Raw genomic sequence first — 144179 nt, 5'->3', positions numbered from 1 at the left:
TAAACTTTAACCGTTTAGCTAAGCTTACTATTAGGTACCCTAACTGCAAGCAAGGTCATCAGACTTATCGCACTTACCATAGGAGAGAGGTAAAGCTACAGAGTAAATGGCGAGCCGAACAACAGCTAGTTGAGTTGGCCCCCTTCCCCATCCAGGAGCTTGAGTTCAACGGATAGTCTAAGTACTAGCCAGGACCCGAGCCTCCAGGGGAGAGTGAACAACTTAAGGCGGTAGCTGGTGGAACGCTTACTATTAGAGTGTACTCATGTACGGTCCCCCCCTTCTCGAAGTCATCCCTAACGGGCGTACTGCGAAGGTAAGGAAGAGAGAGAATGAGTTTTTAGTGGGTCGATCCCCACATCATCCGAGGAACCACCTCTTGGGTATCTGTTGCAGATTTTCTCATTCTATAAAAAAAAAGAAGTAAAGCACGATTTTCATACTTAGTTTTAGGGCATGAAATGAGCAAATCGTTTTAACAGTGTTGCTGAACAATATACAAAGAAACAAAACTGATTTTTTCATTAAAACGATCCTTGATACACATAATTTTGTTAACCGAAATGATGGAGCATACTAGCTTTCATTATTATGAAAAAATAGTTCACATTCAATGTATGTCATCATGTTGCAAATTACACCGCTGTTGCAAGTAACCCCGTTTGATGGTACCGTGATGTCTGGTGAAATTGATCACTTTTCACAGTTTTTGGCGTCTAATTTTTTAATTGTTATCGATATGCTCAAACTCCATGGTTTAAAACAAGTACAGCCAGTGATTGCATCAGTCAATGAAATTGAAACCTTTAGTGCAAACCATTTAATTGTAAAATAAAAAATCAAAAATTTTACTTTCGGGGTGAAATTATCAGTCAGCGAAACGCCTTTGTAAGTCCTGAACATATTTTTTCTACCTGAATTAACCACCCCAGAATGGGAAAAGCAGTGCAAAACTTTTACAACTTTTCTATTTAAAAAAAAAATAAGTTTAAAGTTTAATAAATCAAAGATAACGCCTGAAAGTATGCAATTTTCATACTAAATAAGTGATTACTTCCGGAAAAGTAAAATTTTATGCAAAAATTTCAATATTTATAGAACTTTTGATGACGAATACTTGCCAACTATAAACATTCATTCGAATATTCATTACATGTGCGATACAGCTACGGTAACAAAAGTTTGAAAGTGTCTTTGAAATTCGCCTAACACACAGTTTAGGAAAGTATGGAATTTAATACAGAAATGTGAGACTAATTGGCTGTAAAACACGTAATCTCCTAATTTAAGAACCCTTGAGCCAGATGATGACCTTTTCTCACAAATTTAAGTTTAAGTTTAAAGCGTTATTTTTAACAAATAAAAATGGCCGTCACGTCGATCAATTTCACCCCACTGATCAATTTCATCCGAAATCACGGTATGTACCTACAAAAATATCAGTAAATGAAAAAAAAATCAACCAGGATCCTTAATTGAATAGCACATGACAATAATACATAATGTTCAATTGCATTTTGGTAAAAGCAAACTATTGAAAATCAAAAATAAATAAACTCAATGTACATTTCCTGCAGTGTAGGTACGCCAGGAACACCAAATCTGATGTGAACCACCAACAACTGTCACCTTCAGCTACCGGCAGCAACACCCATAAAATGCCTGTCACGGAAAGGCAAACCGAGCTAGTTACCCACAGTAGCAACAATCGGACCAAGCCCACCCCAGTCGAGGTGAACATACGCAACGCATATCGATCTCCAAGATCCAAAAGGTGCGATAGAATGGCGTTTCTCGCGCCAAGTCGGGCAGTCGAGCGGCGACTGGGCAGGGCGTATCTCTAGATTTTTATCCATGGCAGCCCGATTAAACGCCTCTCGACGTCCACCAGTGCAGCAGTGTAGGTACACTCACGGGGGCTAGCTGATTGTTTTGGGAGTAGAAATATTTGCTCTTGGTGGCTACCTTGTGGCTACATAGGTGGCGATAAATTACTGTTGATTCGTATACATATGGATCGACGCGACACCAAACGGCATTTGACCAACCAACCGACCGCGGCCGTGTTGTCGCAGGGGAAATTAATGTGAGGAACGTTATGAAATCTCTTGTAGTAGTGCGCATTGTCTACTGGGGTCTTGTTGGCACAAGAGAAAAACTGTAGCTCGTGGTCAGTTTGAAAGTGACATGACTTCATTAAAACACGCAGCACTTGTAAGTCGCGTCTCAATAAACGCGTGGTGAAAAAAATGTCTTGTAGCTCCACACAAAATCCAAAGCAAAACAACCTTGTTAGCCACGGTGACGACTTTATCGTCCTACACAACTCATGAAGTCCGGAGCAACATCAACCTTCAGCAAGTTTTCCTTTTTTACTTCGCTGCAAGTTGAACGAGTTATGTCAAGAGGTCTTATCTAATCGAGTCGATCATATTTGTCATGGCGTTCGTTGGTTTGGAATTATTTAAAATAGCTTGAGGTTTTGCTCCTGGCGTGCCCACAAGTAACATGTAAATGTCGTCAAACTGGCCAATTACGAAAGCAAGAACCGAAGCGTGATGTCTGTCAAAGGCCATGCAACCGAGGTTGGGTTTAGCTGAGAGGCTCTTTCAGTTAGTTGACTTCTGGTTTGAATGTTTTTTAGCAAGTTTACTGATGAATAAGGACATCAGTAAACTTGCTAAAAAACAATATGAAGAACTCCAGTAGTCTTTTATACAGCTGAACAACTTTATTGAAGACACAAACGCGCTTCGGACTATGCCACCTGTCACCACGTATGGTCCTTCGAGATCTGATTTGCCAACATCCTTCGGGAAGTGCGGTTTGCTGGATTCGTAACTTGCAGTCCTTTGTGAGGCGTTGGATCTTTGCAATCAGGTTTGAGACGAAAACTTTCCAGACATTTTACTGCGACTTGATCAAGTGAAGCACGATGCTTGAATCAACCTAAAACGTTTGGAGGTTCCGTTTTTTGCCGGAGCTGTTCAGCAGCGAGTCAGCGATGGATGGATTGTAGTGTTGTAGAGTAACTAGACTGTCAGAAGATAGTTATGGGATTGTTCAAGCACGTAAATGAAAACGACGTAGATGCAGCATTCGTATGCTGTTTTTGAGACGTGTCGCAAAAGTAATGCCAACTGTATTGGTCGGTTTGCACGTCTTTGTGCGTTACGGAGAGTGCCTGAAGCTGGTTGAGCTCTGAGATGTAGATTGTCCTCAGCTGGTGTGTTCTTCGATAGTTCGTCATCCTACGACCAATATTCTGCCCAAAGCTCTTGAAGGAAGACCTTATCTTTCATCATTACGGATCCCAGAAATCCGAGCGGGTTGAATCGTTGTGACATCTCGGATACGCCAAGGCATTTGAGCTGATTGTGGAAACGTCCGACGGATTGACAGAGTTATCCCTCTATGGTTGGCTTTTTGGTCCAGATAAATTAAAAGCGGGGTGATACTATTTCATCTGACGTTTCAACCCTTGGTTTGAGTCTTCTTCAGGGAGGTCATAGGGATACCGCTACGTTTGTATCGTCGGTTGCTGGGCGTAGGACTATCGGGTTTGGTGAATTTAAGCTTATGTTGGCTATTTGTGGGAAGATGATTAGGGAGGATCGCAGCAATCTGCGCGCGCGGGTGGCTTCGTTTCTGTTCCAACTGTCACGTTTTTCTGCGTCCCGTAAGATTTTTTTTTCTTAGTTTGGCCGGGGAAAGTATGAAACGGCTGATGGTGCTACGCCATCCGGCAGCCAGAATATGTAAAAGTTTTGTTCAAGTGATTCTAGTGAATGTTGATTTCCAAAGTGCGAATTGTGATGCGGGGTGCAAAAGTAATCAAATCTAGCTTTACGAAGTGTTTCACCAGTACGCGATTAAGATTCACAAAGGACTTTTGGGGACGAAACTTTTAAATTGCTCGCTGAAAGGAAGGAAAGTGCACTCGTTTTTGTACGTGAATCGAGTCTTAACAAGCGTACAGACTCGAATGTTGTGATGGTGTAGAACAGTTGGAAAGATCACCATTATATTTGCAACCAATGAATAGCGTGTGATCAGACTGACGTGAAACAGCAGTAGCTGAAATTGATAAAAATTCATCATGGTTCGGCAGTACACTCGGTGAGAATGTTCCTTTTACCATAATACAATGAAGCGAATACTTGAGACGATGTTTGGTGGTGTAACAAAACTGTTTATACAATGATCTTCAGCCTCAATAAAATAACCCATTTTATTACTATTTTATCATTATTAATCAACTTAATTTCAAGAGTATTTAGTTAAATTAAATTATCAAATGATTTAATTATCATATCTTCTACTTATTTTTACTCTTCCAGCGGTAACCAGGTAAATGATTGAACTAAATGTAATTATATTATAATATAATTGTTTTACGCTTTTTCGCCAAGGAAAGCATCCCATAAAACCCCATCCACATCCAACTCCAGATATCTATGAAGTGGGCCAAGTTCTTGGACATATTCTGAGTAGATATCTAATCAACATTTCCTCCCCATCCCCGCTGATCGTAAGGACCTGGCCAGGTGTCGAGAGTTCGTTAAATGAAAGGTTTGTCAAGTCCCAGACAACTTTTCCGGCGCATTAAACGTCTCTATCGACAGCCACCCCAGGATGTGTACGGTCGGCTATGCTATGCTATGCTATGCTATGCTATGTTGGCTATTTGTGGGAAGATGGTGAGGGTGTAGTTTACAATAATTTGTTTTACCACTGCGCCGAACACTATCATGGCGTCTAGACACTGAATACGGCGTCTAGACAAAGCATTTGATCGCGACAGCCAGTGGCGACACAGTTCAATCTTGATAGAGTAAGGTGGGGCAAAAGTTCGACCCTAGTTGAAAATTCAGTAATTCTCAAAAAATTGAAGCAGATAAAAATACATGAATACCGTGTGGTGATTCTACCATACATGAGCTAAAATTTTGCTGAACAAAGTTACGCCAAATGATTGTGCGATATTTGCCAGAAAACCGTTCGCCAGAAAACCATTCGCCAGAATGACAAACGCCAGAAAACCGTTTGCCAGAATGTACCATTTGCCAGAATACTATTTGCCCGAAAGTACCATTTGCCAGAATGTACCAATCCCCAGAATTTAATATTAAATAATAAATTCTGGGGATTGGTACAGTCTGGCAAATGGTACTTTCGGGCAAATAGAAATTTTCTTCATTACCTAAGAATTAATTTCAGTCAATTAACATTAAAAATGTCGTCAGTTTCAATCTTTTACAATAATTCGATATGTTCATTGCTAGGATGATCTCTTGGTTTGTTTCGATAAAGGACGACTAGGGCTAGAATAACTAAAACAACTGGATATGATTCACCGGTAGTTATTAAGCAAAGAGAAAATCGATGAAGAGAAATCGATCATTACAGTCTGTACTAAGTGCGAGACTTCGATGTTACTAGGCTACAAGTACATAGGTCCACGAACATCTGGTATGGTGGAAATACTGCTGATCGAAGTACATTAGGCCGATTGGTCAATGGATAGAATGGTGATCACAAATCGCAATTCTGTGATTATGGAACAGAAATCGGAACGGTTTCTTGAATTTGTTCGGTTTTCCAATAATTAGCTGATACTTCTACAATATTAATATTTCCGTATTGTTTTACCGCAATCAACAATTAATGTCAAAATCTAGTCTTACTAAGAAGAACAGCCTATGTTTAAAAGAAGGCAAAATTCACTAGTTGAACATCAACGGTTTCGATGCAAAAAAAAACTATTTTTCTACAACTAAACTATTCTCTCCCCAAGTAACCATGATGCTGAAGCCTTTTTGTATGCAGATATACGATGTATTTAGAGCAATCATTGCTTCACATGCAACTTTAAGGTTGATTTAAAGTGGCAATGGTCAATTATAAAATCAAATTAAGATTATACTGGTATAATCTTAATTCAGTCGCATAATTGCCATTTCCACTTTAAATCAACCTTAATTGATCATGTAAAGTAATGATTGTTCTAAATACACCGTATATCTGCATGCAATTAGGCTTCAGCACCATGGTTACTTGGCTAGTTCAAATAGTGAATTTTTCCTTCTTCTAAACACAGGCTGTTCTTTCTAGCATCATTGTAAGACTAGTTTTTGGCATAAATTGTTGATATGGACACGAATGCCAACTTTTTTGGTAAAGTGTCTTTAATAAAATATAATAATAATAATAAATTGTTGATTAAGGCGAAACTGGAAGCATTTCCTCATTATTTTGATTTTTGATTTTTTATTAAATAACGAAGCAATATTTTCAAAATCGGTTTTCGTACACATGCAGAGTATGGATCAAGCTATCTTCTGAATTTTTTTGTGGTGGAAAATGTTTTCCACTTTTGCAGAAACCATTTTTTTATGAAATTTTGTTCAAAAATAGTTTCTGCAACAACGAAAAACATTTTCTACCACAAAAAAATCAGAAGATACCTTGATCCATACTCTGCATGTGTACGAAAACCGATTTTGAAAATATTGCTTCGTTATTTAATAAAAAATCAAAAACCAAAAAGTGAGGAAATGCTTCCAGTTTCGCCTTAAGTTAGAACCATAAAGCAATATTGGTATTGCGGAACTAATAGTTTAATTATTGAAAAAAAAAAATACAGATCTTAAACCCGTTTATTGTTCCTATATTTAAAAGAAGGAAAGATTCATGGTTAAAATACAGTAGCTCCAACTTTTTGACCAAATGACATTCGACCCAACGGCCTTCAGTCGAATGCCCTAACACAATTGATATTAAAATTCTACAACAGTAGCCGGAGCGCCATTAGCCATAATACCAAAACCCAAATATGTTAAGCTTAGTTATGGCTGGCGCAAATAAACTAAGAAGTTTATCTAGAAAGAACAGCAGATGATTAAAAGAAGGAAAAAACTCTGCTGGAATTATAAGAATTAATTTCCTCAAGAACAAGCTTTTTATAGCATTTGATCAAGTGATATTCGGCCTAATGGTAATGGCTTTCGGGCAGTGGCAGTCAGGCTTATGGTATAGGTGAAATCGTCACTTGAGTTATTATTTCTGTGTATTTTACTCGTTGCTTCCAAAAGGTTTTTGTTTATGGTTTGCGATTGACTTAAGTGTGTGATCAACAATTCCGAGTAAGTTTGCTGTTTGGCACAAAAAATATTATAAAGAGATCATGTTATTGTTATTGTCATAAAAATAAGCTTAAAAAATTACTTTCAATTGGAAGCAGGGAATCTTTGAAAAATATAAGTGAAGTCAAAAATTTCATATCAGTAAAAGCTGCGAAGAACATCCTATGTGTTGAAGAAAGGAAAATCTTTGATGAGTATTGAGCAAATTCCGTCAAAATAATATTTGATCGATTGGATCCACACCATGATCAACTTGTCCACAAGACAAATTTGTGGAAATGTTCTAATTGAAAAAGTAAGCTGATGTGCGTAATAAAATATCTGAATAACATAAAAGATTCAATGTATTGTGAAGTTTGAAAGGTTTGAGTTCACATCATTTTTTTGTTTCAGAGTGATTTGCCCTTCTTCAAACTATAGGCTTTTCTTTAAAAGTTACTCTTAAATCATTTCTAGTTTGCTTTTACATCAGTTCCGATAATTTATTTAACTTTCGCATATAAATCTGAACAAAAATTAAATTTTACATTTTTACAATCGTTATTGTGGACTAATCGATCCCAAACAAATTATAAACACGATTTATTTTTCAATAAGAATTTTTTTAATTTTCATTAGATTGGTAACACCTCTGGTTTGAGAACTATCGAAAATTTCTGGGGAATGGTACATTCTGGCAAATGGTTTTCTGGGAAATGGTTCTTTCTGGCAAACGGTTTTCTGGGAAATGGTATTTTCTGGCAAATGTCTTTCTGGCTAATGGCATTCTGGCGAATGGTTTTCTGGCAAATATCGCACAATCACGCCAAATGTCTTTTCAATTTTAAGTTACTATACTTTTTGTATGTGTGTGTCTGTCTTATTCGAATTTTTGCCCCACCACTGGGGCAAAAGTTCGAATTTTGTGTTTGTGGAATTTCGCTAACCGTAGCACACTATTTTGACACTTTGGTAATAGGAATATCCAAAACCAATTCATATTTGATGTTGGAACTGGAATACACTTTAAAGTTCGATCTGGATTTTACCCAAATCAGGGTTAAATTTACTACACCAAAAATTAGTAGTTTTCCGCCAAATTCAGATAAAACAACTTTTTTTTCAACTTTGATCGAATTTTCTTACTGATTCCATCATTTTTAGAGATCATATGGACATTTTGCAGAATTTTAGGTTTTTACCTAAATGACTCGAACTTTTGCCCCACAATTCGAACTTTTGCCCCACTATGTGTTAAAAATGATTTCCAAATCTTTTTTGCAAAAAGTTAAACATGCTACAGCATCTTCAAAATATACCTAGTAACGTCCCAAAATAAAATATCGGATTCGATTTCTTTACAATTCCATTCCATGCGTTGGAAGGACCATCGCATATTACAATGTTTTGATCAAAAACCAACATTTTGTCATAACTTTTGGAAATTTTGATCAATTTTCATAATTTTTGGAGTGAAAGACTCTTTTTCAAAAAGGCTTCGAACAACCTTGACACCCGAAAGAAATAATTAGAATTGAGCTCAAAAATTTCAAAAGAAACTCTTGCCCCACTTGAACTTTTGCCCAACTTTACTCTATGCACTGTGTTCAACTGGGAAAACCAGAGAAGTCCCAATAAGGTCGTCTGGTTTGGTTTCCCACACTGATGAGGAATGCAGGTGAAAACGGCGGTATTGTTAGTTGCCCATTTACGTAGAATATAGCCTGTGAAGCAGAGATGCCAGATGTTCTGTATTATACAGATTTTTGACCTTCTAGTGTAATGTTCAAGCTCACAACCGATCAAAATTTAAAATCTCTACCGTCAGCGTTGAAGCATCCTAATAGAAGGACTGCCTCTTTTCTCTTAGCCATCAAAATCAGGTCAAAATTTCTCACACAATACACTACCCCTCAGAGAAAAAACACAAAGTTTTGAACTATAAAACTAGAGGCAAAACAGCATTTAGGCTCATTAGTTTCCAGTCTTTGGATCGAGCGAAAGCACCAGGGAGCAAACAACAAAAATCGTGGATCGTTACCCATATATCCCAGGCAAGCCATCGATTAGCAAGCAAGCAAGCGAGCAGCAGAGTGGATGATCGATTCCCCGGGTGGACTTCAACCGAACGGCCCGCAAGCGTGGCTCGAGTGACTCGCCTCTTGCAAATCCGTACGACCCGTAGTGCCAGGCCAGCCGACCTGAAGAAGTCGCATTTGCTTTCTCGATCGCATGTTGCTTGACCGCCAATTGCAATTTTCATTGCAACTACCCTGCCACGTCTACTAAAGAGTTTTTTTCCTATCGGCTCAAATCTGTGCGCTCTGGTTCCATCCAACAGACCGTAAGTGCAGTGTGTCGAATTTCGACAAACAAGTCTAAAGTTTTTTTCCACATGCAGAAACCGATAGTACCACAGTAGTGCCTAAAAGCAGTAGCCGTATAGAACGTATCACCGCGTGTGCCGAGGAAGAAGAAAAACCGATGTAAGATGTGAAGTCTATTGTGCTCGCTGCTAATATTCTAGTAATAAATATCGTTCGTTTCGATAAATATAGCTCCCACGTGAGATCGGTTTTTTGGTGATACGGTTTCATCGAGAGATCAGCAGTGGTTGGCGCGCAAAATTGGCGGGAATCAGACTGCACCGACGTCGCAGCGGATTGGATGGAGCAGTGACCAATAGCTAGCTAGAGTCGCGTGTGATATAAGCCAGTTTCCGACGTCCAGTGAAACGGTTTTGGGACAATAGAATGTGCACATGAAGAACAGTGATCGATCGAACTTTTGAACAGTACTGGCCAGTGCGTATGATAGGTATATTGTAGGAAGTTAGGCATAAGCTGTAATCTAGGGGTAAGTGATTAAAAACCATACTCTCGGCCGAGATTCTGACAAGCGAATAAAATGTTGGTAGATAATAAAAGTTTTGAATTCGTTTTCGCCAAATTTAGTGTGTGAGATTTGTTGATTTGAGAATGGTTCTTTTAGTTTTTATTTTTATTTTTTTATACTGAATTTTTTTTCTTTGGTGGTGGTAAAATTTTGGAATTTGATCGGTTTTCTATTTATTCATTTTCGAACCTGCGACTTACCGGCGGGTGTTACCGGGCAAAAGTGTTTGTGCGTAACAGGAAGGTCAGCATTCGGGAAAACCCGATTGGCGCTTAAGCTGAGTTTCAAATAACGAGAACGATTAAAATTTCGATTTAGAATCCACACGTTGGTGGAAATTTCAGTGGCCCACCTGGAGAACGTTACACTAGATAGATACAGAGTACAGAAAAATACAGATTTTGATAATTTGATACATATTTCTCCAGAAAGCATGAAATTTGAAGATATTTTCAATAAATTTAATGAAAACTTTATTAACTGCTGTTTAAACTTTGAAGAATTTATTAAAATTTGTACATTTTCTCACATGTTTTAGAAATCATGTGGGCTTCATGGCCATGTGGTTAGCGGTGGCAGTCGTCTAGGCGTATCGTAAGCCTCGAAGTGTGGGTTCGATTCCCGCTCCAGTTGTCGGAAACTTTTCGTCAAACGAAAAATTAATCACCGGATGTTCTGTGTGTTGTTCGTTGTCTAGTGTAAGTAATGTATTCAGTCTGTGCAGCCTCTGGCTGAAGACGGTGTGAATTGTCTTTTGCTTTTTTAAATAAATACCAGTAAAAATTAAAAACCGTCTAAAAGTAGTACATTTTCTTAGTTCCTATTGTGTTTGAATATCAGAGTAGGTTCTTTTAGTGATCTAGTTCTGCTGTTTATAAATAGATGCACATAACTGAATTTTTGTCCAGGACTCGTAGCGATTTATTCACTTGATCAATCACTATATTGGTTACCGTAATTTGCACTTATACTAGTTTTATTTCTTAACATTAAACATTTACCACACAATAATTGGATACGATACATGCACTAAAATGACGAATTGACGATGAACAAAACAAAGCGACGACGCCAGGTCATCCTCTTACGACGGTTGATGGATCTGCACTGATCTGCTGCTCTGACTGTTATTGCCTACTGCCGTTGTTATATATCTCCCCACACATATTCCGCATGCTGTTCTAATCCCTATCCCATCATTATAGACGACGTTGATATGGATGCGGCGGAGATCGGATTATCACACACAGTTAAGGTGTTCAGCACGATCGATGTATGAACAGGGTCTAGATCAGGGTCTAATTGTGGTCCCATTGAAGAGAGACGATATTGGTGATCGCTGTATTAGCCACGTATATAGAGATAGACGTTTCGCAGTCATCGAACATATTGAAATCTAGGACTTTCGCTGTCTGCTATACCATCAAATACGGCGATACAGAAAAATCTGTATTGATATCAGATATTTGATAAAATAAGCTGGCATCTCTGCTGTGCAGCATCTTCATCAATAATTGACAATAAGTTTTTAGCGAGTTTGACGCCGGTGAGGAAATCATTTACATACGTTCTCCTCGTCAGTGACCAATTGATTATGCATACGCATAAACATAATCTGATGATACTACCGACCATCCGGGTGCACCCAGATCTATCGAAATATCTTCTCAGCGTCAGCAGTAACGGTGTAACGAGGAACGCGTACGTTGATAACGGTAGAGTACAGAGCTGGCTGCGATAAGTTGGTAGACCTTCAACAGGATCCAGTAATAATGATATTTTCGTGGTGGAACTCTCGGGACAGTGGTCTACATCTTTTTTTCTTTTTCTTGGCGTAACTTCCTCACTGGAACAATGCCTGCTTCTCAGCTTAGTGTTCTATGAGCACTTCCACAGTTATTAACAGAGAGCTTCCTCTGCCAATGACCATTTTTGCATGTGTATATCGTGTGGCAGGCACGAAGATACTCTATGCCCAAGGAAGTCAAGGAAATTTCCTTTACAAAAAGATCCTGGACCGACCGGGAATCGAACCCGTCACCCTCAGCATGGTCATGCTGAATACCCGTGCGTTTACCGCCTCGGCTACATGGGCCCGTACAGTGGTCTACATGGTGGGGTTGGAAAAACTACGAGCTACGCGATGTTCACATTTTCCAGGGACCCAGACATTCGAACTCTTCCAGGAATTTGTAGTCGGCGGTACGGACCCAAGCAACACGCATGTTACATAAGAGTTATGGCAGTGCAGGTTTTAATTGTATAAAAGTTAATTTGACATTATTCTAAGATGGTGTGGGACTGTGGTCACAGTAACTTCTATACAACCAAAACTTGCGCTGACGTATATGCCGTGTATATGGCTTGACGTTCGCATTGGAACTTGGCCGGCCTCGCATCAACTTAATGTTTATAGAGCACTTCCACAGTTATTAATTGAAGGGCTTTCTTTGCCTGCCATTGCATGAATTTGTTCATTGTGTGGTAAGTACAAACTATGCCCAGGGAGTCGAGAAAATATTCCTGACCGGAACGGGAATCGAACCCGCCGTCTCCAGATTGGCGATCCATAGCCTTAACCACTAGGCTAACTAGAGACCCCAAGGCCTTCATCGACAGCGAACTTCTCCATAGACAGGAGACGATGGAGTGCGAGATGGTACACTGAGGATACTGCAACTCCGAAAATCATACGAATCAACTATGATTTTTTGCCACAAGAATTTCTTGCGAAAATCATAGTTACGAACTATGATTTTCAATGCAAAGCGCCAACTATTATTGTCATACTGTTACTGTATAAATTTCATAACACTCACGTATGAAAATCATACCGATAACGTAAAAAAACTGAAACTATGTCTTATGACAATCATAAATATTTTTATGAAATATTTTGCACAAATTAAAAAAAATCGCAACCTGGAATCGAACCAGGAACGTCAAGGTTAGCGAGTGCGTGATTTACTCATACACCCATCGACGCTTCGGAAGTTGAAGTGGTTAGAAGCCAATAAAAGGTTTTGTTGTTTTTTTAGCAATGGTGTTTCATAATATATCGTATGATTTTCATACGATGCTTCCTATGAGATTTTTCATACGACAAGTCTTATGGATTTCGCTTTTCAATGTATGAAAAGCATACGAGAACTATGAAATGATGGAAAAAATAAAAATAACCGATTCATAAGATGTAAACTATGAAAAACATACGAACAGTATCCTCAGTGTAGGAATCGCACCAGCCTTATTGCTAGAGTATTCCACTGTCATCTGCACACTCGTTGCAACCAGGTGATCGGCAATCAGCCATCCTCTCATATCTTTATAAGAATCTGGTAGATTGATTGATGCAACACTTGAGAAGTTCGACCGGGATCCCGTCCTTTCCATCAGAGTTGATGTTTTGCGACATCAAATATAATCTCAATCAATGTTTTTGGCTGCACTGTTTTAACCATCATTAAATATGTGAATTGTGTCACACACCGCGGGCCGTTGTGCAAAACCTCCGCATGTCGTTCAGATTCATGCTTTCCTACGCTTTATCAATTGTTATTGATTCATATAGACAATTTTTATAAATCCAATAAAATTATCGTTTCACAGCAGTGCTCTTAACGCATTTCTCTCCTGCCGAGTGTCGGTGAAACCAAGCCCGTGTACAAGGGAGGGGGTTTGGGGGATAATCCCCTCCCTTTGCCCTGATTTTGTATACTTGGTGCCCCTCCACCATGAATGCGCAAAGCCCTCCTTTGCCGCCTTTTCTGTACACGGGCCTGGGTGATACCAGATTGTTCAAATAAGCATCAACGTGAAATGCGTCATCCTCAGTAACGCGACGAGTACGAATGTACCCCCGAACACCTTTCAATCCCCCGAAAACGACGAGTGAACACTCCAATGATAAAACATGACATTAAGGGTGGCATTAAAAAGGTAAAAATTGCGCCATAAATTAAGTGGCCAAAAGTAACTGAGCTCTGCTGCATGCCCCGCAGTAGAAAACGAGAACACTCGGCATGCCCGCGTCTATTAATCATCCGGTCTGAGATTTGCAAGGCGAACCCCGAGCCAGAGCCAGAGCCGGTGCGGAATTTTGAGTGCGGTTCGGTGTCAATGTTATTTCTCGGCAGTAAAAGTGAAATACGTTTTGGCTTCGATGTAGCGGGAACTACGGGTAACGGGAAGTGATCCGTCGTCGTGCTGTGCGCGCAGGATATGAAATTGAATTGTTCGCTCAGGTTCAAATCCGAACAGTAACAATCCACTTCGGAAATAAACGGAATCCAATTGCCACAAACTAGCATCATTGACTGTCTGCAGTATCGGAACCATGCAGCAGCTGCAAAGAGTGTAAAAGTAAATTGAACCATAAACTATAACCAAACAACCTCAAACACAGATCCCATAAACTGTCTGCGCCTAGCATAAAAATAAACTACTTTTAATGTGTTCTCTCTTTTCTGTATAGTAAACGCCATCAACACTCCATTGGCGCTTTAAGTTCGCAGGTTTGCACCTTTTCCACCCAAGCACTCACTCACACATAGACCCACACTTTCAACCTACACACTCGTCCGATATCGGTTTTTGTTTTTCAATTTGCAATAAATCCAGGTTATTGACAAAAATATGACCAATAAAAGGGGATCCGTTCAGAGCCCCCAAAGAGAGCGACCAGCTGCTTCCCCGACCGACAATCTCTCACCGCACGGTGTCAAAATTTTGATTATTATCGAACTTTCATGTACCTCGGATTTTTCTTCATAGAATGTTAGAATTTCGGCTATAATGTATAAATGCAAAATTTGAAAATATTCTATCGGGGAAAATTTGAGTTAGATGAGTTTTTGGCTATTTTCCATACTAAAAATCAATAATTACTATTTTAGCCCAAAAAACGTCCCATACAAAATGTATAGAAAAATTTTCGCCGATGAAATATTTTCTAGTTTTCCGATTATGAATACATAGCCCAAATACTAATCATTTTCGAAGAAAAATCCGAGGTAGGGTAAGTGTACCAATTATGGCTATAGTACCAATTATTCACCATAGTTGATTTTCACCCTTTAACGATGTAAATCAACAAGATAAATTTTGGGAACAATAGATCAAGTTCACAAAAGATGGTCGCACTCATTTAAACATCACATTTTGCTCAAATCACGGTAGAAATAAATCGTTTTCCTTAAAATTTCGGCCTCCTTGCACCCTTTTTCGCCATAGTGTACCAGTTATGGCTAACCCCATAAGGAATGCATGCAAATAGTGCGAAAAGGAACCGAAGTTAAAAAATGTAACCATAACTGGTACATGGTTCCTATCATTGGCACACGCTGTAATAAATACTAAAAGTAGTTTTGGCTCCGTTTCGATATTTTTCCTGTAAAGTATGGAAACTAAGCTGTCTTTTAACTTATTGATGACATTCGTTGTTCTTCTTGTTATATTTGTATAAATAACTTTCCTTAGGTAGTGCCATAATTGGTACACGCACCCTACAAGAATGTTCAATAATAATCGAAATTTTGACACCGTGCACCGCAGATCTTAATGAACGGACCCCGAACAGTCAGTGACTGGGTTGGGATAGGCCAGTCAGTTCCGGAGTTTTCTCAATTGAGTTTGAACTTGGATTCGAACGAAAGGCCGACGCACACAAAAGATGTCAATATTCGTCTGCTTTATGGAATTGGAACGGCCTTTGGCACGGTGTTACAATTCAATTGCGAAAGACTGACTTGAGCTTACGAGTCTGTTCAGCACCTGTCCGTTGTGGATTTGAACCTAACTTCCAGAGGCACTGGCAAATGAAAAGAGGTCCCCTAAAAAGTAGAGCAACTTTTATTTTTACGGTTAGTGTTCACCATCTGTTGCCACAGTCAAGTAAGGCGTCTATGGTCATTGAACAGGACTGACGATGAACACCTCCAGCCACAGCATAACTGTATATCATGATAGTTCTCGCGTAACGGTAGTTAGAGTTGTGTATACATATTAAGTGATGATAGCAGATGATCAATGTGGAAGTAGAAATTAAAAAAAAAAAAAAATTCGATATCGTTCACCCAATATCATCAAATCAATATCCAGATTTTCTAAAAGGGCCCATATAGCCGAGGCGGTAAACGCACGGGTATTCAGCATGACCATGCTGAGGGCGACGGGTTCGATTCCCGGTCGGTCCAGGATCTTTTCGTAAAGGAAATTTCCTTGACTTCCTTGGGCATAGAGTATGTTCGTGCCTGCCACACGATATACGCATGCAAAATGGTCATTGGCAGAGGAAGCTCTCAGTTAATAACTGTGGAAATGCTCATAGAACACTAAGCTGAGAAGCAGGCTTTGTCCCAATGAGGACGTTACGCCAAGAAGAGAGAGGAGATCCAGATTTTCTCAAGCATTCTCAAAATTCCTAAATGAAGTATTCCGTGGCATTTTATTCAGTAATTCCTCTAGATTTCTGAAAAGATTCTTCTGTCAAGCCAACTTTGATTAGTGATCAGTCAAAATTTCAGCTACTTACACCATTCCATTTGCGAGATATGATTTTGGGAAGCGCCAAAACCCGACTCCAGATAATCGAGTCCGACCTGTAGATGTTTGTGAGAAAAAATCTATGGAGTACATGGAGAGAGTTCTCTGTTCTTGAAGGTATTCTTTTAGAAATTCCTTTGGAAAATAAGGAAAGGGAATTTTCCAATGATTTCTTGAAGACTGAAGACTTTTGATTTTCAAACATTTCATAAAGACTTCTTTGCCTGAGGTATCTCCAGGAGCTCATTCAGATGATCTTTAACGGTGCTCGTCAGAAGTCTCTTCTGGGATTTCCTCGGAAAATACTCCAGAAATTTCATAAGAAATTTCTCCAAAAACTTCATCAGGAATTCCTCCTGGAGTTTTTCCTAGGATTTATTTCCAGAATTTCTAACGAGGTTCTCATGAAATTGTTTAAGAAATTCCTTCATCTCAGGGAATTTCTCCAAGTATTCCCCCAAAAGTTATTCAAGGGATTCCTCAACAGATTACGTCAGAAATTGTTTCAAAGATTTTAGCCAAGATTCCTCACATAAATTTTTCAAGAATTTCTTCTACTAGATTAGCTATCACAGGTATCTTCTCGACTCCTCTGAAAAATCGTCAAAGGATTTCTTTAGAAATTCAAAAATTCCATTCTTAAATTACTTCTTCTTCTTCTTCTTCTTGGCGTAACGTCCTCACTGGGATAAAGCCTGCTTCTCAGCTTAGTGTTCTATGAGCACTTCCACAGTTTTTAACTGAGAGCTTCCTCTGCCAATGACCATTTTGCATGTGTATATCGTGTGGCAGGCACGAAGATACTCTATGCCCAAGGAAGTCAAGGAAATTTCCTTTACGAAAAGATCCTGGACCGACCGGGAATCGAACCCGTCACCCTCAGCATTGTCATGCTGAATACCCGTGCGTTTACTGCCTCGGCTATATGGGCCCTTAAATTACTAAAGAAATCTATAAAATACTGAAAGAGACCATAGAGATATTTCTAAAGAAATACCCAGTGCTGTCATGGTAAAATCTGAGCTGGTTTTCAAATTGCTGCGCCTTCTTTACTGGTACGTCGTCACCAAAGTTACTTCAATATTCTGTCTTACTTAGAATTATTCCAGAGATTATTCTTTCACGTAAATTTTCTGTAATTATCTCATAGCACTCTTGCAGACGTTCCGCGTAAAATTATTTAGATTTGTCATTTTTTTTCCGGAATAGTATAGAAAGAAATTTACGAATGATTTTCTATTATGATTTCAGTATCCTCCAGGAATGCATTTTCTTTTCATGTAAATCTTTGAAGTTCCTTCAGAGATTTTTTCAGGATTTTTTCCTTTAATGGCCTAATAATTTAGGTATTGTTAAAAATTCCTTCAAGTATTCCATGTATTAGAATACTTCAATTCCATGTTGGAATGTCTGCAGAGGTTCCATCATGTATTATTCCATATATACAGGAATTCTCTCAGCTATTAATCTAGATAGAAAGTCTACTGAAAATTGTCAAACGATTCATCTGGAAGTTCCTCCTGGGGTTTTGCAAGAAATTCATTCAGGGATTACTAAGAATACATTCAGACCTTCTTTGGGAATCATTTAGATTTTTTTCCTTTTATTTTGTGAAGACTTGCAGAAATTTCTCCAGTTCTTCCAGGTATTCTTTCAAAAATTCATTTGAAATATATATTTTTTGCCTTTCTCGTACACCAAGTGTACTGGAAAGGCTATATGTTCACTCCAAAAATGACTTTTTGATAGGAGGCTCGGAGGGTCGAGTCATATATACCAATCAACTCAGCTCGACGAATTGAAGTGATGTCTGTATGTGTGTATGTATGTGTGTATGTATGTGTGTGTGTATGTGTGTGTGTGTACAAAAAAAAACTCACATCACTTTTTGGCAGTAAACTTCAACCGATTTTAATGACCGACGGTTTATTCGACGCGGAATCTGGTCCCATTGTTTCCTATTGAAAATGGTTCGGATCGGTCCAGCCATTCCGGAGTTATGGCCATTAAGGTGTTCCGGAACGGTACCCCAGGAAGGGACCAGATATGAAAATGCATCAAACCTATGCATGCGACACATCAAACCATGGCATTTTCGATAACCTGATGAGCGGTAAGCAGAAAAATAGTCTAAGACCATATCTGAACCGGTAGTGTTCCGGAACCGGTTCCGGGTGTCCCGCCGAAAGTGGCAAATATCAAAGTGAACCAAACCCATGCATGCGACACATCAAACCACGGCATTTTCGATAACCTGATGAGTGGTAAGCAGGAAAATAGTTTCAGACCATATCTGAACCGGTAGTGTTCCCGAACCGGTTCTGGGCGTCCCGCTGGAAGTGGCCAAATATACAATTGTACCAAACCCATGCAAGCGACACATCAAACCACGGCATTTTAGATAACCTGATGGACAATGAGCAGGAAAATCATCTCAGACCATATCTGAACCGGTAGTGTTCCGAAACCGGTTCTAGGCGTTCCACTGGAAGTGGTCAAAAATACAATTGAACCAAACCCACGCATGCGACACATCAAACCACGGCATTTTCGATGACCTGATGGACAATGAGCAGGAAAGCCATCTCAGACCATATCTGAACCGGTAGTGTTCCGGAACCGGTTCTAGTCGTCCCGCTGGAAGTGGCCGAATATACAATTGAACCAAACCCATGCATGCGGCACATCAAAAAACGGCATTTTCGATGACCTGATGGACAATGAGCAGGAAAACCATCTCAGACCATATCTGAACCAGTTGTGTTCCGGAACCCGTTCCGGGGTTCCCGCCGAAGTGGTTAAATCTGAAAGAGAAACAAACCCGTACATGCGTCACATCAAATAGCGGCTTTTTAGATTACCTAATGAACGGCCAGCAAGTGTTTCGGAATCGGTTTTGAGTGGCTGGAAGAGGCCAAATGCAAAAGTAAACCAAAGCCAGGCATGTGACACATCAAATCGTGGCTTTTGCGATAACCTGATGAACAGTTAGCTAGAAAATAGCCTTACGTCACACTAAAGACAACTGGTAGTGTTTCGGAATTGGTTCTGGGAGTCCCATCGAAATTGTCAAACCCTGCATGTGACACCTTCAACTTGCAGCGTTTTTGATTAACCGATGAGCAGTTGACAAGACAATAATGTTAGGCCATATTTGGTTCAGCCGGTAGTTACCCGGAATCAGATCCGGATAGTAAAATGTAAAATTTAACCAAACCCATGGATGCGGTACATCAAATCACGACCAGTCTTGTAAACATTCGACACTTTTCACTACCTTCATTTCGTTGCCGCAGTCGGGTGTCATGTCAGTCGGCTTTGTTACATTCGTGCGCTATCGTTACCTCTTACCTACACACAACACGAGCAGTAGAACGAAGATCAATAAACATAAGAAAGGGTCAAATCAATATCATCTGACACGATGACATGTGTCTAATTCTAGCTTTACGTATAGATTTTCAGCCAATTCCGATTATGAATGTAATATTAGTTTATTATTGCATGTTGCATTGAATACGACACACAGATGGGCAACATAGCTCGTATTATGGAAGAAGACAGGAATAACAAAAGCCGAACCGTCTCCCGAAGCCGCTATCGTGGTGAAGTGCATTCGTTTGACATTTTTGTTTCGAACAGTAGTTTGATTGCTTGTGTTGCGAATGTCGGAGACAAAGGAGGCCGAATATCGACGAAAATGTTCAAATGACTGTGATCTCTAACAAGACTGATCACGACTGATCGACAACCTGATGGAAAAATAGGGTCAGACCACATTAGATTCCCGGTAGTGTTGCGGGTTCAGCTGTGGCTTCGAAAGTGGTAAGATGTAAAAGTGAAGCAAACCCATTCATGCGATATATCAAATCGCGGTGATTAGGTAAAGGTGAATAAATAGCAATAAAATATTCTCAGACCATAATTGGGACAACCGGTAGTGTCATGGTCCATGACTCATGGAATCAGATCCGGCTATCCCACCGGAAATTACCAAATATAAAAATGAATCAAACCCATACATACGACACATCAGATCGCAGATTTTTTAAAAATCTAATGAACGGTTAGCAAGAAAATAGCCTTAGATCACATTAGAGACTAGCTGTTGTGTAGCAGAACCAACGTTCATGTGAATAATTAAATCGTGGCTTTGTTTAATGGCCTGATAAACATTAGGTATGAACAACAGTGACGAATAGGTCTAAGTTCTCATATATGAGAACAAAATATAGACAAAACTAAAGCGATCTCATCAAATCGTACCATTTCAGATTCCTAAGGTGTAAATTTATAGCAGGATGGGTCAACGTTGAATGCAAAAATAAGAATTTGATCGCGTCAACAGAAGATGGTGGCTGTTTTTAGGAATTTTGAGCTCTAAAACTACGTAAAATAAGTGTATTTGCTATGGGAAATATGTTCGGAGTCCACCAGAGTATCCAAGATAGCGGTCCAAAGTCCAAGATAATGGCCCAGTGTTAAAGTTAGTGCCTATTTTATAGGACTTTTAATTCTTGCATTATGGGCATATTTTGTATGAAAATATGTCCAGAATTCAAAATTTGTAACCAGAAAACCCAAGCTGTGCGCTGTTTTACAAGGTCTGCAATATGACTGTAGTTTGAATAGGGAAGAATGCCGGTCTTCGTCCAAAACTGGTAACCAGAAAATCATAAACGACATGCCAAAATTCAATACGGCGACTGTTTTATGTAATTTTAGGTACAGAGTCCAAAAATGAATACCAGAACATCCAAGATGGTGTCTCAATGTTCAAGATGGCGGTTAGTTTAGTTGGGGTAGATATCCGGAATCATAAAATGATGACCGGAAAATCTAAAATGACGTTTCAAAATTTTGCGGATACATGACACTTGTTTGGTTTGAGTTTTGGATCGTTGTCTTATATTTTCTGAATATTGGATGTTATGCTAATATAAAATGTATCCATATTGAGTAGATTTAGCAAGCAGTTTTCATTTTGTATTTATGTCAATGTCATCAACATGTCGCTCGAGTTTTGTTGAAAGGATATTTTAAAGCACGAGAAAGGCTCCATCACCGCTAGGTGGATTAATTAGGGTTTTTTTTATTTTTTTAGAGTTTTTTTCTGTGATTCATCTATGAAATCTTCTCTATTTTTTTTTTTTTGTTTCTGCAGACCTTTAAAAATGTTTCCAGTACTTCAGGGGTTATTGTGTTCAAATCCCTTCAGAAGTTATTGAATAAATTCTTCTCAGAATTCTTTCCGAGATATCTCTAGGAAGCCTTCCAAGGATATGCCCAGAAAATCCTTTAGGAACTCTTAGAAATTCGTTGAAGGATTATTTCAAGAACTTCACTAGTTTCTTTGTCCGTGATTCATGCTGGGATTTCCGCAGACATTTTCTAAGACATTCTTTTAGAAAATTTTCTCCAGTCTTTCATTCTGGAATTGATTCAGTTATAACATCAGCAATTTATTCAGGAAGTTTTGTTCGGGAAATTTTCTAAAATTTAGTCTAGGTAACGCCAGGGGTTTTTGAGAGATCCCTTCTACAACCATCCAGGGATTTCCTTTGAAAATCTTTGAGGATTTTTTTAAAGAATATTTTCAGTTTTTTTTGAATAATTTCTTGGAAAACTCCTGAAAAAAATAAATTCTCAATATTCTGAAGGTATTGCTGGAGGAGATAGTTCTGAAGAAACCACAGGAGCTATTTAAAAATGATTCTTGTAAGCCTACAAGGAACAACTGCAGGACTTCTTGATGGATTTTCTCCATAAATTATTGGAAAAATCCTTGGAAGAATTTCAGAAGGAATGTTTGTAGGGTTTCTCAAGTAATTAAAAATTATATAAAAAGTTCAAAAGGAATCCAAACAGAAATTTCTGAAAGAATTTCTGAAAATTTCTGAAAAAATGTCCAGTAGAATCCATGTGAAATTTCAGAAATATCCTAAGAAGGAATCTCTAGAGGAGCAACTGAGAAAGTCCCAGGGACCTTTTTGAATCCCAGGAGGATTTTCTGATAAACCTCCTGAAGATAAATTTGTAGAAACCCTTGGTGGAATTCCCAGCAAAGTTAATTGAGGCAGTTTTGGGAAAATTACTGTAGAAATCTTGGAACATTTTCTAGAAGTTTTCCTGGAGCGTTGCAGCAGGAAACTCCGGAGACACGTCAGAGACTTATACTTCTGCTAAGATCCCTAGAAAAAAGAAGAAATTTTTTTCTAAAGGAATTCCCGTAAAATTACAAAAAAAAATTAATTAATTTCATAAAGAATCCGTGGAGATGATCATAGAACAATCCTTAGAGAAAATTCCGGAGATATTTCCGGGAAAACATAGAGGGATATCTGGAAGAAACCCTTGAGGAATTTTCCTGAAAGAGCTCCTTCCTGAATCACTGAAAGTAATAATGTAAGAATCTTTGGAGGAATTCATGCAGGATTTTCTAATTGAATCCTTTAAGAAATTCCTGGACATACTCCTGCGGGAATTTACAATAGGGTCCAGGGAGCGATCTCTGTAAAAATCAATGGTGAATTTCTTTGAAAACTATCTGTACAAATTTCTAAGTTTCCTCTAGAAAGAATATTAGGAAGAATTACTGAATCAATTCCTAGAGAAATTCCCGAAGGGTTTCCTAAAATATTTCAAGATAATTTTCTAAAGTTCTTCCTGGCGGAGTTTCAGAAAAAACCTATGGAACCTAAAAGATTTCATGGAGATATTTTTTTTGAGGGGATATCTGAAGAAAGCTTTAGAGAATTTCTGAAAAAAAACAGTAGAGGAATTTTTGAAAAAAAAAAACAGATTTCAAGACTGAACCCCTGGGGTAATTTTTAAAGGAATCCATGGATCAATTTTGGAAGGAATCCATATAAGATTTGTTCAAGGAATCTTTGGACAAATTCATTAAATGTAATGAACAATTTCTGGAAGAATCTCCAGACAAATTTCTTATGAAATCCCTGGAAGAATTTATGAAGGAAACTTGGAAGAATTGCTGAAGATTTTCTCGAAAAAATTTAAGAGAAATGTTTGGATGAATTCTTAACGCTAGATTTTCTGAAACAATTTCTTAACATTTCTGAATAAATCCATGCATGATTTCCCGAAAGATTTCTCGTGCGGACTTCTGAAAGAAACTTTGGATGTACTTTTGAGGTTTTATAGAGTAGTTCTTTGATTAATTTCTGGTGCATATTCTAAAAATTCAAAAGAAATTTTGGAAGCAGTTTATGGAAGATATTCTAGGCAAATTATCAAAAAGAAACCGTAGAAGACTTGCTTCACAAGAGTCATTGCTAGAGGATTTTCTGAAAATCTAGAGTAATTTATAAATCAATTTCAGATTTATCTTCCGAGATAATCTCCTAAAGGTATTTCTCCTAAGGAACTTCTTGTAGAATTTCTCAAAAACTCCCTGGGATACTTTCGGTAGAAAAAGAAATATCTGAAGACACATCTGAAGGATTTTTTAAGAGGAATCCAAGAAGAAGAATTTCTGAGGTGCAGTAAACTCGTTCAAAATCAACTATCCGACTAATCTTCACAATAATCACTGTTAACAGCAAGTTCACGCAATGAGGTATCTGATTAAGTTGAAAGAAGTGGACGAAAACGGTCGTTTTGTTGTGAATTTAGGTAACGCACAATTTTGTTTACCTGTAGTGCCGGAAGGTTAAGTTCTATATCGGCACCAACATTTCTAAAGGGCGTAACTGCATTTACATCCAATGCCTTCTCACAAAGCTGTGGAGAGCATCCCATCCCTCTCGAGCAATCCACTAGCACAAATAGAAAGATATAATCCTCCTCTTTCGGTTAATGGATGTGAATTGCGTGAGATGAATGAAATACGATCCACAGCTCTGTGAGAAGGCATTGGTTGCAAAAGCAGTTACGCTCTTTTGAAATGTTGGTGTCGATATGAAGGAGATTCCAAAAAAACATCTCTGCAAGAATTTTTGAAAAAAAAACTCCAATCTTATCCTGTACAATTCCTGAAAGTAGTTTTAATGGAATATTCCTGAAGTTATCTCAGGAGGAATTTCTGAACAAATTTCTAGATGCATACCTGAGGAAACTTCTTTGGAAACGCTTGGTGGAGCTCCAAAAAACTTTTTTGAGAAACTTTAGACGAGTTCTGGGAAAATCCTTCATATAGTACCTTGAAGATTTTTTTCAATCCTTGAGAAATCTGAAAAACCTCTTAAGAAATTCGTCATGGAATGGATGGTCTAGATATTTCTAGGAAATAAATTTCAAGAAATTTTTTAATCCGTGGGGAAAAACTAAAGATAATTTTGGGGATTGCCAATCCGAAAATGACGGGTTCGATTGCCTCACAATATTCAAAATTCTTGCAATGGCAGACAAAAAAAGCCCTTCAATTAATATCTGTGGAAATTTTCAGAGAACACTAAGATGAAGAGGGGCCACAAAGAAGAAGAACAACTTTGGGTAAATGATGAAGGAATTTCTGGGGTGAGCTCCAGAAAGACTCTCAGTATGATTTTCTGCAGGAATATCTGAAGAATCATCAAAAGTAGTAATGCAAGAATCCCGCGGAGAATTTTTGCAGAGTGAATTTTCTTGATGAATCCTTGTCGTGATTTCTGGAGACGTTGCTACGGATATTTGTTATGGAATCACTGAAAAACTTCCAGATGAAATCTCAGGAGGAGTTCGCGAAGATATACCTCTTCAAATTCTTAAAAAAAACAGCGTTTACTCAAAAAAATTCTTGGCTAGAAGAATTTCTGAAACAATCTCTAAAACTGAACTGCTGAATAAGAAGATGATCCAGCCTTGGGCTACACATTCCGAAACTTCTAGAAAACAAAATATGAAGAAATCAGAACGATTTTCTATATGATTAACTAGAAGAATTTCGAAAGTAATTCCAGGAGAAGTTTCAGAAGGTATCCATAGAAAAATTCCCAAACGAATCTTTGGTGTAATTTCTCAAGAAATTCTTAAGGGCTTATCTGAAGGATGTATAGGAGAAATTTCCTACAGATTCCCTGGAAAAACTTTGGAAGGAATCCTTGGAAGATTTTATAAATGATTTCCTGGAATACTATCTGCAATTCTGCTATTCCGAAAGGAATTTATAGAAGATTTTCTAAACTGAACGAAATTTCTGAGGAAATCCCTTTATGAATTTCTGAATAAAACTTTAACTAAACTTTTCAATGTATCCCTGGAAAATTCTCTTATGGAATCCTTAAAGGAATTTTTGAAGGAAACTTTGGAAGATATTCTAAAGAAATCATTTACGAAAATTCTGAAGGAATTATAAAAAACCGCTGGAAGAACTATTTGAAAGAATCTTAATAGAGCTTCATTGGCGAATCTAGCTTTTTTTCTCACTCTTTCTCCTTGATAAACGTGAGAAAGAGCGGAATGCAAAGGGGTGCCACGGAACCCCTTTCCATACTTCTCTTTTTCGTGTTGTTTCAGGAGAGTGAGTAAGAAAGAGGAAAAATCTCAAAGAAAAAGGAACGTCTGCAAGTAAATCGATGAGCACCAAGAGAAGGAGTGCTACCCAGGTAGAGATGAATGGCAAACCAAAAACAAAAGAATCCCAACCAGAAGCACATAACAAGATCATAACAAAATTGTCATAACTGGTATTAGAAATAACAGAAGTTGATATAATTATGATGTAAAGATTTTTCCATGTGAATATTCATATCAAAATTATATTAACATTTGTTGTAACTTCAGTACCAACATGATAACAAAACTTGTTTTATTTATTCGAATTTCGACTGTTGATAACTATGTTGGGAGATATGGCGTTCAGTCTTTGGAGGAATAATTAAAAAACGGATTCTTAAGCTGTCATTCGACGTTTCGGTCGCTATATTGCGCCTTCTTTTGGGAATTAATTATGCTCCGTTTTTTTTACAGACGGATAATGGTTTATTTTGCAATTTCAAACCATATTGTTTTTGTTCTTAGTTTGCCATTGCAATGTCAAAATATTATATTCTTTAGTTGTTTCATCGAACAATGTCAATTATTATTTTTGCCCTCATGACACATATTTCAAACAAACCAATGACAAATCTTACCATTTAGTAATTTATTGTTAATGATAAAACTTTGCCTTTGCCATTGCTTCGTAATTCTCTTCTGCCCAGGTACCGCCGAGTATCTGACCGGAACTCTCTCCACCAGCTGCAGGTTCACTCCAGGGACAAGGAGGTATAACGTTTCCTCTTCTGAACGGACCCGGGAAAACCACCATGAATATGGTAGGTGTAGCTCTGAGTACAGGAAGGCCTGACTTAACACAAACCATACTGCTTACTTCAGACTCTAGTTTAATTTAAAAACACTTCACTAATACTTCACTTTTGCAAAAGAAAATAAAAAATGAATAACTCTTTTAAAGAAAAACTAGAAAGGACGAGCAAATTCCTTTTAATTCTACTACTGTGCTTATCTTCGGACAGATAGGCCTATTTCGTCTGTGACTTACAGACTTCTTCAGTGTCAAGTGCTCGACTGTAAGTCACAGACGAAATAGGCCTATCTGTCCGAAGATAAGCACAGTAGTAGAATTAAAAGGAATTTGCTCGTCCTTTCTAGTTTTTCTTTAAAAGAGTTGTTCATTTTTTATTTTCTTTTGCAAAAGTGAAGTATTAGTGAAGTGTTTTTAAATTAAACTAGAGTCTGAAGTAACAAGTTCTACTAAAAGCTCTAAAGGAATAGTAAAGCATACTGCTTAGCATAAGTAGGACGCAAGGATAGACTACTCAGTCCTTATCGGATTTCTGTCAGATAATTGTGACGAGTAAACGGTAGATTAGAGTTTGTTAGGTTGTTGAAAGGTAATCTTCTCTGAAAATTTTCTACTTTATAAACTGATCTTATACCCAACATGCGCTCACGCTCAGGATAACTTATCTTTTCTTGCCAGCGATTATTACTGCTATTAAATGCAGTTATTTTCTTCAAGTCTCAATTATGTGTAGTAAGTTTTGAAGCTATTTTGTTCAGCAAATTTTGCCATGGACACCCTCAAACTTAACTCAAATTTCCGTATCAGAAACATCAACCCAGATTAAGCGCCAATTATATTCCGACGCGATATGAGCTGTGCATGTAAGCCAATTAGCCCTGCCTGGCAAATAGCACATCCTTCCGCGGGTACCCGCGCATATTTTCCTCTTATCATTCATTATGAAAGGGATCCAGTTGAAATGCAGGTCAGCGAGAAAAAAAAAGCATGCCATAATCTGTTTAGATGATTTTCCCCGGCATGTTGGTTCTGTGGTGGAATCAGTTTTTTTTTCATCCGCATTTGGTGGCCACCGCCATCACACTTCGGTCGGAGGAGGACATTCTCGTTCCGCTTTGTGACAGTTTGTATGAAGAGATAGCATCACACCAGCCAGAGAACAAACTGCAGGCCAGGCCGTCGTCATCAGTGAGTTGAGCAGCCAGCACCAGCAGCAGCAACAGCGGGACTCTCACACACCACAGAGCTGTCCATTCCGATGTCGGTTGATGCGGTCCAATGTTGGTCTACCGTGTCGATGCATCGAAGCGTAAATAAATTTTGATCCAGCGACAGTTCCGGGCCCCGTATGACTACCGTCATGTACGGGATACTGGAAAATGGTATTTACAGTGGTGAGGCAAAGTTTAGTTTGATATTGGATCTGTCCGAAAATTGACGAATATTCATAAAAATACGCACGATGGGAGACAGGACGACCAACAAAATTCAATGGTAGACAACGAATCAGGACCCGACCGACAATCAAACTCTAACATCAACACGTTAAAAAATTGATAAATGAGAACCATGTAAACCAAATCCGGCCAACACTTCTCTAAGCCAACCGATCAAATTCTCCTGACGGTGCAACGCAAGAAATCGTCAAAGGATATTCGATGCCTGTAAATATTTTTTAGTTTGATACCTACCTTAGACAGAGAGTCCGCTTTCTCATTGCCCAAGAACGGGCAATTTGAATGAACCAAACTCATGGTGATGATGTTCGAGCGTGTTGCCAAAACTGTGATGAGTAACCTGTGAAGGGTGCAGAGTGTGGGGTAGTCAGAAGTGGCAAGTGAGCAGTCAGTGGCAAGTCAGCAGAGAATGAGATGTGAAGTGAGGAGTGAACAATGAAGAGTGAGGAGTGAGAAGTGAGTAGTGAGAAATGAACAGTGAAAAGTGAAAAGTAAGCAGTGAAGAATGAACAGTAATGAGAGTGAAGTAGAGAGAAGTGAGCAGTGAAGAGTAAGAAGGAGTGAGCAGTGAAGAGTGATCAGTGAACTGTAAAAAATAGGCAGTGAAGGAATGAAGACTGAAAAGCAGGATTGGTCAACTCAGAGGAGAATTTAAAATGGCAAACTGCTAACTAAGATTCATTGACTTTCTTCACCGAACAATAGACTTTGAATGCACTGATCATTTTGTAACAATTCGACAATTGTTGACTTTGGCCCTATCAAAAGTTTGTCCCACACTGTACCTCAAGGGTGGACAGGGAGAGCTCGTCCTATATGCAGAACAGATACACAATTGCAAAACGAAGGTCCGGCTGCTGGGACTTCTCTCGTCCTGATCCTGATATGTTCGTTCAGTACTACAGCCCAGTCCCAATGTGTTTCGGAATATGACTTTTCATACATGTATGCAACGAACGAACGTCGGACAGTGTAGTGCAGTGCAATGCAGTGGGCGCGACCAGCCAGCAGCATCCAGGCCAGCGAAGGACGACGACGGACGAGTGCATTTTTGTGAGATTATTTGATCTTTTAGTGGATCTGTGCGGTATCCTGTCTGTTGGGTGTTATGTCTCCCATCGTTTTTTTTTTTCTGTCAGTAGATATACCACCAGCAAGCAGCGGGCGACGGCAGTGGTTCAATTGGGAATCGTTTCACATTCCGGTGCACGTCATGCATGCGCTCGCTGCTGCAGTTGACGGGAGAAAATATGCAACAAGATAAGGCTCTTCGGTCTCATATGTGTACCTGCCAAAATGTAGTAGCGGTCGGTGGTGGAAGTTGTTTTCCACGAATCCGAACCAAAAAATATGCCCTGCCGCAAAGAATGTGACGGTCTGGTCTATAGAAGGGATGTAGGTATTTTAATTAACATTTATAATCCTTTTCTGAGGTGCAGATCCAATTGATGGCTGATGTCCTGGATGGAGCAGGGATTTGGTCCATTTGTTATTTTTTATCAGATTTGATGGGCATTTTTATTGAAGTCTACGTGGGTGGAATGCGATAGATTTCAAGGAAAATAATTTGGAATATTATCAAAGCTCCCTAAGTTCTACTACTTAAGTACTTCTCTTGGGATTTTGTTTCCACTAATACATGGAAATATTTCTCCCATAATTGCATTAATACTTCGCAATTTCTCTTGCAAACTTTGTTCCATTATATCCATTAAAATGCCAGCAAAACTATCTTCAGGGGTTTGTTCAGGATTGTTCCTCGAACAATGACTTTAAAAGTTCCTCTAGGTACTTATTCTTGAATTCGATAGGAATTCCTACAAGAGTTTCACTAGAAACGCCTTTAGGAGCTCCAAGAGTTGTATCAGGGTTTTGTTATGGAAATTATAAAATAATCTACTGAAACATCCTCCCAGAAGTTCCTTCGGATTTTCCTTAGAGATTTCCTTTCCTTTTTTATCTTTAATCTTTAGTAAAATAAAAGATAAAAGATAAAAAAGAGTAGAGTAGAGTAGAGTAGAGTAGAGTAGAGTAGAGTAGAGTAGAGTAGAGTAGAGTAGAGTAGAGTAGAGTAGAGTAGAGTAGAGTAGAGTAGAGTAGAGTAGAGTAGAGTAGAGTAGAGTAGAGTAGAGTAGAGTAGAGTAGAGTAGAGTAGAGTAGAGTAGAGTAGAGTAGAGTAGAGTAGAGTAGAGTAGAGTAGAGTAGAGTAGAGTAGAGTAGAGTAGAGTAGAGTAGAGTAGAGTAGAGTAGAGTAGAGTAGAGTAGAGTAGAGTAGAGTAGAGTAGAGTAGAGTAGAGTAGAGTAGAGTAGAGTAGAGTAGAGTAGAGTAGAGTAGAGTAGAGTAGAGTAGAGTAGAGTAGAGTAGAGTAGAGTAGAGTAGAGTAGAGTAGAGTAGAGTAGAGTAGAGTAGAGTAGAGTAGAGTAGAGTAGAGTAGAGTAGAGTAGAGTAGAGTAGAGTAGAGTAGAGTAGAGTAGAGTAGAGTAGAGTAGAGTAGAGTAGAGTAGAGTAGAGTAGAGTAGAGTAGAGTAGAGTAGAGTAGAGTAGAGTAGAGTAGAGTAGAGTAGAGTAGAGTAGAGTAGAGTAGAGTAGAGTAGAGTAGAGTAGAGTAGAGTAGAGTAGAGTAGAGTAGAGTAGAGTAGAGTAGAGTAGAGTAGAGTAGAGTAGAGTAGAGTAGAGTAGAGTAGAGTAGAGTAGAGTAGAGTAGAGTAGAGTAGAGTAGAGTAGAGTAGAGTAGAGTAGAGTAGAGTAGAGTAGAGTAGAGTAGAGTAGAGTAGAGTAGAGTAGAGTAGAGTAGAGTAGAGTAGAGTAGAGTAGAGTAGAGTAGAGTAGAGTAGAGTAGAGTAGAGTAGAGTAGAGTAGAGTAGAGTAGAGTAGAGTAGAGTAGAGTAGAGTAGAGTAGAGTAGAGTAGAGTAGAGTAGAGTAGAGTAGAGTAGAGTAGAGTAGAGTAGAGTAGAGTAGAGTAGAGTAGAGTAGAGTAGAGTAGAGTAGAGTAGAGTAGAGTAGAGTAGAGTAGAGTAGAGTAGAGTAGAGTAGAGTAGAGTAGAGTAGAGTAGAGTAGAGTAGAGTAGAGTAGAGTAGAGTAGAGTAGAGTAGAGTAGAGTAGAGTAGAGTAGAGTAGAGTAGAGTAGAGTAGAGTAGAGTAGAGTAGAGTAGAGTAGAGTAGAGTAGAGTAGAGTAGAGTAGAGTAGAGTAGAGTAGAGTAGAGTAGAATAGAATAGAATAGAAGCGACTAAGTGGTGTTTACCGAGGTGACGAAATTAAGAGAATCCCCTGAATCACCTATAAGTTGTTGATTTGTATATCGAGTGAGTTGTGTTCGATGTTTTAAATTATGTAGTTTGAGTCAATAAGTTTAAATAACTTTTAGGCCCTAAGGAAGGTCCAATAGCCAACCGAAACGTCAGCGACTATAATTAAATATTTGGTTTTGGAAAGCTTCAGTAGCTTTTTCAGAGGAAGTATTTGAAAATGTTGAGTTTATTTGAGATTTTTTTCCAAATCCTTGGAAAAACTTCCAATTGAAATGGTGGACAAGTTATTGGAGCCTTTCAAGAACTTCATTGAGGAACACCTGGGGAAATGACTAAAAAATTTAATCATCTTTTCGAGCAGCTCCTTGGAAAACTCCTGGAAGAACTGCTCGGGAAAACTCTTCCGGGAATTTTTAAAGGAACATTTTATTAAAACCCAGTAGCCCTTTATATATCCCCTAAAGATTTCCTTTCAAAAGCCAGAGAAAATTCTAATGATTTACCAGTTAAACTCTTGGAAAGTTTTTGCCTTGTTTTTAAAAGACATGGACACGTTTAGTACTTCCAGTGAGATATTCGCTCTTTGAAGGAAGCACGACACTAGATAACGGACTAGCATGCAACGCCCAGTGGCACAGCCGAAAACTTTTCCTGACAGCTGCGGCGGGAATCGAACCCGCGCTCCTAGCATGATGTGACTAAATGCCTGGTGACACTAGCCGCACGACCACGAAGTCACACATATTTAAAACAACTTTCCCACTATTGCCCACGAGGTTTTCCATCCTCAAGAGATAGTAAAAAGTCTAATCTTTCAACTACTGAGCCATCTGCGCCATTTCGCGCCGGAAATACTTACTTAAGGTTAAGGTACATCTTAAAATATGATAAATTCGCCTATAACTTTTTTGTTTTAAGATATAATGACTTAATATCTTCGAAAGAAATGTGTATTTTGAAGTCCTGAACAAGTTTGTGGAAGGTCACAAAACTGTAGGATTTTATTTGCTAAAGCTACATTGAAAAAAACTAGTTTTAGGGGTACTTCGCACAAAACGCTCCATATCTCGAAAACCGTAAAAGGTGGAGCTTTGACATGTTCAACGAAGTTTTTTCTCTTATTATGAGCTACAACTTTGTCAAAGATGTCAAACCTCTAATTTTTTTTTTAAATAAAAATTTTATCTCAGTTCTAGGGGGATTAATCATTAATTACATTTTATCAGAAGACGCCTTTTACCATGCAGAAAAACTTCGTGGAAAACGCCAAACCTCTAGAACCAACCTAAAAAAGTTATTTAATTTTGATCGCAAAATCATCGATTTCGAACACTGTGCATTGCCGTAGCTCTTGAAACTAGACGCCCCTCCACATTTTACCGAAATTTCAAAAAAAAAACCCTTACAGCCTTTGCTACCCACGGACCTGCACTGCAACCTCTTTGCATGCACATTGGGTGGGTGGTGGGGGTTGAGGTGCATAAAAATGGAATAAATTAATAAAAAGAGGGGGTTTTCCGCATAAATTAAAAAGGGCTTTAATGAGGAAACAAAGCTCGCGAGAACTAACTTGCTCCTGGAGATTGGAGATGGAGACAGAGAAGTTTCCAGGAAGTTCCCAGAGAACCCCAAAAAGGAGGTTCCAAGGGGTTTCAGAAGCGTTTCGGGTTGTTATTTCAGGGGATTTCAGGAGCCTTTTAAGGGTGTTTCGATATGTTTCGATGACGCTTCAAAAGAATTATGAGGTAATGGCGGTTACTATGGAATCTGCGACCAGGGCGTTTCAAAGGGGCCCCAGGGGTTTCAAGGAGTACCAGGAGCCCTCAGGGTCTCAGGGTCAGGGTCGCTTCGAAGGTCTCAGGGAGTGCTAGAGAAAATCCAGATGGCCTCATGGGCGTTTCAGGCGTTCCGAACGGGTTTCAAAGGTGTTTCAGGGCGTCTCAGGGGGGTTCTATGTGGCCTCAGAGGTGCTTCAAGGGATCTCAGCGGGAGTTCCAGAGAGTTTCGAGCAGTGTTGGGAATACTCACATGCAGAAAGTTATACTCACTTGCTATTATCTCAGTTAAATTAAAAAACGGTATTCGAAGAACTTTTGCATTGTAGTTTATCTAAAAGTTAGTCGAACAATGTAAGAGTCGCACACGCAAACAGAAATCGTTAGAGAGCTGCGACCACGAGGTGAGTATAAATTACACTCATTCCACTCACCACGTGCTCACAGGTCTCTCACGACTTTGGTATGATCTCGAGGGTGCTTCAGGGGGTCTCAGGAGTGTTTCATGTGGCCTCCAAGTTACCTTCAGGGACGTTTCTCATGCTCCAGGGAAGTTCCAGAAGATCACAGGGGTGTTTTAGGGGGTTTTAGGGGAGTACCAGGATATCTTATGGGCGTTTCAGAGGGTAGCAAGAGGTCTCAGAGGCATTTAAGGAGATCTCAGGGTCATCTCAGAGGATTTCAGGGGGTTGATAGAGGACTGCAAGAAGGTCTTTTGGGGTTTCAGGGGCGTTTCTGTAGGTCTCAAGGGGGTTCCATGGGGCCTCATGGGCACTTCAAGTGGTCTCAGGGAGTTCTTGGGGGTTTCAGGAACGCTGCAATGGGTCTCCGGGCGTTTCAGGAAGTCTTACGTGCGTTTATGGTGGTTTTAGCAAGTACCAGGAAATCTCAGATTGACGTTTCAAATGGCCCCACAGGGTTTCAGGGGGTCACTTGAGAACTCAAAAGTTTTTCAAAAAGGTTCCAGGAGATCTCAGGAGAGTATCGAGGGAGTTTCATGGGTATGCCATGAGGTCTCAGGGGCATTTGAGAGGATATCAGGGTTGCCTCAGAGAGGGTCAGGGAGTTCAGCAGGTCTTAGAAACGCTTTGGAATATCTCAGAGGAATTCAGGGAAGTTCCCGGGGGGGGCTAGGGGTGTTTTGGAGGACCTCAGGGTGTTCCTGAGGGCCTTTGAGACACTTCAAAAGGTCCCGGGTGTTCCAGATAAATTCCAGATGTTGCAGTGGGACTCGGGGGCATTTCAGGACGCCTCAAGGGTGTTGTACAGAGTTCAGGGGCGTTTTCAGGGTGTCCCAGTGGGTTTAAAGAGATACCATGATGTCTCAGGAGATTTCAGTGGGTCTTAGTGGGTTTCAGGAGCGTTTCAGGGTGGGTTAGGGAGGCTTTGAAAAGTGTCACGGTATTCCAGATATGTTCCAAAAGGTTTCAGAGGGGTTTCGGGAGACCTCAGGGCATATCAAGGACCTCAGGGACGTTTCAGAAGGTTTCAGAAGCTTGAAGGCTCAAGGAACCATCATTCAGTCATCAGCAATCATCAACTATTCAAAAGCAGTTGTTTTATCCAAATTCACAAATTAGTAACTGAAAAAGATTTCACTGTTATCCAGATGGTGACTCTATTCAGTGATAAGTTTTTATTGCAATCGGTTGGATTTTAAGAGAGAAAACTGCTTTCAAGTTTTCGAAAAACGATGATGGTTTGTTTCCTCTGAAAGGCCCTTGAAACGCCGCTTAGACTCCCTGAAATGCCCCTGAGACGAATCTGAGACCCCCTTGAACGCCTCTGTGACCTCATGGTATCCCCTGAAACTCCTTGGGACCTCCTTGAATTACCTCTGAGATTACATGTCCCGCTGGAGCCCTGAAACTCTGAAACGCCTCTGAAACTCTTTGAAGTACCCTTGAGATCTTATGTTACCCCCTGAAATGCCTCGGAGACCCTCTGGAACTCCCATGGAAAGCTGATAGACGTTTTGAGCGAGATTTGTGAATAAAATTCATAGAGGAATGCCTAGTTCAGGGGGCGAAATTCCATATAAATTTTAAGAAAAAACTCTAGGGGCAATAAATAGAAAAAGTATTCTTTTAACGTGTCCTGAAAAAAACTACAAAATCAATTTCTTGAGAAAATCTCGAGATAGTTGCAGGAAAAAACTATAAACAATTGCCTAATGAATCACGGAACTTTGAAAGGAATTTGAGAATAAGTCTCTTTGAAAACTAGGTGACTGTGGAGACCAGTGAGACACATTTTTGGAAAATCAACTCCTTTAGTTTTTGAAATAGGTCATTGTTGCAGCTCTTGAGTGAAGTCTTGAAAACTGTCTAAAGTAGTTCTAGAAGGAACCCCTACAAGCATGTAGGAAAATTTCTCAAACAGTTCCAGGAGAACTCCTACATTAGTTTTTTTTGTAGAAAAAAAAAAGACACGGACAACGTCTTCAGCTTTCGGCTGTACAGACTGTTTTAAACTTAACATTAGACAACGGACAACGGAGCATGCACCAGTGGAAACGGGGAAGAAACTATTCTCACGAAAAGTTTCAACGCCCGAAGCGGGAATCGAACCCTCACCCCATAGCATGGTGCGATTATAAGCTTGGTGACCCTAACGCACGGCTACGAGGCTCCACGAGAAGCAATAATTGGAATAATTCAGTGAAGAGAATTGTCAGACAAAAGAGGCACAAAACAAGCAACAAAGAAGGTGCGACGATTACTCTTTATCTCTACTGGTAACAGATAATGACATGATCTCGAAATTTTTTGTTGCAGACAAAACGGAAGCTGAACTTGTTGCGTACTTTTCAACTCGTGAAAACACTAAGGTCTTTTTTTACACGGGGGATACGTCCCGTGTAAAAACAAACCGTCTAAAAAAAACCCAGATTAATCCACCTAGCGGTGATAGTGCCTTTCTCGTAGAATACGTTCTCTAGCTCCTGCAACATAGAAGCTTGAACTTGTAATAGTTATAGCAATTAGATTCTTTAAGGGTAAACCAAAAATGTACAGTAAAATGGGGTATCTTTCATAGTTTTTCAGCAAATTTTCCTAATATTTTCCCATGTAACAGTATTTCCAATAATAACATACAAATTTTCAAAAACTTTTGTTCGGTGCAAAACCATCTGTCAAAGTAACGCTTCGATTGTGAATAAAGTGCGTGCGCTGCTTTCGTAAGCTCTGTAAAAGTGATCTTTAGTGATTTTCAAGTACGAAATGGTATCGCCACCAGAACAAAGGTAAAATTTGTGTTCCTAATGTGGAAACTAATGTGATTGCAGCTAATTAAAGCTAATTTCAGACAAAAAGTGACTCATTATTGCTGCGTGAAAATCACGCAATTATGGGTGACTTTTTGTGCAGCATATATGTAATTGAGAGCTCTGCGTACATATACATTGCATACTTTTAGGCGTTTATCGGTGGTGTGGGTGGATGGAGATTTGGTCCCAATTTTGAAAAATTGATTTCAAATCATGAAAACACGCTTCGTTAAGAGATTTGAGACCAGCATTAGATTCTACTATAGTTGATCTAACGAGAATAAATGATAATTCATTAACAAAATAGATAAAACTTGAGTAACTAAATAAATAATAGGTAGACAACAAGTTGACCCATAATTGTTACACAGCCAATTTTGGCCCATTAATGTAGTTTTCATTATTATTCATCAACTTTTTAGTAATTTTCAGCAGATTTTTATATAAAACAATAAAAAGGAGTTTCAATGATAAGAATGCAAAATAAAAATAATGTAAATGTTATTTCTGTGTGAAAATCGATTATGAAATGACTGCTTCTTGAGTAGGTACCTAACCCATAATTGTGCTATGAGTGTAACTTTATGAATCAATTTTGAAAAAATGAACTATCCCATCCATATCCGAAAGCTCGAAAATTGTTACCATCATCTTATATAAGAATAGTAGTTTGAGCATGACGCTGAGGAAGGTGATTCAGTCCCAAAACAAAATTTTTGGTCCTTTTTATACAGGAATCAAAAACATTCAATACTGAGGAAAATGGAAAATTTGATAAAAATGAAACTAAAAATAAACGACGGGAGCGAAAATGTTCACTCTCATCAACAAGCGCGGCACACTACGAAAGTGATCCTTTTTAACCCTCGAACAGTCGCGTCTTCAGCCACCCTCAGCGACACCACGCTCACTGTGTACCACAAATGTGCTTTTTTCATGGTGCGTGTACTCAGTACACGACTCGACCGTAACCGGGTTGATGAAATATACGATTTATTAAAAGAAGGTTTTCAATTCCCTAAAAGTTTGCCTACCTTAAGGCGTTATTAGTTTAGACGGTTTGACAGTGACAAAAAAAGCACATAATTTGTATGACTTTGGACAGCATATTCGAAATCAGGGATATCGATTTAGTTCACCCAGCGAATATAATAACGAAATTCATCAAAACACCTTATGAACTTTTGCTATAACTAAATATTATTTTGTGGGCTTCGTGGCCGAGTGGTTAGCGACGGCAGTCGTCTAGGCATATCGTAAGCCTCGAAGTGTGAGTTCGATTCCCGCTCCAGTCGGTGGAAACTGTTCGTCAAACGAAAAATTCATCACTGGGCCACTGGGTGTTCTGTGTCTCGTCCGTTGTCTAGTGTAAGTAATGTGTTCAGTCTGTGCGGGCTGAAGACGGTGTGAATTGTCTTTTTCTTTAAATATTATGGAAGCCATAAGAATACCTCATGAAAATTCATTGTGTTGATTATGACAAACTTCATAAAATAAGACTTATGAAAAGTGTAAAAAACTTAAAATGAAGCATACTGGAAATGATCCATGAACATTTCATGAGGTCGGTCAAGCCAATCAATGTTACCCCGCTAATCAAAAAATCTGTTGGCAACTGGGTCCAAACCAACAAGCTTGAGATCAACTGGCTCGCATGCTACCACTCGGCTATAGAGGTAATCACGTTCAAATGTATGCGTGCCTTTTTTGTAGATGTAGTTGTGAAACTGCGAGGAAAATATTTGCACTCTTACCCCGGACGTTAGTTTTATCATTATTTACCCGTTTTACCCAAATCGATTGGATAATATTTGCATATGCAATCTGAATAGCCTTTGAATCGGCGTGCACTTTTGTGTGAGGAAAAATTTGCGCTAGTGTTCGTGTGATGAAATGTCACTTATCTCTATAGAACGAGTTGATATGAGAGGGAACAAAACGCAGACAACAAGCGTTTGTTGGACGATGATCACCTTTTTTGCCATGGTAAATTTGAAATCATTTTTATGCTGGTCATTACCGCAAGCCGTCTTTCAGTTAGTTTTCACAACAAAATTAATTTCAGTGTAAAGGGTTAGTTGTAAATCGGGTCAATTATAAAATTGACAGTTTTTATCTGTTGAATTGAAGCGAAACTCAGTCTACACAAATTTAGTGGCGATGTATATATTTAAATTGATCCTGCAGAATAGTCCATTTTACGAGCCGTTATTATGAATAAAATTTTAGCAGGAGATAGCGTCCAAACCCGTGAAAATCGATATCAACATTCGCGACTACGAAGGTAAAAGAGATTCCAACTCTTTGTCGCTCTAATGAAAAACCTCGTAAGGAACTGTCAGAATGTGCGTGAAAAAAAGCAAAAAATATTTCCCTCTCGTTTTTTCTCACGTAAACCTTCACGCACATTCGACAACTTCGTATTCGCGAATCAACATTGTTGTCACTTCGTAAAATGGCTCATAGTAATTTCAACCGCAAGCCGAATGCCGTTTTTCTTTTTGAACCTGGGTCAGTTCCAACCCGAACTCTGAATAAAGAAACGTTTTCAGGTTTGCGATTAATCACTGCAATGGTGTGCGTGAGTTTGAGGTCTGGTTTGACGGGTTTGACAGTTTGACTAGCTTGTTGCGTTCTGTTGCGTTTGTTGTTCGCGTCTGATCCGCTGCGGTTCTTTTTTCAAAGGAGAAAATATTAAAATAAAACATAAAATGGAAACGAAATCGGTAAATCTGGCGGAATATGTGCCGGCCGTGGATGATACCGGCATGATCCTGCGAGAAGGCGAATACCTGTTCCTGAAAAATATTTCAAGTAAGTACGAAGTTCTCTACAAATTCTCTGGGGTGAAGAGTCGAATGGAGGAGGATTCCGGGGGAAATTTGGTGGTGGGAAATCGGCGAAGGCGGAGGAAATTCGGCAACTTCAATGATTATTTGGTAAATCTGGTGGGGGAGGGGTCTAGCATTCTGTGATTCGACAGTGATTCCGGTGGAATAAGATGACTACGGGGTAATCAGGTAATTCTGGTGAGAAACCCGGAGGGCATTCAGTGGTTCTGGCGGAATTTGGTTCATTTCGGGAGGAATTCAGCGGTGCCGGTAAGAATTCGGTGATTCCCGGGGGAAATTAGGCAATTACGATGAAAATTTCGGAGGGAGTTTAGTGATTCTGGGGTAAATTAGGTGATTCCGGAGGAAATTGCGGAAGGAATTCAGTGATTCCGGGGAAACCAGGTAAAATGCCGGAGGGAACTTGATGATTCTGGGAGAAATTCGGCGATTCCTGTAGGAATTCTGCTATTCTGGGGAAATTCAGTGATTTCAAGGAGAATTCGGTGATTTCGGGGAATTAGGGGTAATTCCCTAGGTAATTCCGGTAAGAATTCCGGAAAGAGTTCAGTGATTTTGCGGTTAATTTGGCGATTTCGGTAGGAAGTAGGTGATTCTGGGGTAATTTGGTGATTCCGGGGGAATTGGGTAATTCCGGTGAAAATTCTGTGGAGAATGGGAGGGAATCAGGTGATTCAGGATGGAATTCCGGTGGAAATTTGGGGATTGCGGAGGGGGAATTCAGTGATTCCGGGGAAATTTGGTTATGCCGGTGAGAATCCCGGAGGGAATTCGGTGATTCTGTGGGAAATTCGGTGATACCAGTAGGAACTCGATGATTCCGGGGAAAATTCAGCGATTCCGGGGGATTTAAATAATTCCGGTAAGAATTCAGTGATTCAGCGGGTAATTAGATGATTTCGGTATGAGTTAGTTGATTCCGGGGGAATTGGGTAACTCCGGTGAAGATTCTAGAGGGAATGCAGTGATTCCGGTGGGAATTAGATAACTACAGGGGGAATCAGGTAATTCCGATGAGAAATCCGGAGGGAATTCAGTGGTTCAGGCGGAAATTTGATGATTCCGGGAAGAATGCAGCAATCCCGGTAGGAATTTGGTTATTCCGGGAAGAAGTAGGTAATTCCGGTGAGAATTCCGGAGGGAGTACAGTGATTCCGGAGGGAGTCGGGTGATTCAGGTTGTAATTCCGGTGGAAATAGGAAGTTTCCGGTGGGAAAAACGGAGGGAATTCAGTGATTCCGAAGGAATTGGGCAATGCCGGAGGGAATTCGACGATTCTTTGAGAAATTCGGCGATTCCATTAAGAATTCGATGATTCCGGGGGTTTTAGATAATTCCGGAAGCAATTCAATGATTTAGCGAGTAATTTGGTGATTTCGGTATGAGTTAGGTGATTCCGGGGGAATTGGATAATTCCAGTGAGAATTTCGAAGGAAATTCGGTGATTCTGGGAGGAATTCGGCAATTCCAGTAGGAATTCGGTAATTCCGGAGGGAATTTGTTGAATTGAAGTAAGCCATGAATTTATTAATGTCAATAAATCATTCCTTGTTCAAATCTGGCCACAACCAAACGTGTCTTTACTAACAGGTTATGGGCAACACGCACCATAGCTACGCAGGGATGGCATTCCGCACAACCTTCCTTTTGCATTGGGGTCATTTTTGGCCAATTGGCACATTAATTTGACTGTCGTGTCGTAGCCAAACAAGTTAGAGACCTGAAATTTTCTGACTTTTCCTAACTTTTGAAAACGAGTATTTTCGAGCTATAATCCGCTTTTAGCGACATCTAGGAAAAGAGCAACAAAAAAAGTAACACATTTGGCATAAAGAAGTCAAAAATGGCCAATAACTTTGACACGCTCCCAAAAAGCCATGTCCGATCCGATTTCCATTCTCTTAGGCTTAAATGAAAGATATAAGTTCCAAGAATCAGACCGTGACTAATTCGTGGCCATTTCGGGACACGGGCCCCTGTAACCGGTTCCGGAAGGTGCCCACAGGGTACATATAAAGATTTTAGTGCAGAGGATCGTTTCGACGATTCAAATGCCGTATATTTTTTCATCTAGAACCAGAAAAGCAGCGCGATAATTAGGGCATGAGCACATTAACCATATCGAGATATTCTGGTGAGAACCGGAGAGGCTGGAGAGGCCGCTTTGAGCCAACTTTTCAAACTAGTCATATGACGGCTCTATCTTTATGGTTTTTCATACCAATTACGGTGATAATCCCCCTGCGGCCACTGGAACGTGACATAAAGAAACATGTCAGGAGATGGGGGATGTATGATGGGACAGAGATGGGATTCCTCCAAGGATTCCCTCAGAAATTCCTCCAAGGTTTCCTTCAAGAAATCCTCCAGGATTGCTTCAAATAACTCTCAAAGATTCCTGCTAAAATTCCTCCAGGGATTCCTTCAGGAATTCCTCCAGGGAATCCTTCAGAGATTTCTCCAGGGATTCCTCCAGGAATTCCCCCAAAGATACCCCCAGGAATTCTCACAGACATTCTTTCAGGGATTCCTCTAGGAATTCCTCCAGGGATTCGTTTAGGAATTCCTCCAGGGATTCCTCGAGAGATTTATCCAGGGGTTCCTCCAGGAATACCTCCAGGGATTCCTCCACAAATTCTTCCAGACGTTCCTCCAGAGATTCCTCCAAGGATTCCTTCACGAATACCTCCAAGCATTCCTCCAGGGATTTCTTCAGAGATTCCTGCAGAGATTTCTCCAAAAATTCCTCCAGGGATTCCTCCTAAATTTTTCAGGAATTCCTCCAAATATTCTTCCAGGAATTTCGCAAGAGTACGTCCCAGAAATCCTCCAGGGATTCCTCCAGAGATTCCTCCAAGAAATCCTCCAAGGTTCCTTTAGAGTTTCTTCCAGGAATTCCTGCAGGATATCCTCTAATGATGTCTCCAGGAATTTGTTCAAAATTGTCTTGAGAGATTTCTCCAGAAATAACTCCAGGGATCATTTCAGGACTTTATAAAATGATTCCTCCTGTGATTCTTCCAGGAATTCTCCAGGACTTCCTTCTGTAATTTATCCAGAAATTCCTCCAGATTACTCCAGGAATTCCTCCAAGGATCTACTCAGGAATTCATCTAAGGATTCTTTCAAGGATTCCTCCAGGGATTTCCTCTAGGGATACCTCAAGGAGTTCTTCTAGGGTTTACTCAAGGAATTCCTCCAAAGGTACCTCCAGGAGTTCTCACAGACATTCATCCAGAAATTCCTCCAGAAATTCCTCCAGGAATTTCTCCACGGATATCTCAAGGAATTTTTCCAGGGATTCCTCCAGAGATTCCTCCAAGAATTACTCCAGGGATTACTTCCAGAATTTCTCTAAAGATACCCCAGGAAATCTCACAGACATTCTTCCAGGAATTCCTCCAGGACTTCCTCCACGCGTTGCTCCAGAGATTCCTTTAGGAATTCCTCCGGGGATTTACTCAGAAATTCATCTAAGGATTCCTTCCAGGACATCCAGGAATACGTCCAAGAATTCCTTCATGGATTCCTCCAGAGATACCTATAGATTCCAAAAATACTTCCAGGAATTTTAACAGACATTCTTCCAGGGATTTACTCAGGAATTCATCTAAGCATTCCCCCAGGAATTCGTCCAAGAATTCCTCCAGGGATACCTACAGGAATTCTTGCAGGTGTTCCTATCGGAATTGCTCTAAAGATACCTCCAGGAATTCTCACAGACAATCCTTCAGGGATTCCTCCAGCAATTTCTCCAGGGATTCCTCCTCGAATTCCTCGAGGAATTCCTACAGGCAGTCCTCCAGGGATTCTTTCAAACGTTCCTCCAAGGATTTATCCAAGAATTCTGTCGGGGTTCCTCCAGGGATTCTTCCAGAGATTTCTCAAAGGAATTCTTGAGGAATTCCTTCTCAAATCCCTCCAAGAATTCCTCCAAGAAGTCCTCCAAGAATTCTTCCGGGAAATCCTCCAGAGATTCAACCAGAAATACCACCTAGGATTCCTCCAGGGATTCTTTCTGCAATTCCTCTAAGGATTCCTTCAAGAATCCCTTCAGGAATTCTTCCAAGAAATCTTCCAGGAGTTCCTCCAGATATTCCTTCAAGAAATCCTCCAGGGTTTCCTTTAGGAATTCCTCCAGGGATTCCTTCAAAAACTCCTCAACGGATTCCTCCAGGAATTCTTACAGACATTTTTCCAAGGATTCTTCCAGGAATTCGTTCAGGGATTTGTCCACGAATTTCTTCAGGGATTTCCCCAGGAATTCTTTCAGACGTTCCTCCAAGGATTCCTCAAGGAATTCCTTCGAAATTCCTCCAGGATTTTTTCCAGGAATTTCTCTGAAAACATTCTTTAGGTATTCCTTCATGAATTCCTGCAAGAATTCCTGCAGGAAGTCCTCCAAGAGTTCCTTCAAGAATTCCTCCAGGGATTCCTCCAGAGATTGCTCCAAGAAATCCTTCAGGGATTCATTCAGTATTCCGCTAAGGATTCCTTCAGGAAATTCTTTAAGAAATCCTCCAGGGATTTCTCCAGAGTTTCCTCCAGAAATTCCTCCAGAGATTCAACCAGGAATACCTCCAGGGATTTCTAAAGGAATTCCTTCAAGGATTCCTCCAGCAATTTCATCAGGAAATCTCGAAGAATTTCTAGAGGAATCTTTGAAGGAATTCCTCAAGGGATCCCTGAAGGAATTCCTGAACGAATCCGATGAGGAATCCCTGGAGGAATCCTTGGGGGAATTCGAGGAGTAATCCTTGAAGAAATTTCTGGAGGAATCCTTGGAGGAATTTTCTGGAGGAATCCTTGAATAAATTCGTGGAGGAATGTTTGAAGGAATTCCTGGTGGAATCCTTGAAGAAATTCCCTGGGGAATCCTTGAAGAAATTTCTGGGGAAATCCTTGAAGAAATTCCTGGAGGAATCCTTGAAGTAATTCTTGGAGGAATTCTTGAAGGAATTTCTGAAGGAATTCTTGAAGGCATTCCATGAGGAATCTTTGAAAGAACTCCCGGAGGAATCTTTGAATCAATTCCTGGAGAAATAATTGAAAAAATTCCTGGAGGAATGCTTGAAGCAATACCTGGAGAAATAAATGAAAAAAACCTGGAGGAATCCTTGAAGAAATTCCTGGAGAAATCCTTGAAGGAATTCCTCGCGAAACCTTTGAAGAAATTCCTGGAGAAATCCCTGGAGGAATGCTTGAAGGAATTTCTGAAGGAATCGTTGAATGTATTCCCAGAGAAATCTTTGGAGGAACTCCTAGAGGAATCCGTGAATGAATTCCCTGAGGAATCTTCGGAGGAACTCCTAGAGGAATCCTTGAAGTAATTCCTGGAGGAATGCTTGTATGAATTCCTGGAGGAATCCTTGAAGAAATTCTTGGTGAAATCTTAAAAGAAATTCCTGGAGGAATCCTTGAAGGAATTTCTGGAGGAATCTACCTGAAGGAATTCGTGGAGGAATGCTTGAAGGAATTCCTGGAAGAAACCAGGAAGAAATTCTTTTAGGAATCCCAGAAGGAATTCCTGGAGGAATCTCCTTGAAGGAATTCCTGGAGAAATACTTGAAGGAATTTTTGGAGGAATCCCTGAAGGAATTCCTGGAGGAATTCCTGAAGGAATCCTTGGAGGTATTTCTGGACGAGCCTCTAGAGGAATTTATGGAAAAATTTCTGAAGGATTTTTTAGAGGAATTCCTTGGGGAATCTCTTTGGAAGCTTTTGGAGAAGTTCTTGGGGATTTCTTGAAAATCTCATGAGCAATCTTTGAAGGAATTCCTTAACGAATACCTGGAGGAATCCCTAGAGGCACTCCTGAAAAAATTCTGGAGGAATTTCGTGAGGAATTCCGGGACGAATACTTGAAAGAATCTTTCGAGCGATTTCTGCAGGAATCTCCGAGGGAATTAATGAAAGAATCTGTGGATGAATTTCTGGAAGAATCTCTGAAAGAGTTCCTGGGTGAGTCCCCAAAGAAGTACCTGGAAGAATCCCTCGAAACATTCCTGGATGAGTCCCTGGTGAAATTCTTGAAGGTTTTTCTGGAGGAATTCGTGGAGTATTACCTGTAGAAAATTTTGGATGAATTTCTTCGGGAATTCTTAGAGGATATCCTGTAGGGATCCTAGTCGGAGTTTGTGGAGGAATCTCTGGGAGAATTTCTTGAGGATTTCCTGAATGAACTCTTAGAAAAATTGTTGAAAGAATTCGTGGTGTATTTCATGGAAGAATCTCTGGGAATTCTTCCCAGGAGAACGGGAGGGATTTCTGCAGGAATTCCTTCAGGAATCGCCTAAGAATTTTTGGAGTGATTTCCGGGAAATTCCTAAAAGAACCACTGGAGGATTTCCTAGAGCAATCTCGATGGGAATTTCTGGAGAAATTCCTGGAGGAATTCTTTTAGGAATAAATGATGAATTCCTTGAGAAATTACTGGAGGATTTTCTCCACCAATACTGGAGGAATCTCTGGAGGAATTCCTTGAGCAATTCTTGGAAGAATCCCTAGAGACATTTCAGGATGAATATTCGAAGGCATTCTGGGACTTCTGGAGGAATCGCTGGAACAACTCTGGAAAAATTCCTAAAGGAGTTTTTTGAGGAAGAACTGGAGGAAAACTTTAGAGAAATAACTGGAGGAATCGATATAGTAATTATCGGCGGAATCCTTAGAGAAATTTCGAGAATTTCCAGAGGAATTCTAGTATGTATCTATGGAACATTTGCTGGTAGTAAACCGAAGGAAATTTCCTGGGGGAGTTTCTGGAGGTATCCTTGAAGGAATTCGTAATGAAATGGTATGCTCAGAATGTTCTCCAAACATGTTTCTTCATGTCACATTCCAGTGGCCGCGTTTGTACCAGTTCTATCAATGGTGCATTTGCGGATTATCGCTGTTATGTGTATGAAAAACCATAAAGTTAGAGCCGTCACATGACTAGTTTTGTAATGTGATCAAAATTTCCTTGATACTGAAGAAAAGTGAGATCAAAACAGTCTCTCCAGCCTCTCCGGGTCTCACCGGAACCGATTCCGGATTATCCGGATGTGGTCAATGCGCTCATGCCCTAATTTTCGCGCTGCCTTTCAGGTTCTAGATGAGAAAAGGAGGAATTCCTGAAGAAATTTTTGGGAAAATCTCTAAAGAGACTCCTGGAGGAATTCTTGAATTAGACCCAGAAGGAATTTCTTGAGGATTTCCTGAAAGAACGCTTGGAGGAATTTCTAGAGGATTCCCTGGTGGAGTTTCTGAGAATATCCCTTGAAAAAATCGTGGAGAAATTCATGAAGCAATTCCTGGACTATTCTCTGAAGAAATTTCTGGAGGAGTGTGTGGAGGAATCCCTGAAAAAATCCTAAAAGTATTCTTGGAGAATTTCCTGGAAGAATCCATGAAGAAATCCCTGGAGGATTTCCAGGAGAAGTTCCTGGACGAATTTCTGAAGGATACCAGGAGCAATTCCTGAGAAATTCCTGGAGCGATTCCGGTAGAAATTTCTGGGGTATATCCTGGAGGTATTTCTGGAGCAGTTCCTGAGGGAATTCCTGGATAAAATCTCGGAGGAATGAATGGAGGAGTTCTGAGAGGTATTCCTGTGGAAATTGCTGGAGGACACGCTAGAGGAATTCTTGAAAGAATTACTGGATGAATATCTAGAAGAATCTCCAAAGGAAATCTGAGAGATTTCTATTTCTGTTGTTTTTCTATTTCTGAAAAAATTCCTGGAGGAATTTCTAGTGGAATTGCTAGTAGAATTGCTGGAGAAATTCTCGAAGGAATACCTAAAGGAATCTCTGGGGGTATCCTTGAAGAAATTTGTTATGAAATCTCTGGAGAAATTTCTGGAGGAATTCCTGGTAGAATACCTGGAGGAATCTCTGAAAAATTCCGGAAGGTATTCCTGGAAGAATTTCTGAAGCAATCCTTAGAGGATTTCCTGGGAGAAACCTTGGGGAAACTTCTGGAGGTTTTCCTGGAAGAATCTTCGAAGTATTTCCTGAAGAGATTTTATGGAAAATTCTCTGGAAGAATCCCTTAAGCAATTCCTGATGGAATCTCAGAAGAAATTCCTGGAGAAATCCCTAAAGGAATTGCTGACATGATTTCTGAAGGATGTCCAGGAACAATTCCTGAAGAAATAATTAGAGAAATTCGTGGAGGAATTCTTGGAGAAATTCTTAGAGGATTTGTTGATTTCGAGTGGATTTCGGTGATTCTGGGGAATATAATAATTTCGGGAAAATCTGGGGGTTCTGGCGGAATTTTGGGAATTGGGTTTCAATGTGCCATTATTAACAACTTTCTCAACACCTCCATTGTGACTTCATCTCCTACAAACTTTCACTTAATATGTTCTATTCAATGTTTATGATTGTAATTGTTATCTTCACAGATGGTGAAATTGTTCAGGCCAGGTTTGATGATGTTGCAAAATCGTACGGATTGGAGGAGGGAAATCCAAGTCCTGCTACATCGCAGCTGTGCAAAACAGTAGTAACTTGGTCAGAAGACCAAACTCGTCTACTGTTATCTCTCTATCGGGACAAGATGGAGGAAATTGGGCCCTTGAAGCGGTATAGAAACAAAAAAGAAATGTGGGAGAGTATTTCGAAGGAAATTGCTGAGCAGCTTGGCGTCTCCTTCACTGCGTCTCAAGTTGAGAATCGATTCAAAAATGTTGCGAAGAAAAACAAGGATTGCATAAAAAACAACCGAACATCGGGAAGCTCAATTATTCAGACACCGTTTGATAAAGAGATGTCCCAAATTGCGGCGCTGGACGACTCCATTGAGCCGGAAATCATATTGACACCAACCTTTATAAGAAGAAAAACATGCACTAACGTAGCTCCGGAAGCCAAAAAGCGGAAGAAAGAATCAGGTTCAGATACGCCAACCGAAAACGAAGATCCGGCAACACCATCAACGTCCTACGCAAAAAGAGAAAAGGACCTAAATGCTCAACTCCTTGAAGAATATAAAGCAGAATGTACTCGGAAAGCCGAGAGGGAAAGGCAGAAAATGGAACGGCATAAGGAAAAAATGGAAAAGCTCGACCAATTGACCCACATCTTGACGGAATTATCAAAGAAAATTTAGTTAAGTTTCTTTTAACACTTCCTAAAACAGAATTTCGAAAACTTGTAGAGCACGTTTTAATCTGTTGTTTTGTTTTTTAATTTTTAAATCAATAAACACAATTCATTGAATATTTACTACATGGTTTGATTTAATATCTATACACGAAAGAAAAAATAGACCTTTCCCTGAAGGAATTCCGGAGAGAATCCCTGGAGAAATTACCGAAGGGATCCCTTGAAGAATTCCCGAAAGATTCCTTAGAGAAATCCTTAAAAGTATTCCTGGAGGAATGCCCGAAAGAATCGCTGGAGGAATGACAGAAGGAATCACTGTGGGAATCCCTGGAAAAAATTCCTGAAGGAATTGAGAATTCCTTTTGGGGTTTCTTCGAGAATTTCTCCAGCGGTTTCTTCGGGAATTCCTCCAGTGATTCTTTCGGGCATTTCTCCAGGAATACTTTTAGGGATTTCTCTAGGGAATCGTGGGGAATCCTTGGAGGAATTCCGGAGACAATCCCTGGAAGAATTCCCGAAGGAATCCTAGGCATTCCCGAAGAGATCCCTGGAGGAATTCCCGAATCACTGGAGGAGTTCCCGAAGGGATCCCTGCAGGAATTCCGGAGTGAATCCCTGGAGAAATTCCCGAAGAGATCCCTTGAAAAATTCCCGAAAGAATTCCCAATGCAATTTCCGAAAGATTCTGTGGAGAAATTCCCAAAAGTATCCCTGCAAAAATGCCCGAAAGAATCCCTGAAGGAATTTCCGAAAAAATCACTGGAGGAATTCCCGAATCGCTGGTGAAATTCCTGAAGGAATTGAGAATTCCTTCTGGGGTTTGTTCGAGAATTTCTCCAGCGCTTTCTTCGGAAATCCCTCCAGGAATTCCATGGGGAATATTTCCAGGGATTCATTCGGTAATGCCCCGATTCCTGGAGAAATTCCAGAAGAATCTCTAGAGGAAATCCCGAAGGGATCCCTGCAGGAATACCCTATATAATCCCTTGAAGAGTTCCCGAAAGAATCCCTTGAAGAATTCCCAATTAAATTTCCAAAAATTGGAGAAATGCCCAAAAGAATCCCTGAAGGAATTCCCAAAAAAAATCATTGCAGGAATTCTCGAAGGGATCTCTGGAGAAATTCCTGAAGGAAATGAGAATTCCTTCTGGGGTTTCTTCGAGAATTTCTTCAGCGAATACTTCAAGAATCCCTCCAGGAATTCTTTGGGGAATATTTCCAGGGATTCATTCGGAAATTACCCGATTCCTGGAGAAATTGCCGAAAGATTCCCTGGAGGCGTTTCTGGAAGAATTTCCGATGGAATCCCTGGAGAAATTCCCGAACATAGCACTGGAGGAATTCCCGAATAATTCCCTGGGGAGATCTCTGGAGGAATTCTCGAAAAAATCCCTGGAGGAATGCCCGAGGGAATCCTTGTAAGAATTCCGGAGAGAATCCCTGAAAGAATTTCTGAAGGAATCCCTAAAGGCATTCCCGAAGGAATCCCTAAAGGCATTCCCGAAGACATCCCTGGAGGAATTCCCAAAAGAACCCTAGAGGAATGCCAGAAAGAATTACTGGGGGAATTTCCGAGAGAATCCCTGGACAAATCCCGGAAGGAATATAGAATGCCTCCTGGGGTTTCTTCGGGATTTTTTCCAGGGGTTTCTTCGAGAATCCCTCCAGGTATTCCTTGAGGTATTCTTCCAGGGATTGCTTAGGAAATTTGCCAATTCCTGAAGGAATTCTTGATGGAATCACTGAAGGAATTCCCGAAAGAATCCCTGATGGAATGCCTAGAGGGATTTTCAATGGAATCCCTAGATAAGTACCAATGAATGATGAGTCGGGAAAATGACATAAGTAGGAAGGGTGATGTCATTCAAAAATGTAAAAAAAACACTACACAGTTAACGTTACACATTGTATTCAGATTTGCAACTAAACTTTCGTTATTGTTTAAATGTGCATTTATAGCAAAGGATTTTTACAAACAGCACTTATTCAAAAGCTGGAAAATAATCATATTTCATCGGGAGCTTAGATTGTTGGCGATTGATTCTCGTTTCAGTTCACCTAATCTACGGAGAGCAGCATTACGGGCAGCTTGAGATCCACTAACAGATGTTGTTGGTGTGTTTCGTTCTCCTTGATATGCTCGTAACACATCTTCCTCTTCATCGTCTTCTTCTTCCCATTCATCGCCCAAGTCAATGCAAAGATTGTGCAAAGTGCAACATGCCAGCACGAATTTGCTCATTCTTTCAACGCGAAAAAAATCAAGTCGCATCAACTGTCGAAAACGGTTCTTCATTATCCCAAAAGTATTCTCAATCCTTACTCTGGTTTGGCTGTGGGCTAGATTGAATTTCACCTGTTTTGCTGTCAAATTTCCATAATCCTTGAATGGAGTGATCAAATAGTCGCGCAACGGGTATGCAGCGTCTCCTAGCAGATGATATCTGCCATAACATTTCTCCTGCAGTTGATCACTGATCGGTGATAAAGAGAATATTCGTGAGTCATGGATACGACTGGGAGATCCGACACATACGTCAATGAACCGCCTCTTAGAGTCACAGATTCCCTGAAGCGTAATTGAAACCATGTCATGCCGATTGATATAAGTAGACCGGATTTTGTTGGCAGGCTTTCTGATGCTAATATAGCATCCATCAATGGCTCCAATAACGTTATCAATGCCAGCAATCTGCAATGGAAAATAATTTACCAATTAAATCAAAGCGCAAAAAATAAAAAAATATAAAAATGCGGTAAAAACTATTACTATAAAACAGACAAACAGACGTAAACACTCTAGTCATTTCCATCGAACACCGATTTATTGGTCAATTTGAAAAGTTGTTAGTTAGCGCCTCACTCGTGGCGCTCACATCGGTTTTGTTCGAGTTTGACTTTTGCTCACTACCTCCACCTAAATCAAGGTTGGCCAAACTCGGTCTTTTTAGTTTTTTTTTTGCGAATACAAGCGGTGGCCAAAATGTATGGAACAGGTAACTTTTACTCTCACAATAAAGTTCAACAAGCTGTAACTTTTCATAGAGTTTATCAAAAATTCTCAAATTTTGACTTTGCATCATTGTTAAATTTTGTACATTTGAGCTAGATTGGTTAATCTTTCGCGAAGCTAGAAGCGTTCTCGTAAAACTGTTTTTAGACAACAAATTTTTGAATTGTCATATCTCCGAAACTAGTGAATCGAATTGAATGAAATTTTGAACGTTTATCAACAACATATTAATGTTTCAAATACGTTGGAAAAAGTCATGTTGGATTGACATTTTCGGTCGAACCGGTATAGTTTTATTTGTTGTGAGAAAATAATACATTTTATAACGTCGTTTCAAGTATTAATAAATTGTTAATGAATATGTACTCAAAATTTCATCAAGTTCGATCCACTGCTTTCGGAGATATGACAGTTCAAAAATTAATTATCTAAAAACGGTTAAGTGAACGGTTCTAGCTCAACGAAAGATTAACCAATCGAGCACAAATTTGTACCAATGATGCACATATATTAGGTCAAAATTTGAAAAATGGTGATAAACTGAGAGACTTTATTTCATTATTGGAGAAATGAGATGATTTGAGTTAAATACCACTGGATTCTCTGTTTTAAAGCTAAAAATGTACACATTCGGCATACTTACTCCTTTGAAACCAGCCGCAACTTGTTGTTTTTCTTCCTCCGACTCTGGGAATCGAATCACAATTGAAGAGATATCGCAAAAAAAGTTCAAAATGTTTTCCAAACATCTGAAATATGTAGCTTCACACATGTTGAACATATTGGCAATCTCTCTGTATGAGTTTTTGTTTGCACAAAACCTAAAAAAGTGAAGGATTAGAATAAGTTGAAATCTAAAAACCGAATGAATGATTTTAGTCAAGTTTAGTTGGTCAGTACACAAAATTATAAAACAAAAATGTAATGGCAAATTTCGAAGGAATAATGGAATCCCAGAAAATCTATGAGGAATCCCAGAAGGCACTCCTTGAGAAATCGTAAATGAAATTGCTTGAGGAATTCTAAAAGAAATTTTTGGCAATATTCCCAAAGAAAAAATTGGTGAATACCCGGAAGAAATGGTAAAATTTCTTTCCAGGAGTTCCTTTTAAAGTTCTTATGGCAGTTCCTTTTAAGATTTTTCATAGAAATTCCCTTCGGTAATAAATACATGAATTTACTCTTGAGAATTCTTTAGAGCTCTTTTCGAAGGCTGCTTAAAAAGTTCCTTCCGGGATTATTCAGCAAAGGAATAAAAAAGTTCTGGAATTCAACCAGTTATGCCTCCAGGTTTTCATTTGATAAATTCTCAGATAGCTCCACATGTAACTTCCTGAAATCTTTACTTCTCCACACTAGCGTGCGCAGTGCTCTTGCTTAGGGGGGGGGGGATCACTACAATGATGGTGCAATATAATATTATTATGATCATGGTACAAAATAGAATTATGGTGTTACACGCAATAAGAATTTCTAAGAAAGGGTTTCAACATGCTGTGGTGCTAACATCGCCAAGTACTTGATATTGGGATTCTGGAGAAGGCTTCGGATGGTGATGATTTCAAGACAATGCGAAACTTTAACATGAAGTCATTATCTCGACTCTCATACAATTTTTTAAACGTATTAAATGCAATAGAAAACATCGAGAAAATTATCAGTTATTTAAAAAAAATAATGTCGTTCTCGAGGAGTTCCTTCAGACATTCCTTCCGGAAATTTCTCCAGGAAGCCTCATATTCCTCCAAAAACTCCTCAAAGAATGCCTCCAGGAATTCCTTCAGAGATTTCTCCTGAAATTTCTTCTGGGAAAAATCCTCCAGGAATGTCTGCCAGAATTTCCCCAATATTTCCTCTAGGAATTGCTCCATGGATTCCTCCTGAAAATCCTAAAATAATTTTCGCGGATGTCTTTTCGAAATTCCTCCAGATATTTCTCTAGAAATTGCTCCAGAAAATTATCCAGGAATTTCTACAGGAATTCCTCCAGGGATCCTTCTAACATTCATCCAGAAATTACCCCAGAAATTCATTCAGAAATTTCTCAAGGTAGATCGCCATAAATTCCTCCAGGGATTTCTCCAGAAAATCCTCTGGCAATTTCTGCTAGAATTCCTCCAGAATTCCTCAAGGAATGTTTCCTGGAACCAGGGATGCCATATATACAGATTTAACTGTATTATACAGATTTTTGAACATTCGTACAGATTTCGATTTATATGCAATACAGATTTTTGAGCTAGAGGGGCTATTTTATTTTTGTATGGGATACAGCTTTTTCACCCAAATTTTGTATAAGATACAGATTTTTGAACTTCTCACGGATGTCTACCAGGAATTCCTCGAGAAATTCCCTCCAAGAAGCTTTAAATATTTATACAGAAAATGCTTAAGAATATCTCAAGGAATTTCCCTAGTTATTCCTCCAAGAATTCTTCAATAAATTCCTCCAAAAAATTCTCTAGGAATATCTGAAGAAATATCTCCCGGAATGCAAACAGGGATTCCTCCAGGAATTTCTTCATGAATTCCTCTAGGAATTCTTCAGGTATTCCTCTAGAAAATCCTCCAGGAATTTGCCCAGGAATACCTCCAGGAAGCCTAAAATATTTCTCCAAATTTACCCCAAAGAATTCCTTCGGGATTTCCTCCAGGAAATTCTTCATTAATCGTTCCAAAAATTCTTTCAAAAATTTCTTCTGAAGTACCGCCAGGAATTTCTACAGGGATTCCTCCAAAAATTTCTGCAGGGATTTTTCAAGGAATTCCTCCCCGGATTTCTCCAGAAATCATATAGAAATTCCTCCGTAACTCTTCCAGTAATTCCTCCAGAAAATTCTCTGAAAATTTCTCCAGGTGTTCTCCTAGGTATTCCTCCAAGAATTCCTCCACGGATTTCTCAAAAAAAAAAAAAAATCCCGGATCTCTTCCAGGAATTCCTGTAGAAATTGCTCGAGAAATCCCTGCAGGGATTACTTTATGGATTTCTCCTGAAATTTCTCCAGGGATTCAATCTGAAATTCCTTCACGCATTCCTTCAGGGATTTCTCGTATTTTCCCAAGTTCTCTGCAAGATTTCCAAGGATTCCTTTAGGAATGCCTCCAGGGATTCCTCCAAATATTCCTCCTGAAAATCTTCCATGAATTTCTTCTGGAGTGCCTCCACGGGTTTTTCCAGAAAATCTTCCAAGAAGTCCTCCATAAATTTCTCCAGAAATTTGTCCAAGAATTTCTCCAGAAACTTCTCCAGGAATTTCTCCAAAAATTTCTACAGGAATTTCTCCATGGACTTCTCCACAAATTCTTCCAATGATTCTATCAAGAATTCCTCCAGATATTTCTCCAGGAATTCCTGCAAGGATTCATCAATGAATTCCTCGAATAGTTCTTCCAGAGATTCATGCAGGAATTCTACCAAAAACTCTCTGAGGAATTCCTACAGCAATTCATCCAGGAATTCCTCCAGGAATTATTTCATGGATTCCTCCACGCATTTCAATCTGGGATCCCTTCACAAGTATACTACAAGTATACTTAGAAAATTCTCCACGGTTTTTTTTTTCAGTGATTCATCTTAGAATTCCTCCAGGGATTTCTCTAGGAATTCCATAAGTAATTCCTTCAGGATTTCCTCTTCATATCTCTTCATTAATTTATTAAGAGGTTTCTTCATAATTTTTTGAAATAATTCCATCATCTATTCCAGGGATGCATCCAAGAGTTTCTCCAGGATTACCCGAATATTTTTTTGAGTTACTTCAAGAATGTCTTGAGGAATTCCTCCAGTGATTTGTGTCGGAATACTCTATGATAATTTTCAAGGGATGCATACAGGAGACTGGAAATTCATCAAAAAGTCATTCTGGAAATCTTTCGCAATCATCTTCAAGAAATTTTTGAAGTTCATCCACGGATTTGTTTGTACCCTCTGTAATTCCTGTAATTCCTTCTGTAAAGGAATTCCTTCAGAAATATTTCCAAATTTTCCAGAAATGTTTTCAGGGTTCGGGAGTGCCTCAATTGTTTCTTCTAAATTGAAATATTCATATTCGAATTCATTGAACTGAAGTTCAGCTGAACTGAATTTCAACTACAGTGGATGACACCACAAGACGCCGCTTTCATTATCTCGTCTCTTCTTTGTCATGTTCATTCTCGGCCTCGTGTCTATGGGTAACTGTGTTTGTTTATTTGTGTTCGTTTTCGCACAAATTGAACAACATTGTGCTGATTGTTTTCGACACTGCCTGGAGGAATCCCGGAAGGAATTCCTGAAGGAATCCCGGAAGGAAATCCTGGAGGAATCCCGGAAAGAAATCCTGGAGGAATCCAGGAATGAATTCTTAAAGGAATCCCGGAAGGAATTCCTGGTGGAACTTCAGAAAGAATTCCTGTAGGAATATCTGTAGGATTTCTTGAAGGAATCTTTGGAAAGAAATCCTAGAGGAATCCCGGAAGAAATGCCTAGAGGAATTCCGGAAGGAATTCCTAAAGCAATCCCGGAAGGAATACCTGGAGGAATCGCAGAAAGAAAACTTTAACGAATCATACAAGAATGTTCTGGAAATTTCCAGAAGCAATTCTTGGTGGAACTCTAAAATTATTTCTTGAGGAACTACGAAAAGTATTCGTGACGGAATCTAGAAAATATTTTTGCGAAACACTTTAAGAAACTCATGGGGAAATGCCGCAATGGACCCCAGAAGAAATTCTCGAAGGATTCATGGACTAAATGCATAGAGCAATACTGGATGAAAATATTGAGGTAATCCCAGCTGCATTTTGAGTAATAGATCACGGTCTTTCTTCCTGGAGGAATCCCGGAAGGAATTCCTGGAAGAATACCGTAAGGAATTTCTGGAGAAATCCCAGAAATAATTCCTGGAGGAATCTCGGAACGAATTTCTGGAGGAATCCCGGAAGAAATTCCTGGAGGAATCCCGGAAGGAATTCCTGGAGGAATCCCGGAAGGAATTCCTGGAGGAATCCCGGAAGGAATTCCTGGAGGAATCCCGGAAGGAATTCCTGGAGGAATCCCGGAAGGAATTCCTGGAGGAATCCCGGAAGGAATTACTGGAGGAATCCCGGAAGGAATTACTGGAGGAATCCCGGAAGGAATTCCTGGAGGAATCCCGGACGGAATTCCTGGAGGAATATCGGAAGGAATTCCTGGAGGAATCCCGGAAGGAATTCCTGGAGGAATCCCGGAAGGAATTTCTGGAGAAATCCCGGAAGGTATTCCTGGAGGAATCTCGGAAGAAATTCCGGAAGGAAATCGTGGATGAATTCCGGAAGGAAATCCTGGAGGAATCCCGGAAGGAAATCCTGGAGGAATCCCGGAAGGAATTCCTGGATTAATCCCGGAAGGAATTCCTGGAGGAATCCCGGAAGGAATTCCTGGAGGAAACCCGGAAGCAATTCCTGGAGGAATCCTGGAAGGAATTCCGAAAAGAAATCCTGGATGAATCCCGGAAGGAATTTCTGGAGAAATCCCGGAATGTATTCCTGGAGGAATCTCGAGAGGAATCTCGGAACGAATTTCTGGAGGAATTTCGGAAGGAATTTCTGGAGGAATCCTTGCAAAAATTCCTAGAGGAATTCCGGAAGAAATGCCTGAAGGAATCCCAGAAGGAATTTCTGGAGGAATCCCGGAAAAAATTCCTGGAGGAATCACGGAAGGAATTCCTGGAGGAATCCCGGAAGGAATTACTGGAGGAATCCCGGAAGGAATTCCTGGAGGAATCCCGGACGGAATTCCTGGAGGAATATCGGAAGGAATTCCTGGAGGAATCCCGGAAGGAATTCCTGGAGGAATCCCGGAAGGAATTTCTGGAGAAATCCCGGAAGGTATTCCTGGAGGAATCTCGGAAGGAATTCCGGAAGGAAATCGTGGATGAATTCCGGAAGGAAATCCTGGAGGAATCCCGGAAGGAATTCCGGAAGGAAATCCTGGAGGAATCCCGGAAGGAATTCCTGGATTAATCCCGGAAGGAATTCCTGGAGGAATCCCGGAAGGAATTCCTGGAGGAAACCCGGAAGCAATTCCTGGAGGAATCCCGGAAGGAATTCCGGAAAGAAATCCTGGATGAATCCCGGAAGGAATTTCTGGAGAAATCCCGGAATGTATTCCTGGAGGAATCTCGGGAGGAATCTCGGAACGAATTTCTGGAGGAATTTCGGAAGGAATTTCTGGAGGAATCCTTGCAAAAATTCCTAGAGGAATTCCGGAAGAAATGCCTGAAGGAATCCCAGAAGGAATTTCTGGAGGAATCCCGGAAGGAATTCCTGGAGGAATCACGGAAGGAATTCCTGGAGGAATCCCGGAAGGAATTCCTGGAGGAATCCCGGAAGAAATTCCTGGAGGAATCCCGGAAGGAATTCCTGGAGGAATCCCGGAAGGAATTCCTGGAGGAATCCCGGAAGGAATTCCTGGAGGAATCCCGGAAGGAATTCCTGGAGGAATCCCGGAAGGAATTCCTGGAGGAATCCCGGAAGGAATTCCTGGAGGAATCCCGGAAGGAATTCCTGGAGGAATCCCGGAAGGAATTCCTGGAGGAATCCCGGAAGGAATTCCTGGAGGAATCCCGGAAGGAATTCCTGGAGGAATCCCGGAAGGAATTCCTGGAGGAATCCCGGAAGGAATTCCTGGAGGAATCCCGGAAGGAATTCCTGGAGGAATCCCGGAAGGAATTCCTGGAGGAATCCCGGAAGGAATTCCTGGAGGAATCCCGGAAGGAATTCCTGGAGGAATCCCGGAAGGAATTCCTGGAGGAATCCCGGAAGGAATTCCTGGAGGAATCCCGGAAGGAATTCCTGGAGGAATCCCGGAAGGAATTCCTGGAGGAATCCCGGAAGAAATTCCTGGAGGAATCCCGGAAGGAATTCCTGGAGGAATCCCGGAAGGAATTCCTGGAGGAATCCCGGAAGGAATTCCTGGAGGAATCCCGGAAGGAATTCCTGGAGGAATCCCGGAAGGAATTCCTGGAGGAATCCCGGAAGGAATTCCTGGAGGAATCCCGGAAGGAATTCCTGGAGGAATCCCGGAAGGAATTCCTGGAGGAATCCCGGAAGGAATTCCTGGAGGAATCCCGGAAGGAATTCCTGGAGGAATCCCGGAAGGAATTCCTGGAGGAATCCCGGAAGGAATTCCTGGAGGAATCCCGGAAGGAATTCCTGGAGGAATCCCGGAAGGAATTCCTGGAGGAATCCCGGAAGGAATCCCGGGAGGAATCCCGGAAGGAATCCCGGGAGGAATCTCGGAAGGAATCCCGGGAGGAATTCCTGGATGAATCCCGGAAGGAATTTCTGGAGAAATTCCGGAAGGTATTCCTGGAGGAATCGCGGAAGGAATTCCTGGAGGAATCTCGGAACGATTTTTTGGAGGAATTCCGGAAGGAATTTCTGGAGGAATCCTTGCAAAAATTCCTAGAGGAATTCCGAAAGAAATGCCTGATGGAATCCCAGAAGGAATTTCTGGAGGAATCCCGGAAGAAATTCCTGGAGGAATCACGGAAGGAATTCCTGGAAGAATCTCGGAAGGAATTCCTGGAGGAATCCCGAAAGGAATTCCTGGAGGAATCCCGGAAGGAATTCATGGAGGATATCCGGAAAGAATTCCTGGAGAGGAAATCCTGGAGGAATCCCAAAAGGAATTTTTGGAGGAATCCTTGAAAAATATTGTATAGGAATCCCGGAAGAAATGCCTGGAGGAATCCCGGAAAGAAAGCCTTAGCGAATCATCATGCAAAAATCTCCTGGGAATTTCCAGGAATTCTAAAATTATTTCTTGAGGAACTACGAAAAGTATTCCTGGAGGTGTCTAGAAAAAAAAATTCTGAAAAATTTTGGTGGAAACTCATATGGAATTGATGGATCCCAGAACAAATTATCATGGACTAAATGCCTGGAGCAAATTCTTGAGGTTATCCAAGCTGCATTTTCTGTAATAGATCACGGAATGTCTTCTTAGAGGAATGCTGAAAACAAAATCTTGGAGAAATCCCAGAAGGATATGTTCCCGCAAGGATCCCAGATGACATTCCTATAAAAAATACCTTAAAGAATTTCAGACGAAACTCCTGAAGCAAATTCTTAGTCCGGGAGCGGTAACGTCGTGTACTGAGTACATGCACTGAGGCATGTACCATGAAAAATGCACGCTTGTTGTACACAGTGTAAGCGTGGTGCCGCTGAAGGTGGTCGAATACGCGATTGCTAGTGGGGTAAGGAAGATCCTGGAGGAATCTTGGAAGCCGTTCTTGAAGAAATCCAGGAAGGAATTTCCGAAGTAGTGTCGAGAGATGTTTCTATAGAAATACCACAAAACTTTTGCAAGAACCCCAGAAGGGATTTCTAGAGGATCCCGAATTGCGGAATCAATCCTGGAATAAATTCCTAATTAAATACCGGTAGTAATCCGGAAAGGAACATCTCGAGGAATCCCGGAAAGAAATTCTTGGGAAAACCTAAAAGGAGGAACCCCTGTATAAAGTTCTAAAGAAATTCTGGGAGCAGTTCTGAGAGGGCTCTCGAACGGAATTTATATAGCAGTCCCCAGAAGAGACACGGATATAATTCCTGAACAAGTCCGGAAGGAATTGTAGGAGAAATGCCAAAAAGCACTGCTCGGAATTCTAGAAACAATTCTGGAAAATCCTCAAAGAATGTTATATAGGATTTCCCGGAGGAATCCTTGAATGAACTTCAGAAGGAATTGTTTAGGGAACCCCGGTAGGAACTATCCTAGACAGAACTCCTGCGAGAACCTTAGAAGGAATTGTTGGAGAAATACCAGAAGGTGCATTTGCTTTGTAGTATTTTTTCGACGAAGAACGCCCGTATTTATCAAAATAAAACAAGCATTTATTTATACCTATTTACACACGTATTTTCCGTTTACATTATGAGCTTAAAACGACAAATCGTAACGGAACGACGCAACGGCAATTTTAGGAGATTCCGTATTTGCCGTTCATGCCGTTCTTATTGTGTGGCAGGATCTCTTGGAGAAATCAAAAAAGGAACTCCTCTCTCTCTCTCTCTCTCTCTTCTTGGCGTAACGTCCTCACTGGGACAAAGCCTGCTTCTCAGCTTAGCGTTCTATGAGCACTTCCACAGTTATTAACTGAGAGCTTCCTCTGCCAATGACCATTTTGCATGTGTATATCGTGTGGCAGGCACGAAGATACTCTATGCCCAAGGAAGTCAAGGAAATTTCCTTTACGAAAAGATCCTGGACCGACCGGGAATCGAACCCGTCACCCTCAGCATGATCATGCTGAATACCCGTGCGTTTACCGCCTCGGCTATATGGGAACTCCTGGAGATACTCAATTAAAAATCATCTCCATAGTTTCGGAACGATTGAAAACAATAATATTGAAATGGTAGTTTTTCCTACTTTTGGTGACCTAATCATTTATGGTTTAAATGACACCGCTACCGAAAAGAATCCGAAGATACAATCAATCTAGAAGAACCGGAAGACCAACGAAAGTAAAGCAACAATATCTTACCAGAGAAACGAAAGCATCTGTTGTTTTGCCGGAACATTCTTACGTCCAACGCCAGCATTTGCAACATAGAACTCAGAACCTTCGTATCTGGACACGAGATGTTCCGCTGTTGATCTTTTAAGGCGGAAATTACGGCGGAACTGTAAAAAAGCAAAGAAATTAATCAAAGAAACATGTAATTAAAAACCAATTACCTACCTCTTCGTCGGAATATTTGGCGACAACGTCTTCCACAAAATTCTCCACCCGATGCCTCTTCTGCCGATCTTTCCGACCACACGCCTTGAACAGCAGATCTTCAAAAACAGGATCGTCAGAGTCTGATTCTGATGATGATGATGATGATGATGCACACATCAGATAGCTGGAAACCGCCTGTACAGCGGCCTGCACAACGCCATGCAGCAGATTTCCCCCCGGGTTACTCATTTTTGCACACTTTTTTCAATCGAGAAATCAACTACGAACTGTTACTAAAAACGTAAACACGAAACCGATTTGACAGATGTATGTTATCAGTGTATTGGTGCAACAGGTTCAAACTGTAAAAGAAGTCAGTGCGAACCCGTCGTCTAAAAAGTTCAACCTGGTGCGAACCTAGGTTGAACCTAAGCGAATAAAGAAACATTTTGACAGCGGTTAGGTTGGAACTGGGGCGAACCTAGGTTGAACCTGAACAAAAAGAAAAACGGCATTAGTGTAGGAAAACAAAAACTATTTCTGATTCTGAGTAAGATCAACCCAGTGACTGAGTAGAAATTTTCCTCGGTAGGTAATAATTAGAACCTGACAAATGTACATTTATTCGTTAAGTGGTAGGTAAGTTAATCGCCAAGATGTATGCAACACACGAACCATTAAATATATTAATATGTTCGGGACGTTCATAGACTACGTCACATTAAAATTTTCCATTCTAAATCACTTTTCTCCCTCTACGTCAACATTTTAACATTTTCATCTTCAAAATGTGTGCATGGATTATTACACTTTGTGAGTACCTCTTAAAGCGTGTCGTGATTCACGATTGCTCCCTTGCCTGAGCGAAGCACACGCTTAAAAATGTTACATTAATATATGTACTATACGTAACGTATACACCTGCAAAAAAAATTACTCGGTTTCTGAGTTGGTCTCACTCAGAAATCGACAAATCCTTTGTTTTCTTGCTCAGTTTATATTAATGGTGGGACAACTCAGTAACAAATTTTGAAACGACGTTTTCAAAATTTGTTACTGAACTCATTGGCAACGGGTTGTCCCACTTTTAGCTAAAACGAGTAAGAAAAATAATCGATTTTTCGATTTCTGAGTGAGATTATCTCAGCCACTGAGTAGATTTTTTTCTTGGTGTACTAATTAGAACCAGGTAAGCGGTAAGTTAATCGCCGAGATGTATGCAGCACACGACCCTTTAAATGTACTAATGTGTTTGGGACGTTCTCAAATTACGTTACATAAAAAATGTCCTTTTTCAACCCCTTTTACATGTATCTCCAAAACATGTATCGGGATTATCACATTTTGCAGATATACCTCAAAATTTGACGTGATTTATTATCGCTACCTTACCTGTTATAACGCACACGCTTAAAAAATGCTACATCAAAAGGTGTATAATAATTCACTACTTTTCTAGCTTAAATAAGATCTTCAAAACCACTTCGTTGAATATGCAACTTAAATTTACTACATCTACTGTTGGGCTACAGTAGAATATAGTTTTCGCTACAATTTTGTCAATCTAAAACAATGCGAGTTAAATTCACAGCTCAGGTGAATTTTTTTAGGGTTCCCGATAAGCGTTTGTGTCTAGACTTGGAAAATGGGAACGTGGGAATGAGAAGTATTTATTTTGTGGTAGCTCGCAAACTTTTTCAAATATCTCCGAAATGGCTTGAAATATCCAAATCAAATTCAATAGCGTTCAACTAAAACCTATTCCCTATCAAATAAAACATGTTGCGGCTCAATCGATTGACATTTACTAGGAAAAACATAAGCTCATTTCTTTACTTAGCATTATTAGCACACCAATACACACATACGGACGGACATTAAATGCAGCAAATTTTGCTCAGTTCGTCGAGCTGTGTCGATTGATAGGGTCTTGTACCATTTGGGCAGGTGTACCTATTTTGGGCACTTGCGGCTATAACTAAGTCAATTTCAAACCGATTGATTTGAATTTTTGTATAGAGTTAGGGACGTACAGTATCTAACTCTGTACAAAAATTCAAATCAATCGGTTTGAAATTGACTTAGTTATAGCCGCAAGTGCCCAAAATAGGTACACCTGCCCAAATGGTACAAGACCCTATATGAGACGTGATAATCTGAGCTTTCTATCAAAAAATGATTTTTGGAATGAAATGATAGCCTTTCGGTACAACTTTGTTGTACGAGAAAGGCAGAAATGCCAAAAAACGCTAAAACAAGTACACTGAACGAAAACCCCATCCCGAAATCGACTGATTTGTCCGACCATCCAGTCCAAAGTACCAAAATCGTGTTTTCGAATGACGAATCAGTCATACGGCAATCACCCTAAAAATCGGATGACGATCATCTTATTCGCGTATGAGTCGACGCACGCTATGTGAATGAATATTAGTTGCAGAGCGAAGGCCACACAGATGCACCGAATTTATTCATCGATAGCGTAACAAGTTCCTTGATCGTGACACCCGGGACGTTGACGATTTTGATTCGCATGTCCTATACTGGACATGTCATATTTTTGGAAAAGGGTGCCCGCAAGGGTACCCTGGCCAAGCACATATATTTTGAAAAAGATAGCGGTGATATTGTTATCAATCGCTAAAAAACAAAGTTGTCCGACCATATGGTCGACATTCTATTTTCATATCGCTGTCATCCGGTTTTAAGATGACATCATTCGGTCGGTGGACCATACGGTTTCCGACCGAATGTCGTTAAGGGGCGTGATCGTATCGCCTCTCAGTCGATCTTGGGCGGGGGGTTTCGTTCAGTGTAGAGTTTTCATACCTTACAAGGTTGTTTGATTTTGAGTTTTTGGCATATTTTTTTTGGTAATTTGTTTATTCGTGTGCAGTGTTGCCACATTTTTTTCGGTTTTCATCTGTGATTTTGGTCAAAAAAATCTTTTTCATCTGTAGGAAATTTCAGAAAATCTTAGTAAAAATCTGTGATAGGTTAATGTCTCCAAAATCGAATATTTTTGAACACTTTGTTTAAAAATAACGAAAAAAAAAATGTTCTTAGAATAACGTCGACCAAAACACTCCCAGGTTGCATCTGAAGATCATCAGAAACCACAAGAACGTCGAAAACAATGCGCCTGAGGCTTGGCCTAGGCCATGCAACTAGAAGATTTAATTTCTATTATTTAAATTTTAGTACCTGAAAATTAGGGTATGTGTGCCATCGGTAATCTCATGCTCCCATTTTCATCCTATTCGAAAACAAGCGATTACGGCACCGATTGACTCCGTTCTTTTTGTTTTCATTGGTGCTCACTTCCAACAAAAAATACAAAAATAAGAAACAAAACAAACAGCGCTTCAATCCTTTGTTTTTCGTGGGATGAAAATGGGAGCCACATGCTTAATAAGGGAACCAATACCCTATATTAAAGCTTTTTTCACGAAAGTCATTGTCATTGTTTTAAAAATCTTAAAAATCTTTTTAATTGCAAAAATCTTTGATCTGTGATCACAGATATCTGTAGGCGAAAATCGGAAAAAATCTGTGTAATTCTAGGTAAATCTGTGTATGTGGCATCACTGTTCGTGTGTAACGTGTACTAATTAGAACCCGGTAAGCGGTAAGTTAATCGCCGAGATGTATGCAGCACACGACCCACGAAATATACTAATATGTTTGGGACGTCCTTAAATTACGTTACTAAAAATTGTCTATTTTCAACCTCCTCTTTTCTTGCAGCCAAACTTTTTGCATTGTTTCTCTGAAGCATGTGTCGGAATTATCACATTTTGCAGATATCCCTCAAAATGTGACGTAAATTATGGTCGCTCCCTTACCTGCTACAACGCACACGTTTAAAAAATGCTACATCAAAAGGTGTACAATTCACTACTTTTCGAACTTGAAATATAACTTCAAACCCACTCCGTTGAATATGCAACTTAAATTTACTACATCTACTGTTGGGCTATAGCAGGAAATGGTTTTTGTTACAACTTTGTCAATCTAAAAATATATGAGTTAAATTCACAACTCAGGTAAATTATTTTAGGGTGTCCAAGAAGCGTTCGTGTCTAGGCTTGGAAAATCATGGGAACGTGGGAATTAAAAATATTTATTTGTGGAAGTTCGCAAAGTTTTTCAAATATCTCTGAAATGGCTTGAAATATCCAAACCAAATTCAATAGCGTTCAACTACAACCTATTCCCTATCAAATGAAACTTGTTGCGGCACAATCAATTGACATTTACTAGGAAAAACTTAAGCTCATTTCTTTGATCTATTATTAGCACACACATACACACACATACACACACACATACACACACACATACACACACACATACGGACGGACATTTGCTCAGTTCGTCGAGCTGTGTCGATTGATACATAAGACTTGATAATCTGAGCTTTCTATCAAAAATTGATTTTTGGAGTGAAATGATAGCCTTTCGGTACAACTTTGTTGTACGAGAAAGGCAAAACGTGTTAATTCGCGAAACCGTGTTAATTAGCAAAACCGTGTAAAAAAACCGTGCTAATTCGGGAATCCATGTAAAAAAAAACTGAGGGAAATCTGAAAATATTTGAAATTCGGATATTTGAGGTTTGTTTTAGAGAGTTAATAAGGAAAAAGGGGGGGGGGGGGTTGGGTTGTGGGTTGAATCTAGGGGTTAGTGGGGAAGGGGACAAGGGATAAGTTATGGGGAGCAGAGTGCATACTGTTTCAAAGGAAGATCGCAAAGAATAATTTGGGGTGTTAAGGACTGTCTAGACGGACGAAATGAAGAATCCAGGAGACTGTCAACACCCTACAGGTCCACGAAGCATGGTGGTGTAGAGAAAGATGTTCCAGGACACCCAGGAACATTCGCGAGAAAAAATTTCCAAAGAGGATCTAGGACCTCCAAGAACATCCATGAGTAAAGTCCTGAATATCTACAAGCGTTATCAATGGTTTGTTGTCACATTACTAATACAGTGTAGCGTCCTACAGGTCCAGGGAGCATAGGTCTTTAGAGAAATAATTTCCAAAAATGATCTAGGACCTCCAAGAACTTCCGCGAGTAAAGGCCTTATGATCTACAAACGTTATCAATGGTGTGTTGCCACATTACTGATATAGTGTAGCGTCCTACAGGTCCAGGGAGCATAGTCCTGTAGAGAAATAATTTCCAAAGATGATCTAGTACCTCCAAGAACTTCCATGAGTAAAGACCTGAACATCTACCAGCGTTATCAATGGTTTGTTGTCACATTATTAATACAGTGTAGCGTCGTACAGGTCCAGGAAGCATAGTTCTGTAGAGAAATTTCCGAAGATGATTTAAAACCTCCAAGAACTTCCGCGTTTAAAGGCCTTAAGATCTACAAGCGTAATCAATGGATTGTTGTTACATTTCTAATACGTTGTAACATGCTACAGGTCCATGAACATTTTTTCTGTATGGATCTAATTTCCATAGATGTTGTAGGTCATCTAAGAACTTCCACCTGAAGACCTGAAGATCTACAACCGTTATCAATGGTTTGTTGCAACACTACTGATACAGTGTAGCATCCTACAGGTCCAGGGAGCATAGTTCTGTAGAGAAATAATTTTCAAAGATAATTTAGGACCTCCAAGAACTTCCACAAGTAAAGGCCTTAAAATTTATTAGCGCAATCAATGGAAGCTCCCAAGAACTTCCGTGAGTATAGACCTGAAGATCTACAAGTGTTATCACTGGTTTGTTGTCACATTACTGATACAGTATAGCGTCCTAAAGGTCTAGGGAACATAGTTCTGTTGAGAAATAATTGCCGAACAAGAACTTCCATGAGTGAAAGCCTGAAGATCTACAAGCATAATCAATGAATTGTTGTAACACTACTTTTTTTAATCTGGTTCATTTATTTGGGGCTCAATCGCGTATAACGCTTTACGGAGCCGAGGATCTTTCTTTGTACTTATTAGTATACATTATACAGAGTAATAACTTTTAAATGATATCTGTTAGTGATGGGTGGAAGCCAGGGTACTCGTGGCAGCTCGAGGTTAGAAGGTCACATTTTGAGGGATGGACATGGTAAGGATTGGGCCAAAGGTTTCACTGCAGATCATCCAGGGGTGGATCGCATCTTGCTAGCGTATTCGGTGCCTTGTTGTTACACTACTTACACGGTGCAAGATGATAAACGTCCGAATTCTAAATACCTGAAAAATAAAACGCTCGAATTTCTATCGGCCAATAAATCACTCGCCCGAAAATAACGTTTCCCGCACAATAAATCGCCAAATGCATTGTTGCAATACTACATCTGGAATTGCGGTCCAATTGTTTACCATAATGCAAATGTTTGAAATTTTAATCCCAATGCCTGCATATCGTGCAGTGATATTCCGTGATTGAAAAATAACGTTTATTACATACATAACAAGCGTGATGTTACTGTCGATAGTTGTTTGTTAAGGCCTATATACGCAAGAGTACTTGGAAGACCTAAAACATTCTTGGAAATCAAGACTCTACAGAACTGTCTTCCATGGACCTGTAGGACGTTACACAGGATCAGTAATGCAACAAAACTCCATTGACTATACTTATTGATCTTAAGGCCTTTACTGGCGAAAGATCTTGGATTATCTAGAAAATATTTGAAAATAACTTCGCTATAGAACCGTGCTCCATAAATCTGTATGATGTTACACCGTATAAGTAATGTAAAAGCAATTGATTAATTACACTAGTAGATTCAGCCCTTTACTTGCGGAAGTTCTGGATGACCTAGAACACGTTAACGGAATCTTGCACCAAGGACCTTTAGGATGTTTCACCGCATCAGTTATGTAACAACATTTTATTTTAATACTTGTAGACCTTACGGCTTTTACTTGCAGAAGTTCTAGGATTATCTAGATTGTTTTTGGATAGTAGATCTCTACAGAATCATGCTTCATAGACCTATAGGATGTTACATGGCATCAGTAATGCAACAATTACCGATCGATTTTGTATATAGATCTTGAGGCCTTTACTCGTAGAAGTTCTTGGATGCACTAGATCATCTTTGAAAATAACTTCTCTGCAGAACCATGCTCCATGGACCTGTAAGATGTTACACCATATTAAAAATGTAGAAAAAAATCCATCAATTACGCTTGTAGATATTAAATTCTGCACTCGTGGAAATTCTGGATGACCTAGAATATCTTTGGAAAAAAGTTCTCTACAGAACCATGCTCCATGGACTTGTGGAATGTTGTACCGCATCAGTAATATTACAATAATCTATTGATTATGCTTGATTCTGATCTTAAGACCTTATCTCGCGGAAGTTCTTGGATGACCTAGAACATCTTTGCAAATGACATCTAAGTGTTCAATAAATTTGTATGACTTTACACCGTATCAGTAATGTAACAACAATTGATTGAATACGCTAGAAGATCTTCAGCCATATACTCGCGGAAGTTCTTGGAGGTCCTGAATATCTTGGAAAAGTACGTCTCCACAGAACTATGCTCTGAAGACCTGTAGGATGTTACATTATATCAGTAATGTAACTACAATCCATCGATTACGCTTGTAGATCTTAAGGCCACTACTCGCGGAAGTTCTTGGTTTTCCTAGAATATCCTTGAAAATAACATCTCTTCAGAACTATGCTCCATGAACCTGTAGGATGTTACACCGTATCAGTAATGTGACAAAAATCCATTTATTACGCTTGTAGATCTTGAATTCTTGAAATTCTTGAAATTCTTGGATGACCTAGAGCATATTTGGGAAGTTTCTTTTCTACAGAACTATGCTGCATGGATCTGTAGGATGTTACACCCCATCAATAATATAGCAAAAATTAATAGATTACGCTCGTAGATTTTCAGGCCTGAACTCTCGGAAGTTCTTGGAGGTCCTAGAATATCTATAAAAACTACGCATCTACAGAACTGTGATCTAAAGACCTGTATGATGTTGCATCGTATCAGTAATGTGACTACAACCCATCCATTACGCTTGTTGATCTTAAGGCCTTTATTCGCGGAAGTTCTTGGATGCCCTAGAATATCCTTGAAAACAACATCTCTTCAGAACTATGCTCCATGGACATGTAGGATGTAACACCGTTTCAGTAATGTAACTACAATCCATCGATTACACTTGTAGATTTTAAGGCCACTACTCGTGGAAGTTCTTGGATGCCCTAGAATATTCTTGAAAATTACTTCTCTTCAGAACTATGCTCCAAGGACCTGTAGGGTGTTACACCGCATCAATAATATAGAAACAATTAATTGATTACGCTCGTAGATTTTCAGGCCTGAACTCTCGGAAGTTCTAGGAGGTCCTAGAATATCTATAAAAACTACGTATCTACAGAACTATGCTCTAAGGACCTTTAGGATGTTGTGCCATATCAGTAATGTAATTACAACCCATCCATTACGCTTACAGATCTTAAGGCCTCTATTCGCGGAGGTTCTTGGATGCCCAAGAATATCCTTGAAAAAAAAACATCTCTTCAGAACTATGCTCCAGGGACATGTAGGATGTGACACCGTATCAGTAATGTAACTACAATCCATCGATGACACTTGTAGATTTTAAGGCCACTACTCGCGGAAGTCCTTGGATGCCCTAGAATATTCTTGAAAATTAATTCTCTTCAGAACTATGCTCCATGGACCTGTAGGATGTTACACCCCATCAATAATATAGAAACAATTAATTGATTACGCTCGTAGATTTTCAGGCCTGTACTCTCGGAAGTTATTGGAGATCTTAGAATATCTTTTAAAACTACGTCTCTACATAACTATGCTGTAAAGACCTGTAGGATGTTGCACCGTATCAGAAATGTGACTACAATCCATCGATTACGCTTGTAGATCATAAGACCTTTGTTTGCGGAAGTTCTTGGATGTCTTAAAATATCCTTAAAATTACTTCTCTTCAGAACTAAGCTTCATGGATCTGCACGATGTTACACTGCATCAGTAATATAGCAACAATTAATTGATCACGCTCGTAGATTTTCAGGCCTGTACTCGCGGAAGTTCTTGTAGGTCCTAGAATATCTTGGAAACGTAAGTCTCCACAGAACTATGCTCTAAGGACCTGTAGGATGTTGCACCGTATCAGTAATGTAACTACAATCCATCGATTACGCTTGTAGATCTTAAGGCCACTGCTCGCGGAAGTTCTTGGATGCCCAAGAATATCCTTGAAAATAACATCTCTTTAGAACTATGCTCCATGGACCTGTAGGATGTTACACCGTATCAGTAATGTAACAAAAATTCATTTGTTACGCTTGTAGATGTTGAATTCTTTATTCGCGGACATTCTTGGATGACCTAGAGCATATTCAGGAAGTAGTTTTCTACAGAACCATGCTCCATGGATCTGTAGGATGGTACACCGCATCAATAATATAGCAACAATTAATTGATTACGCTCATAGATTTTCAGGCCTGTACTCTCGGAAGTTCTTGGAGGTCCTACAATATCTTTGAAAACTACGTCTCTACAGAACTGTGATCTAAAGACCTGTATGATGTTGCACCATATCAGTAATGTGACTACAATGCATCGATTATGCTTGTAGATCTTAAGGCCTTTATTCGCGGAAGTTCTTGGATGCCCTAGAATATCCTTGTAAATTACTTCTCTTCAGAACTATGCTCCATGGACCTGTAGGACGCTGAACCATACTCCAAAAATAACCTTTAGGAAACCCCCCATTTAACCCCTCCTAGCCCCCATATATTAACCCCCCCCCCCCCCCTTCAAGAAACAGACCCCCCCCCCCCCCACATCCCTTTCCCTCAGACCTCTTACATCATCATCCGCCTCCACCTCATACCACTTTTCAACTCCCTTGCAACCCTTTCCCATAAATCCCATTTCTTCCTTTTAGTAAGAGTTCCCTTCTAGACACTTAGCGCGAGAAAGTTGAAAAAACCGTGTTAATTCGCGAATCCGTGTAAAAAAAAACGGTGTTAATTCGCGAAACCGTGTAAAAAAACCGTCTAAAAAAGACCTTAGTGTAATCAATTATTGCTAACCCAAAATCGAAACTGTTTGATGATAGAGCTTCACCAGAGTTGCAGTGTTTACCGACTTAAAGTTACCGTTCGAAAATCGCAATGCAAGGCTTAAAAATCTCTAAACTCGTGATGTACGATGTTAATCCCATTATTTTCAAGTTGGGACAAACTTATGTCGCATGGGTTTGTTTGTCGCAACAAATACAGGTTGCGACATTGTCATTATTGTTGGGCGATGGTTGAATTTTGATTCACTGGAATAATTCCATAATCAACTCCTGAAGTAATTTCCGAGAAAGTATTATTCCTACTTCCTAAAAAAACTGCAAAAAAACTAGCGATATTTCAGAAGATATCTGAAAAATATCTAGAGGAACTTTTATACTTAAAGGAACTTATCGAAAGTTCTGAATAAGTTCATGACCAACTTTCAAAGCTTTTTCGGTAGGAAATAATTTAGGAAAAAGAGTGTTTTTTAAATTTTTCTCAATTTTGTATCAATCGTGTCGACATTGAAATGATAAATTAGCAAAATATGCTTCCGATTCTTGATAATAAACAAGAAAAAATCTCCAAAAAGCGTAGTTTTGTCTTAATTTTTATCGGAATTTTCAGAAAGTAAAAGAAATACTCCGAATAAAAAAAAAGTTTGCATTGCGGAGCTCATTAGGAAACAGTATGCTTAAAATGACGCTCAGGGTCCACTGAATTCCAAGTTCACAGTTCTTACTACATATTCAAGTATATGTCTTGCTAATTTGTTTTCTGGCCACATGCAGCATCAAACACGTATCACAATTCCCCTCTTTTCGTGAATTATGTTCGTGCCATAAAGTGATTATTAAATATGAATTTCATGGAAAGCCATTACTTCCATCCCGTCGATCTTTCGCCATCAGGCATGACACTAATCTCTTCCGGATCACGTTCTTTACACTACTTTGCTTTTAAATCCTTCATTATTCTCCCAACTTGGGCAGCACTTTCTCTAATTGGCCCGCGCATGTGTGATCCAGAACCGCATGAACCAACAACTTCAGCGACGACGACGACGACGACGACAAAACACCGCCGGAGGTCTCACATTTTGTAGCTATCGCATTCAATTCACACCAACCGTCACGACCTTTTTTTCTTTCGCTTGGCATCCGAATCATTGCTGGAGTATACTCCAGGTATCACTTCAGTCTGTGATAGGCGAACAAATAGGCACCATCGAAAGTGAACCACCCGGCGTCTCCATTGTTCTGTCTCGGTGATCGGGACCTAGCAGCGCAAATGGCATCCTTTGGTCGGTCGCGTAATCAAACCACGGTGGTCACGCTTCTCGGCTACCAATGATCGCGCTTCCGGCTTTTATCTGCGGTCACTTTCACCCTCCGTTCATTTTACTTTCATTGATATCGTTTTGCGCGGATGAATGGCAGTGCTTTTTGTTCGGAGCACAACACTAACCTACCGCTATTGGCGTGACTTGGCAGTTTAGAATGAATCCCCTACAATGAGGGCATAATGCTCGCTAAACGTGACGTCATCCGTCCCGCAAGGCTTCAACAAAAGCACTCAACTTGGAGCACAGAGGCGAACCGTGATGGATTGTAAACCAATTGATCGGTTAAAAATGGTCTTATGATTTACGATCGCGTGTGGTGGTGGAATTCGCAATTCAGTGGGAATTGCTGCTACAGCAGCAGCAACAAAGTATGGACCTGCGATAAAAGGCTACTTCCAAAGGAGCGGGCAATTTGTTTGTCGGGAGTTGCTTGGACCTGATGCGAAATAATGCTGTAAAATACTTGCCCTCTTTTGGAATTCTGGGCGAGAAGGGCCGAAGAAGCGCTTTTTTTGTTCACATGGTGGAGCGATTACATGCAATAAAATGTTAAAGAAGCTATACACAGGCGAAAACTGGTTACGTCGTCAATGAACAATTTATTAAACGGAGGCAGTGAATTTTCTGTTGACGTCATTTTTACATAGTTTCAACAAGCAATCAAACCATCTCTTAAATTTCAATTGTAAACGATAAAAGAAAAATCAAGGAAGAGCCGAAAGCTTTGCTTCAGAGATCACTTCTTTACCAACTTCGGAAAGGTTGTTCAGGACAACGATTGTTTTGTAATAACTTCTTCTTTTTCTTGATGGCTCGACGTTCACATTGGAACTTAGCCCGCCTCTCTTCAACTTAGTATTCTTTGAGCACTTCCACATATATTAATTGAAGGGCTTTCTTTCCCTGCCATTGCATGAATTTGTATATTGTGAGGCAAGCACAATGACATACTATGCCCAGGGAGTCGAGAAAATTTTCCCGACTGGAACGGGAATCGAACTCGCCGTCTCCAGATGGGCCTTAACCACTAGATTATCTGGAGATTCCATGTGTAATTACACAGCGAAACCAAATTTGACTTAAGAGCAAACTTATGTGTCTACGACAGATTTTGAACCAGTGAATCTGAATCCAGGCTCAGGTTTGTTCCAGCACGTCATAATTTTATTTATAGGGTAAAATATACGATTTTGAGCTTTTTTTACTGCAAGCCATTAAGCAAGGAAATATTTTGTCAAGCATTCAAAAGGTAAATTGATGAATTAACATGTACATTAACGACTCATGCAAAATATTTCGTTTTACAAAATCCAATTTGATAGTTTTAAGCGATGTAAGTTAGGTACGATATTTCCCATTACAAGCTACCCTCCAAAAGTTGCATGTAATTTTACTTACTAACGTAAAATGCTAAAATCTATCAAATTTGATTTGGTAAAACAAAATATTTTGCATGAGTCGTTGATTTAGATGTTACCACACCACTGTTCATATTTTTCCTCGCCGCCCGAACAAAATTTCCACGCCGATGCTGAAACATCAAAGATTTTTTTTTAATCGCTAGCACTTTACGAACCACCTGTTATGACCTGGTAGCAATAATAGTGGTATTTTTTTAATAGTTTGTATTTTTTTCTTATAAATTGTTTCCGTATCATCATCATCATCATCATCATTTCTTACTGCAACACATACTTCGAAGATCCTTGCGTTTGAAGATTTTTATGACAATTTACGTATGCCACTTTTGAAAGGTTAATATTCGTATTCTTGGAGTCTTTTTCATTATTCCCTTGGCAGTTTTCCGGTTAAACTCCTGTTAGACTATTGGTTGAGGCTTGATATAGCCTCTCCGACGACGGGTAACTGAATTCTCGATTTTTCTGAATATTTAATATAATAACGGATTTTTCTGGGGATTCTTCTAGAGATTCCACCAGAGATTCCTTTTTGATAATTTTCCACGGGTTGCTTCAGAAACTTTTCAAGTTTCTTTAGAACTTTCGAACTGGAAGATACCCTAGAGGATCCCTTCAGGAATTCCATCTGAATAAATGCTTAAGAAATTTCTCCATGAATTATTTCGGAAATGTCTTCGCGAATTCTTTCAGAAACCCATCCACGGTTTCCAGACATTCTTTCATCGATTCAAGAAATCAGAATTTTTACATTAATTTCACCAGGGATTCCTTAAACAATCTTTCAAATATACTTACAAAAATATTTTGCTGGGATGCCATAGGATGATTCAGCGATTTGTTAACAAGTATCTCCCTAGTTTCCTTTCTCGATTCTTCCAGAAAGTTCTTTAAAAAATTCTCAATAGATACTTCCATACATTTTCCTACGAATTTTTATGGATTCGTTTTGAAATTGCTCCATTGGTAAGAAAGTCTATATAAAATGCATCACGCAAAAATTGTCCATTTCAAACCTCCCGTTGCCCTCTGTAATTTTTTTGTATGAGACCTCTGGAATTAAACCCTCTTGCTGATTTCCCCTTTCTCTCAAAAACAAAACGTATTTTTTCTTTCTTCAAAATATCTACAAAAATTCCAATAATCAAAGGATTCCTTTAGGAATTCCTCATGAAATTTCTCCATCGATTCCTTCAAAAAATCATTAAGGGATTCTTCAATAAATTTCTCCATGACTTCGAGCAGGAATTCTCCAAAAAATTCATGCAGAAATGCATGCTTCAGGAGTTCCTCCAGGAATTTCTCCATGAATTTTCTCAGAAATTCTTCCAAGATTTCTTTAAAAGATAACTTTAGGATATTCTCTAGAAATGTTCCCTAGAACTACAACAAAAGTTTATTTAAAAATTTCTCATGAGATTTTTGTAAGGACTGTTCAATTTATAAAACGGACAACTTAAAAAAAGACGCGTAGTTCAATTTTAACCACCCTTGCTTCGTTGTTCAGTACATGAGCTTTCATTATAGTAATCATTTTTGAATCTAATAAAAATTGTTTTATTTTTTAGAAAATCGGCCAGGTGTTAAATCAGGTGAATTTTTCGATTGCCGAAAATTGAATATATATACAAAATAACTGTTCACATATGATATATCGTTTTTAATATCAAAAAAAGTATGTGCCATGCTGCAGCAGCATGAGTAATAAACATTCTGGCAAAATTTAAACTCAATTGGAAAATTAGTTTTTGAGATATTTAAGTCTCAAATGAGCAAGCTTGCTATTTGGTGAAAACATTCGCGAAATGATGCGATTCGCTTTCGACAACGAATACGTTTTCACCCTTCCTCGCTTTATCAAACCAACCACCCGTACGAATAGCACACGAATCGACTCGACGCTGATCAGCATTGTTGGCTGCTCCTTTTCGTCGTTGAACTGTTGCGTTACAGCCAAGCCTGTCTTTTCATCGCTTTCGATGCTTTTTCGATCAGCTTATCGCGAAGCCTCGTAGGCTGGAAACTTTATTGGTGTGGTGTTGGTACATGCGAATGATGTTTCTGTGTGCGTGTCGAGCGTTCGTGCCGTAGCTTCTAAAACCAATCCATTCGGTGTTGTTCGGCTGTTCGGGTGAGCATGTGGCACTGATAGATGTGTGCAAAATCGTTTGTGAGTTGCATCATGGTCGTTTTGCCACCTCTTTGCTTATGGTCATCGCTGAGCAGTGTACAGTTCAATCGCAAGCGATAAAAATACAATTGATAAGTTGATTGAGCATTCGTGAGGTGATAATTTGCATCATTGCAAATGAGAATCGATTTTTTGAATAAAATTTTATTGTGAAGCAAAAAGGGTATGAAAATATTAAATAATATTTATTTATGTAATGAGTGGCAAAAAGTTGATTTTTTAAGCACGAGTCGTACATTTATCCAACGAGGCTTGCCCAGTTGGATAAATACGAAGAGTGCTGAAAAAATCGAGTTTTGCAACGAGATCCATTCAAAATTTTATGCAATGATATTTTCATTATACAACTCATTTGAGTTGCATAATGTTCATAATGCAACCCAAATGAGTTGCATTATGAACATTATGCAACTATTTTTCAATATGCAGGAACAGTACTTAACGCGTTTTTCTTTTTATTTACAGATATTCCCCTAACAAGCCCAGGTTAATCATCATCATCATGGCTACCAAGCGGGCGGAGCAGAGTTATTTCATCGATTTGAAGAGATCCATCATCAGCATTCAGAAGGACGTGGCATTTCTGAAGAAGTGTCAAAAGGAGAAACTAACACCCGTTAGTCATAGGATTAAGGTCAATAAGCACATCCCACCTAGCGTCACCAGGAAGGCCGAAGCAGAGTACATCGCAGACACCATCAAACGCTACTACGCCAAGTTGGACAAGCTGACACTTAAGGTCTGAGGTCAAGCTCGTCCGTTGAAAATTTGAAATTACCACGTGCTGCCGTTGAAAAAGCACGTTTTAGCTCTCTCGGAGAGGCAGCTTGTCCCACTCGTTCGGGGTTGGCAGTGTGGCCAGGATTATTTTGAAATGAGTTTATGGTTCAGTATAGCCAAAGTTGTACAAGATGGTTTTGTATCAACATTCTGGTTTTCATTTTGTCCTCAGTGACAAAAGTTATAACATGGATATGGTAGAAGATTTGCGGAGAAAGAAAATAATGCAAACAAATATAATAATGAAAGATGTGAACATAACTGACTCAGTAAAAGATCGGGTATTCATCAAGAATGTACTGATGGTGTCTGAGCTCGTTTCTTGATCAGTACATAAACTTTACATAAATTATCGTTGTTATCCAAGGCTATGGGTATCTTAGCATGCATATACAATATAAGAATGCGAAAATGATTCATTGATCATAGAAACCACTTAGCTATTAGCTTTACAATTACAAGCTAAGTAGCAGGTTGAGTCCAAAAGACGGGAGTTACGAAGAAGTAGAACAAGAATAAGTGTATTGTATTGATACAGCAATAAAATGCATGGCGAATTATATATAACAAGCAGAGTTACTTCTTATTATGCTTGACGTCGGAGAAGATTTCCACTATTGTTTCATCGAGCATTTCATTGTGTTTACATTTATATTAAAACTAAATACTATCACAGCATGGAATCATAAATGGTTAGACTTATCAAACCTCTTGTATCTAAAGGTAGGATCTCAAATCATTATTGGCAAACACAAAAACGGTGATCCACACCGACCTCAATTTTCTCATTTCAGTCGATACCAACAAAGCAGAAGAGAAAAAAAAACTCTCCCGGCTGAAGGCTGTGGATGGATGCCCGCAGATGGGAGAACAATAGAGCACGATATAAACAAACGCCGTCCTGGCAGGGCAGGTGCGTTTGGTAGCTGCGAAATAGTTGCTATGAAAATGATTTCGTGCAGTTCGAGCAAGTTGCTCGAATACTCAATCAATGATTTTATGTAGCAGCAAATGCATTGATTTGTATTCATTGCATTGCATTGATTGCAATTCAAAATTTGCATGGAAAACTAAGAGAAAATAAACTAAATCTTCTCAAAACTTAAACAAAACAGAAACATTTAATAGATTCAAATGTATTTAACATATTTCATTCAAACATACAGAGAAAATAAAACTGCTCGAAACTCTAGTCGGCTGTAAGCGTCGACTCTTAGGAGAGCTACGAATTTCATAGGAATCATATATGGTATACCCGATGATTTTGGGTGGATCGGTGAATATTTTTTTATCATCCGGAAATTCATCTAGAAATTCAATGGATTTCCTTCGAGAATTTCTCTAGGAATTCCTCTTGAAGTACCTCCAGAAATTTCTCTAGGAGGTCCTCCACGAATTCCTCAAGGTGTCCTTCAAGGCAGTCTTTCAAGGCTGTCTTCAGGAGATTTCTTGAGAAGTTCCTCCCGGAAATCCTCAAGGTGTTCCTCCAAAAAAATCCTCTAGGAGTACCTCTACGAGTTCCTCTGGAAATACCTTGAGAAGTGTCTCCAGAAATACCTTTTGGAGCCCAACCAAGAAATTCCAGAAAATTTCTAGAAGTTCAAAAGATTTTTTTTTTCTACGAGCTTCTCCAGGATATTCTTGGGGAGTTCCTCCGAGAATTCTTCCCAAAGTTCCTCGCAAATCTACTGTAGAAAATCCTCAAGGAATCCCTCTAGGAGATTGTCTAGGAGTTTCTTCTAGAAATTCTTCTAGAAGTAGGATTTTTTCTATAAGTTCCTCCGGGAATTCCTCGAGGACTGCCAAAGGAAACTCTTTGGAGTTTCTCTAGGGATTTCACTAGAAGTTACTTTTGTGAAATCCTTTTCGAGTGTCTCCAGGAATTCTTCTTGAGTCCTTCCGGAAATTCCTCTAGAAGTTCTTCCATAAATTGCTTTTCGAGTGCCTATGAGATTTCTTTGTAGGAGTTCCTCAAAGAATTCCTCGGGATTTCTCTAGTCGGTCCTCCGCGAGTTCCTCTTGGAGTTTCAATTGCATTTTTTTTTCTAGGAGTTTCTCTAGGAATTCCCCAAAGAGCTCTCTTGAGATTGCCTCTAAGAGTTCCTCCAGAAGTTTCTCTAGGAACCTTCAAAAGTTCAAATGCATATTTTCTAAGAGTTTGTTCTGGAATTCTTCGAGAGGTTCTTCCGGATATGCCTATAGGAATTTCTCCGGGAATTCCTGAACGAGTTCCCACCCTTAGTAATTTGTCCAGCAGTTTCTGCGGGGCTTCCTTTAGAAGTTTCTCCAAGAGTTCCTATAGTCTCGCCGGGAATTCTATTAGGATTTCCTCCAAGAATTACTCTAGGAGTTCCTCCAGGAATTTCTGTACAAGTTCTTCCGGGAATTCTAAGAATTTTTTCGGGAATTACTCTTGGTGATCATTCAACAATTCCTCCAGGAACTCCTCCAAACAATTCTTAAGTAGTATACCTCTAATTCCTGTAGGAGTACCTCCAAGAATTTCTTGAGAAATCTCTCCGGAAATATTTTTTTTTTATCTGTATTAACGAGATTTTTAGCTCTAGGCTAGTTCATCTCTGGACCCACGCTTTACTTCCCTTCCGAAGGAAGAACTCACATTTTGCGAGTTTGTCGGGAGTGGGATTCGATCCCAGGTCCTCGGCGTGATAGTCAAGTGTTCTAACCATCACACCAGGTCCGCTCCACTCCGGAAATATCTCTAGGAATATCTCTAGAAATTCCTCTAGAAGTTGAACATGCCTTTTTTCAGGAGTTACTCCTGGATTTCCTCGAGGAGTTTCTCGGAGAATTCTACCAGAAATTCGTCCAGAATTTTTTCTAGAAGCTCTTCTAGGAGTTTCTCCGGAAACTCTTTCAGAAGTACCGATTGGATTTTTTTATGAGATCATCCGGGAATTTCTCTAGAATTTCTCTGAGAGATTCTCCGAGGATTCCTCAAGAAATTCCTCGAGGAGTTTCTCCGGTTAATCCGCTAGGTGGTCTTCTGGGAATTGCTACAGAAGTTCCAAGAGGATTTTTTTTCTAGAAGTCTCCCCGAAAATTACTCTAGGAGTTCCAAGAATTTCGCTAGGAGTCCTTCCGGGAGTTTTCTTGGGAGTTCCATCAAAAATTCCTCTAGGAGTTCATCCGGAAATTAGTCTTCGAGCTATCGGATTTCTTTCTAAGAGTTGCTCCGGGAATTCCTCTAGGAGTTTCAATTTGATTTTATTCTAGGAGTTCCTCCAGGAATTTTCCTAGGAGTTCTTTTGGAAATTTTTCAAATGTGATTTTTTCTAAGTGTTCGTACATAAATTTCTCGAGAAGTTCTCCAGGAAATGCCTATGGGAGTTTAACCGGGAATTCCTGAAGGAGTTCCTACCCCAGTATTTTCTCGATGGGTTTCTCCGGGAATCTAGATCCTAGATTCCTCTAGGATTTCCTCCAAAAAATCCCCTAGGAGTTCCTCCGGAAATTCTTCAAAAAGTTCACCAGAATCTCGTCTAGGAATTCTTCCAGGAATTTATCTATACATTCTTCTATAAATTCTTCAGGTAGCTCCTCCGGAAATTGATCTTCGAGTTTTTATAAGATTTCTTTGTGGGAGTTCTTCAGGGAATTCCTCGAGATTTCCCTAGTCAGTCCTCCGGAAATTCCTCTAGGAGTTTCAATCGGATTTTTTTTTCTAGGGGGTCCTCCAGGAATTCCCCAAAAAGTTTTCTCAAGATTTCTTCTAGAGGGTCCTCCAGCAATTTATAAGGAGGCCTCAGCGAAATCCTTCTAGAAATTCAAATGGGATGTTTTCTAAGAGTTCGTACGTTCGTATCTCTGAGAATTCCTGTAGTTTTGCCGGGATTTCTACTAGAATTCATTTAAGAATTCCACTAGAAGTTCCTCCAGGAATACCTCAAGAAGTTCCTCCAGAAATTCTTCCAGGAATTTCTCTAGAAGTTCTCCCGGGAATTCTTCTGGGAGTGTCTCCGGGAGTTCTTCTTGGTGGTCAACCAGCAATTTCTTCAGACGTTCCTCCAAAAAATCCTTAAGAAATATCTCCTGGAATTCCTCTAGGAGTATCTCTCCCGAGAATTCCTCTACAAATTCCTCCAGATTTTTTTCTAAGAGTTCCTCCTGAAATTCTTCTAGGAGCTCCTACGGGATTTTTTCTTTTAGTTCGTTCGAGAATTCCACGAGTGGATCCTTCGGGAATTCTTCTTGAAATTTCTTCAGAAACTCATCTTGAAATTCCTTCAGAAATTCCTCTACGAGTAACTCCAGGAATTTCTCCAGGAGTTTCTCCTAGAATACCTACTAGAAGTCTCTCTGGGAATTTTTCTAGGACTTCCAAGAATTTCTCTAAGAGTCCCCCTGGGAGTTTCATTGGGGGTTCCTCTAGGAGGTGCTCCAAGAATTTCTATAGGACTTTCTCCTTGTTCCTCAAGGAGTTTCTTCAGCAATTTCTCTACAGGTGTTTCAAAAGCTATTCTATGAATTTCTTTTTAAAGTTCCTGCGGGAATTCCTCTATGCTGTCGTTCGGGACTTCTTCTAGGAGTTTCAATGTATTTTTTTTCTTGGAGTTCCTCCGGAAATTGCTCTACGTAGAATTAGCGACACCAGTAGAATTCGTCCAAAATTACCTCCGAAAATTCCTATGGAAGTTCCTTCGGGAATTCCTCAAGGTGTTTCTTCGCATATTTACCCAGGATTTCCACCGCAAATTATTCTAATTGTTTCCTTCAGTAATTTCTCTTACAATTTCTCTAGGAATTCCTCTGGGAGTTGCTCCAGGGGTTCCTCCAGAAATACTTCTTGGAGTTCCCTTCAGAATTCATCTAGGTGGTCTTCTAAGAATTCCTCTCTAGGAGTTTCATAGGATTTTTTTTTTCCTAAAATCTCACCGGGAATTCCTCTGGGAGTTCCTCCGGGTATTATTACTTGAATATCCCAAAGAGTGTCGTAAGCAATTTTCTTCAAAGGTCATCCAGGAATTATTTTATGAGTTTCTCCCGAAATTCTTCTTGGAGTTACTCTAAAAATCCTGCAAGAAACCCCGTCGGGAATTTTTATAGGAGTACCTTCAGAAATTTCTCTATAAGTTCCTCCTGGAGTTCCTCTTGAGATTTTGTATGTATGTTTCTCCAGGAATTAAACTAAAGTTTCTCTGTAGGAGTAATTTCAAGGACTTTTCAAAAGTTCTTCCGAAATTGCTCTACCAGTTCTCAAGGAATTTCTTTCTAGCAGATCCTCCGGTGATTCTTCGGGGAGATACCCCGAGAATTTCTGCAGGCGATCCTGATATTCCTCTAGAAGTTTCAATGGGATCTTTTTCTTGGAGTTTCTCCATGAATTCCTCGAGTGATTCTTCCGGAGTTTCCCCGGGAGTTGCTCTGGGAGTTTCATTTCTCCAAGAGAAATGGCTGAAGAAACTCCATGAGGAATTTAAGGAGGAACTCCTGGAAGAATTCCGGGAGGAACTCCCAGAGAAATTCCAGGAGGAAGTCCTAGAGGTATACCTGGAGGAACTCCTAGAGCAATTCCCAGAGGAATTCCTAGAGGAGTTCTTGAAGGAACTCCCAAAAGAATCCCCGAAGAGAATTTTAGAAAAAAAATCTCTTGGAACTCCTGAAGGAATGCATCTAAAGAATTTACCAAAGGATCTCCAAGAGGCATACCTGGAGGAACTCCTATAAAAAATCCCACTGGAACTCATCGAAGAGAAGCGGAGTTCTTCCGGGATTTCAACTTAGGATTCCACTTGGAAATCCTCTGGGAATTCATGCTAGGATTCCACCTAGAATTCCTTCATTGATTTCTCCAGAAATACTTCCTGGCATTCCTCCTGACATTCCTCCAGGAATTCCTCTTGGCATTGCTCTGGGAATCTCCTGAAATTCTTTCTAGAATTCTTTCTGGGATTCTTCCAGGAATTCCTCCGACGATTCCTCCAGGAATTCCTCTTGGAATTCCTCATGGGATTCTTTCGTGAATTCCTCCTCGGATTCCTCCATGAAATCTTCCTTGGATCCTCCTTGGATTCCTCCAGAAATTCCTCCTAGAACTCCTCCAGGAAATCCTCCTTGGGATTCCTAGAGGAACTCTTCCTAGGATTATTACATAGCTTCCTTCTGGTATTCCACCAATAATTCTTCCTGGGATTTTTCCAGGAATTTCTCTTCGAATTCCTTCAGATATTACTCTAAGGAATCCTCTAGGAATTCCTTCAAGAATATCTTCAGGAATTCCTTCGAGGATACTCACAGGTTTTTTTCTGAGATTTTGCCAGCATTTCTTCCTGGGATTTCTCCAAGAATTCCTCTTAGAGTTTCTCCAGAAAATTCTCCTATGATTCCCCCAGGAAATCCTCCTGGGATTCCTTTTGGAATTCATCTTCGGATTTCTCCTGGGATTCCTTTTCGAAGTCTTCCTGAGCTTCCTTTGGGAATTCCTCCTGGTATTTCTCTAGGAATTCCTCCTGAGGTTTCTCCAAAAAGGCCTTCAAGAATTTCTCCAGGAATTCATCCAAGCCATTCCTTTTGAGAATCCTCCAGGAATATCTTCAGAAATCCTTCAGGAATTCCACAAATATATCTTCTGAAACTCCTCCTGGGATTCCTCCTAGTATCAATACAGGAATTAATTCTTGGATTCCTTCAGCCATTTTTCTATGAATTTTCCAAGGCTTCCACCACGAAATTTTACAGGAATTGCTCCAAGGATTCTTACATGAGTTTTTTCTGGGGTTCCTTCTGCAATTCGTCCTAGAATTCCTCTAGGAATTGATCCTAGGATTCCACTTGGAAGTCCTTTAGGAATTCGTCGTAAGATTCAACTTGGAATTCCAACATGGATTGCTCCAAAAATACCTCCAAGTATTCCTTCAGGGGATCCTCCAGGAATTCCTCTTGGGATTTTTCCAGGAATTTCTCTTCGGATGCCTTCAGATATTACTCTAAGGAATCCTCTAGGAATTCTTTCAAGAATATCTCCAGGAATTCCTTCTAGGATACTCACAGGTTTTTTTTCTGAGATTTTACCAGCAATTCTTTCTGGGATTCCAAGAATCCGAATCCAAGAATTCCTCTTGGAGTTTCTCCAGAAAATTCTCCTATGATTCCCCCAGGAAATCCTCCTGGGATTCCTTTTGGAATTCATCTTCGTCAATCTTCCTGAGCTTCCTATGGCAATTCCTCCTGGTATATCTCTAGGAATTCCTCCTGAGGTTTCTCCAAAAAGGCCTTCAAGAATTTCTCCAGAAATTCATCCAAGCCATTCCTCTTGGGAATCCTCCGGGAAAGTCTTCGGAAATCCTTCAGGAATTCCACAAATATATCTTCTGAAACTCCTCCTAGGATTCCTCCTAGTATCAATACAGGAATTAATTCTTGGATTCCTTCAGCCATTTTTCTCTGAATTTTCCAAGGCTTCCACCACGAAATTTTACAGGAATTGCTCCAAGGATTCTTACATGAGTTTTTTCTGGGGTTCCTTCTGCAATTCGTCCTAGAATTCCTCTAGGAATTCATCCTAGGATTCCACTTGAAAGTCCTTTAGGAATTCGTCATAGGATTCAACTTGGAATTCCAACATGGATTGCTCCAAAAATACCTCCAAGTATTCCTTCAGGGGATCCTCCAGGAATTCCTCTAGGCATTCTTCTGGGAGTACCTCGTGGGATTGTTCCAGGCATTCCTGCTGGGATTCTTCCAGGAACTCCAGGAATTCCTATTGGCATTCCTCCAGGTATTCCTCTTGGCATTCCTCATGGGATTCCTCCAGGTATTCCTCCTGGCATTCATCCGTGAATTCCTCCTTGAATTCCTCCAGGAAATCCTCCTAGGATTCCTCCAGGAAATCCTCCTGGGATTCTTCCAGGAAATCATCCTGGGATTCCTCCAGGAAATCCTGGGAGGTTTTCTATAAATTTCTCCTAAGATTCCTCTAAATTTTGTTGCGGGGCTTTCTACAGAAATTTCTTCTCAGGTTTCTTTAGGTGTTCCTCCAAAGATTTCTCCAGGAATTTTTTTTGGGAATTCTCCAGGCATACCTTCGGAAAATCTTCAGGAATTCTTTCAGAAGCTCCACCTGGGACTCCTCCATTAAATCCTCCTGCGATTCCTTCAGGAAATCCTCCTGGGATTCTTCCTGGAACTCTTCCTTGTATTATAACAGGCAATAACTCTGGAATTTCTGAATCAATTCTTTGAGGGATTTGTTCAGGAATTTCTCCAGAATTTTTTTTTGGATTCCACTAAGAATTCCTCCAGTAGCAACGCTTATGAGAAATCTCAGTAGGATTTGCTGGAGAAATCTCAGTAGGATTTCCTGGAAAAATCTCAGTAGGATTTCCTGGAGAAATCTCAAGAGGAATTCCTGGAGGGATCTCAGTAGGAATTTCTGGTGGAAACTCAATAGGAATTCCTGAAGGAATCCCACGAGGAATTTTAGGAGGAATAGAAAAATTGGGAGAAATATCTGGTGGAATCCAAGGAAAAATTCCTAGAAGAATTCTAGAACGATTTTCTGGAAGAATCTTACGAGGAATTTCTAGAAGATCACCAGAAGGAATTTCTAGAGGAACCCCAAGGGAAATTCCTTCAGGAACTCCAGGATGAATTCCTGGAGATATCTTGGGAGGAATTTCTGCAAGAATCCAAGAAGTAATTTCTGAAAAAACCTAGAAGGAACTCCTGGAAAAATCTCAAGAAAAATGCCTGGAAGAATCCTAGGTAGAATTTCTGAGAAAATCCCAGGAGGAATTTCTGGATGAGTCCTTGAAGGAAATCCTGTAGGAATCCGAGGAAGAATTCCTAGAGGAATCCCGGGAGGAAACCCTGGAAGAATCTCAGAAGAAATTCGTGGAGGAATTTCAGGAGGAATTTCTCAAGGAATCACGGTTAAAACTGTTGTGGGAATCCCAGGAGGAATTCCTCGAAACATCCCGGAAAGTATTCCTTGAGAATGCTTAGGAGAAATTCCTTGAGAAATTCCAAGAGGAATTTCTATACAGGAATCCCAAGATGAATTCCTGGAGGAACCCCAATAGAAACGCCTGCAGGAAATCCTGGAGGAATTCCAGTACAAACTCCGGGAGGAATTCCTCGAAGATTACAAGAAGAAATTCATGGAAAAACCTTGGAAGGAATTTCTGGAAAATTTGTTGAGAGAATTCCTGAAAGTGTATCGTTAGAGGAATCCAAGGAGAAATTCCTGGAGGGATCCCAGGAAAAATCTCGCAGAAATCCCAGGAGGAATTCCTGGAGGAATTCCAGGAGGAATTTTAGGAGGAATTCATGGAGGAATGTATAGTTTATTGCATTGCTAACTGGGCTGCGACGTGCGGTATCTCAAATAAATGTGCGATATTGCATCAAATCGTTCCGGTGTCTTCACCGCACTTATTCATCACGAGCTAATGAATAAGTGCGGAGAAGACACCGAAACGATCTGACACAAATTCGTACTTTTATTTGAGATTACGCATTTCATCGTCGCACTTATAACCGCGCAATGCGCAATTTAAAAAAAATCCTGGTGGGATTCATGGAGGAATTTTATGAGGAATTTATAAAAAAAAATCCTGAGAGAAATTCCTGGAAGAATGTCAAAATGAATTTGTGGAGAAATTCTTGGAGAAATGCTTGGGAGAATCGAAGGCAGAAAAACTGGAAGAATACAGGAAGGAACTCCTGGGGGAATCCCAGGAGTAAGTCTTGAAGGTATCCCAGAAGGAACGTCTGGAAGAATCTAAGGAGGAATTGCTGGACGAGTTCTAGGAGGAATTTCGCAAAGATGACCCGCAGATTTCCTGAAGGAATCGCAGGACGAATGCTAGAAAGAATCCAAGGAGGGATTCCTGAAAGAGTTCCAGAAGAAGTTCCTGAAAGGAAATCAGAAAGAATCTCCGCAGCAATTTCAAAAGAACTTCATAGAGAAATCTCAGGAGGAATTTCTGGAAGAATCCGAGAAGCAATTCCTGGAGGAATCGCAATAAGAATCCCTGAAGTCCTAAAGGAATCTAAGACAAAATTCCAGTAAGAATTCAATAATTAATTCATGGACGAATCCCAGGAGAAATTCGTGAAAGAATTCCTGGAGGAATCCTTGAAACAATCACTTCAGAAATTCAAAGAGTAATCCCTGGAGGAATCCCAGTAAGAATCTTAGGAGGATCCTTGAGTACTTCGGGAATTCTTATTGCGATTTCTCCGGGAATACTACCTGCGATTCCTTCAGGAATTGCTTCTTGGATTTTTCCAGAAATTCCTCCTGGAATTCCTATACGAAGCTCTCCTGGGATTGCTGCATTTCTCCAAGAATTCCTCCACAAATTCATTTTGAGATTCCTCAGGAAGTCCGTATGGAATTCTTCCAGGAATTCCTCTTGGGATTAATCCAAGAATGCTTCCTAGAATTTCTCTAGGAATTCCTCCCATAATTTCTCGAAAAATTTCGCCTGGGATTTCTCTCAGGATTTTTATTTTTGATAAATTCCTCCTAAAATTCCTCCATGAATTCCTCCTGAGATTCCTCCAAAAATTCCTCCTGGGATTTCCGCGAGATTTTTCCTGGGATCCCTCCAGGAATTTCTCCTTGGATTCCTCCCACGATATACTTTCAGGAATTCTCACAACAAATTTTCCAGGAATTCCTTCCAGGGTTTTTCCATGAATTTCTTCTTGTAATCTTCGAAGAATTCCTCCCGGGGTTTCTACTGGAATTCCTCCTGGATTTCCTGCAGGCATTTCTCTTGGGATTCCTCCAGGAATTCATCTTGGGATTCCTCTAGGAATTCGTCTTGGAATTTCTCAAGGAATTTCTCCTAAGCATTCTCAAGGAATACTTTCCGGGATGTTTCGAGGAATTCCTCCTGGGATTCCCACAGCAGGTTTAACCGTGATTCCTTGAGAAATTCCTCCACGAAGTTCTTCTGAGATTCCTCCAGGGTTTCCTCCCGGGATTCCTCTAGGAATTCTTCCTCGGATTCCTACAGGATTTCCTTCAAGGACTCATCCAGAAATTCCTCCTGGGATTTTCTCAGAAATTCTACCTAGGATTCTTCCAAGCATTTTTCTTGGGATTTTTCCAAGTGTTTTTCCTGGGATTTCTCCAGGAGTTCCTTCTAGGTTTTTTTTCAGGAATTACTCCTTGGATTCTTGCTGAAATTCCTCCCAAGATATCTCCAGGAATTCATCCTGGAGTTCCTGCAGAAATTTCCCTTGGGGTTCCTCCAGAAATTCCTTCTGGTGATCTTCTAGAAATTCCTCATAAGATTCTTCCAGAAAATCGTTCTAGAATTCTTCTAGGAATTTTTCCTTCGATTCCACCAGATATTTCTCCCAAGAGGAATTCCTGGAGGATCCCCTGAAGGAATACTTGGAGGTATTTTTGGAGCAATCCATGTTGGAATTCCAAGTTGAATCTTACGACGAATTCCTAAAGGACTTCCAAGTGGAATCCTAGGATGAATTCCTAGAGGAATTCTAGGACGAATTGCAGAAGGAACCCCAGAAAAAAACTCATGTAAGAATCCTTGGAGCAATTCCTGTAAAATTTCGTGGTGGAAGCCTTGGAAAATTCATAGAAAAATGGCTGAAGGAATCCAAGAATTAATTCCTGTATTGATACTAGGAGGAATCCCAGGAGGAGTTTCAGAAGATATATTTGTGGAATTCCTGAAGGATTTCTGAAGATATTCCTGGAGGATTCCCAAAAGGAATGGCTTGGATGAATTCCTGGAGAAATTCTTGAAGGCCTTTTTGGAGAAACCTCAGGAGGAATTCCTAGAGAAATACCAGGAGGAATTCCCAAAGGAAGCTCAGGAAGACTTCGAAAAGGAATCCCAGGAGAAATCCGAAGATGAATTCCAAAAGGAATCCCAGGAGGATTTCCTGGGGGAATCATAGGAGAATTTTCTGGAGAAGAGGAAATTCTTGGAGAAATCCCAGGAAGAAATGCTGGCAAAATCTCAGAAAAAAACCTGTGAGTATCCTCGAAGGAATTCCTGAAGATATTCTTGAAGGAATTCCTAGAGGATTCCTTAGAGTAATATCTGAAGGAATTCGAAGAGAAATTCCTGGAAAAATCCCAGGAAGAATTATTGGTGGAATACCAGAAGGAAGCTATGTAATAATCCTAGGAAGAGTTCCTCTAGGAATCCCAAGGAGGATTTCCTGGAGGAGTTCTAGGAGGAATTTCTGGAGGAATCCAAGGAGGATCCAAGGAAGATTTCATGGAGGAATCCGAGGAGGAATTCACGAAAGAATCCCATGAGGAATTCCAAGAGGAATTCCTGGAGGAATCGTCGGAGGAATTCCTGGAAGAATACCAGAAAGAATTCCAGAAAGAATTTCAGGAGATTCCCAGAGCAATGCCAAGAGGAATTCCTGGAGGAATGTCAGGAGGAATGCCAGGAAGTATTTCTGGAGAAATCAATGAAGGAATTCTAGGTGGAATCCTAGCATGAATTCCTAGAGGATTTCCAAGTGGAATCCTAAGTTGAAATCCCGGAAGAACTCCGCTTCTCTTCGATGAGTTCCAGTGGGATTTTTTATAGGAGTTCCTCCAGGTATGCCTCTTGGAGATCCTTTGGTAAATTCTTTAGATGCATTCCTTCAGGAGTTCCAAGAGATTTTTTTTTCTAAAATTCTCTTCGGGGATTCTTTTAGGAGTTCCTTCAAGAACTCCTCTAGGAATTCCCCTGGGAATTGCTCTAGAAGTTCCTCCAGGTATACCTCTAGGACTTCCTCCGGGAATTTCTCTGGGAGTTCCTCCCGGAATTCTTCCAGGAGTTTCTCCTTAAATTTCTCATGGAGTTTTTTCAGCCACTTCTCTAGGAGAAATGAAACTCCCAGAGCAACTCCCGGGGAAACTCCGGAAGAATCACTCGAGGAATTTATGGAGAATCTCCAATAAAGAGATCCCATTGAAACTTCTAGAGGAATATCAGGATCGCCTGCAGAAATTCTCGGGGTATCTCCCCGAAGAATCACCAGAGGATCTGCTAGAAAGAAATTCCTTGAGAACTGGTAGAGCAATTTCGGAGGAACTTTTGAAAAATCCTTGAAAATACTCCGACAGGATTTCTTTATTAAATTAAACTTTAGTTTAATTCCCGGAGAAACATACAAAAAATCAATTAGAACTCCTAAAGAAAAACTCGGAGGGCAGCCTAAAGGAATTCTCAGAGGAACTCCAAGAAAAATTTCAAGAGGAACTCTAGGAGGAACTTATGGGGAAATTTCTGAACGTACTCCTATAAAAATTCCCGACGGGATTTCTTGCAGGATGTTTAGAGGAACTCCAAGAAGAAATGACATTTGAAGAAAATTGCTTACGACACTCTTTGAGAAATTCAAGTAATAATACCCGGAGGAACTCCCAGAGGAATTCTCGGTGAGAATTTAGGAAAAAATCCTATGAAACTCCTAGAGAGGAATTCCCAGAAGAGCACCTAGATGAATTCTGAAGGGGACTCCAAGAGGTATTTTTGGAGGAACCCCTGGAGCAACTCTCAGAGAAATTTCCGGAGAAATTGTAAGAGAAATTACTGAAGGAAACAATTAGAAGAATTTGCGGTGGGAATCCCTTGAGGAATTCCCGAAGGAACTTCCATAGGAATTTTCGGAGGTAATTTTGGACGAATTCTACTGGTATCGCTAATTCTAGGTAGAGCAATTTCCGGAGGAACTCCAAGAAAATAATACATTGTAACTCCTAGAAGAAGTCTCGAAGGACAGCATAGAGGAATTCCCGCAGGAACTATATAAAGATACTCATAGAATAGTTTTTGAAACACCTGTAGAGAAATTGCTGAAGAAACTCCTTGAGGAACAAGGAGAAAGTCTTATAGAAATTCTGGGAGAACCTCCTAGAGGAACCCCCAATGAAACTCCCAGGGGGACTCTTAGTAAAATTCTTGGAAGTCCTAGAAGAATTCCCAGAGAGACTTCTGAAAGGTATTCCAGGAGAAACTCCTGGAGAAATTCCTGGAGTTACTCATAGAGGAATTTCTGAAGGAATTTCAAGATGAGTTTCTGAAGGAACTTCAAGAGGAATTCCCGAAGGATCCACTCGTGGAATTCTCGAACGCACTAAAAGAAAAAATCCCGTAGGAACTCCTAGAAGAATTTCAGGAGGAACTCTTAGAAAAAATTCTGGAGGAATTTGTAGAGGAATTCCTGGGAGAGATAGGGTTTTTCCATGAATTTCTACTTGTAATCTTCGAGGAATTCCTCCTGAGCATTCTCAAGAAATTCTTTCCGGGATGTTTCGAGGAATTCCTCCTCGGATTCCCACAACAGTTTCATCCGTGGTTCATTGAGAAATTCCTCCACGAATTTCTTCTGGGATTCCTTCAGGGTTTCCTCCCGGGATTCCTCTAGGAATTCTTCCTCGGATTCCTACAGGATTTTCTTCAAGGACTCATCCAGAAATTTCTCCTGGGATTCTCTCAGAAATTCTACATACGATTCTTCCATGCATTGTTCCTGGGATTTTTTCATGATTTTTTTCTTGCGATTCCTCCAGGAGTTCCTTCTGGGATTTTTCCAGGAATTACTTCTTGGATTCTTGCAGAAATTCCTCCCGGGATATCTCCAGGAATTCATCCTGGAGTTCCTGCAGGGATTTTCATTGGGGTTCCTCCAGGAATGCCTTCTGGTGATCTTCCAGAAATTCTTCGTAAGATTCTTCCAGAAAATCGTTCTAGAATTCTTCTAGGAATTTTTCCTTGGATTCCCCCAGGCATTTCTTCCAATTTTCAAGTCCTCCTAAAATTCCTCTTGGGATTCCTTCAGCAATTCCTCTTGAGCTTCCTTCAGGAATTCCTACTGAGATTTCTCCTAAGAATAGCTACTGGAGGGATTCCTAGTGGAATCCAAAAAGAAATTTTTGAAGGAATTCCTGAACAAATCCCTGAAAAAATTGATTCAGAAATCCCAGAATAAATTTCAGTTATAATTCAAGGAAGAGTCCAGGAGGAATTCCAGGAAGATTAAAGGAGTCACAGGTGAAATTTCTGGAAGAATTCCTGAAGAATTTGCGTTATGCTTAGAGAATTCGCAAAAGAAATTCCTGAGAAAACTTTGGAGGAATACCTAAAGAAGCCTGAGGAGGAATTCCTAGAGAAATAATATGAGAAATTCCTATAGGAAGCCCCGCGACCAAATTTAGAGGAATCCTAGGAGAAATTTCTAGAAAACCCTCCAGGGTTTCATGGAAGAATCTTAGGAGGACTTCCTGGAGGAATCCTAGGAGGATACAGTGTATCAAACAATTGTCCGTACAGCAATTTTTTGGGCAAAATAATTTTTCATTCAAATGTTTATAACTTTTTTAAACGTCAATCAAAAACGCTGAAATTTTGACCAATCATAAACCATATATTGCAGCTCCATTGGTAAAATTTTGAGCGAGATCGAATAAGTTTTCTGAAAGTTATAGAACTTTTAGTAAAACTTTTAGGATTTTTGAACAAATTTTCAAAACATTATATCTCAATATGGAGTCGATGAAACTTTTTCAATCTTTTTTGTGTTGCAGCTTATATCTAAGGCTTTCATATGCAGCTTCGTTTGAGGTTTTATATTCACTACAAAAAATATGAAAAATCTGTATATATTCAGAGTATTATTTGGAAATTTATCATATTTTGATCAATAAAAGTGCCAAGTGTTTTCAACTTTTTTAAACTCTCTTAATGTAATACTTTTATACAGGACCTACTAAACAACATATGAAGAGTAGGTCCTATGCATTTTTCGTTCAGTTAATGCACTTTTATTGGTGGAAAACGTTTGGCAGATTATATGTTCAAAATATGGTGATTTTTTAAATACCGTCCACTGCATAAGCAAATTTTTCATATTTTTTGTTGTGAATATAAAACCTCAAACGAAGCTGCATATGAAAGCCTCAGGTATAAGCTGTAACACAAAAAAGATTGAAAAAGTTTCATCGACTACATATTGAGATATAATGTTTTAAAAATGTGTTCAAAAATCTTATAAGTTTTACTAAAAGTTCTATAACTTTCAGAAAACTTATTCGATCTCGTTAAAAATTTTACCAATAGAGCAGTAATATATGATTCATGATTGGTCAAAATTTCAGCAGTTTTGATTGACGTATAAAAAAGTTATAAACATTTGATGTAAAAAATATTTTGACAAAAAATTTGCTGTACGGACAATTGTTTGATACACTGTATGCTGGAGGAATCCAAAGAGGGATTCACAAATGAAACCCAGGAGGAATGCCAAGAGGAATACCTGGAGGCATGCATATAGAAATACCTGGAATTTCTGGAAGAATCCCAGCGGGAATGCCTGGAACAATCCCACGAGGTACTCCCAGAAGGATTCCTGGAGGAATGTCAAGAGAAATTCCAGGACGATCCTCTGAAGGAATACCTGATGGAATACTGGGAGGTATTTTTGGAGCAATCTATGAAGGAATTTCAAGTCGAATCCTAGATGAATTTCTAGAGGATTTCCAAGTGGAATCCTAGGATGAATTCCCAGAGGAATTCTAGGGCGAATTGCAGAAGAAACCCCAGAAGAAACTCATGTAAGAATTCTTGGAGCAATTCATGTAGAAATTTGTGGAGGAAGCCTTAGAAAATTCCTAAAGGAATCCAAAGAATAATTTCTGCAGGAATTGCTGGAGCAATCACTGGGAAAATGGCTGAAGGATTACAAGAATAAATTCCTGTATGGATACTAGGAAGAATTCCTGGAGGACTCACAGAAACATTTCCCGAATGAATCCCAGAGGAGGACTTTTAGGTGATATTTTTGTGGAATTCCTGAAGGATTTCCGAAGATATTGTTGGAGGATTCCCAAGAATGGCTTGGATGAATCCCAGGAGAAATTCCTGTACAAATTCTTGAAGGCATTTCTGGAGAAACCTCAGAAGGAATTCCTGGAGAAATACCAGAAGGAATGCCCATGGGAAGCTCAGAAAGACTTCTAAAAGGAATCCCAGGAGAAATCCGAAGAGGAATTCCTGAAAGAATCCCAGGAGGATTTCCTGGGGGAATCCTAGGAGAATTTTCTGGAGAAATTCTAAACGGAATTCTTGGAGAAATCCCAGGAGGAAATCCCAGGAGAAATTGTCGGTGAAATCTCAGAAAAAAAACCTGTGAGTATCCTAGAAGGAGTTCCTGGTGATATTCTTGATGAAATTCCAAGAGTAATTTCTGAAGGAATCCGAAGAGAAAATCCTGGAAAAATCCCAGGAAGAATCATTGGAGGAATACCAAAAGAAAACCATGCAATAATCCTAAGAAGAGTTCCTCTAGGAATCCCGAGGAGGATTTCCTGAAGGAGTCCTAGGAGAAATTTCTGGAGGAATCCTTGGAGGATTTCCAGGAGGAATCCAAGGAAGATTTCATGGAGGAACTCAAGGAAGAATTCACGATTGAATCCCAGGAGGAACTCCTAGAAGAATCCCATGAGGAATTCCAAGAGGAATTCCTGGAGGAATCCTCGCAGGAATTCCTAGAAAAATCCCAGAAAGAATTCCTGGAAGAATCCCAGGAGGAATTTCTAGAGGAATGCCAAGAGCAATTCCTGGAGGAATGTCAGGAAGAATTCCTGGGAGAACCCCTAAAAGAATGCCAGGAAGTATTTCTGGAGTAATCCATGAGAGAATTCTAAGTGGAATCCTAGCATGAATTCCTAGAGGATTTCCAAGCGGAATCCTAAGATAAATGCCTAGAGAAATTCCAGCAGGAATTGCCGAAGGAATCCCAGAAGAAACTCCTGTAAGAATCTGTGGAGCAATTCCTGTATAAATTCCTGGAGGAATCCTTTCAGAGTTCCTAGAGGAATTCAAAGAGCAATTTGTGGAGAAACTGCTGGATAAATCCCTGAAAAAATTTCTGAAGGAATCCAAGAAAACATTCCCGTATAATTACTAGGGAGAGTTCCTGGAGTAATCCCAGGATCATTTCCCGGAGGAAACCTAGGAGGAATTCCTGGAGGGGACATTTGTGTTGGAATTCTTGAAGGATTTCCGAAAATATTCCTGGAGGATTCCCAAGAGGAATGGTCTGGAGGAATTCCAGGAGAAATTCTTGAAGACATTTTTGGAGAGTCCTCAGGAGGAATTCCTAAAGAAGTTCCTGGAGGAGTTCCCATAGGAAGCTCATGAAGCCTTCGAAAAGGAATCCCAGGAGAAATTTCTTAAGAAATCCGAATAGGAATTCCTGAAGGAATCCCGGGAGGATTTCCGGGGGGAATCCTAGTAAACATTTCTGGAGAAATCCTAATTCCTGGAGGAATCCTAGAAAAATTTCCTGGAGGAATCCTAGGATAAATTCCTGGAGGAATCCCAGGTGAATTGCTAAAGAAATTTCAAGAAAAATGAGATTCTGTGAGATTCCTAGGAGGAATTCCTGGAGATATTATTGGAAGAATTCCCAGAGGATTCCTTGGAGAAATTCCTGGAGAAATCCCAGAAAGAATTATTGATGGAATACCCGAAGAATAACATGTAATAATCATAGGAAGAGTTCCTGCATACCAGGAGGATTTGCTGAACTAAATCCTGGCCATCCGGAAGAACAACCCACGCACACAAGCACACAAGCGCAGTACTCCCGGATGATTTCCAGAGAAACTCGTTACCCAATCATCACCTTACCCATCCTTGAAAAATGTGACCTCCTAACCTCGAGTTGCCCCAACTTAGAGTACATTGGCCTCCATTCAGAACTAATCACTACAATTAAGTAGTTATTGCCTTCAATAAATTAACTAGATTAAAAAAAAAAAAAGATTTCCAGGAGGAATCTTAGGAGGAATTCGTAGAGTTATCCCAGTTGGAATTCCTTTAGAAATCCCAGGAGGAATTCCTGGTGGAATTCCAGGAGGAATTTCTGAAGAAAATCCTGTAAGAATCGGAGAAGGAATTCCGGGAGGAATTCTAAGTATTTCCAATAGTCAAGAATTATATATAGATTCTTCAAAAATCCTTGAAATCCTTTAGTGGACCAATGTATGGACAAAGAATTAAAGATATGGACAAAAAACTATATAAGGTTCACGTAGTTTCTTCAAAAATCCTTGAACTACCTTATAGATAAAATATGGTCAAGAATTTCAAGTAATCCTAAAATTGATTAAGTTTACATAGTTTTTTTTGGAAATCCTCGAATTACCTTAGCGAACCAAGATAAGAACAAAAAAATCTAAATATTTCTCAAAGTCGGTAATTTTTTATAGATTCTTCAAAAATACTCAAACTATCTTTGCGGACAAATAATTCCTTATATTTTTACGAATGTAGAATAAGAAATTCTACATTTTAAAAATATTCAAATAAACTTATAGAGCATTCACAAATGACGTAGCTTTTCCCATACCTATTCAATTTGAGGAACTCCATTCTATCCCAAAATTGCTACGTGATTTATGGACGGTCCCTTAGAGGATCCAGGTATGGATCAAGAAATTCCATAAATCAAGAATTTTACACAGATTCTTCAAAAATCCTTGAACTTCTCTAGCGGACCGAGATGTGGACAAATAACACTAGTTTACAAAATAAATCGAAAGTCGTGAGCTTCTATCAACGACCAAAATTTTTGATGCATAACTATGTGCTGATATCAAGAACGTGCAGCAAAAAAATTTAAGTAGAACAGTTTTTAAGTTTTTCCTGAAAATCGAGCTCTACAGTTTTCAAAAATATGAAATTTACTAATATACAAATATCTATCGTTGCGATCAACCAATTTTCAATCCTTTTCCATAAATAGAAAGCTGAATACAATATGTTTCAATCATCTGAACATAATTTTTGAATCAAATTAGTGGGATTCGAGATATTGGTGATTATATTGGCCATTATCTGCTTAAATTTGAGCGAATTTTCCATAAAATAATGGAGATTTGTATTTTTATTTTTCAGTAAGAAAATATCAATTGAAAAATTCTTTTCATGGGCAAAAAAGTTCCATATTCCTAAGAATGTAGAATAATTATTTATACTATTCGAAAATCCTCAAATTACCAAAGCGCACCCAGATTTGGACATGGAATTCCTAGTAATTCTAAATGTCGAAAATGGCGGGTATGATCTCCTAACGATTCATAAACTATTTATAATGAGAATTGCCTCTACTTTCATGTGCTTTGTGTTATCGTCGGGCCTACAACACTATATAAAAGTACAGAATGGTCATTGGAAGAGAAAAGTCAAAATTTATAACTATGGAAGAGCTCATGGATGCAAAAACCCACTAAAACGTAGTGCCGCATTTACAGAAAATTAACTCTTTTCAATGGCATAGCACAAAAATCAAACGTGGGAACACGTGCCTTGATTCACAGAACAGCAGGCTGAGCAGCAGGCTTCGTCTTAGTGACAACAATACTCAAAAAAGAAGAAGAAGAAGATATAAAACATCCCATCAATATTTTAGCAGAGTAACCATGCACTATCAAATGATACTTGTTTCCCTGAAATACTCAACTTTTGAGAATATCTATAAGTTTACTAAATTATCCAACAATGAATATGATATAAATGATTGTGTTCATAATCGTTTTTTTTAGCTCTGCTGTTTCTACCATTGCATTGATGTTATTGTTTTTCATTTGGTTTATAAGCAAAACAGGAATAAAAAAGAAAAATTGAAAAACGGTTACAGTTTTTTGTTACAAATTTGATAATAAATGAAAAAAAATATTTTATCTGTTTGGATTCGAGCACCTTAGAGGTGAACAACTAAACGCACCGCAGTCGTAAATACAGAGCCAACGATGGAGAGCGAAAGTAAACCGCGTAGGGTTGCCAACAATGCCTCGACTCTTCTAATTTCCTCACAGGGTGAATGATTGAAATAAAATGATAAATGTGTGCATACGTCTTTTGCTATATTTTCATTTTATTTCACTGCTACTTGCACTTGTGATATGAACCATTTTTATACTATAAACAAAAGCGTTTTCAGTATGTGACATAATTTCAATTAGTTGGTAATGTATCCTACCACCACAAGACATTTTTGGTAACCCTGAATCCTTGCGCTACCCGCTATGCTCTTGCTCTTTATCTGGATGAGAGAAAATGGGAGATTGGCTCCTCTCAAATTTGAGTAAATTTGAATGATTTTACCAAAATTGAATTTTCTAAAAAAGCACGGTTTACAAAGTTTTATGCTGTAACATGTACTTTTTTTTACGTTTACAGCATCTATGAACTTATAATAGTATTTGCACATGAGCTTTTGAGGATACATGACTTTTTTGTGTATCAAATTCGCAAGTAAAGTGCACAACCATCTACTTTTTGTCTGTAGATTTGATCGCTCTTGACCACGGTATTCAAATTTGGGATATCCTAAAATCATGAATTTTTTACAGAAGACTCTGGGATACCTGAAGAATAATTGCACATGAGGAAATTGCGATATTCGACCTCATATTCGACAAATTACGCAGAATATACCAAAAACCCATGAAATCCTCTCTCTCGTGAGAAGCGTGACCTCAGACCTTAAGTGCTATTCCCTGCATTTAAAGTTGGCCAACGAATATCCGGAAGGCTTCCCATTGTTCCTCACCAAGGTAAAGCGAGCAGAGGAATGTGAAGCAGACAGGAAGAGACGACTACACAAAAAGAAGCTGACGAATCTACGAAACGAGACCAGAGCGACGAAGGACACCCACACTACTGTTCCGATGGTTCAATCCATTGAAGGATTCGTAGTAAACCGATAGACGCAACAGTTCACAGAGGAACAATTGACACACCTCAATAAGGGGTTAGGATATGCGATTACTTCGAAGCCAGACGTGGAACAGATCATCGTGGACATGGAAACAGCGATCACACAGAACGTTAACATCAAAGATCAAAATACAGCCAGGAACATCGTAGCAGACGCCATCAAAACAGGACAGCGCAGTAAGGTAAATTCAGACGAGACAAGGATTGTAACGGAACTTAAAAAGAAACCAGTATACCACATGAAGGCAGACAAAGGTAACGCGGTTGTTATTATGGACAAGAAGGACTACGACGAGCAGATGGAGAAGAAGATAAACGAAGGACCATACAGACATCTACGAGTAGACCCACTACCCGGACTAATTAAGCTGACAGACAAGACCCTGAAAGACTGTAAACCCATCACCGGAGAAGCTCATTTGAAGGAAGCAAATCCCATTCTTCCGCGGATCAAAGGTCTTCCTAAAATTCACAAACCCGGTCAAGAGATGCGAGAGATTATTTCAGCTGAAGGATCCCCTACCCACAAATTGGCTAAATGGTTAGTCAAAGAGTTCCAAAGTATGCCAAAACCCTTCCCCACCAGTTCGGTCAAAAACACTCAGGAGTTCACCCAAAAGTTGTTGGAATCAGGAACCATCGAGGAAGACGAGATTATGGTTTCTTTCGACGTCGCAGCACTATTCCCAAGTGTCCCTGTAAAGGATTCTCTTAACCTTCTCGAGGATTGGTTACTACCCCAAAAGTCTGACGCAGATTGGAAAGGAAAAGTTAGGACTTATTTACGTTTAGCTAGACTGTGCTTGGATGAGAATTACTTCCAATTCCGTGGACAGTTCTACAAGCAGACCAAAGGTGCCCCCATGGGAAATCCCCTATCCCCATTTCTATGCGAGCTTTTCATGGCAAATTTAGAAACCAAGCTAAAGGAGCAAGGTTTACTTCCGGAGAAATGGTGGAGGTACGTCGACGATATTTTCAGTGTGATCAAACGGGAAGCTTTATCTAAGGTTCTAGAGGTCATCAACAATGTGCATAAGGATATCAGGTTCACTCATGAGGAAGAAAAGGAGGGAAAACTGCCATTTTTGGATCTATTAGTTAAGAGGGAAGACAGTTCATCGTTCGAATTCGAGATTTACAGAAAACCTACCAATACCATGCGTGTCATCCCCTATTCGTCGAATCACTCCTTCCAACATAAGATGGCAGCTTTTCACCACATGGTTCACCGAATGCAGACTCTACCTCTAAGCGATGACGGGAAAAATAAGGAACTCACTCATATATTCGAAACAGCGAAAATCAACGGATACAAGGAGAGGACAATTCAGGCCATCATCGACAAAAAGGAGAGGTTGCGATATCGAGGTTCCCTAACAACTCTTACCCCTATTTCAGAATCTTTGAAGCGAGTATCAGTCCCCTTCGATCAACACATCACTAATAGTTTACGTTCTAGGCTCAGAAATTTCGGGATCGATCTAGTATTTTCTAGCAGAAGCAATCAGTTGAAGACTTCGTTAGGCTCTACAAAGGATCCGGTTAACACCCTTAACAAGGCTGGCGTTTACAAAATCAGTTGCTCCCATTGTGATAAGGTCTACGTTGGTCAAACAAAACGGTCTTTGGAGGTTAGATTCAGGGAACATATGGCGGAGGTAGGAAAGGCGCAGAGGACAGTGAGTAGAGGTTTGGAATACGATTTCAGGTCGAAAGTTGCTGAACATGTCTTTGAGGAGGGTCACCCTGTAACTTCAGAGGATATTCAGATTTTGCGAAATGTAACTTTACCTTGGAAATTGGACGTTGCTGAGAGTCTAGAGATATACAAACAGGTACCTAACACGCTGTTGAATAAGGATCAAGGCAATGGAAGTTCGTGGCTTTTCAAATTATTACCCCCTAAGCACTCTCGTATGGCATGCGTCTCATAATGTACCTGTGATATATGAACTTTGTTTACCTAACCTGTGCTGGAGGAAAATATACCTATTCGGTGGTGGAGGAATTTTTTATTACCTATTCTATGGTGGAGGTTAATATAGTTTTTGCATGCTCAAAAAAAAAAAAAAATAAAATAAAATAAAAAAAAACCTAGATTAAGTTACCTATTATTTTTACCTGAGATGTATAAAACGTGTAGAATGCGATGCATCTCTTCAGTCGAGTCAAGTACAAGACACTGAAGACGACCTTACAGTTGAGGTCGAAATACGTATCTGTCAAAGGATGCAAATTCTTAGTGGAATTCAAACGAACAGTACTTAACGCGATTTTCTTTTTATTTACAGATATTCCCCTAACAAGCCCAGGTTAATCATCAACTATTTTTCATTATGCAGCTCATTTCAGTTCCATAGTGAACCAGTTCTGAAAAAATGGCCATTATGATACCAAAATGAGTTACATAAAATAGAAATTATTATACTGAATTGCATAAAAAAAATTATGCTATGATTTTTTTCATAATGCAGCCCATTTGAGTTGCATAATGTTCATAATGCAACTCAAATGAATTGCATTATGAACATTATACAGCTATTTTTCATTATGCAACTCATTTCAGTTGCATAATGAACCAGTTCGGAAAAATGGCCATTATGATACCAAAATGAGCTGCATAAAATATAAATTAGGTTACTGAATTGCATAAAGAATATTTTTATGCATCCAGTCGAAAGTAGGAATACATAATGTGGTTTTAAATGCAGAAATCAGCTTTTCTATAGCATTGCTGGTTTAGTTACTGTGCGCCATTACAGGCACAGTAATCAAAACAGTTTCGTTCTTTGAAGGTTCTTCCAAATAACAATGCAACCTAATGCAAATTTTGCATAACAATGATATTGGAAATAAAAACTTTACATCCGATAGGATCAACTTTGTAGAAAATAAATAATAACAAGATTCGCTAGAGTCGACAATCTGTATCAATGGAGCAAAAACTATGCAATTTTTTACTATGACCATCTTTGATTGTCTTTGTTTGATGGATTACATTTTTGATGAAGAATGTAATTGAAAGCTAATTTTTCTTCTGTATCATTCAGAAAGCAATATTCTACTACTCTGGACAAATTTTCAGCCGAATTCGTTGTGCTATTGCAACACAGGACTTGAATGAATAATTTTTAATAATTTCTATGGAAACAAGGCAACTCACTATATCAAGCAGGAGGCAACTTGGTGCATAATTACTGACCAACTATTGAGCTTTACTTTTGGTAGAATAATATAAGATGCCAATACATAAAAAACTTCGTGAAAATGTGCATGTTAAGTATGTGAAAAGTTATGTCGAATTTTGAGAAATGGGTTTCTATGGATGTTTTACTAAACACCCAGTTACACAATAAACAACATTTTGTTTAATATTATATTTTCCTACACTTGAGAATAGCTATAGAAAGTTATGCAAACAAACTGATAATGCTTTTATTGAACAAAAAAAAGATACCGCACAAGCACGATGTCCGTTTTATAAATTGAACAGTCCTTACTTCACAGAAGTTTAACCCTCTACTTCCCATGGTTGCTCTAGAGCACCATCGATTTTCGGCGAACTCGGGACAAATGGAATTAGATGAATATGATGCAATAATTTTAAAAATATGGTTGTAACCTCATAAGGTTGATCCAACTACCAACTACTTGTTTCAATAGTGGAACTATTGTTAAACAATCAAAAACCTATTGAATTACAACCAATTTTTTTTTTCATTGGTTTCGAAAAATTTAGTCCATTTGCAATAACTTTTATTCAAGCACTTTTCTCGGAAACGCTTTTTAGCATAGATATAGTCGTTCAAAGTCGTGGGAAGGAAAGGGTTAAATGTTAGAATGTGTAGAGTATTTTTCCAGGATTTCCTCAAAAAAAAAAAAAAAAAATCACGGCTTTCTCCTTCTTTTTTGTTAGAAAATCCATATTTTGATAGTAAATCTTCTCCAGGAATTCTTCCAAATATTTCTTAATTAATTCCAAAATGAATTCCATCAAGGGTTTCTCAAGCAGTTTTTTCAGCGGCACCTTCTACGGTTTCTTCGGAAATTCCCTTATGATTCTTTCAGATATTACTCCATGTATTTTTTTTTTTCAAAGAACATCTCCACAGACTTCTACATATATTAGACAGAAGAATTTATCAAAAATTCCTTCAAGTATTCTTTCAGGAATTCCTCCATGCATTCTTTCTTAAAGTTCTTCAGAAATTCCTCCGGAAATATTTCCAAAGACTCCTTCAGGAGTTTAAGCCTTTTTCTAGAAGAGATTCTTCCAAGGAGTTTTTTTTCCATAAATTCATATGTAGATTTTTTTTTTAATTCTTCAACGATTCCTTTGAAAATTCTTCCATGAGCTCCACCGGGAATCCCTTACAAAATTTTGTCAGGGGTAACCTTAGAAGTTACTACAATATTTCTTTTTGGTACTGATCCTGCGGTTCCTTCAGCAATATCTCCTGGATCTCCTTTGAAGGAAAGATTCCTCAAGCATTTTTTTATTTCAGATTTTCACGGATTTTACAGAAGTACTTCATGATGTTACACAAAAAAAGGAGAAATTTTTCGATTATTTTCTGAAGAAATCTCTAAAGGAATACCTAGAGATACCTTTGGACGTTCCAAGAAAAAAATTAAAATTTCCTGAAAAGATTTCTGAGCATAATTTTCTGAACCAATTTCTGAAGTAATCTTTTAAGAAGTTCTGATGGAATCTCTGGGGAATACCTGGAGAAACTCTTGGAGATGGTTCTGGGAGAATTGCAATCCTTGAAGGAGTTTTTGGAGGAGCCCTTTGAGATAGCTCTCGAGGAATTCCTAGAAGATTTTCATGTGAAACTTTTGGAGATATTCAACGAAACATTTATTTGGAAGTTTCTTAAAAAACCCCTGATGAGATTTCTAAAAGACACTCTTAAGGAATTGCTGAAGTGAACCTCGGCAAAAGTTTTAGGAGGAATCCTTGAAATAATATCTGCAGGAATCCGAGCAGAAACTGCAGACAAAGGTATTGAAAGAGATCTTGAATAAATTCATGTATAATTTTCTTGAATTCTTAAAATATTTTTTTGCAAAATTTCTGGAGGTTTAAGTGGACAAAAATTCCTAGAACTCAGAAGAAATTTTTAACAAATCTGGAAGAATTCTTGAAGAAATCACTAAACTATGTTTCTTAAAGAATTGAAATTTTCAAAGAAATCTCCAATGGAATGCCTGGAAATGAGATGAATCTGAATTCCTTGTGATATTCCTGGAGAAACGATAAAAAATAAATCCGGAAGTGACTTATGAAGCAATCTACGCAGGAATTCCACAAAGGAACCTCTCGATTTCAGAAAGTATTCTAGCAAAAAAATTTGAAATTTCGAATGAATTACTGGGGAAAATTTTTAAAGAATACTCGGAATTATAGGCGCCAATTTAGGGGGGGGGGGGGTGCAGGACAAGCACGGTTTTGCCCCCCCCCCCCCCTCCACATATTTGACGATTTTTCGATTTTCCCATACAACAAATCAGAAAAACCAGGCTTTGCCCCCCCCCAATAATTTGACCAAGTTGGCGCGTCTGCTCGGAATCTCAGGGGAATTTCTTTCTTGTTAACAACTGGGTTGGGTGCACGGGCTTGCCTTCGAGAATCCAGGCAGAAAAATCCCAAGAGGAAACCCTAGACCAGTGGTGCTCAGGTTGAAGCATACCGCGGGCCAAATTGTGATATTGCGGCTAAGTCGCGGGCCGTCATTTGAATAAAAAGAAACCAAAACCAACTAAGGGTTAATTAAGGGTGTTTAAGGTATATTTTTTAACAAATGCAATTTCAAACGATTTATTTGATATAGATAACCAGAAGAAACGAATATTCAATATGGGACTGTGGACAGTATTAAAATCTTTTCAAAAAAGTATTTGAGCATCGTTTCTAAAAACACCTTTAATCTCATCTCAGTAAGACCAAAAAGCATAATTGAAATAAACTAAGTTATCTACAGTCAATATTTGTAAGAACTGCTTTTTCAACACTTCTTCATTAATCATAGAAATTTACTAAAAAGAATTGATATTCTCAATTAATCTTATCAAAAATGAATAACAAATGTTATGAAAGTTTTAAGCATCATAAAAATATGTTTCATTATTTTGAACAATTAGTTACTTTTTTCCAAAGTACTTTGCGAGCCGCATTCAAGAGCTTCGAGGGCCACATGCGGCCCGCGGGCCGCAGTTTGAGCACCACTGCCCTAGACGAATACTCCAAGGATTCTCAGGAATCAACCTAGGTGAATATCGTGAGGAATTCCAAGATAAATTCTGGGACGATTTCCTAAAGAATTGTTTGGAGTAATACCAGATAGAGTTTATGCGGAAAATTTAAAAAAAAAAAAAAATCACGTAAGCAATTCTAGGAGAAATGCATGGACAAATATCGGTGAGAGTTGCTGAATATCTTAAAAGATAAAATCATTCTAGAGTATTGTAAGCACGGAGCAATTTCCAATCAAACAGAAACCCTGGAGGAATTTTGGAAGGAATCCCTAAATCTATGAAGAAATCCCAAATAAAATCCTTGATGGAGTTTTGTAGGAATCTCTCATAGAGCCTACGAAATAATCCCTGAAAGAATGTTGGGAGGGATATTAATTCAAACTTACCGGAAGGAATCCCTGAAAAATCCGCGAAGGAATTGTTGGAAGAATTTCAACAATAATACTTGAAGGAAACCGCGGTGGAATACTGGGGGAATTCTAGGAATAAAACTGGTACTTATGAATCTTTTCGGATGCTTCAATGAAATTACCAGCAAAAACAATGTCCAGCCGTTTGGCCGCATGCAAACTTTGCGTAACAATTGCAAGCAGCAATTGCAAAAACTGATGAGAAACTCATCCCGATGCAGTGGCACTATCGCAAGCCTTTACAGCACCAAGGCAAAGGTCAATATTGCACGCGAATGATTTTTCACCTAGAAACTGCTACAATTCCAACTTTCAAACGTTCAACGTTTCATGTTTATCCCGGTGTTGTAGGTATGCACTCTTCAATGTCCTCTCTGAATACCACGCCGGTAAACGATGTTTAGAAATGTGTCACTGTGATGTCCGGATAAAGCATCCGAATAGAGCGAGATTGCTTGTGTCAGATATTTCCGCCAACCGGTCTGGAACAACCGGTGAGTTTTGCGAATTTTTCGCGCGGAATAACAAGCATGCCAGTGGCGGTTGACGCCCGCCTACGAGGTTTTAGCTAGCATGCTGCCACGACGGATTCGATTATGTGAGGGAAAAATAGAACGCTTGATGACAAAGGGATAAAAAGTGGATTTTGGAAGCCTAGGGCATTTTTGATGGCATCGTTCGCAGATATGGAAGAGATGCCAGTGGCATTCTTTGAGTGAAATAGTTTTCGCAGTTTCCGATCTCTCTGTGTCATGCGGAGATGCGATGAGTTTTGGATATTGCATGTCGAACAGTTCCTACGAGGGCAGTAGGAAATTTTCGCTTAATCAATGACTTAGCTGGTAAATTGGTTTCGATTGTTTTTGGTCAATATACAGAAACGGACTTTGCCATGAAATCACTCGGACGCTAATCGTATTTCCCTGAAAAATCGGAGAAAATCAATCAATTCAGATACGTTCATGTAACGACAAACGCAAGAATTGCAATATCCTGTAACGTAATGCTTCCCAACAAAACATGGCGAACAAATATCGCTTTTTTGCAACCAATCAGTTTCGCTTTCAATCTCAATAGTAAATAAGTTGTTTGCAATCATGTAAGCTATTCATTTTCTCCCCACGAGAGATTTAATAAATTGATCACAATCCTCGTACCAACAAACAACGGTTGCAGGTGCACGATCAACACTGCAATTTTGCAGTATCGCTGCACCGTCCTCCGACGAGCGCCAACGATATGACTGCTGTAATGCGCTTTTGATTAATAAACTCATAACCATTTTTCGATTTTCTCATAAGCTTTTCACTTCGTCTTGGCAGCCGGGCCGCAACACTATCTGTACCTACTAGTAGACTACCATCCAGTCACAATCGATCCCAAACGGTAATGAATCGATGTCTCCCTTCAGTCCGAGGCAACTTTTCAATTACGACGACAACTCCAGCTGACTAGTTGTTGTTGATGCTTCCTCTGGTGGCCCCTCTTCGAGCTTTGGAGTCAGGGACCATATTGCATTCGTTGTGAGACTCAATCGTTTTCCATTTCGCCATTAGCATTACCGAGCATAAATAAATAAATAATAAAGTTGTAGCTTTCGGTCTCGGTCTCCTCGGGTCTCCGTTCAACTACCCATCTAATCCGGCGATCGCTTACCCACGGACGACGGACGGCCCAATCAATCGCGTCCCCATTGAACCGATCAGTTGTCTTTCGATGTTACGGTTGATCTAATCCCCTGGCCTGGCAGAGTTGTTAGCTAGGTCTCGATCAACTAACTGGCACGCACATCTTCCAACAGACTACAGTGCAGTGCAGCGGAGATCCCCAGCGGAGATGACGGGCACAAGATAAATTCACTTTCGGAATGATGTTGTCAACTAACTGGTTTCGTTCCATTCCTCCCACCGTCCGCCCATTTGGTTCAGTCAGTACTGCAATCTACTTGTCTCAGGAGAGTACTAGTAAGGTGGACTGACTGCATTCATCTACTCATTCATTCATACGCTCGCTCATTCGCTCCGGTTGGCACGAGTCGGCTCATTGAGCTTGCTAAAAAGAAAATCAAATATTGCAACGAGCAATATGTTCGGTCCCTTAAGCTTATACCAATAATGCAATGGAGGTACCCTCAAGCGAATGAAATCAGCCGGAAAATTTATTTCTGTCCACTGGTCCAACGACGCGGAACCGTACGATGGCACGCCCGGACAAGTGAAATAGCAAATATATTTCATTATTCAAAATGCTTGTCGGATTGGTTTTCAGCTTGTGTGCCAGACCAGCCATGACCACCACAAGACGTACCGATTTTGTACATTACTTAGTTAGCAGCAGTATGTAAATATGCGGTCTAGTGTGTGACTTACATGGTGTGGAGATTCCTGCGATGCTAATTACGCCAAATGAGGTGGCTCTAGCGTGAAGGTTGTATGGTAAGTGAGTCATCCTTCCAGTAGCTTAGATGTTAATTTGAAGAGCAAGGGAATATCGATGAAAAATTTAAAAGCAGGTGTCACACAATTCAGTTTTGTTTTGAATTACATATGTAGTTATTGTTCATATAACTAAGAAATAAACCTTGGTATAACCTTTTCAAATAAGGGATCTTGCCAAAAGTAGACGAATATGCTGTGGAGTGCTACTTCATACAGCAACGAGAGAGTGGAGAGTTTTGTACACCTTATTCCATACAGCGCTCACATGGTTTTTTCAGTTCATTTTGCTATCCATAATTATTCCTAGATTATTCACAGTATCTGAGTATTCAATTATGTCATCGCCTACTTTTATTTTGGGAGCACATGTTATTCTTGTACGTTGATTACAGAATACAATTGCTTGTGTTTTCTTCGAGTTCAATCAATCGGGTTGTTGATTAGTTTACACCAATCCAAAACACAAAAGTGGTGGACATTTCGGTAGAAAAATCCCCCGCAAATTCTTGCATTAGTTCCCATGGAGGAATTCATGAATGAATATTTGAATGGAAAGTAACAGGAGTTCCAGAAAGAGGAAAATTTCTTGAAGATTTTTTTTTTTCGCACACAGAGCGTTCCGAAAGTCGGTCGCTACAAATAACACTTCGTTTCGCGACTGAACTAAATACTTTATTTACTCGCACAGAAAAACTAAACTTCTGTTGATCGTACGGAGCACCAGCAACATCAGTAGTGCACTTCTGACTTGCTTACTATTTAACATAGCCATTTCGATCGGCAGCTGGGCATACACAGATGATCTATTTATGTGGCAAAAAGCTGTAGTTAATTGTAGTGATATATACAACAGAGAGTAAGTGACCACATGCTAGAGTGGCTCTCGAATTAGTTATTTATTTAATACTGGCTCACACCAATTCTTCGTAAGAATCCTTAAGAGAAGCCTTTGGCGTTAGATTAGATTAGATTAGTAAGAATTCTTGAGAGAAGCCTTTGAAGAATTTCTGGAGGATAGGTTGAAAGAATTGCTGCTGTAATCCTGCTGACGGAATCAAGAAATATTTGAAGAAATTTCTTATGGAATCCTTGGAGAAATTTTCAAAAGAATGCATGAATATTTTTCAAGAAGATTCCTTGGAGGAATCCCAATAGAATGCATGGAGCAATGCCCGAAAGAATTTTTGGAAGAACTTGTGAATGAATTCATGGAGGAGGTCCTGAAGAAATCCTCAGGAATTCCTTAGAAGAGTTCCTGGAATAATCTTTGAAGAAGTTGCCAATGGACGAATTTCGCGCCAACTCGACCAACGGTTGGCAGCACCCTCTCAGAATCGAACGAAACTTTGTGGGCATAAACAATAGGTCTTTCTAAGCAACTTTGCATATTTTGTTTTTCGAAATTTTTCAAGAGTAACATTTGAAGAGGGCCTAATTTTTTTTCATAGATTTTTTTCAAATCGATGTAACTCAAAAATGACAAGACCTACAAAAAAGTCTTGTATGGCGGACTATCGTGAAGTTTCATGAAGTTTTTTATAAAAATATCCAAAAAATACGAAATTAATTCCTACACTGAAAAATAAAGGTTTTAAAAATTTAAATCGATATTACAAAAAACCCTATGTTTTTAAATCGATGATTTTTTTTCTGGAGAAAGGTATTTCAATTACCTACCAACATTTTCTCCAAACAATGTTGCTGTGACATATTTAAGGGAAAAAAGTTTTTCTAACAAAAACTTTTTTCATGTCTACATTGAGTGAATATTTTTCATCGTGTTTCGTGCCAACATGGCCATATATAGGTTCAGCAGCCTCTCATCAACCAATGAAACTTTATGGAAGTTCAAAAAATTGTTTAAGAAGCAACTTTGCATAATCTAATATTTATCTAGACTAACATTTAAAAAGGGCGTATTGGAGTGACCCACACTTATATGAAAAACATAAAAATCAAAAAATGCCAAGCCTTACCTCCTGCATCAGTTGTTTTGGATTCCCAGAAGCTACGTTCAGCATTTGAGCGAAATCGATTAAGTCTAAGGGGTGATACACAAATTATGTCACGCAAAATTCGACCTTCTTCAACCCCCCTCTCCTCTATGTCACGCTTTGTGTATGGGACCTCACGATTGTTTGTATGGGTCGTCACGTTCTGCAAAACCCCCTCCCCTCCTAAAGCGTGACGTAATTTGTGCATGGCCCCTAATGGGGCGCTCAACGAGCATGAAGTTTGTATGTGAAAACTTGGCCAAATGTATGCAGAAATCTTAAGCTTTTGGTTTTTGCCTCTAGGTGGCGCTGCAAGTGTTCAATTAATAAAAAAAATAATTAAAAACCTTAGCTATTCTTGTAGGTGACGATATGCCAAACAACTTTATCGAAGACCGCAAAGGGATCCGAAGCCTGTTAAAAATTTATACTCTAGGTAAAGTGAGGTGAAACATTATTGTAGTTTTTCCAATACATGTAAAGAAATACCAATAATGAAATCCCAATGCTTCACCTCCCTGACGGATCACTTACGGGTCTTCAACAAAGTTGTTTGGCATATAGTGACCTACAATTATACCAATGTGTTTATTAATTGAACGCTTACAGCGCCACCTAGCGGCAAAAATCAAAAGCCTAAGATTTCTGCATACATTTGGCCAAGTTTTCCCATACAAACTTCAAGCTCGTTGAGCGCCCCATTAGCGGCCATGCACAAATTACGTCACGCTTTAGAAGGGGAGGGGGAAAGGTTTTGCAGAACGTGACGACCCATACAAACAGTGGTAAGGTCCCATATAAAAAGCGTGACATAGAGGGGAGGGGAGGGAGGTTGAAAAATTACGTATTTTGCATGACATAATTTGTGTATCACCCCTTAGACTAACTCGTTTTCGCTCAAATGCTGAACGTAGCTCCTGGGAGTCCAAAACAATCGATATAGGAGGTAAGACTTGTCATTTTTCGAATTTTATGTTTTTCATATAAGTGTGGGCCACCCTAATACGCCCTTTTCAAATGGTAGTCTAGATAAATGTTAGATTATGCAAAATTGCTTCTTCAACAATTTTTTAAACATCCATAAAGTTTCATTGGTTGATGAGAGGCTACTGAACCTATATATGGCCATGTTGGCACGAAACACGATGAAAAATATTCACTCAATGTGGACATGAAAAAAGTTTTTGTTAGAAAAACTTTTTTCCCTTAAATATGTCACAGCAACATTGTTTGGAGAAAATGTTGGTAGGTAATTGAAATACCTTTCTCCAGAAAAATAATCATCGATTTAAAAACATAGGGTTTTTTGTAATATCGATTTAAATTTTTAAAACCTTTATTTTTCAGTGTAGGAATTAATTTTGTATTTTTTGGATATTTTTCTAAAAAACTTCATGGAATTTCACGATAGTCCGCCATACAAGACTTTTTTGTAGGTCTTGTCATTTTTGAGTTACATCGATTTGAAAAAAATCTATGAAAAAAATAGGCCCTCTTCAAATGTTACTCTTGAAAAATTTCGAAAAACAAAATATGCAAAGTTGCTTCGAAATACCTATTGTTTATGCCCACAAAGTTTCGTTCGATTCTGAGAGGGTGCTGCCAGCCCCATAGAAGGGTTGGCGCGAAATTCGTCAATGGAGACATTTCTAAAGTAAACTTTGGAGGAATTTCTGGAAGAATAAAAGGGAAAGTATTAGAAAGAATCCTTGGAGAAGTTTCTAAAGTTTCCTGAGGGGAGTACCCAAAGAAATCGGGTGCAATAATTTCTAAGAAAATTGGGATAAGGTGCAAGCTTGGTGTTTTATTTATAATTTCACAGTTATCAATCACGAGATTTCTTTTCCAATGACCATTTTGTATTTGTATATCGTCAAGCACGATGATGCACAATAAAGTCAAGGAAGAATTTCTCTTAGGTCATAAAAGTTGCAGATTTACAAGAAAGATTCCTTGGAGGTATTCCTGATGAAATCGTTTGAGAAATTTGTTAAGAATTCCATGAAGAAATCCTTCTTGGAATCTACGGAGGAATTCACAAGAGGGGCCGTTCATAAACCACGTGGACGTGGGGGGAGGAGGTTTGGGTCAGTCCAAAGTCTACGCTCCATACAAATTTTCAAATTTTTGTATGGACAAAAGTCTACGAGGGGGGAGGGGGGTGAGATCTGAGATGACCAAAATTTGGTCTACGTGGTTTATGAACAGCCCCAGAGGTGAATGTATAAGATATATTTTTTCAACAAACCCTTTGAAAACTATAACTGACTTTGTTGAAATGTTGATATAAAGATGATTAAATCACATTTTAGTTTATTGTTACTGACTTTGTTGTACCGTCACGGGTCTGGGGGGTGAGATTGGGTCAAAACGGAGAAACATAAAATTTGAAATAACTCATCAACTATCGCTAATTTATATGGAAAACTTTATATTATTTCAAAGAGGAAAGGTTTTTAAACGTCATGATGCAGAATTAGACGTTTAGCAATAATCATTTTTTGTTAAATTTGTGGCTAAACTTATGTGATGAAACTACTAGTAAATCACTCTGAAAAAAATTCTCCTTCGCAATGTTCCACACAAGCACCTAACCGTAAATTTTCTTATAAGTAGTTAACTGTAGGTATTACCTGGTTGATGCAATGAAAAAAGTGGGCTGTCAATGCACTTTTTATTTGAAAATTCAATATTTTCGACCATATGTCTAAATATTAAGAATGGGGGTGAGATTGGGTCAAGCAAGTTATCGAGTGCACATAACCTTAACTAAAAATTCAACTTGTTATCCAGTCCCCATTTGACTTTAAAGTCGTGCCATGTTTACCGTATCTTCATAAAAACACGCTTTTTTCGAAAATATGTCGAAGAAGTGTCAAGCGAGTGTGTTCATACGTTTAGTGCCTAAAATCATTTATAAAAATACACCCATGATTAGCTCCTCTAATCATCATCTAGCCTTTAGTGTACTGCATATTCGTTTCAATGTCATTGCGAGAGAGGGTCTAATAGTGTGAAATGTTGTGTAACATAATATTTGAACGACCCTCTATCTTGAGAAGCCGATGATCATGTACATAAGAGTTTATAACGGAGGGTTTGGTTAAACATTTCTTATGCAGTATACTAAAAATATCATGTTTTTTTTTTCAATCAATCTTTCAATGCGTCCCTCCCTCTTTGTAAACTTCCCCCTCCTCTCTTGGAGGTTGAAACTTTAAATGAGGATGATTATGGTGGCTAAAAATGGCGATACAACATCCAAACGTTATTTCATCAAATATCATCATTTTTTTCGGTTGTATTAGCCCTTTTAGGTGGATTTATCATCTTTTAAAATTACCTAAGTTTTTATTCGTCATGGTTACACTGTATCTATATATATAAAAATGAGTTTGAAGTTCCTTTGAGGCAACAAAACTCAAGAACGGGTGGACCGATCAGCATGAATTTTGCATGGTTCGATTCGTATTCGTGGTGGCTGTGTTTATATCTACAAAAAGTTACGAAAATCAACCAGAAAAGTAAGATAATTGACAAAGTACTGATTTTTCATGAGCTGGGAAGGAAATCAACACCATCGAAATGAAACCAATCTAGAATGCGGTGCTATTTTGAGCTCAACAGTTGTCAAACCGCCACAAGACGGCAAGACAAAGTTTGCCGGGACAGCTAGTTTTTAATATATTTACTAGATATGATCAATAAAATTAACTTATATTCTTAGATAGACGACTTCGAATACTTTGACCCATTCTCACCCCCTCTAAGGGGTGAGAATGGGTCAATTTTCAATCATTTGTAGTTTAGTAAGTAATTCATATAATGTGATACTTTTTTGCTAAACTATCATTACCACATAGAAGAGTATACATACCAAATAAAAAGTTATTCCGACTTCAATTGCATTTCACGGTGTGTCTGGTAGAACAAATTTATTACAAAAAAATGGGCATCGCTAATTTTTACGCTACGTGAAAGTTGACGCTACCAGCTTTCATTCAAGCCCAACATCGAAATATTCCATCGGGGGAACTTTTTCATACAAAAATTGGGTATGTTTGTTAAGTAGAAATAGGGATTAATTTGGAACCGTGCATTTTATATGGGGAAAAACAGTATTCTGAAAAAGTTGTTCGGGATCCCTCGGTGGATTTTTTTGGGGAACACATTAAATGAAAGCTAGAAGTCCATATTTTCGAAAAACGGCGGATTTGGCGATGCCTAATTTTTTGTGATAAACCTTCACCATATGCACGCCGTGATTTGTTATTTAACAATTAATCTTTGAGTATCCTTTTTTGGCCCATTCTCACCCCCAACGACGGTAACTATAATACACACTTGTTTTCAGACCGACTGTAACAAATAAGTCGAAATATAAAAAAATGTGTTATAGATGAGTATTGTGTTGTTCTTTACTGTGCATGCATCGCTCCTGTAAGGGATGAGTATGACAGCATAATCGGTCGTGTTCGCTATTGTCTCGCGTGAAAATCAAAACAATAGATGCGCGGCTGTTAAGTGTTCAGTATTGTGTTGTTCTTTGCAGAGAAGAACATTAATCAAGACAATTAGATGATCGGCATTGAACCACAAAAACCACACAACAATTGGTGAGATTTTTCCAATATTATTTATTTATTAATAATTCTAATTCAGTATATATTTGCTATATAACTGCATATAAGTTGAAAATTCTCTATTTTCAACATCCTTTCATCTATTAGAAGCTGCTTCAGTTCTGGGCTCTTTCTAAGTTGATGAAGGGATTTATAAATGCTTGCAAGGACTTGGCCAGGTGTGTGGAGCTGAGTGAATCTATGCCATTGTAGATAGTAGCGACATCAACAATGTCAATGGATATATTCAACTTTGCAACTCCATCCAAGATTTGTGCAAGTATTCATGCTATGCTATGCTTATAGATGTGCTATAAATGTGTTATAGATTTCAACCGTTGATTTAATAATTAGGTTTTTATTATGCCTTTCTGATCGGGTCATTACCAGGAATGCCAGATGATTTTTTGAAAAATCTGTATCACACTTTAAAAAAATCTGTATCCTATACAAAAATAAAATGGCACTTCTTGCTATAGAAATCTGTATTCCATATAAAACGAAATCTGTGCGCATGCTCAAAATTCTGTATAATACAGATAAATCTGTATATATGGCATCACTGGTCATTACCTAAATGGAGGTTTGGGTGTAGTCATCTTGTGTATATGAATAGTATAAAAACCCACATATTTGTTTGAAATTGCTACTATATTTGGCATATCGCAACAAAATCTGTGATGAATACAAACTTTTTCTTTTCTGTATCATACAAAAATCAAAACAAAATCATTAACGTTTTCAGAGATTAAGATTCAACTATTCAAAATGCAATAATCATATGCGACAGTAAAATGAATATACGATTTCCTTCGCTTCGTATACGATGCAAGTATGACACAAACGATCAATATACCGTATTTTTCTAGTCATATACGATTGTACCGATTTGATCATACCTCTGGGAATGCATTTCAATTTAGCAAATTCATATACGATGAAAAGTGACGATTTTCAAGATTCAAATCAATTACATTAACGGTGTATTAGCGCACGATGATTCTATCTGATTCTACACAGAGAAAAATATGTAATTAAAATTCAGCGAGAAATCATACACATAGGGTAAAAGGGTATAATACGCCCCACCGGGGCAAAACTCCCCCTTCATTTTCTAGCGATTCAAGCGCTTTTTGCATGCGTGATCGATTGGAAATCTTAAATATTGATGAATTATTGCCATCGAGCTAGTCCATTAGTTGATTGGTCAAAAAAAAAGCAAGAAAATTATCAAAAAGTCTGAAATCGAGGCTTTTTGCGTAATATTTTACCTCTTGTAAGCTAACTTCATTGTAAACGAAGCAAGTTCTGTTCGCTTGTGTTATTTTGCAACTTTTATGCAGTTAAACACTTGTTAAAAGGCCCTCCTAGGATAAGCATGTGGTGGAATTATTCCTTGGTACAGTTTTATCACGGGGCTGGAAAACGTTTCAAAGCTTCCATTGCCGCCCCTCCAAAGGCAAAGTTCTCATGCAACACTGCACTGACTTTAGAAACAACGATTTGCAGTGGACAATAGGTGGAATAAGGCGCCAATTTTAGATATATTGCCATTGGTAGTTTGGGGGCTATCGACTGTGAAAACTTATGTTGAAATGGTTTTCGGCTTATGCAGTCGGAAGACCAGCTAAAACGTTATTTTTTAATTCTGATCCGACGTTTCGGGCCTATATTGGTCCTTTTTCTGAGGATTGCCATTTCTGCTTAAGGGGGGCATATTATACCTGTTTACCCTAAAGGGGATGCTAGAGTTAGTGCACTTTTACATTAGATAAAATGTGAAATTACATTACCATCGTGTAAATTTCCGCCAACCATCGCGCAAACCATCATGGACTCCAACCGGTTACGTGACTATTAGCGGAAATTTACACGATTGTAACGTAAGTTTACATGTCAATATGCACTAACTGTAGCATTCCCTTTATGTGCGTGATTTCTCGCTGAATTTTACATGAATATTTATTTCTGTGTATGCGATTCTACCGATTATGTCTGGCATCTTTTGTGATCTGAGACGACTATATGAAACAAAATCGAATTTAAAATTTCATTTGGCATACATTTCTTTGTGATTTTACGCAACTATTGCCAACAAAAATACATGTAATTATACAATTCTGATTCAATTTATGAAACTATACGATTTTACCCAAACTATGACAAACGACGTTACTTTCCAGCCGGTGGAGAGGGGAGTGGCGAGGATGGTGTGCAGACACACACAGGGATCTGTGCCACCGTGATTCTTCTGTGACAAGTGTGTTACTTGGGAGGCGTTACGTAGGAGGTGACGTCACTGATTCGATGTGACGTAGAGTACAACACTTGCCTGTCAGGATCAGATAACCCAAAGAGCTACCGGAGGAAAAGGGGTAATATTCCTAATATAAAAGAAATCTAAACATTGGGAATGTGAGAACTTCCGAAAGATCACCAGTTTCAACGCCGTAAACATAGTCTGTTACCAATGAATGGGTTCGTGCTGCCATTCGCTGCAATTGAATGGCATAACTACGTTTTGACCATAGGGACACAACATTCACCTTCATGTCATTAAATAGTTTTCCTAGGTAATTTCCATTGCAACTAAACAACAATTAACCAAAATGACGGCAAAGGTCAACGCGCAGCCAGCGTGAACAAAATAGCCTGTGGACCCACCACCGTGTCCACGTGCCATCCACACAATTGAAACCCTAAAGCATCGCGGGTGATTCGAAATGCCAATACACAACACTAAACATCAGTCAATCGTCTGCCCGTGGAGTGGAGTTGGATGCCTGCCTCACGTTGAAGAGCGTGTGATTTATTGCTAATCGATTTGAAGCTGCTGTTGGGTTATTGATTTTTTTCTTACCGTACTGATCGGACGAGTGAGTGGACCATCGTTAGCTTATTTGGCCGTGAGGTCAAGTACCATGCAGTACCCCAATCGTGGAGCAATTTAGTTCGAACACTTTCACTCCACTTGAAGGTACGGAGATGTTGTTTACGATGATTCCCCGCTCACGATTGCCACATGAAATGACGAGCCCTGTCGATTGTCATTGAAACTCTCGATGCGGAGCATCAGCGCCAACCCAAACATATTTTCAAATTTGACATTTTGGAAACTCAAATCTCATCATCACCTGCATGGTTCATTTCGTCAGCTGAGCTGACGCCAAATGCCAGCGAGATATTTCAGTCCTCCGCTCGGATCGCTCGGAGGCATTTAGGAGGAATCTATAATTAATCCACCCCGGGTCGGCTCATCTTGCTCATGGCAGCACGTAGATTGGATGGCCTCGATCTTCGACATGGATGCAATTCCAATTCGCATACCGGTGGAGCCCTTACCGAATTGCGTGGTGCTGGGATTTACATAACAATGACATCACATTTCACACCGCGTGATTGGTTCCATGGACAGACGGGGAAGCGTTGAGGAATCGCGTGATCCATGGAGTATCGATGTTGCTAGTTCGGCATGCTGACATTGGCGTAGGTAATGGGGATGCCGTATATTTTAATTAATATCAAGTAGTATTTTAAATGGTAAAGTTTCAAACATTAAATGTTTGATATGGCCATGTTAAGCTATTGTTGAGCTTGAGAACTGTTACTCACGGAACGACCATTGCTTAGATTCTGGGGCGCTTCACTATAAAACTTTTGTCCCAATAGAAGAACACATAAGTAACCTCTGAGATACACTGCCCCCAACCCAAATAATCTCCCTACGCCAATGCAAACTGGGAGAATCGTTTTTCGCCGTTCAATGAATCTATCAATCATATTCGGTAACACTTTCCTAGTTGGATGGTGCTTCTAGCGGTTTCAAACTGGGACTAACCTTTACCATCTAAATGGGTTAGGAGGTACAATACGGCGTACGATTGTTCGTCGGAACGGACAACAGGTGATTAATCATGTATCTCCGTATCGCAAATACCTCCCATTTCGGGCGGCCCCAGAAAGGACTTACGTCAAGCGCGGTCGGGTGAGCTCACACGCGAGCGCGTTTGTTTGACATGTGTCTAATTCAATTTTTTCGGGTTTGGTAGCAACCACATATCCCCATGTGGAAGCGTGACGACCTCCAGCTGATTGACTGCGTTCGGAAGGGGTCAATGCTAAGGCTCTTTGTTATCGAACAATGGCTTTGGCTTCGGACAACTCTAATGGGGCGAGGCCGAACTGTAGTGGCGTACCGAATTTACGATCACGCGCGCACCCATAGCCGGTAATGTTCAGCACTCGAAAAGCGGTCTTTTAGCTCCACAAAATAAACTTTCAATGTATCATTTATCAAAATCGAGAGTGAACGCGTTCCCCGAACGATCGGTCGACGCGGCACTAAATTAAAAGAAAAGACAGCTAAATGCACTCGAACCCACTCCAGTCTGTGCAATGTGCAACGGGCAGCCTCCGGGCGAAGCCACTCCCGCACTCGACTCGAGGTCGTCGGTCGGTGCCGATTTATGTGCGACGTCTAGCGAAAGTAGATTGCGACGACCTTCCCGCACGGTTCGGTTCTAGGCAGCCAAATTCGCGCCGGCGAAGAGGTTCGTCGCCTCTCTGTTGCAGCAAGTCTCCTGGGTGAAGTACGCGAAAGCTGCGTACGCGAAGCTCAGTGCGCGCTTTGCTCGTGCAAGTTTGCCTTCGTCGTCGTCACCGTCGTCGTCGCAAGCCTACGAAAGCGAAGGCGAATGTCAATCATGATGCTAATGGTCATTTTGAAAAGTCCATTAAGGTAATTTTTATGCCTTTTTAAGGCTGAAATTAAACGCAAATTGATCCGAGTGCCACAGCCGCACTCTTCGATTGGATTAAGGCACTGGGAAATTGCGTGTCGTCCGTAGGATTTGATGCGCGACCACAGATCAAGCCGTAAAACTGCGTGTTTGTGCAGCTAATTCGTTACGTAATGGCTGCCTAATTGCATTTGCTCACAGTGGCACCAAGATTCTTGTTTTTTTTAGGTTTCGATTCGGAAGATTTAAAAAATTGTATAATGGTTTACAGTGGCATGATACTTCTATCATATATTCATTAAATATGATCCAGTTTGATCTTCCATCATAAGGAAAAAGTTGAATTTTCATAAGAAGCTGCGTTAGGGTGATAAAGTGCAAATACTTTTCGGCACTGTTGTTCAAGTGTAGAAAAGTAGGCCTTTTCACGGCATTTTCTCTGATGGAAAAGTGAGACTTTTCGCAACGTAATTACAGAAAAATGTTTTCAAATTTACCATGGCAAAACGTGATCATCGACCCACCAACGCTTCTTGTGTGCTTTTTGCTTCATCTGACATCAGCCGGTTCGATAGCTGAGTGGTAGCGTGCGAGCCTGGTGATCTCAAGGTTCTTGGGTCGAACCCGGTTGCCAACCAACACTTTTTTAATTGTAAATTGGGTCCATGGTAAATTTGAAAACAGTAATCTGTTGAATTGAAACGAAACTCAGTCTGCACAAATTTAGTTGCATTGTGTTTTTAAATTGACCCTCAGAATAGTAATTTTAACCGCAAGCCGTGTTTCACTGTATGTATAATATGAGTGATACAGATTTTGTTCCTTTGCTATTGAAACTTGAGACTATTAATCATAAAAAATGTGAGCGCTAAAGTCCCTCATGGGTGTTTGCTCATCAAAACAAAAAACAACTGCTTCTAATAAAAAAAACCTTATTAATATACTTAGCAGTGGTGAGACCTTTCTCGTTCACACCAAAATCCGGACACTCAAAAAATATGCTAGAAAAACATCTCCTATTTTTTCACTCCATTCTTTTTAATTCATGTAATAGAAAAATGTAATTCTCAACATAACAGCATACAGATTAATATGGATTTGACTTCAAACGCTTCTGGGCGCACTTTCTTATTTGCGCCTTTCGTGAAGCTTTGCGCGTTGAACTTGTCGATTTTCTTCTAAGCAGTATGTAACTTAGAACGAAATACTAAAGGCGATTTGGAGAACAATGTATTTTATATACGTTCGTCTATGTATCGGTCTTGAGCATAGAAAGTTTCAGGAAATTCCGTGGTAATTTGACTAAGAAACAGGATCCATACGGCTTTTGGTGTGATCGGCCTTTGCCTGCCCAGCCAACTACATATCGTAAGACATTGTGTGGCCAAAACCGTTTATTTTCAAATATTGAATCAGAATTGTGTTATTATATGTATATTTGTTTACAATGATTGTATAAAATCGCATAATATGCCAAAAAATCCCAAATTCGATGAACTCTTGAAAAATCATTCGTTCCCCGGGTAGAGGCAAAGAACAAACCAAGGACATAAAAATAACAAATTTTGCCATCATATCTCATTTTACCATTCTTATGTTATTAATGAATAACACAAAATAACTCGCTGAGAACAAAAAAACGTGATCATTGCTAAATATGTTATTTATGAGTTATTATTGACTAACAATAAATTACTGAAAAATAACAAAATATGCAATCATAACAAAATAAGTTCTTCTGGGCATCCTAAGTAAAGTAACATCCCAAAGGCATATTTCACAATCATAACTTATTTTGTTATTGATGAGTTATTTTGTATTTTTTTATTTTAAATACACACTTAGAAATTCTGAAATTTCCACGAAACGGAATCACCAAAAAACGTAAACGTTTCAATACTGAATCACAAATTGGACTCAATTTTACGCGCATCATGTAAGTGCTGGTTGGTTGCGTTAGATGTCAACGAATCCGTTTCACTACAAACGTAGAATCAGTACCACATTCATCAGCCACCTTCTAATTCGGTGAAATAGCCGAGAGGTAAGAGATGTGACTCACGATCTGCAGATCCGGTGTTCGAATCCCATGCATGACAATATTTTACTTTTCTATGTTTTATCTGTCAAATCGGTTCTAGCGATTGCTAGACGATAAAATATATGTGTTATTTTTGGGTGTCTTGAAAGACGTAAATTTACATGTTAGAACCTCTAAATTTGTGTTTTTGATGATGCTCGTATATGTCAGGTTCAGGACACCTAAAATTACATGATATTTTCTAGGTGTGTAGAATATTGATGTAGAGCAAATCTTTTTTTGGTTTGCTGGGAATAAGCGCTATAGGAACAAAAAATAATAACTCACTTTGTTCCAGAAAAAAAGTGAACAATAACTAATTTTGTTATAATAAGATCAAACCAAGGACAAAACATTTCAGAACTTACACTACATTTTTTTCCATTCATAAGAACAAAATTTACAATTATGATGATCTTTTTTGAAATAACTTATTTTGTACTTACTTTGTTCTCAATAACTCGATTATAACTTATTCAGTTATATTCCATTTTGAAATATTTTGTTCTTATAAGGATAACTTAAATTATAAAGTTATTTTCCGGAACAAAGCCAGTTATTATTTTTATTCTTTTAGCTCTCATTCCCAACAAACCAATTACAAATTTTGCCATTCAGCTATTAATTTTCAATAACAAAATTTGATCTTCGTTAGTTATTTTCTTCTTCCCGGGTCTAAGTATCAAGCAGCAAGTTTGTTAGCATTTTCAGGTCCATTCGAGCGTAATAAACTCGCCTTCTTGATTTTTTGGCCGCCAACTTGAAAGTTGGGTCGCCATATCGGATTTTAAGTTGCCGTTTTTGAACCTCAAACATCTTCCTCGCACCAAATATAATTGCATAATTGCATTGCATAATTTTGAAGCTCAAAACTCAATAAAATAGTCGCCATCTTGAGTTTCGATCTTTCATCTTGGATTTCAAATCGCAAATTTAGTTTTCTGGTCATCGAAAATTTCTGAACAGCTTTTCCATATCAAACATACACACAACATACGTTTCAGGCGGGTGTACTGTTCTGCCACCGTTCCAAATGTTCTAGCAATAATATCCATGTCATCCGCAAAACAGACAAATTGGCTGGATTTCGTGAAGATCGTACCCCGGCTGTTGAGCCCGGCTCGTCGCATAACACCTTCCAAGGCGATGTTGAATAGTAGGCAGGAAAGTCCATCACCTTGTCGTAGTCCCCGTTGAGATTCAAATGAACTGGATAGTTCACCCGAAATCTTTACGCTATTCTGCACACCGTCCATCGTTGCTCTTATCAGTATGGTCAGCTTCCCGGGAAAGCTGTTCTCGTCCATAATTTTCCATAGCTCTGTGCGGTCGATACTGTAGTATGCCGTTTTGAAGTCGATGAACAGGTGGCGCGTTGGGACCTGGTATTCACGGCATTTCTGGAGGATTTGCCGTACGGTGAAGATCTGGTCCGTTGTCGACCGGCCGTCGATGAAACCGGCTTGGTTACTTCCCACGAACTCATTTACTTTAGGTGAAAGACGACGGAAGATGATCTGGGATAGCACTTTGAAGGCGGCATTCAAAATGGTGATCGCCCTGAAGTTCTCACATTCCAAATGGTCGCCTTTCTTGTGAATGGGGCAGATTACCCCTTCCTTCCACTCCTCCGGTAGCTGTTCGGTTTCCAAGATCCTGACTATCAGCCGATGCAGACAGGTGGCCAACTTTTCTGGGCCCATCTTGATGAGTTCAGCTGCGATACCATCCTTACCAGCTGCTTTGTTGGTTTTGAGCTGGTGAATGGCATCCTTAACTTCCCTCAGCGTGGGAGTTGGTTCATTTCCGTCCTCCGCTGCACTGGCGTCGTCGTTTCCTCCGTTGCCGTGGGCTCCCGTGCCTACGTTTTCCAAGCCGTTCAGGTGCTGATCGAAGTGCTGCTTCCACCTTTCGATCACCTCACGTCCGTCCGTCAAAAGGCCTCCGTCTTTATCCCTGCATATTTCGGCTCGCGGCACGAAGCCGTTGCGGGATGCGTTGAGCTTCTGATAGAACTTCCGTGTTTCTTGGGAACGGCAAAGCAGTTCCATTTCTTCACCCTCCGCTTCTTCCAGGCGGCGCTTTTTCTCCCGAAAGAGGCGGGTCTGCTGTTTCCGCTTCTGTTTATAACGTTGCACGTTCTGTCGAGTCGCTTGCTGCAGCATTACCGCCCTCGCTGCATTCTTCTCCTCCAAAACCGTTCTGCACTCTTCGTCGAACCATTCGTTCCGTCGATTCCGCTACACGTACCCGATGGTGCTCTCGGCTGCATCGTTGATGGCTGCTTTCACTGTACTCCAGCAGTCCTCTAGAGGGGCCTCATCCAACTCGCCCTCGTCTGGCAACGCGGCCTCGAGATTCTGCGCGTATGCTGAGGCGACATCCGGTTGCTTCAGTCGCTCTAGATCGTACCGGGGCGGCCGCCGGTAATGTACGTTGTTAATAACGGAGAGTTTTGGGCGCAGTTTAACCATCACCAGGTAGTGATCAGAGTCGATATTAGCGCCACGATAGGTCCTGACGTCGATAATGTCGGAGAAGTGCCGTCCGTCAATCAGAACGTGGTCGATTTGAGCTTCCGTCTGCTGTGGTGATGTCCAGGTGTAACGATAAGGGAGGCTGTGTTGGAAAAAGGTGCTACGTATGGCCATATTTTTGGAGGCGGTGAAACCAATGAGTCGTAGGCCGTTTTCGTTCGTCAGCTGGTGGGCGCTGAACTTACCAATCGTCGGTCTGAATTCATCCTCCTGGCCTACCCGAGCGTTCAAATCACCTATGATGATCTTGACGTCGTGGCTTGGGCAGCGATCGTACTCGCGTTCAAGCTGCGCGTAAAATGCGTCCTTGTCATCATCAGTACTTCCGGAGTGTGGGCTGTGCACGTTTATTATGCTGAAGTTGAAGAATCGGCCTTTGATCCTCAACCTGCACATTCTTTCGTCGATCGGCCACCAACCGATCACGCGCCTCTGCATATCACCCATCACGATGAAAGCTGTTCCCAGCTCGCGTGTGTTGCCGCAGCTCTGGTAGATGGTATGATTACCTCTAAACGTTCGCACCATGGATCCTGTCCAACACACCTCCTGCAGCGCTACGATGCCGAACCCGCGGTTCTTCAGTAGATCGGCGAGTATGCGGGTGCTCCCAATGAAGTTGAGAGATCGGCAGTTCCACGTACCGAGTTTCCAATCGCAAGTCCTTTTTGTTCGCTGGGGTCGTTGCCGTTGGTCTCGGTTCGTATTATTCTGTTGCTGATTTTCCGTTACAATGTTTTTTTACGGCTGGCTCGTAGGGCCTGACACCAACCCCCTACTTTCCGGAGGACCATAGTGCACAGTTGAGCTTAGAGTCCTTCCCTGGCACTCGGACGTAGATCAGCCGCCCCTAAAATGGGGATCAGACGCTGTTGTGAGCCGCTCCTCCTGGAGAACAGACGCTCAGGTTTACCGAAGCAAACCCCCCCTTCCCTGTCAGCCTACGACCAAAGTTCCCACCGGGGTTGGTTACCCGATCTTCCCTAAGGTTGCTCATAGTTTCCGGCCGGTACCGCGTGGAGGTAGGGATAGGAGTTGCTGGGCCGCCATCTTGGATTTTAAAATGGCGGCGGACACCGATTTTCGACATCTACTCTTCGAGCCCGTTCCAAAAATACCCATATTGCATGGGTTTACAACCATTTTTGAAATCCGATGGCCGCCATCTTGGATTTCAAAATGGCGGCGGAACTCGTTTTTTGGTATCCGGAAGATAAAAATTGTTAATTAAAACCAATATTTCATTTGAAGTTAATATTTTTTTATTCAATTTTTTCCCACTATGCGGAAGATTTATGTTCCGGATTTGCTATCAATGATAGGATAGATAGAGATAATGATAGAATTTTTCTGATAGTATCTTTTTTTCTAAAGATAGATGATAGAGATAGACCACGTCTATCCTTGATAGTAAAAATGCTGATAGTATCAGTAACCTTCTATCAGCTGATAGAGATAATTATTTTATCTTCTATCCATCAGTTTAAAAAAATTGATAGTATCTCTATCAGTGCCCCTACTGATAGTGTCAGTTGATACTATCCAAAGATAGGACTGATAATGATAATTGATAGAGATAATTTTGGTGCCTGCTGGGCAGAGGCTAGTGGATCACAATGGGATCTGAATTGCGCAGCATACCCACACACTTAGAAATTATGAAATTTGCACGAAACGGAATCACCAAAGAACGTAAACGTTTTCAAGACTGAATCATAATTTGGACTCAATTTTACGCGCATCATGTAAGTGCTGGCTGCTAGCGTTAGATGTCAACAAATTCGTTTCACCAGAAACGTAGAAGGAGTATCACGTTCATCAGCCACCTTCTAACTCGGTGAAATAGCCGAGAGGTAAGAAATGTGGCTCACGATCAGGGATCCGGTGTTCGAATCCATGCATGGCGTTATTTTACTTTTCTATGTTTTATCTGTCAAATCGGTATTAGCGATTGCTAGACGCTAAGAAAAAAATAAGTTTTATTTTGGGGCGTCTTGAAAGACGTAAATTTACATGTTTCAACCTCTAAATGTGTGTTTTTGGAGATGCTCGTATATGTCAGGTTCAGGACACTTAAAATTACATGATATTTTCTAGGTGTGCAGCCTTTACCGTGCCAGACACTTTCTCTAAATTTCTCGGCTAGAAGTTATCCAGTAGGGCTTCCAATCCCGGTATGGATTTCCCGGGAAATGGAATTTCCCGGGATTCCCGAATCCCGGGATCCAAATTTTTGTATCCCGGGTTTGCCGAATTTCCCGGGATTTTTTTTCAGTTGGCTTTTTAGTCAAGTGTTAAATGAAATGACCCATTTCAAATTGCGAGTCAATGATTAATTAACCCAGCTTCTTGATCTACGTTCGTCACTTGATGTTATTTATGTTGATGTTATTGTATAATTTGAGCTTAACGGAAAGCTTACGCAGATATTGCGGATTTTTAGAAAAAAAATCCACTCTGCGGTAGCCACCGAATCCTACACACCTAGAAAATATCATGTAATTTTAGGTGTCCTGAACCTGACATATACACAGCAAATAATTTTGTAATTTCCAGGCGCGTAATTTCTGGCGACGTATCCAATTTTGGACGTAATTTTACTCGGTTACATCGTTTTCCAACAACTATCACAATTACCATGTACACCCTCGTTGGCACCGGAAAATGTCAACAAACCCATTCCAGCAGATACTTAGAAACAGTACCATATTAATCACCCACCTTCCATCTCGGTGAAATAGCCGAGAGGTAAGGGATATGCCTCACAATCCACGGATCAGTGTACGAATCCATGCCAATATTTTACTTATATATGATTCATCCATAGATCCGGTTCTAGCGATTGCTAGACCCCTATTTCAAGCTGCGGCGGCTTATTTGCTGCGTTGGAAGAATGTAATCTGTACATCACTTTTAAGACGTGACTGATGTGCAGCGAAAATGATGTGATATCACAAGAATTTTTTTGCTGTGTACGAGCATCATCAAAAACACAAATTTAGAGGTTCTAACATGTAAATTTACGTCTTTCAAGACACCCAAAAATAACACATATTTTTTATCGTCTAGCAATCGCTAGAACCGATTTGACAGATAAAACATAGAAAAGTAAAATATTGTCATGCATGGGATTCGAACACCGGATCTGCAGATCGTGAGTCACATCTCTTACCTCTCGGCTATTTCACCGAATTAGAAGGTGGCTGATGAATGTGGTACTGATTCTACGTTTGTAGTGAAACGGATTCGTTGACATCTAACGCAACCAACCAGCACTTACATGATGCGCGTAAAATTGAGTCCAATTTGTGATTCAGTATTGAAACGTTTACGTTTTTTGGTGATTCCGTTTCGTGGAAATTTCAGAATTTCTAAGTGTGTACCTTGGCTTTCGCGACCCCTCAGTCTGTTGTCACCCCGCTTTTCATAGAACAATCGCAGCGTGCCTGCAAGCAAGGGTCGCGAAACAAATGTTGGGAAACCGTGCTTTAAAGTATGGAGTTCATCCTACACACTTAGAAATTCTGAAATTTCCACGAAACGGAATCACCAAAAAACGTAAACGTTTCAATACTGAATCACAAATTGGACTCAATTTTACGCGCATCATGTAAGTGCTGGTTGGTTGCGTTAGATGTCAACGAATCCGTTTCACTACAAACGTAGAGTCAGTACCACATTCATCAGCCACCTTCTAATTCGGTTAAATAGCCGAGAGGTAAGAGATGTGACTCACGATCTGCAGATCCGGTGTTCGAATCCCATGCATGATAATATTTTACTTTTCTATGTTTTATCTGTCAAATCGGTTCTAGCGATTGCTAGACGATAAAAAATATGTGTTATTTTTGGGTGTCTTGAAAGACGCAAATTTACATGTTAGAACCTCTAAATTTGTGTTTTTGATGATGCTCGTATATGTCAGGTTCAGGACACCTAAAATTACATGATATTTTCTAGGTGTGTAGCACATATGGAGCTATTATTGGTCTTCAATGGGGTTGTATCCATGTAGCTTTTTATTTTTACTTCGGAATCCATCGCCGAAGCTTTTGTTCGTATTTTCTTTGGCAGTTCTCGTAAGTTATATTTATTTTTTGTATCGTGTATTACGTACACACCTAGAAAATATCATGTAATTTTAAGTGTCCTGAACCTGACATATACGAGCATCTCCAAAAACACACATTTAGAGGTTGAAACATGTAAATTTACGTCTTTCAAGACGCCCCAAAATAAAACTTATTTTTTTCTTAGCGTCTAGCAATCGCTAATACCGATTTGACAGATAAAACATAGAAAAGTAAAATAACGCCATGCATGGATTCGAACACCGGATCCCTGATCGTGAGCCACATTTCTTACCTCTCGGCTATTTCACCGAGTTAGAAGGTGGCTGATGAACGTGATACTCCTTCTACGTTTCTGGTGAAACGAATTTGTTGACATCTAACGCTAGCAGCCAGCACTTACATGATGCGCGTAAAATTGAGTCCAAATTATGATTCAGTCTTGAAAACGTTTACGTTCTTTGGTGATTCCGTTTCGTGCAAATTTCATAATTTCTAAGTGTGTACTCCTTACTTGTGTTATTGTTTAGCAAAACACGATCATATATTTCAAATCAAAATTTCAATATTTAATACTGGTTGAAATCGCACTTAAAATGCATTGACGGTAAAATATGAACCTTCTTATCGTGAAATTTGTTGAATTGTGCGTATTCTTCAATAGGAAATGGAAAGATTTGATACCTGATTAACGATTTTCTTTAAAATAAATACATTATTAACCTAAAAATAAAATTTGCTTATTTCCCGGGATCCCGGGAAATCCCGGGAAATGGAAATATTTTTTCCCGTTTCCCGGGAAGCTGAATCCCGGGAAAATTGGAAGCCCTATTATCCAGCAATTCAACAAATAATTTTAGTAAGACATTTTGTAGAAAGTCTTTAAAATAGAAATTGTACATTAATGTTTAGCTAGAAGATCTTAATTCTTGAAGAATTTTCCCAGTGCTGTTTTTGGAAATTCTTCTGAAAATCCCGAAGCAAAGCATTTTGAAAACATGATTTTGCTCGGAAGAGCAATGCTAGATGCCGATGCTCACTGTTTATCTCACCTAAACTATTCTATTCGTTTAAAAGTTCATCGGAAGTGTTCATAAAGATCAAAATAACTATTCAACAGGAACAAAACGACATCTTTTGATTAACCCTCTAATACCCAACCCCGCCTTTAGACGGGGTATAGTTTGAGCATTTTTGTATTTTTTGTTTCGAGGAAAATCAAAATTTTTATATTTTTGGCTGATATTTAGGACTGTTTTGTATATCTCAAAATGTTTTTTGGTGTATTTTAAAGCGTATTTACATTTTTCAAAAATCATTGAAAAATTAATGTTTTGGTCACCTTTAAGAAGTCATTGTTTATTTTGTATTGAATCGCTACAATTAACCTCAATTAACATATTTTAAATTTTTCCCAAACCATTCTATCCTTGTTTTATAGTTTAAGGGGATCGAATACACTCTTAAATTATTTTCCTTAAAATAACACGGAAAATAAAATTTAATATGAAAAAAAATAAAAATAAAAATATTTCAACAATAATCATAAAATATCAAAATGTTTTCATCCCAATAAATCCGTACCCCAAATAGGCTCCCAGGAAAAATATAGAAGTGTGGGGATGTTCAAAAATAAAAATTAGGAAAATCAAAAACCGAAATTCATGAAATCGAGAATTAAAAAAATCATCTTCCATCTTCTTCTTCTTCTTCTTCTTTATGGCTCTACGTCCGCACTGGGACTTGGCCTGCCTCGCTTCAACTTAGTGTTCTTTGAGCACTTCCACAGTTATTAATTGAAGGGCTTTCTTTGCCTGCCATTGCATGAATTTGTATATTGTGGGGCAAGTACAATGATACTTCTATGCCCAGGGAGTCGAGAAAATTTTCCGACCGGAACGGGAATCGAACCCGCCGTCTCCAGATTGGCGATCCATAGCCTTAACCACTAGGCTAATTGGAGACCCCAAATCATCTTCCAAAACATGTTTAATTCGACTTTAGATGGCGAAAAATGATATTTAGATCAAAATTAAAAATTTGGGTATTAGAGGGTTAATATTGAAACTATAGTAACTAGCCCAAAAAGTAGTGACCAGGCCAATCAAAAGTGACTTGGTAACAAACCCGTAATTATATTATCTATAAGTGTTATAATAATGAATCAAAACTCTTGTTATCAAGGATACATTGGTATGTGTCGTTAATTTAGGATGGGTCGATGTTGTTCGAGGCAAAGAGCAATTTACCATGAAAGTGAATAATTTTTTGAACCCGAGGAACTCTCCCGAACAAATTTCTCGAAAAATGAGATCATTGCAGCTCAACAAAAGGGACCACCCACCTAAGCGGCATAGTAGGTATCAAAACATTGTTAACATTATTTTACGGTTTTTCGAGTTTTCCGTGCGGATTTCCAAACAGCTGCACTCACTTTAGAGCTCATTGTTCTGGCGCTTGCCGCTGGTTCCAAGCACCAGCATTGCGCAGCGATCCACATCCGAAACAAGTGTGTCATAAAGGAAGCGACCACATTCCAGATTCCAACCCTTCTTCCTACCCCATATTGCCCATATACACTCGTATTGAGAATCTGCTCATCGTAAACGATAAAAAGCGCTCCCTCGGAGGTGCTACGAAACGCCACTTCCGGCTATGGGAGCAGTGCAGCAGCAACACTTAGTTGTTCCGTGGTGCTGCAGTATAGTGGTAGCGGCCAATGACGACGACTACGTCGACAGTGTCGCCGCTTAAAAAGAACTACTCCGTGTAGGTGAGGTCCCATCCGGCTGAGCGGGTTTGTTTGTTGATGATAAAAGTTTAATGCTTTCGACGGAGAGTATGCACATTGTACAGGGATCACTCGATTTTGTCAGCATGTGCTACTACTCTAGAGAGAATTACTTAAGTTCGATTTTTAAAAAGATTTTCAAAAACTGTTCAACAATTGGCAAATTGCCCTAGTTAGAATTTATTTGTCTAGATGCATCCTGAGGTTCGATAAAATCGGGTGCCAACTGTGCAGAGTACCGCCGAAAGGGTGCGTTACGGCATCAGATCCCTCTGCTGCAGGTTCCGGAGAATCCAGAAGACACAAGACAACGTGAAGCGCACGAAAGGGAAAAGTTTTGGCCGCTGGGAGTGTTATTATTATCAGCGTAATGCTTCATTTGGGAATTATGACAACACACGTCACACTTTGCTACCATGCTGCCATACGGCACACGGTAGCAGCTGCTAGCGAGCAGGATATTGCAACTTTGGTGTTTGCCTCGACATCCAGCTGAGCCGTGCCATCCTCGTGCCCGAGTTATGCAAAACTTTTTGATAAATACTTTATGATTTTGGAAGTGCTTTCTGTTTGCATGACACAGAAAAATATGGAAGATAGGAAAGTTCTATGTTTTTGGAGACCCGCATCCTCGGTGCTTTTGAATAACATTTTCCGCTTGGAAGATCAAAGCCCCTAATATTGATGCACTACAAATTGATACATGCTCTGTGCGATCATAAATCATGTCCCGGTTAACCCAAAGGTCTCAGTACGGCATGGCCAGTGTGACGGTTCGCTCCAGTAATTCAATTCTTCACCTCGCCTCTTCCTGTTTGACCGTCTAGCTGGCAGTTAATCAACCTCTGTTGGTCACCCAATGCTCACAGAATCGCTTACATAATCGGGCGGGAATATTTATTAACTGGAAGCTATCCCAGGCACATGGCAGGCAGCCGACAGCTTCGGCAAAAGCGCTCCCAAGAGTTCTCCTTGGTTGGTGGCTTTTCATCCACGCCGGCCTCAGCGATGTGAACTGACTCGAATAGAGAGACCCATTTCTCCACCCCCTTTCGACAGTCAGTAAGCCACCGCCATAATAGGCATAACTAATATCTGTTATGGCATCAAAGAAGAGCGATGGAAATCACGACCGGCATGCCATTTACAGAGAAGCGCACCCCGGCTCGACCCCGGGAACTCCGTCTGATGTGAACGCGAAACCTCCCCGTCGCTCCACCCTCGCACACGAACCTCAGCGTTTGGCGGCCGGTGGTTCGGTGATGGTGGTCGCATTCTATAAGGAAGCTGCGGCAGCCGCCTAGAAGACAATCGATAAATTCGTTACGGCCGATTATCGACTAGCAGCGCGGCGTGCATGTTGCCGCTGTTGTTCGCGGCATGTTTTTCGGGCCCATCGTTTGTTTGTTTGCTGATCGCGTTCGATAGGCAAAACAGTCGCCCGGCCGAGACCCAACCGCCGCGCCAGTCAGTGCTTGTTTGTAGGGCAGCCCCCTTCGGGATAGGGTGAGGTTCAGCGTGCAGTCCCGGTACCCCAGAGTAGTTAGAAGCAGTCGCAAATTGCCGGGCGCTCGATGACTTGGCATGACGATAGTTTTCACGTGTTTTCATTGATGTTATCGGAACGTGGCTGTTTGATATGTGAGGGAAAATGCATGAACGTATTCATTGGTAGCAATACAAAATTTGGAACGATTTTTTGCATTTTGACTTTTTTAACTTAACTTGATTGACCGCACGCAGTTGCAACTCCAGTATCGCCAGATCAGCTACACTCACACAAGGAACCAATGAGATAGCTGCTTGTGACCAACAGACATCTTCCAGTGATTGAGCGTTGGTGGTCTTGTATTTTTAGGCGACAATGACGCCTGCTGCGTCAGGTTGCAGGTCAATGTGGGGAAGGGGAGGAAAGTGATGATTGCAATCGCTTGTTGCCAACAGGCCGTTGAGTGCTCTGCACCTGCACAAGTTCATGCGGATGTCGGAGCGTTGTTGGGAAATGTTAATTTTTGGCAAAGGGTTCAAGTGCTAGATTAGTGGCACAGTTCACTCGGTTGCATAATTTGTGGGCGTTATATGATAGATTTACACTGTGCTGAGAAAGTTGGAAATAAGGGAAACGGATTTTTGTTCAATCCGTTTCTGGTTCTAGCGATGGCTATGAGCATTAGGATTTCTCCGGAGGATTAAAAACGCCCTACAAGGGGTGTCACCTGGATACTTTCCCGATACAAGCTCACAGTACTCGAAATCATTCAAGTAAAATGTAACAAGGGATTTCAGGGGCGTTTCAAGGCATTTCCGAGGCATTTTTGAGAGATTTAGGAGGGTTTCAGGAACGTTTTAAGGGTGTTACGATAGCGTTTCAGAGGTGTTTCAAGCGGTTTTCAGGGGCGTTTCAGGGGAATTCTGGAGCCGTTTAATGGCATTCCCAGGGGTTTTAGGGACATTTGAAATTGAATACGGGGATTTCGATGAGGTTTTAAAGCGATTATTGTGCTTTCAGGGGCGTTTCAAGGCATTTCTGGAGCGCTTCAAGGGGGGTTTCAGGGGAGTTTTAGGGGAGTTTCAGAAACCTTTCGATGGTACTCTAAGGGACTCCACAAGATTTCAAATGGATCACAACGATTTTAAGGGCGTTTCAATGGAATTATGGAGATTTCAGAGGTGTTTCGAGGCACTTCAAGACTTTGCTCTTGAATTTTAGGGATTTTTCTGGAGAGGTCTCATAAAATTAAGGGGAGTACAAAGGTATTTAAAAGAGCTTCTGAGGATTTCAATAGTACTAAGCGCCCCAGATACCCTCTATAACCACCTGAAACTCCCGGAGACCCCTTTGAAACGCCCCTGAGACAATCAGGTATCCCGTGACACTCCATGGGACCCTCTGAAATGCTCCCACCTACGTCTCCCTAAACCCCCTGCATGTCCCTCCTGAAATTCCCCTGAGAGCAGCTGGAACGCCGATGAAACCCTCGAAGTGCCCTTGAGACTCCTGAATTCTCCTGAAACCCTCTGGGACCCCCTGACAAACCCCTAAGATCTCTTGAAACTCCCTTAAGTTCCCTTAATTTCTCCCCTTGAAGCGCGCCTGAGGCCTCCCGAAACCCACTGAAGCTCCCCTGAAGCGCTCTTGGAAGTCTCTGAAACCCCTTGGAACTTTGTGAGACCCCTGAGACGCTCCCAATACCTCTTTAAACGCCCCTGTTGTACTTCCCAAATGTAACTGCCGACATTTTTACACATTTATTTCCGGACTTATCTGACCTCTTCTTCTCCCTACACTTTCCCACATTCTTAATCTAATCTAACCTGTTTTTTCACCTATTCAGGGCCACCAGATCGTGTACGCTCTCGGCGCACCAGTAACTTTCGAGGTAGCGATGGCGGCTTCCGTAGGCCTTTCTTGTCTTCGGGCTGCCGCCGAGTGTGTTGACGGACTCGATGGACGACGGATCTCGTTGGAACTGCCCGTCGTTGGGGGTGGGGCGGTGGGGGGGTGGGTAGGATTGGTATCCTTCAGCAGTAAGAACCGAAAATTCTAAGCAAAAAAAGCCGGGTTCTGTGAAACCGAAGTATGGCGTTTGAGTTGAACTACGTGATGAGCGGACTAAATAACCTGTTGTCCTTTTTTGCTTTGCCACTTTTCTCTTATCCTTCAACTCCATCTTGGCGGGTATAAACGTGTGGAACTTCCGCACTACTTCAGCCTTTCAGGTTGTCGATTCTTTTGTAAGTCACAATCATGATCATAATGGAGTGCAGTTGAGTCCCTGACCTTTACTGTTCGGGTAGTAATCACAAACATAGTATTCGTGTCCGTTAAGCAATGTTTCAAAGAATCCTTCCATCTTGCTTTCTCTTATAGCCACCCCTTTCGGGCTACAGGATCCTTCTTTCCTTCTGGTGGTGGGTTGTGGAATCTGCAGGTATGGCGGCGCAGTATGGTAGACTACCCTACTCTTGCCTGACAGCTCATTGATGGAAAAAACTCCACAACACAGACGAACGCTACCTGCACTATTTTATATTAAACACGATGTACAATTCACACAAAATCTCAAAAACACTCCACACTGAACTGCGACCACTTACACAGTACAATCTGAGATGTACCTGGAACTCCATTGAAACGCCCCTAAAACCCTCTGAAACCTTCCGAAAAGCCCCTGAAGCTCCCCTTAGGCCCTCTGGAGCCCCTGGGAGTCCCCTGAGATCTCTCGACTCACCCGTGAGACTCCTTTAAACTCCCCTGGGATCTCCCAGTACCCTCTGAAACCATCTTTAGACCCTCTTGAACCCCATCGAGCCCCCGGAGGCGCCACTGAGACCTCCTTAAACAACCTTGAAACCTTGGATTGTTTTAAGTGCATGAAAACGGTACCTAGTGCAGCTAAATTCCTAGTATACCGGATGTGTATCCTGAGTGGGTACTATGACTGCTGCCATGTTTCCAATTCTGTTACTCTGTTCTGTTGCTCTTCATTTTTTTTTTTAGATTTCTAGAAGAACACTCGAGAGTAATATTTGGCACCATTTTCAATTAGAAAAAACCTTAAAACTCATTGGATTTGTTAAGACATTTTTCTTTTTTTTTTTCAGTAAACAACTTTTGCTCCCCTCAAATTGTTAAAATTTAAAAAAAAATCGAGGCTGGGAGGATGGATTGACATAAAAGAAATTCATTTTCATTTTGATATTTGGAGGAACGGGTATTATAGCAACAACTTATTAGGCCCATCAAAACAAATCTAAATGATAACTTATTGGAAAGTTTTTGAGGAATTTGTCTGGGAGTTACCTCAAAATTTCCATATGCTTTAGAAAAGAGATTATAAAATTATCAAAAGTCCAATTTTTGTTTTCCACCAATGCATTCTCTTTTTCGAATTTATTGTGGTATTAAGAAATTTTCTTCAATAACTCCTCCATGGATTCCTCCAGAAACTTCTTCCTTGATTACTTCAGGTATTCTTTAAGGATTTGCAAATATCAAAACGGGACATGCCGCAATAGTTCAGCTTGTTGGGCGCAGTGGTTTAGTTTCCCCCACAACGGGAAAACAATTTTCAGTGATTCTTTTAACAATTTCTTCTTGTATTCCTTCAGAAACAGCTCAGGAATTTCCCCAAGAATCTTTGAGGCATATATCTCTTGGAATTGCTGGAGAGATTTCTACGGGAACTCTTTCTGGCTATTCTTCTCAAATTCCTTCAGAGATTCCTGTAGGAATTTTCTCTTGAATTCCTCTAGGAATTTCTTTATTGATTATTCCTGGATTTTTTTTTTGAGTGATTTCTCCTTCAAGCATTTCCTCCAAGAAATCCTCCAGAGGTTTGCTCTCAAATACCCTCTAGTTCTTCTCTAGTTCTCCAGAAGCTTATTTTCTAGTTTCTTTTTATTCATGAATTTTAACTAATGCTAGCTCTTTACACATCTACAGGAAGCCCCTTATGAATTTTTACCCGAACTCCTCGAAGGAACTTCTCCTAGAATTCTTAAGAAATTCCTCCGGGAACACATTGAAGGATTTTTCAGGAATTTCTTCTTCTTCTTTGTGGTTCTACGTCCTCACTGGGACTTGGCCTGCCTCGCATCAACTTAGAGTTCTTTGATCACTTCCACAGTTATTAATTGAAAGGCTTTCTTTGCCTGCCATTGCATGAATTTGTATATTGTGAGGTAAATACAATTATACACTATACCCAGGAAGTCGAGAAATTTTTCCCGACCGGAACGGGAATCGAACCCGCCGTCTCCGGATTGGCGATTCATAGCCTTAACCACTAGGACTAGACTAACTGGAGAGACTTTTGCCGTTCATCACTAATACAATCAAAAACATTTGTCACTTCACGAAACCCATGTGCTTCTATTTTGGGCGGGAACATATTTCCTTTTGTTTTGCCATGCGAGTGTCACTGCGACGATATGCCTTGCGAGCGTACGACCTCCGCCGGACTCTGATAAAAGATAAGAGCGACAATACAGTGTGACCCAGAAAAAATGCGTCAGTTTTCAAAGTCATCGTTCCCCTACTTCGAACTGATTAACTTTGCATGTACCTATTGGATAGTATAGTAGAGCCACTAATCTGATAATGGCAAAGGAATATAGACTGATTTCATGCACTTACCTTTGGAAATATAACGTTGAACATATGGATGCCGAAATCGTCAACGCGCCAGAGGCCATTTTTGCCTTTCTCGTACACCAAGGTGTACCGAAAGGCTATATGTTCACTCCAAAAACGAAAATTTGATAGAGCCCCCGGAGGGGTCAAGTGTTATATACCAATCGACTCAGCTCGACGAGTTGAGATGATGTCTGTGTGTATGTATGTGTGTGTGTATGTATGTGTGTGTGTGTGTATGTGTACAAAAAGGTCACCTCATTTTTAGATAGTAAATATGAACCGATTTCAACGACCGATGGTTCATTCGACGGGGTACATTGTCCCATTGTTTCCTATTGGAAATGGTTCAGATCGGTCCAGCCGTTCCGGAGTTATGGCCATTTAGGTGTTCCGGACCGGTACCCCAGGAATGGGCCAGATATGAAAATGGAACAAACCCATGCATGCGACCCATCAAACCACGGCATTTTCGATAATCTGATGAACGGGAAGCAGGAAAATAGTCTCTGACTATATCTGAACCGCTAGTGTTCTGGAATGGGTTCCGGGTGTCCCGCCGGAAGTGGCCAAATAAGAAAGAGAACATAACCCATGCATGCGACATATCAAACCGCGGCCACGCCGATGACCAGTTGAATGGTAAGCAGGAAAATTGTTTCAGACCATGTTTGAACCGGTAGTGTTCCGGAACCGGTTCCGGATGTCCTGTCGGAAGTGGCCAATTATAAAAGTGAACCAAACCCAGGCATGCGCACATCAAAGAGCGGCTTTTTCGATAACCAGATGGATGGTAAGCAGGAAAATAGTTTCAGACCGTATCTGAACCGGTTGTGTTCCGAAACCGGTTCCAGGTGTCCCGCCGGTAGTGGCCAATTAAAAATGTGAACCAAACCCAGGCATACGACACATCAAAGAGCGGCTTTTTCGATAATCAGAGGAACGGTAAGCAGGAAAATAGTTTCAGACCATATCTTAACCGGTTGTGTTCCGGAACAGGTTCCAGCTGTCCTGCTGGAAGTGGTCAATTAAAAAAGTGAACCAAACCCATGCACGCGACACATCAAAGAGCGGCTTTTTGGATAACCAGATGAACGGTAAGCAAGAAAATAGTTTCAGACCATACCTGAACTGCAGTTCCGATTTACCACGCAATGCAACGCAACGCAATATCTGAACTGCTGTGCCGATTCATTTGTTGGCGGCTCGCTAGATGGGCTGTCTTGATGGTTGGGGCAAAATCCAACTAAAAAGCACTGCAAAAGCACTGTCAATGTCAAAATCGATGTCAGAATGAGTTTGACGTCTGACCGCCGTCGCATCGCACCTTCTATATACAGAACGTTTGTGCGAGTATGTGAGTAGTGACATATTTTTCGTCATTTGCATGTGGTTAGAGCATTACGATCAATGGTCAGTTGCCCCAACTAACGAACACAATTCGCCAATCGAGGCCAATCGTGCCCCAACCAGCGAATCCAGACTGTAATTGTATTCCGGAACCGGTTCCAGATGTCCTGCCGGAAGTTGCCAATTAAAAAGGTGAACAAAACCCAGGCATGTGACACATCAGAGAGCAGCTTTTTCGGTAACCAGATGAACGGTAAGCAGGAACATAGTTTCATACCGTATCTAAACCGGTTGTGTTCCGGAACCGGTTCCAGATGTCCCGTCGGAAGTGACAAATTAAAAAAGTGAACCAAACCCATGCATGCGAAACATCAAATCATCAAAAATGCTAGTTAACCAGATAAACGGGCAGCAAAAAATAGTTTCTGACCACAATTAAGATTACCGGCAGTGTTGCAGAATTAGAAAAGAATTGGATGAATTGCTGAAATTACGCAGGTGAACAAAATCGATGCAAGCGATTAATATGTGTAAAATAACAAAATCTTGATAAAAATTTAAGCGATCTTGTCAAATTACACCATTTTAGATTCCTGAGGCGTCATTTTACAGTAGGATGGATCAACGTTGTATGGAAAAATTTAAATTTTTTTAGCACCAATCCCCTTTCGCGTTTAAAATTACTGCGAACAATTTTGATGCAACTGCAGTTGCATCAAAATTGTTCGCAGTAACCATGGTTGAGCCCTCGCGCTCTGTAATACGGTTGAAATTTGAATGGGTTTTGTTATGGAAAATTCAACATTTTGAGGAAGGGCACAAATAAATAAACCGATAATTTTTTTTCAATTTCAAGGTGAAATTAGATTCATTGTCATACAGGATCTCTAAAATTTTTGTCAAAATATTCATTGGTTACGTATATGGGATACCTTATAATTGTTAACAATTTCTAAATAAAATCAAGTTTTCCTCTAATTTGCAAAATGAACTAAGATAAAAACTTTTAAACACATGGAAACCATGAAGAAATATGTACTCTTTAATACGCCCATGTTTGAAAAATATTTTAAAAATAATTTAAAATATTTAGGAAACAAATACTAAAAAAGGTGCAACATATTAAAAACCGTATTTAAGATAAATTAATAAAAAAAACTTAACAGTGTTAGAACATTTTTCAAAACATTTTTTTGTCGATGAAGGCATATATACCTACCTTTATGATAGGTACAAATACTATGTACTTAAAAACTGTTGGGACCTTGGACATCCCTACGAACAACCTCAGTCGCTGGGCTCACGGATGACAGTCAAGCTGTCATCTCCGTCGACGCCGTGACAGCACGCAATGAGAAACGTCAGTCAGTATATTGCCAAGTAACCGCGAACATTGTATTTTCCCCACCATTGTAATTTTATCGTTAATACAGTTTTTAATGTGTAATTTGATTACGTGTTGCGTTTAACTATTACTATTCCGAAACGGCCACCTCGGATTCGCGCGACCGTAACAAAAACAATTTCATGCTTAAAACATAATATTTTCTAAAAATTATCATTTGTCAAATAATTCAATTTTCACAAAATGTCTCTTAATTTATAAGATAATATTTTTTTCGTGCTTGTCCGACGAACCAACCAACTCCTGAAGACCTAATCCAGCCATAAAAGTACTATTTTGAAAATAAAATTCGATTGAATGTGATTGAAAGCAATTGAAAGAAAATTATATCCTTAAAAAACGGCCTCTGGCGCGTGGACGATTTCGACATCCATATGATCAACGTTATATTTCCGAAGGTATTTGCATGGAATCAGTCTATGTTCCTTTGCCATTATAAGATTAGTGGCTCTACTATACTATCCAATAGATACATGCGAGGTTAATCAGTTCGAAGTAGGGGAACGATGACTTTGAAAGCTGTCGCATTTTTTTATGGGTCATACTGTAGTTAAGCTTATTAAGCACAGTGGCTTAGTTTCCCCCACAGCGGGAAAACAATTTTCAAAGATTATTTTAAGAATTTCTTTTTGTATTCTTTCAGGAACAGATTCAGGGATTTTTCCGAGAATCTTTGAGGCATTTATCTCTTGGAATAGCTGGGGAGATTTCTAGTTTCTTTTTATTTATGAATTCTAACTAATGCTAATTCTTCAAACTTCTACAGGAACCCCTTCATGATTTTTTACCCAAACTCCTCAAGGGACTTCTCTTAGAACTCTTAAGGAATTCCCCGGGAACTCCTTCAGGGCAATTCCTTATTAAGGAAGTCATTCTGGAGTTCCTTCAGACATTCATCTAAAAATTCCGTCTGGGTTATTGTTTCTGGAGTTTTCTTCCTTTAAAGATTCCTCTCGAAGATTGTCTTCAATCTTTCTAGGAATTCCTTAAGGTATATATCTGGGAAATCTATCTTGGGTTTCTCTTGGATTTTTTCAGGGAATCCTGCAACATCTCTTTCAGGAACTCGTCCGGAAATTTATCTAGGAGTTTCTCCAGGATTCCCTTAAAAATTTCTCCTGCAATTCATTGAGGATTTTATCTTGGCGCTCGTTGAGGTGTTTTTTTCGGGATTTTTGTGAGGGATTTCTCAATGCATTTCTTCAGAAATTCCTTCTGGGATTTCTATTAGAATTCTTTGTGTAGTTTTTCCCGAAATTTTATTGAGAATTAATTCATGAACTTCTTCAGGGACTTCTCCAAGACCTTTTCCGGTGGTTCATGTAGAATTTATTCCCTCAGGAATTTGGTCAGGGATTTTTCCTGAATTTGTTGGAAAGATTTCTTCGGAAACTCATTCAAGGATTTCTCCAAGAACTTCTTCAGAGATTTCTCCAGGAACTTCTTCGTGGATTTCTATAGGTGTTTCTTCAGGGAATACTTCTGAGATTCCTCCTGGAATTCTGTGAGGAATTTCGCCTGTAGTTCCTGAAGGATTTTTTCTGGAATTTCTTGGAGAACTTCCTGGTCCTTCAAGGATTTGTCCAGAAGTTTCTTAAAGCATTCACCAGGAAGAGAAGTTGCTGGAGAATTTTCTCCTGTAATTGCTTGAGAGCTTGTTTTAGAAACACCTTCAGGGATTTCCCATGAAATTGCTGCAGAGATTTCTTTCAAAGATGCAAAGATTCCTCCAGGAAATTTGTCAAGGATTTCTTGGGGAATTTATTCATGACTTTTTTACAGAAATTGCTTTTGGAATGTCTTAAGACACTCTAATAGGATTTATCCAGAAACTTATCCAGGGGTTTCTCTAGGACAGCCTTCATCAATTTTTCCAAAAACTCCTTCAAGGATTTATCCAGGATGTCGTTGATTGATTGCTCCAGGAATACTTTCAGGGATTTCTATTTTTGCGCGTTTTTTCTTAAAGTTCTTTGAGCGAGTTTTTCTGTAATTCCTTGAGGGATTCCTCCAGGAACTCCTTCAGGAAGTTCGCCAAGAGTGGCTGAACACGAAATTATGAAACTGTTACATAAAGCAGATACATATTACAAAAATATGAAAATCTTAATTTTTAGCTTTTCTAATTTCTATGGTGAAAAGTTTCTGGCCCGACCAGGAATCGAACCAGTCACCCTCAGCACGGTCTTGCTGAATACCCGTGCATTTGCCGCATCGCTTTTCCCTAGTTCCCTAGTTATAGGACTGGCGAAGATGAAAATTATGAATTCACACGGACATTTTTTGCTTTGCCATTTGACGTAATCTGCCTTTGATCGTATTACGCCCAAACGACGCGCGGCCAAAAGGCCTAATAATGTTCAAGCGATGTCAGATCAACATCAAGTTCTTTTGAATTTCCCCACTCATTTTCCGATAGCCCCGAAGCGAATTCATGAAATCAGATTCCAATTAAATAACCAGCGAGCTTTAATTACAAACTGCGTTCCATCGACCAACCGCAAAACGTCTAACTCAAGCAAAAGAAAACTTCTCATTTCCATCGCGGTGCGGTGGTAGACAAACACAGTGCCAGCGCTGCGCGATTTATCGCCTCAGCAAATTGAAAGTGTTGACTTTTGAAACCGATACCGGGCGCGGGCGCAGCTCGTGATTGGGTTGGTCAGTCTTGGCCGGCGAGCAGCCAACGCTAACGGAGTCGTGAGCTGCAAACTAGCTTCCGGACTTGAGTCTTGCTGCACCGATGTGGCTGCTGTTGCATGGTTATCCCCCGAAGGGGCGTTCTAGAACCGCCAATAATTGCTCCCCCGTCTAACCGTGCTGAGCATGGTTATTATGAAGTAGGGGGGAATACTGTAATTCCCAGCTCAGGGTGGGGGCTGATCGTTGATTGTGGTAGGTAGCTTTCAGCTTCGGAGGACTTTAATAACGATAGCTCCACCCCAGTGCAAGTGGAAGGTTCTATAAGGGGGTGTGGATTAATAACGGGGTTGGGTCTAGAATAGAGATTCGATCGCGGTGCTACGCTGATAGATTGCACGATTTACACTATCTAAAAATAGGAAATGCACGCTGGACGTGTCTCTACTAGAGACCACCCAAGAGAGCCAAAGGAAGCAGGTAATTTTCAAACCTGTCGAATTCATAATGCACCGAACATTTTCACGTGAAGCTGTTTGACCAAACACTTCAACAAAACTAACTTTTCGATAATTACGCTTCCAATGGCAGCTAAATGTACTTTAATTGTTCAGCTAAACGTTTCTTGGGATCACTAGCAATAAGGTCATCCTTCGAGTGGTTGTTGCTGCAGAGACACTCATCAGCTACGTGTACCTACAGTTTGAAGTTGTTACTTCTCGAATTCCAGCTCATAAACGCTGAAAGGCAATTATCGTTAACAAGTTAAGTGCGAGTAAACAATCTGAAATCGCTCGAAAGTGAACGCAATTTTGTAAAATGGCCCTACAATGGATCGATGTACTGCCGTAGCTAGTGTAGGGAAGCCTAAGTTCAACCGTGCCGACCGTCTGAGGGTCATCTCAAAGTGCAAGAGTATCCGACAACACAGTTCCACTGAGTAATGAGCCCATCATATATCACCTGACCAACCTTCGTCAACTAACCGACGATCAATTTCAATCACTTTTGACAACCCCCAGCCAGCGCTTTGATGATGGAGGTGATCACTTCGTAACAAACATAACTTGAAGGTACGTACATCTACCACCACAACAGCGCAGCGCAATCAGCCGGGTTGCATTCAAATTTGGCAAACGGCCTCTTCAGCTGCTCAAAAAAGCACCGAAACGAATGTTCCAAACAAGCCCACTTATATGAGGCGGCGTATGATGGCCGAAAAATTAGTTGGATTATTTACCGAACTAATTGTGGCAAAACAAGCGCCGCCGCCGCCGTTTCGATCAGCGTGCGGTGGCCATCGAGACGCAATAACCAACAAACAAACCCGCTGGGCACATTATCTCCGAGTGGGAGAGTGTAACAAATAGTGTGTGATATTTTTACCTTAAGTAGAACCTGTGACTAATGTTGATAATGGCTGAGTTCTATTCCTGGTCGGTCCAGTATCTTTTTGTTGGAGATATTTTTTAAAAATGTAGAAATATAAAAATAATAACAGTTAAACATCGCACCTAAGAATCAGACCAGTTTTCTTCTTCTTCTTCTTCTTTATGGCTCGACATTCGCGTTGGATTTTGGCCCGCCTCTCTTCAACTTATTGTTCTATAAGAGCACTTCCACAGCTATTTGATTGAAGGGCTTTCTTTGTCTGCCATTGCATGAATGTGTACATTGTGTGGCAAGTACAATGATACTCTATACCCGGGAAGTCGAGAAAACTTTCCCGACCGGAACGGGAATCGAACCCACCGTCTCTGGATTGGTGATTCATAGCCTTTACCACTAGGCTAACTGGAGACCCCAGACTAGTTCCCAGTGTTGATGTTACATCAGAACCTTCGATACTTTATTTTAGTATTGTCATCTTCCTCATCTCGGGAACTAACATCTCAAATCCCATAATGACGACGACGACGGCGACGACGACGACACTGCTGCCCACCATCGAACCAGCGCCACCGAAATTGTCCGCACTGCAGGTC

The 144179-nt window shown here is 39.9% G+C and overlaps 3 protein-coding genes across 3 annotated transcripts; 2 read left to right on the top strand and 1 right to left on the bottom strand.

Annotated features, from left to right (window-relative positions):
- Window positions 1–39056: 39056 nt before the first annotated feature.
- On the top strand, window positions 39057–49038 carry LOC109421695 (uncharacterized). The gene is made up of 2 exons (XM_029874405.2): window positions 39057–39378; window positions 47809–49038. Exons 1-2 carry the CDS (start codon window positions 39276–39278, stop codon window positions 48513–48515), a joined length of 810 nt encoding a protein of 269 aa, XP_029730265.1. The 5' UTR covers window positions 39057–39275; the 3' UTR covers window positions 48516–49038.
- A 275-nt stretch (window positions 49039–49313) lies between these two features.
- LOC115268016 (putative nuclease HARBI1) lies at window positions 49314–61737 on the bottom strand. The gene is made up of 4 exons (XM_029875903.2): window positions 61238–61737; window positions 61040–61179; window positions 52168–52345; window positions 49314–51203 (listed from the first exon to the last, which is right to left on the bottom strand). Exons 1-4 carry the CDS (start codon window positions 61466–61468, stop codon window positions 50523–50525), a joined length of 1230 nt encoding a protein of 409 aa, XP_029731763.2. The 5' UTR covers window positions 61469–61737; the 3' UTR covers window positions 49314–50522.
- Window positions 61738–76726: 14989 nt separating this feature from the next.
- Window positions 76727–100679, top strand: LOC115268015 (uncharacterized). Its single transcript, XM_029875902.2, has 2 exons — window positions 76727–76943; window positions 98493–100679. Exon 2 carries the CDS (start codon window positions 98808–98810, stop codon window positions 100656–100658), a length of 1851 nt encoding a protein of 616 aa, XP_029731762.2. The 5' UTR covers window positions 76727–76943; window positions 98493–98807; the 3' UTR covers window positions 100659–100679.
- The last annotated feature ends 43500 nt before the right edge of the window (window positions 100680–144179 follow it).

Source organism: Aedes albopictus, chromosome 3, assembly GCF_035046485.1.
Source record: "Aedes albopictus strain Foshan chromosome 3, AalbF5, whole genome shotgun sequence".
Lineage (NCBI taxonomy): Eukaryota > Metazoa > Arthropoda > Insecta > Diptera > Culicidae > Aedes > Aedes albopictus.
The sequence above is the reverse complement of the archived record's forward strand: the minus strand, read 5'-3'. Positions and strand labels throughout refer to the sequence as shown.

Coding starts and splice junctions, on each gene's coding strand:
- LOC109421695 (XM_029874405.2), top strand. CDS start 39,276: ATGGAAACGAAATCGGTAAATCTGGCGGAATATGTGCCGGCCGTGGAT. Junction 39,379..47,808: donor GTTCCTGAAAAATATTTCAA/GTAAGTACGAAG, acceptor TTATCTTCACAG/ATGGTGAAATTGTTCAGGCC.
- LOC115268016 (XM_029875903.2), bottom strand. CDS start 61,468: ATGAGTAACCCGGGGGGAAATCTGCTGCATGGCGTTGTGCAGGCCGCT. Junction 52,346..61,039: donor CAGATGCTTTCGTTTCTCTG/GTAAGATATTGT, acceptor TCACTTTTTTAG/GTTTTGTGCAAACAAAAACT. Junction 51,204..52,167: donor TTGCGGCTGGTTTCAAAGGA/GTAAGTATGCCG, acceptor TTTCCATTGCAG/ATTGCTGGCATTGATAACGT.
- LOC115268015 (XM_029875902.2), top strand. CDS start 98,808: ATGGAAACAGCGATCACACAGAACGTTAACATCAAAGATCAAAATACA.